At 48.8% G+C, this 118,335-nt stretch overlaps 7 protein-coding genes and 1 non-coding gene across 20 annotated transcripts; 5 read left to right on the top strand and 3 right to left on the bottom strand.

Moving 5' to 3' along the window:
• Positions 1–1,947: 1,947 nt before the first annotated feature.
• Positions 1,948–12,902, bottom strand: PDAP1 (PDGFA associated protein 1). Its single transcript, XM_004774943.3, has 6 exons — positions 12,750–12,902; positions 9,718–9,809; positions 8,293–8,400; positions 6,161–6,282; positions 3,732–3,883; positions 1,948–2,661 (listed from the first exon to the last, which is right to left on the bottom strand). Exons 1-6 carry the CDS (start codon positions 12,760–12,762, stop codon positions 2,603–2,605), a joined length of 546 nt encoding a protein of 181 aa, XP_004775000.1. The 5' UTR covers positions 12,763–12,902; the 3' UTR covers positions 1,948–2,602.
• Positions 12,903–13,071: 169 nt separating this feature from the next.
• BUD31 (BUD31 homolog) lies at positions 13,072–20,360 on the top strand. 5 transcript variants are annotated; one of them, XM_013047065.2, is made up of 6 exons: positions 13,072–13,221; positions 14,245–14,367; positions 14,815–14,913; positions 18,160–18,282; positions 18,498–18,664; positions 20,117–20,360. In XM_013047065.2, exons 3-6 carry the CDS (start codon positions 14,820–14,822, stop codon positions 20,165–20,167), a joined length of 435 nt encoding a protein of 144 aa, XP_012902519.1. In that variant the 5' UTR covers positions 13,072–13,221; positions 14,245–14,367; positions 14,815–14,819; the 3' UTR covers positions 20,168–20,360. The 5 variants fall into 5 exon arrangements, with proteins under 5 accessions (XP_012902519.1, XP_012902516.1, XP_012902520.1 ...); XM_013047062.2 differs by having other exon boundaries at positions 14,793–14,913; XM_013047066.2 differs by having other exon boundaries at positions 14,245–14,372.
• On the bottom strand, positions 17,373–37,952 carry PTCD1 (pentatricopeptide repeat domain 1). Of its 2 annotated transcripts, none has more exons than XM_004774936.3 (9): positions 37,862–37,952; positions 34,692–35,175; positions 31,804–31,944; positions 29,903–30,121; positions 27,482–27,583; positions 24,885–25,592; positions 23,718–23,834; positions 22,891–23,073; positions 17,373–20,987 (listed from the first exon to the last, which is right to left on the bottom strand). In XM_004774936.3, the coding sequence occupies exons 2-9, from the start codon at positions 35,151–35,153 to the stop codon at positions 20,805–20,807; spliced, it is 2,115 nt and encodes a 704-aa protein (XP_004774993.1). In that variant the 5' UTR covers positions 35,154–35,175; positions 37,862–37,952; the 3' UTR covers positions 17,373–20,804. The 2 variants fall into 2 exon arrangements, with proteins under 2 accessions (XP_004774993.1, XP_004774994.1); XM_004774937.3 differs by lacking the exon at positions 37,862–37,952 and adding an exon at positions 37,324–37,379.
• A 108-nt stretch (positions 37,953–38,060) lies between these two features.
• On the top strand, positions 38,061–51,408 carry CPSF4 (cleavage and polyadenylation specific factor 4). 3 transcript variants are annotated; one of them, XM_004774942.3, is made up of 8 exons: positions 38,061–38,347; positions 40,899–40,949; positions 42,578–42,730; positions 44,812–44,907; positions 45,502–45,595; positions 46,666–46,738; positions 48,326–48,418; positions 51,198–51,408. In XM_004774942.3, the coding sequence occupies exons 1-8, from the start codon at positions 38,245–38,247 to the stop codon at positions 51,264–51,266; spliced, it is 732 nt and encodes a 243-aa protein (XP_004774999.1). In that variant the 5' UTR covers positions 38,061–38,244; the 3' UTR covers positions 51,267–51,408. The 3 variants fall into 3 exon arrangements, with proteins under 3 accessions (XP_004774999.1, XP_004774998.1, XP_004774997.1); XM_004774941.3 differs by having other exon boundaries at positions 48,323–48,418; XM_004774940.3 differs by having other exon boundaries at positions 48,248–48,418.
• A 1,530-nt stretch (positions 51,409–52,938) lies between these two features.
• On the bottom strand, positions 52,939–67,258 carry ATP5MF (ATP synthase membrane subunit f). 3 transcript variants are annotated; one of them, XM_045075094.1, is made up of 4 exons: positions 66,046–66,280; positions 55,009–55,116; positions 53,799–53,915; positions 52,939–53,089 (listed from the first exon to the last, which is right to left on the bottom strand). In XM_045075094.1, exons 1-4 carry the CDS (start codon positions 66,263–66,265, stop codon positions 53,061–53,063), a joined length of 474 nt encoding a protein of 157 aa, XP_044931029.1. In that variant the 5' UTR covers positions 66,266–66,280; the 3' UTR covers positions 52,939–53,060. The 3 variants fall into 3 exon arrangements, with proteins under 3 accessions (XP_044931029.1, XP_004774995.1, XP_044931030.1); XM_004774938.3 differs by lacking the exon at positions 66,046–66,280 and adding an exon at positions 60,557–60,693; XM_045075095.1 differs by lacking the exons at positions 52,939–53,089; positions 53,799–53,915 and adding an exon at positions 66,858–67,258 and having other exon boundaries at positions 55,076–55,116; positions 66,046–66,132.
• Positions 67,259–71,546: 4,288 nt separating this feature from the next.
• TRNAW-CCA lies at positions 71,547–71,618 on the top strand. The gene has a single exon. It is a non-coding gene; the product is annotated as a tRNA-Trp (tRNA).
• Positions 71,619–85,311: 13,693 nt separating this feature from the next.
• LOC123386981 (ATP synthase subunit gamma, mitochondrial) lies at positions 85,312–86,370 on the top strand. 2 transcript variants are annotated; one of them, XM_045075090.1, is made up of 2 exons: positions 85,312–86,228; positions 86,266–86,367. In XM_045075090.1, exons 1-2 carry the CDS (start codon positions 85,339–85,341, stop codon positions 86,267–86,269), a joined length of 894 nt encoding a protein of 297 aa, XP_044931025.1. In that variant the 5' UTR covers positions 85,312–85,338; the 3' UTR covers positions 86,270–86,367. The 2 variants fall into 2 exon arrangements, with proteins under 2 accessions (XP_044931025.1, XP_044931024.1); XM_045075089.1 differs by having other exon boundaries at positions 85,312–86,370.
• Positions 86,371–91,701: 5,331 nt separating this feature from the next.
• LOC106003423 (zinc finger protein OZF-like) lies at positions 91,702–112,919 on the top strand. Of its 3 annotated transcripts, XR_001176750.2 has the most exons (7): positions 91,702–91,942; positions 93,914–94,083; positions 94,380–94,477; positions 97,915–98,041; positions 102,023–103,171; positions 109,542–109,737; positions 112,194–112,919. XR_001176750.2 is itself a non-coding variant. In XM_013047125.2 (6 exons), coding segments are annotated over exons 2-6 (1,410 nt in total). In that variant the 5' UTR covers positions 91,702–91,942; positions 93,914–94,049; the 3' UTR covers positions 109,544–110,685. The 3 variants fall into 3 exon arrangements, 2 of the variants coding, with proteins under 2 accessions (XP_012902579.1, XP_012902578.1); XM_013047125.2 differs by lacking the exon at positions 112,194–112,919 and having other exon boundaries at positions 109,542–110,685; XM_013047124.2 differs by lacking the exons at positions 109,542–109,737; positions 112,194–112,919 and having other exon boundaries at positions 102,023–103,661.
• The last annotated feature ends 5,416 nt before the right edge of the window (positions 112,920–118,335 follow it).

Here is a 118,335-nt window from a genome sequence, read left to right as displayed (position 1 = left end):
AGACCAGTTCCTGGAGGTCCTTGCGATCCTGGGGAATAAGGCCACTAAAATGGGAAAAGAGACATGAAGCTGCTGCTACAGCTGTGTGGGTGTGAGGGGACTGGGAATAGCACAGGCCCTGGGGACCAGCAGGATTCAGGGGATGAGGGACAGGGAGGAGCTGGGATGACCTGGGTGAGTGCAGGAGAACACAACAAAGAAAATCCTAATACACCAGAGTCACTGTTTCCCCACTGTGAGAAGGCTTTGGGGTGCCCGGGGGACTCAGGTAAGCATCTTTGATTTTCGACTCAGGTCATGATCTCAAGGTCGTGAGATCGAGCCCTGTGTCAGGCTGTGTGTGGAGCCTGCTTGCGACTCTCTCTCGCTCTCCCTGTGCCCCTGTTCCCATGCGCATTCCCGCTCTCAAATCTCGGGGGGGGGGCGGCCTTGTTACCCCTTTCTTTTTTTTTTAATTTGTTTGACAGATAGAGATCACAGGTAGGCAGAGAGAGAGAGAGGAGGAAACAGGCTCCCCGCTGAGCAGAGAGCCTGATGTGGGGCTCGATCCCAGGACCCTGAGACCATGACCTTAGCCGAAGGCAGAGGCTTTAACCCACTGAGCCCCCCAGGCGCCCCTTGTTACCCCTAAGAGAAAACTGAATGCCAGAGAAAGAAGTTACCTCCTCAGAGCCTCGTGGGCAGGACGCAGCAGAGCCAGGATCCAAACTCAGGTCTGACTTCCAGGCCCCACTGGAGGGGCACCTGCTGAGAGATACTCGACGTGGGTCCGGTCGCTAGCTGAGCGGGAAAGGACATGCTTCACGCCAGAAGTCTTGCTGACACCTCACTCGGGTACACCGGTGAGATCTGTATGACCACTCAGAGGCTGGCTTCTGGTCGCAGCAGGGACGTCCTGGCTTCCAGTCTCACACCAAGGTCCAGCCAGACAAGGACAAGTCCTGGGCACACAAGGAGCCCTGCTGGCCCTGCCACTCCTGCAAACTCCTGGCTGCCAGCACGCTGGAGGCCACCTCCTTACCACCCCGTGCGGCTCCAGTTCGGCCGGCCGGCAGCCCCCAGAGCCAACAACAGGGTACTCTGTCCATGAGCTTCCAGACAGCCACCACCTTCTTGTTTGTCTTCTCTGAGAACCGCATTTTCACGGCACCAACCTGGAATAGCTGCCGCACGACCTCCAGGGCAGGGCAGTTTGCCCTCCTGGGCAAACTCAGGGTCAGTCCCACTCCTCAGGTCCGGGGTCAGGGATTTTCTGCAGATGCTGGCAGCTGTGGAACCCCTTCAGGGGCTCCTGGGGCTGCCGAGCTCCAGCATGGTCAAGGCCAGGGGACATGGCAGGAGTTCTTAGAAGTCAGGGGCCCAATTCCATCTCTGCCACTAAATCTTTCTGACCTCAGGCCAGACCCCTTCTTGGCACCGGCTGCTGACCTCTCAGGACCGTACACAAAGGATGCTGGTGTTCACAAGGTGGAGTGCCCCTGAGGAAGGGGTGTGGGAGAAGGGGCAGCCACAGTGGCCAAGTCTGCAGGCGGCTCACATGATGGTGCTAAGCCCGACTCCCTGCCGCCATCCCCTCCGTCCAGGGTAGTAAGGATGGCATGAGGTCATGCCTGGCAATCACGCTTCCTCCCAGCACTGAAATCCTGAGACTGTGAACACCAGGACACCTGGAGGGCAAGGCAGGGAGGCGTGGTGCTACTGTAGTAGACTGTGGACTGGGCCCTGGCCACTCCGGCTTAGGGTCCACCACACTTGGGTTAAAGGGCGGGAGGGACTAACTCTGTACCCCAAGGTGTCTCCCAGTTCAGATGCCCAGGGACCAGGCTCCACACGCAGCTGGGTGCTACCCAGTCCTCGTGGGGCGGACCTGCCCGAAAGCAACACTATGCCCTGCCGGGTGAAAAGGGCCCAGACACAAGGGCCCAAAAATGCATCACAGAACAAATATTACGATAATGTCAAGTTTTAATCTGCCAAATATACAAGTTGGACTTGTGGAGTATGTTTTGCCTGGGTGCTGCACAGTAAACAGAGATTTCTTGAAATGATCAATGGGGAGGGTTAAGAATGGGCCCTAGCACTGGCCAGAAGGGTGGGGATGGGTGGGGAAGGGCAGAGGGGACTTGCTGGGGACGAACCATGACCCTCAGGGACCCAAGGGCATGGGCTCCCAGACGACAGCCCCTCTGAGGGAGCACCCAGGCAACTCAGACCGGGGCTGGTTGTTGCAAACTTGTCGGCGGCTCCCCCCACACAATCAGCCCCTACCGTGCAACCTACAGGACAAATGGAAGCTCTTCTCACCCCACCTCCCAGGCACCCCCAACAAGAGTTCTGAATTCTAAAAACAGCAAAAACATTCGAATGGTTACATATGAAATGCTGTCCCGCATCTTTCTGTCTCAGAGAGCAGCCGCCCCTCCCCCCAGCCCTCCCCACCATTCCCCCAAACGATTTCTGTGCCAAGATGAAGAGGAGGCCCCAGGCTGCGGGGGGCTCCTTGCCGTGAGGGGCTGCGGCGGCGCCAGGACGGGGCAGGCGAGACTCGGCAGAGGGCCTGGCGGTGCGGCCGGATCCCTGATGCCTCCTCCCGCAGGCCGTGCTACTTATTCAGGGACAGCGACTGCATCCGTTTTCCCGACAAAGTCGCATCATCCTTTGCTGAGGGCAGGAAGGGAAGCGCAGGTGTTAAGGCGAAACCACACGGGATCCAAACACGCCCCCCACGCCCTGGGAGCGCAGCACCAGGGGGCTCGAAGACCACAGAAAACACTCTGGCCAGTGGGCTCAGCCGGTAGAGGAGGAACAGCCTCAGGGAGCAGAGGGTTCCTGCAGGAGCCACTGCGCCCTGGTGTCCAGACGTTCCCCTCACGTCCGGGTGGCTGCCCCAACACAGGCCCACCACACGACCTGCTGGGCAAAGAGGACTCTAACCCCACCCCCAAGCAGAACCCCGCAATTGCACCCTCTCCGTGTGGGGGCTGCAGCCTCAGCAACAACATGCTGAGGCCTTTCCAGCTTGGGGACTGTGAGGCCAGAGCTACCAGTGGAGAGCTGGGACAGCAGGCCATCGCCAGTGTGGGGACAACCCTGCGGCAGCCAGCTTCCCCCTTCTGGACTTCGGTTTCCTTGTGATTTGGTGAGGGGCAGGATAGCAGATCCCTAAGGGCTCTTGTGGTCCCACACGTACAAAGGATAGGTAAGAACAGGAGGAGGGAAGTCATGAGTCAAACGCTCCTATAAACCAGACCAACTCCCCACAGCTCCCGCCACCAACCTCTGACCCCACTGGAGGGAGAGCATGCGGGAAGAGGGTCAGATTTCATCCAGGTCTGCACGGTAAGGTCCAGCCCACCCTGGCCTACCCTCTCAAGCCCCTCAGGTGGACAGCGGTTACCCGAGGCAGCTCCCCGCACTCAACAAGGCACCAGATAACTTGGCGGGACGGTCCCACTTTCATAAGGTCTGCCCTAGCTGTATCCCCAAGGCTTCCACAGCTGCTGTGCTCCCTGTCTGAATCCTGGCTGCTGCTGGACCCTCCCAGCACCCTAGGACGTGGGGGGCAGGAACACCCACTTCCGCTGGCAGTGAAAAAGGCATGTGCATGTACACGCAGGCTGGGTCTCTACTCAACAACACACCCCCATCCCGTCCCACAACGAGGACAATGAAGTGCGGGGTTGGTGGCTTGCTTGGAACTGGTCAGGCAGCCACGCGAGCTCCGGACTTACCTTTCCTCTCTTCTTCTTTCTTTCTGGCGGCCTCTTCCCGCTGTTTCCGGATGATCGCCAGCCGGGCCAGGTCAGCTTTGGCTTGCTCTGTCTTCCCAGCTAAATGCATCTTCATGTAACGTTCTTTTGCTTTCTGCTTCTCGATTTCTTCTCTGTGTGGATAAAATGGTGTCAGACGGGACATCTTCCCCACCACTATCAGCTGAGCTGAATGTGGGAGCCAGAAGAGAAGCCAAGTCCTCAGGCCCGGGGCCCAAGTGAAGGCAGGCACCCTGGCTCCGTGTGCCCCCTCCACGATAGACATTCACCAAACAAGCAGAGGCAGAGGGCTGGACCTCTGACAGACAGACTTGAGGGGCTGGAGGAAGTTCGAGTGGTGCAGCAGCTTTCCCAGACAGACAGCAGAGGCTGGTGTGAGCTCGGCAGAGAGGAAACAATGCCCATGTTGGGGGGAAGGGAGGTGCTGACTAGGATCTGGTGTCCACAGTGAGAAAGGTGGACCAAACACCGAGTGAACAGTGTGTCCAAAGATGAGCAAGAGAAAGAAGGCACTGGAAATCACATTCTGAGGGCAGAGAAGGGAGTGGACCAAGGAGCCACAGATGGGAACCACGCCCACCCAATCACAGGTCAACAGAACACAGCAAGGTCTCAATCAGGGCAGCCCAGATGTGTAAGAGGCTGCCCTCCGGGGTGTGAGCCCCCACTAAGGAGGGTGTGGGAATGAGAGCTAGACTGCCACAGGACAAAGGTGTCAGTCACCAACCCACTAGGCAGAGAGAGAGGTGATGGTCATTAGCTTCCCTCTGAGGATCGTCCTCCAAGGCCCGAGATTCTGAACCGGAGTGGGCACACTTTTCACTGCGCAATTGGATGGTCCCACTAATGCCAGGTTCCTGGAAAAGCCAAATACTAGAGGAGGGAGCCGGGAAGTCCTGCCTAGCAGGAGCCCGAGGGAGGGACTTAGCCTCCCAGGGGCCTTCACAGCACACTGCACTGGCTAATAAGAAACAAAGCCTGGGACCTGGCCCGACAGGAGAGAAGGCCAGCCACCAGAAGTCAGATAAGCAGATGTCTTGCCCAGGAGACTCTGGAAAAACACATGCTACAGAGATGAGACTTGAATATCTCTTAGCTCAGCAGGTCCTACCCTGGGAGGTAGGTGCAGAGCCAGGAGCCTCTAAGCCAAGCAGTAGGAAGCCAACCTGGCGGGGGGCGGGGGGTGAGCAGTATGTCCAGGAGGCATCTGGGATGATGAGCAAGGCTATCCAAAGCTCTGCAAAGCCCCCTCAGTGAAGGCTGAGTGCCAGGAAGGAAGTTGGCCTTTATGGCTTTCACTCTACAACCTCAAAAAGCAGGGGTAACAAAAGCACCCCCTTTTTACTGGTGAGAGGGAACCTACTGGAAGGCTGGAATCCTTAGCAGCTTCTAATCACACCCTAAGCCCATGAGCCTTCCCTGTGGGGTTTTCATAGACCCCTCAGTCATCATGGAGTTAGCACAGGAAGACAGATTTAATCCTAGCAGCCCAGGAAGGAAAGAAAGCTAGGAGAGCTTTCCCTAAAGGACTTCAATCTCTGGTAAGGCCCTGACGTCAGCTGGTGCCCATCCAGAGTTAGGGTACTACTTGTCAAGAACGGCCGTGTGCAGAGCACTCCAGCACTGGACCGAGACCCTCACACAACCCAAGAGGAAGCTGTCTGCAGCTCCATTTCCACCTTGGACTTAAGGAGCAACCAGCAGACCTCTCCGCCCTGTGCTGTCTTCTACCTCACCCTGTGGCAGTGACACCACAGAAGGCGGGCCAACAATGGTCAGATCAGGCTGGGGTAAGGGAAGCGTCCATGGAGTAGGGCGCTCTGGAGAAAGGGACCATAGCAGAGCCCTCCGTATTCCTGGGCATTACTTCAAGTGCAACATTCAAGTCTGAATCTGTTGTTCTGTTTTTTCCCTGCTGGGTTCCTAATGGTGAGACAAAATTATTTTTGTGTTTTTGGACAAGTTTCTTTTTTTTTTTTTTTAAGATTTTATTTATTTATTTGTCAGAGAGAGAGAGGGAGAGAGAGCGAGCACAGGCAGACAGAATGGCAGGCAGAGGGAGAAGCAGGCTCCCTGCCGAGCAAGGGGCCCGATGTGGGACTCGATCCCAGGACGCTGGGACCATGACCTGAGCCGAAGGCAGCTGCTTAACCAACTGAGCCACCCAGGCCTTCCCTTTGGAGAAGTTTCTATAGAGCCTTTAGAGAATGAGATGAAACAAATCTAAAGGCTGAAGTTGGAGCCCCGACCCATCCACTGGGAACCTCAGAGCCCAGGAGGCAAGGGCAGGGGAACTGGGCCTCAAACACCCCCAAACCTCACCCCCCACCCCCAACACACCAGCCCCTGGTCCAAGGGCCCAGGTCCCAAGGCCCAGCAGTAGAAATTACCGTTCTCTCCTTGAAAGCTCCTTGGGCCCATCCAGGTCCAGTTGTGTGACCTTTTTGGTTGTCTGTGCCACCCGGTTAGGGTTCTCGATGTCAATGAGCCCTTCCACGCCTTTGCGCTTTTGCTAAGACAGGACAAGAACGTGGCTGTTGGAGACATCTGGTCTTGCAGAGCCCCTGAGGGCCACTCCCACAATCTCCCAAAAGCTCCCCCAGACAGGGACAAGCTCCTACTCCAGCCCTGTCCCAACACGATGCTCAGCCTGAGCCTCCTAGCAGGAACAGCACTCAGCAGACTTGCCAGCAGCCTGGGAGGTACGAGGACAGCGAGTGCACAGGACCGGAGCCCAACCTGTGCGGGGTCCCAGCAACTGGGGATTACTCTCTCTGTTTCACAGGTTACAGAACAGAGACACAGGACTAACTTGCCTAACGCCAACCAGGGAGTAGACAGCAGATGAGCTGAGAGTCCAAGCCCAACTCACAAGCTCTCAGCACACAGCACTATGTCCCCACTGCAAGCCCAGCAGCCCCCCCCCACCCGCAGCCCCCAGCAGCTTTCCATGGAATGCCACGGCTGACGGCCACAAGCGCGGCTGGATCCCTGCTGCAGGCCGGGCCAAGGGCGTCAGGACCCTTTCCAGCTCGCTTTCCAGCTGCTAGCCCTCCCCGCTGACGGGACCTAAGTGACTTGAGAATGAGCCATGAGATCAAAACGTATGGCATCGAGGAACCTGCCCCTTCTACCTCCCCTGGAGGAAGTTCAGCCAAGAGCTCAAGTCCTCAATGTAGCAGGTTGGGTGCAAGTTTCAGGCCCTATCAACCCACACTTTTCTCTTTAAGTGACCAAGGAGACAGTTTCCAAACAGTAACCAATCCGACACAGAGCTCCAGACACCAATGTCCAATCCAGCTACCTGCAAACGCCTCCACCTGCTTTGTGACATCGTGAAGTGAACGTGCCTCACGCACCCCGCTCCTTCCGACCATCCTTAGGCCACAGCCGTATGCCTCCTTCCCTCTGCAAACCCCAATGAACCCAACTCTTTTTTTTTTTTTTTTAAAGATTTTATTTATTTATTTGACAGAGAGAGATCACAAGTAGGCAGAGAGGCAGGCAGAGAGAGAGGAGAAAGCAGGCTCCCTGCTGAGCAGAGAGCCCGACGCGGGACTCGATCCCAGGACCCTGAGATCATGACCTGAGCCGAAGGCAGCGGCTTAACCCACTGAGCCATGCAGGCGCCCTGAACCCAACTCTTAAAACACGGTGTGAATCTGCCCACTTGTCTCCACTGCCACTGCCACCATCCCAACACCAGCCACAGCTTCTTGTCTGGAAACCCACTGCCATTTCCCTTATAACCTCAACACCCTACGATTTATTCTCTGCAGAGAAGACAAAACAACTTTTTTTTTTGGACAGAGAGAGAGATCACAAGGAAGCAGAGAGACAGGAAGGGGCAGTGGGGGAAGCAGGCTCCCTGCTGAGCAGAGAGCCGGATGCAGGGCTCGATTCCAGGACCCTGAGACCATGACCTGAGCTGAAGGCAGAGGCTTGACCCACTGAGCCACCCATGCGACCCCCAAACCACCTTTTAAAAGCAAATCTAGTCATCTTTCCCTCCCACTTCAAGGCCTCCACCAGCTGCCCCCCACCCACAACAGTGAAACCCAAACCCTTTCAAGCGCCACATGGGAGCTGCCCTTGCCAACCGCTCCTCGCTCCTCCCTAGCCACTCCTCTTCATATCCACGAAGGCACACCCCCAGCAGCCTCCTGCTGCTCCTGTTCCCACCCCAGGCCCTCTGAGCTTGCCAATCCAGCCGCCCTGACTGCTCTGCACGATAATTTTCACACGCCTGGCTCTAGCCTGTTTTTCAGATCTCAGTTTAAAAGCTGCGTCCTCACCACACACCACTTTGCTACTACTACTACTTCTTGTTCACAATACCCGCCACTACTTAAAATTGTTGTCTGTTTATTTCCTTTTTGTCTGTAACTCCCTATTAGAACATAAACCCTTAAGAGCAAGGACTCTGTCCACATCTACAACTAGAAATGGTAATCAACAAGCACTTGATCAACGTCTGCTGACTGAGTGAGTCCAAGTCCCAGGCCCCCGCCAAACGCAGTACCTGGTAATCGTCTTCTTCATCTTCACTCTCATCTGAGTCTAGGGATTTCTTCTCCTTTTTGGGGTCACCTGCAGCCCCATCTCCACCTTCTTCTTGCTCCTCTTCTTCCTGTTTCAGAAATGGACAACCTGCAAAATCAAAAATGCACAAACCCCCTAGACTGTGACCCCTGCTCCCACCACCTCCAGACTGTGGACCCAGAAACATTGAGCCCCCCAGAAGGCTGGGACCAAGTAGGACAAGGTCCTACTCTGCGACCCTGGCCCCTAGAAGGGGACCTGGGTCAGAGGCAGCCTATCTACTCGGCCCCACAGCCTGAAAACCCTTCTCGGTGAGAAGTTCATCTCCCAGGGTCAGGAAGACCCAGCTGGGGGCTGGAAACCACAGTCCCGCTCAGCGCCCCTCCTCCTTCCCCAGCTGCCACGTGCAGCTGCCAAATGGTACTTGCTTTCCTGGGCAAGTCCATCCCTGCTTTCCACTCCCACAGCCAGTGGCAGGCCAGCCACTCTGACCTGCCCATGCAGAGGCCTTGCTGCGCTGGCTTCCTAACACAACACCCAACATGCTGCTTCCTTCCACCTTTATTGCTTTCCCGCCAAAAATATGCCTAACAAAAACAGTAGGTCCTCCTGCCTTAGCACTGGCCCACACATTCTCCAAGGTCCTGCTTAGCTGCCAGCTCCTCCCTCAAGCCCTCCTCCCCTCTCCCCCAGCCACATGCGGCCCCTCCCTTCTAGGGGCTCCCAGGCACTTCACAGCTGCGTCACTCATCGTGCCTGACTGTGCTCTTTGTGGCCCTTATCCAGGCGGAGATCTAATGGTGTAGTCAGGGATGTGGACATCAACGATGATGAAAACATTCTATTTCCTGACAATAGACTGGAAAAAACACTGCAGGAACAGAGGAGAGTGAACTCCTAAGCTTGGACTAGAGGGGGAAGGGTGAAGACCGTCAGTGAGAGTCACAGAGGAGATGACGCTCAGCAAGGTCTGCAGAAACGAACAGTACTTTGCCTGCCGGGGGTGTAGGAAGATAGGGCATCATATCACGCTGGGTCTGGCAGAGGTCTGGCATGGCTAGAGCAAACCAACGGGGACTGCTGGGAGCCTGAGCCGTGGATGGGCTGAGGCTGGCGGAAGGACAGCTCCCAGAAGGCCGGAACACAGGACTGAGAACAGAGACCCACTAAGGCAATCACTGCTATAAGAACGAAGTTCTAATGGATTCACTCCAGAAGATGGCTCTCCTTTTCACTGGCGGCTGTTCTGGGACACCCGCCTGCTGTCCATGCCCCACCTCCACCCTGAATCTCAGGTGCTGACTTCTCCCTGGGAATAGGTGGTCTTTGCCTGGCCTCTTGGGACGCCACAGAGGCAAGGAACCACCGTGGGCCACTCCAGTGGCCTGAACAGGCACGTACTCACCCTGGCCTTCTGCTTCTCAGCCTGGAGCTGTGCGTCGATCTCCTCGGGGCTTGTGTACTGCCTTGCCCGGCCTTTGTGGCCTCCCTTTCTCCCTGTACAATGATTGGCAGTTTAGGAAGTGGGATGGCATCGGCTTCCTGGAAGGCTGCAGGCCCCAGGGCGCTGTGTCCTGCTTGAGGTGCTCTCATCAGAGGCTGCAGAGACCTCCCCCACCCCCAACCCCTCACCAAGCATCACCCAAACCTACACTCTCCTACTTTCACACCTTCAAAAGAGGCAACACGTGACCACCCGAGGCCGCTCCAAACTGTGTGCTGCAGGTAGCTTCCTACAAATAAGACCTGGGGGGAGGCTACGGGGGAGGGCACACTGCACGTAAAAACTGGCCAACTCTCCTGGACCCTTAGAATCCAAACACCGAAATGCAGTCAGAACATGTAACCCTCACATCCCTGCTATGACTACAGGGGTTTTTACTTGCAAATGTTCTGTCACAGCCAGGTACTCATCTGATCCTCAGAATAAACCTATGAGGAGTGACAGCTGGTCCCATTCTACAGACAAGACACTTAAGATTCAAATCTCAGCTCTACCACTTGCTCGCTTTGGGCAGGTACTTAACCTCTTGAGTCTCTGTTTCTCCATGTGGGTCCTTATCTCCTAGAGTTGTCAGGAGAAAAAAACTGTTAACTTAGTAAATCTTCTGGAACAGTGCCCAGCACTGGATAAGCACTACAGAAAGGTATGCTAGGTTTGTTACTTTTCTAACAAAGTATTTTGGCAGGAGGAAAAAAAACAAAGCCACTGACCACATCAGTGATTCACTGTAAACATCACAGAATATAATAAAACTTAGGTGAACTCCAGGTTCACCTAAATGGTATGGTAGAAAGAAAAAACCCAAAACCTATGGGAAACTTTCTTTTGCTTAGAGCAGGACGCACAGCTGGGAAAGTTAAAAGTTGAAAATGAAGCCGACTACCTTCTAACAGTTAAAAATGTAACTGTAAATTAAAGCTCATCTGAGATTATCAGCTTTACAGTCGACCCTCTTGCATCAGGACAAGAGACTGACCCTGCTAAAGCCACCAGCCAGTTTTACAGCAGGATGGCACCTGCTCTGGTGGTCCTGAAGGATGTTGACGTGGTTGTGGCCTCATCCATCCCCTCTTCTAGAAGCTTCGGCCCAGCTGATTTCCAGTGTCTCACCAAGTGCAGAGAATTTGTAATTAGTCAGCCAGAGCTTCTCTGGACTCCAGAGACAGTAGCACAACTACCCACCTCCTACTTCCTAGACAGCAGCTGCAGAGCCATAATTGGGCAGCTAAAGACCACAACCACCCATTTTTAATGACTACCTGGGTTCCCAGGGGTGTCTCAGTCTATGCCCATGAAAAGTCCTATTGTGAAAGAGCAAGCTTGCCGTTAAAAAAACCCAACACCCTTTCTTGCCCTCTTAATATTCCAGGCAGTACTCACAACTCAAAACTGGCTACTGTAGGCTCTCATCCCACACACCTGGTTAGGGGAAACTGACCTTAGTCTGGCCTACCATAACTCTTATTAAAAGCTCTCCCTGCCTTTAAAAAAATGTTTCACGTTTACACAATGCCAACAAGAGTGCATTCTTTTCCCTCAGGGAATTTTACACTTGAAAATTTTAAAAGGCCTTTCCTTTGCTTTTCAAGCAAATCAACACAAGCAAGAAATGTACATCTTATCTGCCATGAAGCTTTTCACAAGCCAAAGATCAAGTCGCTTAACCAAGATATTCAGGATTTTCTAATTGTAATCTCCAACCCTGGCTCAAAGTGTCTATGAAACAGGATCCTTAGAACCAGAATTCTGGACCCCGAAGGGTTCATTCAGCACCCTCCTTTTGCAGAACACAGGAATGAGAAAAATGGAAGAGATGTGGCTCTTCCTACCACAGATGAAATCGGTAGGGAGGGGAGTTTAAATGGATTCAGCTCTGTAAACCCCAATATCTCTGCAAGTAAAAATCAGGAAGTCATTTAGGTTTGAAAAAACTCCAAGTAGATTTCCTGTGGGCAGAAGCATCTTAACCAACATGACACATGAGCTACCACTATTAACCGAACATCTGTTCTGTGCCAGGAGTTAGCCAGGCACTTGGAGTGCTCTATTTTTTTATGACCTCTGTATCTCCAGCTCCAAGAGAAGGGTTATGGGCCAGGTGCTTCAGATGAGAAAAACAGGCTGGAACTACGTGATTTCTTCCAGGCCATGAGGTTAGACAGTGACACAGCCAGACTTCAACTCAAAAACTTCTGACTTTTAGGGAGAAGAGAATGAAGGACTGGTCTACCCTGGATCCTCTATTTTCCTGGCCAAGAAACTGACAAAACCCTACAAATCATGCTTAATGGGCACTTAACGACCGCCCCGCGCTGTAATGCGCACTCCACGTGGATTACCTTGTTCAAGCCTCCCACCAGTACTATGAGGTAGGTACAAACGTAAGCTCGGTTTGCAAAATGAGAAAACCCGGACAGAGAGAGATGAAGCGACTGGCTCAAAAGCACACATGAAGCCACTACCGAATAGGGGCAGTCCAAACCAGCTCTGCCATGCTCGAGAACATCAAGTTAGTTCTCGTTAGTCAGGCCCGGCTCGCCCAGAGCTCGAGAGGGCCCACGTTTTACGCGCAAGGCAGACGGGCCCGGCACAGGCGCGGGACGCGGTGACTCAGTCCCCGGCCAGCCTTGAAACGGGAGGAAACTCCAGATCCCCCAAGCCAAGAGAAGGGCGCCCAAACCCGGCCTTCCGTGTCGCCGAGGACTCGGAGCCTCCGAGTCTCCCCAGACCCACGAAAGAGCGGCTCGTGGCCACTCCGGTCCTCAGTTTCTCCAACCGGACAACTGGGCGTCGAGGCCCAAACCTGGCCCTCAGCCGGCGCGGACGTTCTCCCTCTACGCCACTCTCCGAGACGCCCGCGGGCTGAATGAACAGCGGGAGCGGGACTCCGGCAGCCCCTCGAGGCCCGCGGGCCACGCGCGCTCGCCCCTCACCTCCTTTAGGCATCGCGGCTCCAGCAGCTGCGGCGGCGGCGGCGCCTCGAACTGACACCGGAACCGGAAACACCTCGGCCTCGACTTCTTCCGCCCGGCCCAGTTTTCTCGGCGCTTGGCCGCCGCCGCCGCCGCCGCCGCGAGGGCTGGGGACCTCAGGGATGCCGGCGCACGGAGACTGTCCCGCGCGTCGCCTGAGTCCAGGCTCGCTTGCCCGCTGCCCAGGCAACAGAGCCTCCGGTCCCCCCCGGTCCCGGGAGACGCGTGAGCCTGCCAGTCCCCCCGCGGGATGCAAAGGCAAAAGGGAACAGCGGCTGTAAAATTCTATACAGGCAAAACTGCGGACACCTAAGATGACGCAATCTCCGCGCGAGGTGGGGCGGGGCTCCGCGAGGACCTCACCCTGGAGACATCACCTGGGAAGCGGAAGCCGTCTGTAGAGAGGTGGAGGGTGAGGGTGACGGTGTTTCGGGTGAGCATTTTTCTCTGTTCTCCGGTACCTTGGTAACGGTTAGGGCCAGGAACTGGAGGTCTGCACTGGCCCAGCAGCGATCAGAGCGGCTGGCTGGCGGTGGGTTCGGGCCTCTGGAGCGGAAGGTTAGAGTGAGTTCCCGAGAGGGGGTGGCGCCTCGTTCGTTCTGCCCAGAGAATGGGAGATTTGGGGTTTTCTGGGTTCCCGCTTCTCCTGCTCTTTTCTCTGCTGAGAACGCCTTCTGTCTAAATACTGTTTGTTCTTGTAAGCCCGGTTCAGATGCCGTCGTCCCTAGGAGCCTTCTCCTACGATCCCCACTGTCAACGTTTTCCCTCCCTCGCTCCGAAAACCTTTCTGCTCGTTTCTTCTCCCGAGCGCTGCCACCTCTTACACCACCCGACACCTCTTGATCCGGTTGCTTCCTACCTGTTACCTCCGCTGGGTAACACATGGACCAGGGCTCACGAATTTCCTTGGGTCGTAGCAAAGTGCTCATCCCATATCTTTGTCTTCCCGGCCAGTGCGCGCTGGGGCAGGGTCCAGATTGTGGCCATCTCTAGCTTCAGCATAGGGGAGACCTGTGCAAAGACCACTGATTAGCGAGTCTGGAGCCTCCCCATCAGAATCGTACTCTGCCCGGTCTCAGCTTTTGCGACCCTGGCTTTACCTCTAGAAGTTTCATTCCTCACCTGTAAGGTTGCTAATGGAGATTTCATGAAAGGAACCAGGGGATGTTTGTATGCCTGCGGGGAGGACTTTGTAAACTGTCCAGCACCCCACGGAAGGGAGGGACTGGTTGTTTGGGAGAGAGGAGTCTGCTGTGCTTCAAAATAGGAGATAATTAACCTGTATCTTCTTGGCCAGCTAGGGAATGCTATGTGGTTTGAAAAATGTTTGTATATTTGTGCTGGCCAATTATAAGGGCTTTATCTGCCTTGCTTTTATGAAGGGTTTTGTTTGTTTGTTTGGAGGGGTGTTTCAAAGACTCTGCAATCCAGCTAATTCACTCCTCTCATTTTACAGACAAGACCTGAAAGGGAAGGGATCTCCTCAGAGTCACAGAGTAATTGGTAGAGTTGGTCAGGAACCTAAGCCTGTAACTGAAGAGACCAGAGGTCTTTCTGTTAGACTTCTTGGGAAGAGACGGTAAGGTACTTTCGCTTCATACCATCTTTTTCTTTTTTAAACCCCCGGTCTCTCGGCTCTCCCAGCCATAGGCCTTCTCACTCTGTATTATAATTACTTTCTTACTTTCTGTTTCCTTGCTAGAATGTCATCTTTCCAATGACAGAAGTTGTGTCTTGTTGTTTGTTCTTTATTCCCAAGGCTAGGCTAGGCTCATAGATGATATTAAAGGTAATGGGAAAAATCTACTAAACACATTTAATGCAGGCATGTTCCATGTAATTATAATGAAATCTTCACAATGGACCTCTATGTAATTTCTAGTATTCCCATTTTATGGATGAGGAAACAGATTAGGGAAGGGAATGTGCACCAAAAGGGTGGCTGGTGAAGGCCTTTGGGGATTTCAAGTTCAGAAAGAAATCCATTTAATTTTCCTCCTCCAGTTCTTCGCAAATTATCTTGTAGAAAAAATGCCCAAAGTGAAAAGGAGTCGGAAAGCTCCCCCAGATGGTTGGGAGTTGATCGAACCAACGCTGGATGAATTAGATCAAAAGATGAGAGAAGGTAAGTGCGGAGTTTCTAACTGGGTGAACGGCGTCTAAGAGTCACAGGCTTTGATGTGTCCAGGGGCAGGCAGAAATGCAAGTATCATATTGGAAGAGACAGCCCCACTGTGGCCCCTAGACACTGATCTGTTTTGTTTGCTTATTAACTCAGGAATATTAGGAATTCTAGAAAATAAGATAGCATTAATGAAAAGGTCCTCAAAGACGTTTTAGGGCCAACTTTGATACAGAAATCTTCGAGAATAAAGATCGAGTAGTCTACCTCTAATTATTTACTGTTTTGGTTAGGTACACATTTAGAGTCTTACAGAATATATTTACTTGGAAAATCCTGTTCTTTTTCATGTTCACATTTTCTGTAAGAGTTTTATCCAGATTTTTCTTGCATCTCTCTGACAGGTTTCATCACTTTGTTTTTGCATTATCTGCTGGTTTTCCAGAATGTGCCACCTTCAGCTCCCTCAAAATGCTGTATGATCCTGAACTTAATGAATCAGTATCGTGTGTTTTTAGAAATCTTATCTGAAGCCATGAGCATCTGTTGGCCTTTGTGATCACAGTGTGGCCACTTACTCAATTGCTTTTCCAAAAAAAAAAATTGTTGTTTTTTCTTTAAGGTATTTATTTATTTGTCAGAGAGATAGAGCACAAGCAGGTGGAGTGGCAGGCAGAGGGAGAAGCAGGCTCCCTATCAAACAAGGAGCCCAGCATGGGACTCGATCCCAGGACCTTGGGATTGTGACCTGAGCTGAAGGCAGACGCCCAGCCAACAGAGCCACCCAGGCACCCCTAATAATGTTTTTAAGAGACAGTGAGCACGGGGCCTAGGGGCTCAGAGGGAGAGAGAATCTTAAGCAAGTTCCACATCCAGCGCAGAGTCCGATTGATGGCTCAATCTTCCAACCCTGAGATCATGACCTGAGCTGAAATCAAGAGTCAGACACTCAACTGATTTAGCCACCCAGGCGCCCCTAAATGGTTGCTTTTGTAAGAATTTTAAACTAATTAAAGATCAAGCATAGGGGCGCCTGGGTGGCTCAGTGGGTTAAGCCTCTGTCTTCGGCTCAGGTCATGATCCCAGGGTCCTGGGATCGAGCCCCGCGTTGGGCTTTCTGCTTGGCGGGGAGCCTGCTTCCTCCTCTCTCTCTCTCTGCCTGCTTGTGATCTCTCTGTCAATTAAATAAATAAAATCTTAAAAAAAAAAAAATCAAGCATAAACACTTGCATAATGAACATTTAGCTAGATTTTTTTTTTTAAAGATTTTATTTATTAATTTGACAGATCACAAGTAGGCAGAGAGGCAGGCAGAGAGAGAGGGAAGCAGGCTCCCTGCTGAGCAGAGCCCAATGTGGGCCTTGATCCCAGGACTCTGGGATCATGACCTGAGCCGAAGGCAGAGGCTTAACCCACTGAGCCACCCAGGCACCCAACATTTAGCTAGATTAATTTTAAAGAATAACACTTTAAAAGAATTGTTGCTGAGGTTTTGAAGTTAATGGGCCATTTCTTTTGAAGTTTTTGGCATTAGCCAAGTGGCAAAAAACTAAATCTAGTCCATGCCAGGACACGTGTACCTCTAGTTTTCCACTTTGTGTTCCACTTTGTGTGCAGACCTGTATAAAACAACATCCAAGAATGTTCACTTGGTCTTGTGAAAATGGGTCCAAAATGGGAGTGCTGCTCTGATTTAAAGATTGAGAAATGACAAAAGCACTGGGAGGGAGGCTCTGTTTCCAGTTGCCCTATAAGCATGTTTGCCCCCTACCTTTTGAATTGAGATCTAGCTGACATAAAACACTGTATGTTTTAGCTGTATGCCATTTGATATGTATTATGAAAAGATTAACAATAATTTAAGATTCATTATCTTACAGTTTTTTTTTTCTTGTGAGAGCTTTTAAGGCTTACTTTCTTAGCAGCTTACAAATATACCATACGGTACTGTAAATTGTTGTCACCATTTCCCAGGACTTATAACTGGAAGCTTGCTCATGTGACCCCCTTCCCCCATTTCGCCCAGCACCCCCTTTGTTTCTTACGGTCTCTGATCAGATGCCCCGTTGTGCCTTCTTTGAGCACCTGTATAAAATGTCAGCCCCCACGTCCCCTTCTGCATGGTCTTTTTTGTGGCCTTTACCACTTACTCCTGGGGGCCAGTCCACCTCCCTGTCCTGGAACACCGCCCCAGAGCTGCTCTGCCTTCAGCCCACACAGGCTGTACTTGCTCAGTCCGCAACACCTGCCTTTTGCCTGGATGACAGAATCCTGTGTGTGGAGCTGAACTCCACACCCCAAGTAGTAGCATGGCCCCAAAGTTGGAGGAATGGAGGTACAGTCTCCTTGACCACTCCTTCCGTTTCTCCCCTGCTGTAAAAACTGAGTGGAGGTAGTGGAGATAGCAGGCAAAGATCAACTTGTAGCTGCTAACAGAAAGAATTGCACTTCAGACAGTCCTGTTCAAATCACGTGGCTTACTTTATCTTTTTTCAAGTCACAGCTCTATTGAGATAGAAGTCCTGTTCTGTAAAATGTGCCCTTACGGTGTTGGGGGGTGTTCAGTGTTTTTGGAGTCAGGCAACCCTTACCTCCTGAAGAAACACTGCACCCTTTGGTAGTCAGCCCCTTCCCCCATCCCCCCAGCTGTCCCAGACTGAGGCAACTACTCATCCACATTCTGTCCCCGTAGGCTGTCATCTAGTAGGTGGGCTTTGAGAACTAGTTTCTTTGACTGGGCATCACATTCTCAAGGTTCATCCGTGTTGTAGCGGGTCGTTTCTTTTTCTGGCTGGATGACGCTCCGTTTTTGGCGCGGGGGGGCGGTGTTTATCCATTGTATCAGCTGATGGACACCAGGATTGTTTCTGCTTTCAGGCTGTTGTGAATACTGCTGTTTGCACGTTCATAGGAGAGTTTTTGTGGGCACGTGTGTTTTCAGTTCTCTGGGCTGTATACCCAGCAGGAGATCCGCTAGGGCATATTGCAACATTAACTTCCTGAGGAAGAGCCAGACTGTCTCCCAGAGAGGCTGTACCATGTTACATTTCCACCAGCCGCCTATGGTTCAATTTCCCTGCATCCTCAACCCTTGTGACTGTCTTTTTGATGATAGTCAAGCTAGAGGGTATAAAGTAGGATTGATACTTTATCCCTACTTACAAGAAAACAAAAAGAAAAACAACCTGTGTCCTGTGCAGTGACCACTGCCTGCCACAAGAAAACAAACACACACCTTTTTCTCCGCAGCTGAAACAGAACCTCACGAGGGAAAGAGGAAAGTGGAATCTCTGTGGCCTATCTTCAGGATCCATCACCAAAAAACGCGGTATATTTTTGACCTCTTTTACAAGAGGAAAGCCATAAGCAGAGGTAATGAACTCAATTTCTCGGCTCACCAGCTTGAGTAGCTTTCACATTTACTTAATGGTTCCCGTTCTTGGAACCTCAGCAATTGTCAGTTTTCTTATTGGTAAAAAATGTGGGGAGGGGTCAGCGTTGGCTCAACAGTCTTTTTGGTGAAGAGTAGTGATGGGCTGGGGCAGCTTTGTGATCCCACGGTCTGACGCCCTTTCCCTTCTTGACAGAACTCTACGAATATTGCATTAAAGAAGGCTACGCAGATAAAAATCTGATAGCAAAATGGAAGAAGCAGGGCTATGAGAACTTATGCTGTCTGCGCTGCATTCAGACCCGGGACACCAATTTTGGAACAAACTGCATTTGCCGGGTCCCCAAAAGCAAGCTGGAAGTGGTAACGTCTCTACCCCGTAATGGCTGATGCTCGCGTTTGAGGTCACTTTTTCAGTCCCGAAGTCTGCCCTAAGTGATAGCAAGGGACTGAACATGATTTTGCTGGCTGTCCTGCTGGCCATGCCCCAGGGCGTGAGTCCCTCTCCTGTGTGGTCCATGCCAGGCAGTGTGGCAGCTGCCACGTGTTAGGTCTGGGGGCCAACTCCATTGCACCCTTGGGCAAGTTACTGAATTCCGTCCTCACATAGAAATTGGGGGTGAGGACACCTGCCCCCAAAGTGGTGGGGAGGGCCGAGTCGGGGGAGCTCAGGCCGGTCAGCAGGCACTCCTGCCCTTCCCCTCGCATCCTCTCCCCAGGCACGCTTTTCTCCAGGCCTCCTCCTCAGAGGTATTACATCATATTTCTTCTGTCAGAACTTTGTTCTAAAACTTGACTGGGCAGCTCAGGAACGGTGCTGGTATGCAGCCGCTGAGCTGACAGCGTCAGCCTCTCTGAAGTGGAAGTGCGGGGGGAGGGAGGCGGTTCCTAGGACATTGGCTGTGGTGGCCTTTGAGGGCAGCCCCTTGGCCCATGGTGGGCCAAGCCGGGCGGTCAGGCCGGGCTGCCCACCTCCCCGGTGGCCACCTTTCACACAGGTGCCTCATCACCAGCCCCTTGCAGACCAGTTCTAGTTTGTAGAGCTCTGGGCCAAGGGCTTTACCTCAGCAGGCAGCTCTGTCTCCCAGAATCGTCTGTGAAGTCAGGGAGGAGTGGACATCAAATGAGGGCCCAAGGACATCAGATTCTCCCCTGAAGAATCGGGGTGCTGATTTTCAGGTGGGGGCAGGGGGAGGTGGTAGAGTGGCAGAAGCCACCACACCCCCCTCACCCTGGGATTCTACAGTGGCATTTGATCAGGGGTGTTGCCCCAGCCCTGTGGCCAGAGGAGAGCCCGCTTTTGTCACCATCCTATCTTGTGCATTTAGTGAAGGGTCTTACTCCTCCAAAAAAACAGAACAAAGGAAAATATATATAAACCACTGCTCTAGGCCCTTCTGTTGGGCCGGCCCTCAGCCGGACATCCGGGCACACCCGGCCCAGTGGACAAGACTCTTCTCCTGCCATTCAGATTCCAGTGCACATCCTCTGCCCCTGTGCCTCTACTAGAACATTCCCCAGCCCAGAGACCCTGAGCCCCGTGGGCAGTAGCGGACCCACTTCCAGCTCACTGCAGGGTAGCTCATGCTCACTTCACGGAACAAGAGTCATTCACAGACTTTTCTGGGGGCTTGTACATACAGTGACTGCATAAATTAAATGCACAGAGGTGTAGCTTCAGTGTCGGCATCTGTCACAGAAGGCTTTGTGAGGAGTGTCCTGTAGACAGTGAAGTCTGGTGGCCACCTTGTTGGGGGTGGAGGTGGGGGGTGGCCCATGGCAGGAGTGTAGCATCTCCGCTGTCCTCTGTTTCAGGGCCGAATCATCGAGTGCACACACTGCGGCTGCCGGGGCTGCTCCGGCTGAGGCCCTCAGGCCCTGACCCCTCCACCCTGAACTTTGGACTTCATGGGTTTCTGCCTGTCGCGCCACCCCCTTTCCTGGGAGCAGCTCTTCTCGCAGAGCAGTGCTCCTGGTCTGAGTTGGAGCACGGTCTCTACGTGTAAAGGCTTTGGTGTTTCTCAGCTGTGATTTGTAGAAATAAAATTTTTAAACCTTCTGGGTCCAGCATTTATTCTTTCCAAGAGCCAGCAGTCTGTGGACCCCAGTGCACGAGCGCCAGGCCCTAGAAACTGGTCCCCTCGGGCCTCCATCCTGACTCTACCTTGTAGATGCTGTGTGACTGTGAGCAAGTTCACTTTCCTCATCACTGTGGGGATGGCCACCTCCCAGACGAGGATAACCAGAGACAGTCTGTTAAGGTGGGCCAGGCCGCTCTCGGACCTGCCATGTACTCGTCAGGCACCCTGGGCCCAGCGCGTGTCCTCATATACTAACGCCTGCAAAACGCTGCCGCGCTCACTCCGCGCTAGATCCTTCCTCAGGCTTGAGGCCACATGAGGACATGCACAGGCCTGATGCGGAAAGGCTCCTGGGGCTCCCAAGGGGCTCCGTAAACAACACGCCCTTCGTCCCAGCTCTGATGGAGACCCAGCGCCTCCCATCACCTGCCTCCGAGGCCTCCGTCCACATCGGCTTCTGTGATGCGGTCTTGGTCCCCCTGGTGTTTGGTCCGGAACTTCTGCCACGGGTGGGGGGTTTCCTCTGCTGGCATCACTTTCAGCCACTGCTTATAATAAGCTCGGAAGCCATCAATCTTCTCCAAGTAGGTGTTTTTGCCTTTGTACTGTAAATGGAAAAGCATGGGGTTCAGAGGAGCCTGTAGTCACTGCATGCAACCTATGGCTCATCCCAAACCATGGCACCCGGCTCAGGTCTCAGGGAAGCTGTTCTCATTTCTAGGTGGTTAAGGGGGGAGGGCAGGAAAACTATGGATACTCAAGTCACCTACTGTTGAGAAACAGCTGCTGTGGGGCAGACCACATTCCCATCTGCTGTCTCTCGACGTTGGTGCTGCTGCACTACACCCAGGGATGGCCCCCTGACCCCCCAAGCTAGAATCGCTGGGTGCTATCACTGCCTCCATAGCATGAGCGCCTCCCCTGTGTCCCCTCAGCCCTGCTGCAGTGGTCTCGAGACGGGGGAAGAAATGGAGGGAACGAGAGGCTCAGCAGATGCTAAAAGAAAGCTGGTAAAGATGGGGCAGCTGGGTGGCTCAGTGGGTTGAAGCCTCTGCCTTCGGGCTCGGGTCATGATCCCAGGGGCCTGGGATCGAGCCCCACATCAGGTTCTCTGCTCAGTGGGGAGCAGGCTTCCTCTTCTCTCTCTCTGCCTGCCTCTCTGCCTACTTGTGATCTGTTTGTCAAGTAAATAAATAAAAACAATCTTTAAAAAAAAAAAAGCTGGTAAAGAAATGCGTAGGAAAAAAAAAGCAGCCAAAAATATATTGAAGATAAACACTTAGCACACGTGGACAAACAGCTGGATTCAAAAGGTTTAAGAATTCCAGAAGTTGTATGTACCTAATCCAGCCTGAAAGTACATAAAACAAAAACTCGACAGGGACAGACAGAAATAAGTCCCTGTCCTAAGGGAACAGGAGTGTAGTCTAAATCCAGTAAGCTTTAGGCCTGCGGTAGGCTGGTATCTGGACTGAACCTGAGATGATGCCCTCAGAACACTGCACCATGGAGTGGGGCCAAGTCCACTACCCAGAAGATACTTGCAACGTGGAACAAAACATGAGAATCCAGAACACACGAAGACCCCCGAAGAACCAGTAAGGCAAGACTAACCGCTAGCTGCTCAGATGCCCAGTTATGCCCTCTGCCTGGCGTACGCTCTGCTGCTGTCTCCCAGGTTCTGACTGAGCCCCCAAAATGGCCCTCATGCGTTGCCCCTGCACAGTTGTCCCTGACGCCATACCTGGTGTGTCCCTGCGCCTCTCCCTCCCCACTATGGGGATGGTGTTCCCACAGGCCACAGCTGCCCTGGGGGCACTCAGCATGGGGCACTCCCATGGGCCCTGCATCCGAACCCCCCCAGCTTGCGATCCTCAGCACAACAGGGAGAGAAGTGGCCGTTACAAAGCAGACTCTATCACAGCCTGGCTGCCATCCCCATTCACTGGACGAACAACAGTCTATATGGGGCACCAGGCAATGGGCAGGTACCGGGGAGCCAGGTGGGCAAGGCGGTCAGTCTCCAGCTCCAGGGGCTTATGGGTTTTGTGAAGGGGACAGTCACCTGTGCAGGTGTAATTGCTGGCTGTGAGACACAGCGAAAAGGAACAGCGCTGGATGTGAGGGGCAGGAGGGAGCAGCAGGGCATCCCTGAGAACGAGCCATCCAAGCTGAGACCGACAGGGTGAGGTGCCAGTTACAGGAAGCGGGCAGCCTACTCAAGGCAGAGGGAATACAAAAACCCCAAGGCAGAAGAGGCTGTGTCCTACAGAAATGACAGAAGGCCAGTGGGACTGACAGTGAATCCAGAAAGAGTGACCAGAGATGGAGTGGGCCACAGGCACTCATGGGCTGTGGTTTAAGGAACTTGGGATTTCTCCTAAGGGAAGCCATTGACAGCTTAAAGCAAGGGAGTTCCAGCTCCGGGAGGCCAGATCTGGGGGCGTGGGCAGGGGGAAGCAGGGCAGTTAAAGAGAGGACAGGCGAGTGAGAGGCTGGCACACACACCCGATCAAAGGAGGGCGGGTACTGCGCGGCAAACTCCAGCTGGCGGATGACCACCTCATTCACAGGGACCCTGTTCTGCCTCATGTCCTTCAAGATGTCAATGAGATAGGTGTAGTCCAGTTTCTTGAGGGCCGCATTGATGAGGGTGCTGTAGATGTGGGTGTTGGGGGTCATCTGGGATTTCTGCAACAGCACAGACATACGATCAGTGGGGTGACGGCAGCCACTGAGACAAAGCAGCCCTCTGGGTGCGTCAGACCATTCAGGCCTGCTCTGCAGACCAGCCACCAGGCCAAAAGGACACCCCACTCCAAAAGGAAAGCACACGTGCCCTGCACCGTAGGTCCATGCCTCCCAGCCCCAGGGACCCTATCTTCTCCCGCCTGAAGAACTTGCTCAGAGATCAGCAGACCCAGGCAGTAAAGCACATGCAGAAGACCACCTCCTCGGCTCTTGCCTGCAGGTTTACTGCAATCCCTGCTCCCAGAATGCTGGAACACCCCTGCTCTAGTCATGCCTCCCACCCCTCCTGAGTCGGGGCCAAAACCTGTTCCTCCCCACCACCTCACCCCCCTGCAACCTCCTTCAAGACTCTAACACCCCGTTTTCAATGCCAGATCCTGAAGCAACTCACCAGAGTCTACTTTCTCTCCAGTTGGGCCAGTGACTTTTCTACACTTGAAGCTAGAATGACCCCACACTCCCCGGCCCATGCACACTGTTTGGGCTGTCCGGGTGCAGAGGTCTGGGGGTTCAGGAGGGCCCAGCTTTCTCCTCGAGCGCCCCTAGTTAGCACCATGGGTCCCCCCAGGCCTGGAGCCACTCACCTTCATGTCTGCAAGCAGCTGCAGACCATCCCTTGGCCTGTGGCACCCGATGGCCAGGTTGCAGAAGGTCTGCAGGTTGGGGACAATGCCCCTCTTTGCCAGGAGTGGCAGCAGCGCCTGTGGGGACAGAGACGGCATCCCTGGAAGCTGTGACCCACCAAGCCTGGCAGGAGTCTTCTCAGTTGAAGGCCGTGGCTGGCTGGAGACCTCGGGGGCACAGTTCTGCTCGGAAGCCTCACCACTCCCTCCGGGACCACACTGGATGAGGGCTCAGGCTGGCTTGCAAGCACCCAGCTCCCCAGAATTTAGCCGCTCTGCGAGGACACCCTGCCTTCCGAACCATCTCCACCACGCCAGCCCCCTGCCCTGAGGCCCGAGGCAAGGCCAACAACAGCGTGGGACGCAGAGCTGAGCCTGTGGGGGCTTGGGGGTGAGGAAAAAGATGCCCTCGTGGCCTGGCTGGCTCAGGGAGGGGCTCTGTTGTGTTCGGCTAGTCTAGAGGAAGGCGTGCTCTCCACTGAGGCCCTGAAGACAGAGGCGGTGTCCCTGTCACCTCTGATTGCCCACAGGAGCCCAGCTCAGTGCTCTGACCAAAGATCCATTACACAGACACATGGACAAAATCGCATGAGGGCTGTGATGGCCCATCTGTAGAATGGGGGTAGCCTCGTACTGCCAGAGCCTTGTGGAGTGAGGAACAGGTGGGAAGCTCTTCGAACGGCATCTAACACAGAGGGCTGTATCAGTGTGTGTGTGTGTGTGCGTGTGTGTGTGTGTTGGGGAGTGTGTGTGTGTGTGTGTATTTGTGTTGGGGACTGTGGCCGAAGGGTGGGGACACTCCTGAGCCACCAGGCTCTTAGGCCACAGGTCCCATGGCCCCTGCATGGCTTGTGCTCCTCAGGCGGTGTGAGGACGTCTGGGCTCTGCCTACACTCATCTGTGAGCTCCTCGGTGAGGACAGACAGCGCAGCCAGCCGCTTTGCCCCTCCACTCTCAGCTCTGACCAAGCCCAGGCCCAGAACGGAGGCTTTAGTCTGTCAGCTCACTACCGCAGGGAGGGGTGACGCGCCCTGCAGGGCAGCCAGGTCCTGCAGTCAGAAGGTCTGAGGAGCGAGGAGGAGGAGGCGCCCCAGCCTTGCACCTGGTGCCTACTTCCCAGCCCCTCACCTTTGCCCCCTCCAGATCACCAGACTTGCTCTTCTTCCTCATCAGGGTGTTGAAGAACGTCACGTCGGCTTCCACCTGGTACGTGTCCAGGACGGTCAGCAGTGAGGACTCTGAGGGACTCCCAGGCGCCACCACCTCAGCCAGCAGCGTGAGGGTTTTGATGTTGGGTCGGAGCCCATGCTCTTCCATCTTGCCCAAGAAGCCCTCCAGGCCCCCCATCAAGGCCAGCCTGTCAGCTGGGGTGGTCACAGTCCCAAAGGAGACCACGGCTGGGGAGACTGGTCCCAAGGTCAGGAGGTTAGCCTCCAGCCCGCAGAGAGAAGGTTCTGGGGCCAAGGAAGTGAGGGCCACCTTGTGGTCCGGCTCTGTGTTTGTTTCCACCTCAGGCTGGGCCTTGCTGGGGGCTCTGGCTTCGTGAGGCTCTGGCAGGCTCTCAAGCACCTGAGAAGATTCCAGAAACAGTTGCCTCTCCAAGGCCTCCACATGCAGCCTGACTGACACGCCATCGCCCACCCGGGCCCGGGCTCTCCTCCTTGCCCGAAACCCACGTGCCAGGGGCTGGAGCATGACCGTCTCCTCCCTGGGCCTCAGGAGCAGTGCTGAGGCCACCTCCGGGTCCCCCAAGCCACAGTCTCGAGCTGCCCCCAGGAGTAGGTTGTAGCCATGCTGGCTCGGCTGGAGCCCCAGACTCAGCATCTGCCTCCACACCTGCGGGAGAGAGACAAGCTTGGCTCCGAGAACCTTCCCAGAATAGCCTTCAGCAGAGCAGACACAGGGAGTCAACCACTGCTCGGTAAGTGCAAGGGGCACCGGAAGGAGCTGGACAGCATCAAACCCAACGCCAGGCTCCAGAGAACTAAGAATCCTAAGGATCTGAGGACTCCCTGGGAGATCTCATGGGGGCGCTACTCCTTTCCTCTCTAGCTCACCCCAAACTGTTCTCCACTTTCATCTCTCTGCCCTCTCCCGGGGCCCCTGTACTGGGAACAGACTCTCCCTGGGTCTCTGCCCACCTTCTCTGCACTTCTCTGGGGAGGGATGATCACAGAGTCTAGGTTCGGGAAGAGTCTAGGCTGACTCAAGAACTGGATTCAGCAGCACTTCCTGAGCTCCCACTATGGGCTCTGCTTCATGCAGCCTCTGGGCAGGATGAGAGCACAGGGCAGGCACAGCGGAAGGGAGCTCAACAAAGAAGAGCGCCTCCCAAACTGGACGCCCAAGAAGCCCTGTCTCCTACTGAGATGAAATCATTTTCACCCCATAGCACGGTGCCTAGCACTGTATACGCTCCACAAAGGACTGCTCTGACCCCATCTAGGGCCCTCTGACACCCAGACCACACCATTTCTAAGATGCCAGGAGATGCCACACAGGGCTCACTGGTCACGCTGGATTCTTTGTCTGTGGGCTCCAAGGGCATCCACATTCAGGGGGACAAGACCTCACATCCGACTTCCTGTCCTCGTCAGACAAGGCAGGGGCTGGTCAGGCCCACGTGGGTATAGCCTGCAAAAGGTCCGCTGAGCATCAGACAGAGTCTTAAGGAGGGCAGGGATCTCAGCAGGCACCTTCACGGGAAAACACGGGCGGAACTGAGGCTTAGCGGGGATTCGGGCTCTAGGAGTCAGACGGACCTCGGTTCAAATCCCAGCTCTCCTTAATAACTGCGGACCTTGGGCCAGCTACTTAACCTCTGTGAGCCTCAATTCCCTTGTCTGTGAAACACGGCTGACGCGGCCTAGTTTAAGCAGCTGAGTAAGTGCACGACACAAACCAGCTATCAGCATTACAGACTGTTTCTAACTAGAACAGCTCTAGAACAGAGATCAAGATCTTGGCTGATTTTCACTAGAAAGCTACTGCTTCCAGAAGACAGGCAAGCATCCGTCCAGGGCTGTCCCAGATCACTGGGGCTCAGCCTCCACGTGAGTCAACCACTTGGGGGTCTTGCTGAAATGCCAATCCAGACACAGCAGGACCACGGTGGGGCTGAGACCCTGATTTTCTGACAAGCCCCCATCAGCATCAGTGAGGCTGATGCTGCGAGTCTGTGGGGCCCACTTTAAGATGGTCCTTCCCACCTGTGGTACTGTTGCTAATACCGCCACCCCACAGGACTGGGGGCAGGGGGGGGGATTCTCTCTGGGGATCTGAGGTGGAATCAGAGCTGTGTCTCAACTCTGATGCCCGGGAGAACCTCCCAGGACTACATGCAGACGCCTGGGTCCCACGTGCAGAGATGGTGAGTGGCAGCCCATTGGGAGGAGGGCCCAACAACCACTCTGAGTAAGACGGTAAGCTTTGCTAATCTGAGCTAGCTGCCCAGAAGGCCCCTTGGCGAAGGCCAAGAGCGTGGGCTGTGCCCTCACTTGGAGGCAGCCATGCCGCCTCCGAGGGCCTCCTCCCCCTGCCATCAGGAGAACGGTGGGCAGCAGTGTGCTTTGCAAAGGCCAAAATATTGCCAACGTAAATCCACCCAGCATGGGGCAGCCACAGGTGCCCAAATGCACATGTGATCATCATTTGCGCCTGACACGGGTGCACAGGGGAAGGGGGGCAGCAGGAGAGGCAGGAAGGCAGAGCTGGGAGGGACGGACCTGCAGGGCATATCGGAAACCTGTCTTCTTGTCCTGGATGCAGCCCATGAGCAGGTAACTGAAGGTCTCCTCTGTGACTGCATGTCCTTTCTGGACGATCTCCTGGAGGAGGGAGTGAAGGCTACCATGAGAACCTGTGGCAGAGCCCAGGGTCTGATGGGTCTGAATCAGGGCAGACAGTCCTGGGGCAGGCCCAGGATGTGTACCTGGGGCAGGTGAGACCTGAATCTGGCTCTAGAGTGGCTGGGAACCAGCTCCTGAGCAGACGCGTCCAACTCCGCCTGCATTCCCTGCCCCTCTCCTCTCCTTCCAGGCTGCTCTTCCTGGCTGATGCATCATCTCTGGGTAGCCCCTCTGCGAAGACCATGCCAGCAGCCACTTTTAGGCCCTGTGCCCAAGACACTGGGACCGCAAAGAGCTGGCTTCAAGTCCCAGCTTTGCCCACCTGGGAGTGTGGGCAAGGCAGGAAGCTCCCTGGTCCCAGCCCCATCTGTCACGGGCATGACCTACCTCAGAGGGTGTCCGGAACAGCCCCACAACAGACTGTGGGGTCTGTCCACGGCACGTGCTCGAGGGACTTGTTACCTCTGGCCTCCCTCGGACCTGTCAGGGTTGGCCATGGCCTTCTTGAAACGTTCTTCCGCCTCTCAGCCCCTCGGGGGCTCCTCCTTGAGCCTCTCTTCCTCTGTCTCGTGAGTGTGGCTATTCCCACACTACCCCGCCACTGCCACTCTCCGGTCCCCACCTCTGTCGCCAACCCTGCCACCTCAGTGAGGTGGGTTTTGTTTGTTTGTTTGTTTTTTTAAGATTTTGTTTATTTATTTGACAGAAAGAGAGACAGAGAGAGACAGAATACAAGCAGGGAGAGTGGGAGAGGGAAAAGCAGGCGTCCTGCTGAGCAGGGAACCCTACACAGGGCTCCATCCCAGGACCCCGGGATCTTGACCTGAGCTGAAGGCAGATGCTTAACTGACAGAGCCCCCCAGGCACCCCTCTCAGTGAGGTTTTAGTTCATGCTCCCTCCTCCTGGACCGGCACAGCTGTCTCTTAACTGGTCCCCCTCCCCCACCAGCCAGAGTGACCTGCATAAAATATCAGTGGCATCTCTGGACAGGTCAGAGGCCTATCAACCACACTGCCCTCTTCTGGAAGCTTCAACTGCCTGCCTCTCACACGGCACCCTTTGGAGGGATCTCTCTCAAGGAACTCTCCAGGCTTGAGACCCCATGATCCTGCCTCTCCTGCCAGCTCAAGGCAGCCAACCCAGGGTCTGGTCAAAGGCTGCTATGTACCATGTGGTGCCTGGACAGCTCATCAGGTCCTCTCTCCTGCCGGGAGGAGGGGGGGAACCTCACTACGTGCAGTGAGGAAATGCGTCAGTCAGCAGTGGAAAAAGTGAGACAGAACTTAAGAGCAGACAGCAAGTCTGCCCGTGGGCCTGAGGGAAGACAAAGCTGCCAAGGGCGTGCGAGGTTCTCCTGAGGTTTGGTCATGGGGACCTAGAGCCTTCCTGTAGGTGTTACCTCATGTTTGTCTCCCTCCCCACCCTGAGAGGGCAGAACCACCAGCCCGCTCATGCTCCTCCCTGCTTAAACCCCCTCACTGTCTCCGCTGAAACTGGGAATAAAAAACCCTCCTTACAGCTGGACGATAAAAGAAGCCACAGGGGGCACATGGGTGGCTCATCTGGTCCTGATCTCAGCTCAGGTCTTGATCTCAGAGTTAAGAGTTCAAGGCCCAAACGAGCTCCAAGCTCCAACACAGAGCACAATTTTAAAAAAGGAAAAAGAAAAGAGGGGTGCCCGGGTGGCTCAGTCAGTTAAGCGGTTGCCTTCAGCTCAGGGAATGATCCCAGGGTCCTGGGATCGAGCCCCACATCGGGCTCCCGGCTCAGTGGAGAGCCTGCTTCTCCCTCTCCCTCTGCCTGCCATTCTGCCTGCTTGTGGTTTGTCTCTCTCTCTCTGTCAAATAAAACAATAAAATTTAAAAAAAAAAAAAAAAAAAAGAAAGAAGAAAAAAGAGGCTTTGGGCCAAAGGGCCCTCAAGGGCCAAAGCCCTGACCCAGCCAGGCCCCTGTTCAGCACTCCCATGTCCCCCTCCCCTGCTTCCCTCAAACCTGGCACCTCCTGGAAACCAAGGAGTTTTGTTCCCACTGCTCTCGCTGAGCAGGAGGCCTTGGCACGCTATGAAGCCCCGCCCCTCACTGCGGCACCAAGAAATCCCACATAACAAGTCACAGCACACACAACCCACTGCCATCCTAGTGGCAGGGCCTCTTTATCTGTCAGACTGAGGCCTCTGAGCATTGCTGAACCTGAGCCGACTCCTTATCAGCCCCTGAAACCCCCCGTGAGGGACACAGAGAGCCACAGCCTCACATTCGCCGCCGTGTGAGACCGGCCCCCCACAGGGTACCCTCACCTTGAACACATCAAGGCACATCCTGAGGTCTGCGCACATGGCAGCCATCTTCAGCAGTGCATGGTACGTTTTCAAGTTGAGCTGGAAGTTTCGGGCCTGCAGCTGCTGCCGGAGCTTCAGGGCACTCTGCAGAGCAGAGTCCTTCCAGGGGGACTCGGCGCAGACGTTGAACAGGGCTGTATAGGTGGCATCTGATGGCTCCAGGTCCCGCTTTTTCATCTGCGGAGATGGGAAGACACATGGAGGCGGCTCTGGGGTCAGCTGCACATACAGGTGACAGCCGAACGGAGGGAAAGCTAGAGAGGACCCCGCTCCTGCATTAAACAGGCCCATTACCAGGGCCAGTGCTAAGGCAGGGCTGAGTGGTGTGTCGGAGCCTCCTTCTCCCAGACCCGGACTTGGCCTGAGGGCCTCTGAAAACGGACACTGTATCCAGACGCACCAAAGAGTCATCCTCAACACGGCCACCAGCCCGCTGTGGGCCCTAGAGGCTTTTAGCAGGGTCCTCCTGATACTCCCAGGTCACCCCGACTCTTAAGACCCAAACAGTGGATCCGGTCCGGGAAAAGGCAGGGAGAGACCATCCAGACCAGCTCTAGACTTTACTAACTGAGGGGTCACGGGCCAATGAGCTCCTTGCTGGGAAAATGCAGATGATACCGACACCTTGAAAGGCTGTTGCAAGGGAGAGCTAGGAGAGTGGCCCCCAGACCAGCAGTGGCCAGGAGCATGTCACTGCAGCACATCTCAGGACACCTCGTGTCCCCCGGCCCTGCAGAGTCACAAACCACAGGGTGAGGCCTCCACTCTGCTTCTCAAACCCTCCGGGTGCCCAAGCGAGCTGGAGTCTGAAAGCTCCTTGTAAAGCCAAGTGCTAATACAGAGATCACCTAAGTGATGGGTATTTGAAAACTTTCTTTACTGACTTTGCAGCTTTGGTATAAATCTGAAATTGTTCCAAAATAAAAAGTTTATTGAAGAAAAAAAAAAGCAACAGATTATCAATAACTTAAGAGGGAATAACTTAAGAGGGAACTGTGCTTCTCTGAGGTGACAGGTAGCATGTCACTTAAGAATCCTCCAAATGTGCAGAAGCACCGAGACCACACCGTGAACTGAGAACCATGGGAAACACCCCCTGGCACCAGCTCCCCCTCACTTAGCACCTGAATGCTTTTCTTCTGGTCAAGGAAGGCCCCTGCTGTTCTCCACAACAGTGTTTCATGAGGTCTGTTAGAAGATATGTCAGTTTATCACTTGTAACCACAATTCCTCCCCCTTGCTTCCAGCCAGAGACCCAGAGATGATCCAGCCTCAAGCAAATGCATTGCAAATGACAAGAAGTCTTGCTGGGATGAAGGAGGAACCCAGTTCCTGGCAGCAAGAGAAGATGGGATCCCTCCTACTAGAGCCTACTATCTTCTTAGACAAAGCTCTTTCCTAACTCACAGAGGAAATAGCTTCCTGGCTCTGAGAACCATAAGCACAAGAAGTGGACAACTATAGAATGAAACCATCTTCCAAGAGGAATAAAAGCTCCTTTTCAGAGGACCAGCTTTGGAAGCCAAGTGCTCCTGTGTGTCCAGTGTGGGGAGCAGGGGTGAGGGGATGTGAACACACCGAGGACAGCGGTGGAGAAGGAAGGGGGCGCGTGGGGCCTGCTGTGGTCAAGGAAGGTCATGTAATCATCCAAGATCGCCTCCACTTTACAGAGGATGAAACAGAGGCCAGGAGGTTAGTCTGGCTGCAGTAATGCACGCACGTGACATCCTACCATGCGAGCCAGCTCTCTCTGCCTCTGAAGCCCAGGCTCTCTGGAGCCTGGCCCTCCCCCTTCTGGCCCTGGGCGCGCGCGCGCGCACACACACACACACACACACACACACACACCCCGCACTTACATCATTGTAGAGCCGGAAGGCCTTCTTCAGGTATCCTGCCCGCCCGCAGCCACCGATCAGCACCGTGTAGTTGCACTCGAGGGGCTGGAGTCGCTCCTCCTTCAGCATCTGCCGCTCAAACAGGTCCAGGGCCTCGGCCAGCTGGGAGGAAGGGAACATGGGAGGAGGCTCAGGGCAGCCTCTGAGAACCTCAGCAGAGGGAGCAAGACTGAGACTGAGGGACTCTCCTGGGCCTGCCCAGGAGCTACACAGCCGCCCTGGGCTTCTGCCACCAGCCTCTGGGTCCCTGTGCCAGGAAGAAAAGCCCACTGAACTCCCACCACCTGTGAAGGCTCTTGGCCCCACTGCCAGGGCTGCCTTCCCTCCAGCCAGATGATGAACTCCTTGAAGGCAGGGCCATCCATGTCTTTGCCTCTTTGTGGGCCTACAGTAGAGCCAGGGCCTGGCTCTCAGTAAGTCCTGAGAAAATGTGAATTCTGCAAATCCTGGAATCTGTCCTGCCCTTGCTTCCTGGCTGACCCCATCCGTAGTGCCAGCCCTCTGGTTCTAAGCGGGAATGGGAGACCACATTCTGCAAAGGCTGGTGAGCACACTCAGGGCCACTGTGCTGCACGATCGCAGGGGGGCCATTCATAGCAACAGACTCCTGCAGTGGCACAAGACAGCAGCCCCAAGGGACCAGCTTCCACTGGCTGCAAATCCCTTTGGCCCACAGTCATCTCTACCCCATCCCTACTCTTTACACCGTCCCCTTTAAAACCTCGGTTCACCCCTTTACAACTTAATTTTCTTTTTCATCCAGTGGTTTAACCAGTAATGACTGAATCCTGCAAGGTCTATTTGCTAGGGATACAGCTGTGAACAAGAGGGAGCTCCTTTGTGGAACACAACTTCTAGTGTGGAAAGACAGACACCAAGTGAGAAAACTAAGACAAAAAAAAAAATACTGTGTCAAATGGTGTTAGATTTTTTGTTTTTGAAGATTTTATTTATTTGAGAAAGAGAGAGAGAATGAGAGGGGAGAAATTCAGAGGGAGAAACAGACTCCCACAGGGCCAGGAGCCTGATGCAGGACTCAATCCTGGGCCTCAGGGATCATGACCCAAGCCAAAGGCAGTTGCCCAACCAACTGAGCCACCCAGGTGCCCTGGTGTTAGGTTTTAAAACAAAAACAAAGGAAGAAGTGCCAAAAGAAGGGGATGTGAGATTCAGTTTTAGATGTTACAGTCAAGCAGAGCTTCACCCAGAAGGTGACAGAAGAACAACAATCCGAAGGAGGTGAGGGAAGAACAACAGTGTCTATGAAAATAGCCAGTGCAAAGGCCCTGAGGCAGGAGTGTGCCTGGGAGTTGGAGTTGGAGAAGCAGAGAGGAGGCCGGGATGGCTGTAGCACTGTGAGGGAAGAGGACATAAGAGTAGAGAGGTAAGAGGGGTAAAAGGAGACCCTACAGGCTTCAAAAGCTGTTGTGAGGGCTTTGGCTTCTATTTGTTTCTCAACTTTTAACCATGGAATGGTTCACATATACACAAAAGTAAAGAAAGTAGTATAACTACAATGGTTATTAACGTGGCCATGGAGTGCTTGGGTGGCTCAGTTTGTTAAGCATCTGTCTTCAGCTCGGGTCATGATTCTAGGGTCCTGGGATCAAGCCCCATGTCCGGCTCCCTGTGGACAGCCTGCTTCTCCCAGTCCCTCTGCAGCTTCCCCTGCCTGTGTTCTCTTTCTCTATGTCAAATAAATAAATAAATAAATAAATTTATTTTAAAAAAATAAAAATCTGGCCAATCTTGTTCATTTATACCTTGTACTCCTGCTCCAAACTGAATTTTCTTATTTTTAACCAGGCTCCACACCAAAATTAGAGCCCAACATGGGGCTCGAACTCACAACCCTGACATCAAGACCTGAGCTGAAATCAAGAGTCAGACACGTCTCTGACTCAGGCCCCTGAAATGAATTTTTTGAAGCACATTTCCAGACATTATATCATTCATTCCCCAGATTTTCAACACACACCTCTAAGAGATTTTTGAACACAGATGCAATGTCATGATCAACACCTAGGAAAGTGAACAGCAGTGTCATCGAACACATTAAGAGTCCTAGAAAGGGGGCACCTGGGTGGCTCAGCGGGTTAAGCCTCTGCCTTCGGCTCAGGGCATGATCTCAGGGTCTGGGATCGAGCCCCACATTGGGCTCTCTGCTCAGTGGGAAGCCTGCTTCCCCCCTCTCCCTCTGCCTCCCTCTCTGCCTATTTGCTGTCAAATAAATAAATAAAATCTTAAAAGAAAAAAAAAGGAAGAGTCCTGGCAGAGTAACATAATCTGCTTTAACAGCGTGGCTCTGTGCTTTGCACAGACTTGGGAGGAGGGGGTAAGGGCAGCAGGGAGCCCGGTGGCAACTATGAGGGGGTGAGGATAAGGCGAGGCCTGGGCTTCCAGGGGTAGCACTGTGAGAAGTGAGGACTGGCAACATTTTGAAGCTCCCACTGGTGAGAGAAAGAGAAGAGTTAGGGACGGCCTGAAGGCTTCTGGCCTGAGTGGATGGAATGACAGGATGGCCATTCAGTGAGATGAAGACGGTGCAGCGAAAACAAGGCTGGGAACCGAACTTTCAGGCCCGTATGGGTGAGTGTAAGGGAGCTGGTGAGGTAGCTAGAGATACAGACCAGGAAGGCTGGGCTGAAGGTACTAACTTGAAAACTGCAACAAGGAGTGGGGCCCCCAAATGTCAGGTGGCTGGTGGATCGCGCGGCACAGCACCCAGGGTGAGTGAAGACAGAAGAGCCCTGAGCATCCAAATACTTAGAGATCAGGAAGGTAATGCAGCCCCTCCGAAATACTGGGCTACCAGGGAAGTCGAACCAGGAATCCCAAGGTCCCCTCACCTTCCCTTCCCTGATCAGGCGTTTGCACTGGAAGAAGTACCAGTAAGGCGTGTTTCTGCGGCCCCGCCATATCTCTGGCTCCAGCTCCGTTTCCTCGTCTTCAGCACTCTGTTCCCTGAGTCGTAGGTTATACAACTGGGCTGTTGATTTTTGGAATATTTTCCTCGAGGAGTACTTGTTGGAGAGGGTCCCAAAGCTCTCTTCCTCCTCCTCCTGAGAGGCCACGGGGTCAGGCTGGCTCAGGTCAGAGCCGAGGCTGCTTGAGCTCTTCCCGTTCCCCTGGCCAACAGGCAGCTGCGAGGGGGAGCTGCTGCAGGGTCGAGTCAGCCCCGCAGCCCTCAGCCCTGCAGGCCCCTCCCTGCCTCCTGTGCAAGTGGCTCCGAGAGGGTTAAGGTGCTGGAAGGCAGACAGTCCTACGGGGCGGAGTCCAGAGAAGAGCCGGGCCAACCTCACGAGGTCCATCTCTGGCTTTCTCCTCCAGGGCCTGGCACAGGTCAGAAACATAATGAAAACTACTGGGGTCTGTAGTCCCGAAAGGCAGAAAGAAGACAGAGAAGGGACCACAAGCCCGAGTGCTAAGGTTAGAATGCCTAGGTTCAGATTTCATTCTTGCCAAAGAACCGTCCGTGAGTCCCTGGGCGCTCGCCATTCTGGTCAGTCTCCTGCCCTGTGAACTGGGGTTACCTGGACCTAATACCCACACAGCACTTTAGCAATGATCGAATGAGGCCTCCAATACATGGCATGTGGCACGGTGTTGGCAAGTAAACCACTCAACAGACGAAAGCTAGTGGTATTCTTAAGCTATGATCTAGGAGACCAGGCACTGAAGTTAGAGAGAGCTGAGTTTGACTCCTGGCCAGAGCCGTGTGACTAGGCCCATTCCTTGACCTTCCCGTGCCTAGATTTCTTCAGCTACAGGATGAGGACGATCCCACCAACCTCACCACAAGGTTATAAAGATCAAATGAGATGTTTTTAGCACCTCTCATTTAACAAGTATTTAAAAAATTGTAGCTATTTTAATATGTTACGAGAAAAAAAAACACAAAAAACATTCTGGGCCTCTGCACAGGGAAGTTAACTCGAGCATGCCTTTTCTGCAAAATTTGTGGATAAACGGGCTAGAGTTGTGCTGTTAATACACTAACCACTGGCCACATGCCACTACTGAACACCTAAAATGTGTCTAGTCAAAATGAAGATATGCTTTTAGTATAAATCACACACCAGAGTTCAAAGATTTCATACCAAAAAAGAAGGTAAATTAAACACAATAATGTTGGGGCACCTGGGTGGCCCAGTGGGTTAAGCCTCTGCCTTCGGCTCAGATCACAATCTCAGGATCCTGGGATCGAGCCCCACATCCCCCTCTCCCTCTGTCTGCCTCTCTGCCTACTTGTGATGTCTCTGTGTCAAATAAATAAATAAAATCTTTTAATAAACAAAACAAACAAAAAACAAAATAATCTTTCAACACATCAAAATGATAATTTGGGGTATATCAGGCTAAAAAATTTAATTTTAGTTTTCACAATTTGTAAGCTTTGTTTAATGCAGCTACTTGGAAATTTTAAATCATATATGTGCTTGCATTCTATTTCTACTGGTCTGCATACTTGAAACTCTTTAATAAAAAAATATCAGGGGGCACCGGGTAATGGAGAGCTCAGCTTCTCCCTCTCTCTTCTGCTCTCCCTACTTGTGGTCTATCTCTCTATTGAGTAAATAAATAAAATCTTAAAAAAAAATAAAAATAAAAATAAAAATCAGGGAAAACCTGGGTGGCTCAGTCATTTAAGCATCTGTCTTAGGCTCAGACCACGATACCGGGGTCCTGAGATCTGCTTCTCCCTCTCTCTCTGCTGCTTGCTCTCTCTCTCTGTCAAATAAGTTAATAAATCTTAAAAAAAAAAAAAAAAAAAGTAAAATTGCATATGTGCTCATATTATATTTCTGTTAGAGTGGCAGGCCTCACCAGATGTGCAATGGTAAGGGCCCTCTGTACTAGTGTCAGTGGGGTGCTGGTCAACAGAGGCTGTCTAATATGCTCAGCAAGCTACTCCCCTTCCTGACCCTCAGTTATTAATCAATCTGCAATCACTTCAGAGGTCTAATTTTACATTTTCAAGTAGCCACATTAGATAAAGTGCTTCTTTTTTTAAAAAAAAGATTTCATATTTTTTTGACAGAGATCACAAGTAGGCAGAAAGGCAGGCAAAGAGAGAGGGAGGAACAGACTTCCTGCGGAGCAGAGATCCCAATGCGAGGCTTGATCCCAGGACTCTGGGATCATGATCTAAGCCCAAGGCGGAGAGGCTTAACCCACTGAGCCACCCAGACGCCCCTAGATAAAGTGCTTCAGTGCGTTAAATGAAATGCACGGTATTGCAAGAAAAAACCCCAATGATATTGAAATAAGTGTCAAGACGTTAAAAAAACAACAACAACAACAAAAAACAAAACCTCCTATACAAGTACACATGCTGCTTTTTTGGCGCTTTAATACCAAGATCCTGCCATCCTGTCACCGCAGTGGCTAATATAAACAACAGCTTGTGGCTGCTACAGCTACCATAATTTACACTCATCACCATTAGAAACCCGACTGAGGGACGCCTGGGTGGCTCACTGGGTTAAGCGTCTGCCTTCCACTCGGAGTATGAGTCCAGGGTCCTGCGATCGAGTCCCGCATTCGCTCCTTGCTCAGCGAGGAGCCTGCTTTTCCCTCTGCCTGCGGCTCTCCCTGCTTGTGCTCTAACAAATAAGTAAATAAAATCTTAAAAAGAAAAAAAAAAAATCACGACTTAGTTCAGGGCGCTGTTAACGCTACTCCGTCAGTCACGGAAGGAAATGCTCATTTCACACCGAGAAAACTAAAGGTGCAATTTTCTTCCTACCCAAGTTCCTCAACCTGCCCAAGCTAATAACTCCTGAATTAGAGACGCGCCGCCGCTGTCCCCTCTGGGGCACCCGCCCCTCCCTAGACGCTCCCCCGGGCGCTCTGGCCAGCCCGACCCCCTCCACACTGGCCTCTGGAGCCTTGGTTGTCTCACTAGACGTCCGACCCCAGCTGCGACACTCCCTGTCCGGACTCCCGCTCCCATGTCACCCCCAGTCCCGCTCCGCGTCACCGCGCCGCGTGGCCCCCAGTCCCGCTCCAGCCTCACCTCGCGGCGGACCAGGTTCTCCTTCCCAAGGACCTTCTGGTAGGCGCGCGCCTCAGCCGACTTCACGCAGGCGCACTCGGAGACGCGAACTCCCCGCCCCGTGCGCGCGGAGGCGGGTTACCCGGGGGCCGCGAGGAGAGGCGGGAGTTCGGCTGGCGGCTAGCCTGGCCTAGCGAAGCGTCCCGTACTCCCGGCTCTGTTGGCCGGGTCTGGACAAGCCAAAGGCCGGCGCGGGCTCCGGGAGCTCCCGGCATCCTTCGGGCGGCGGCGGCGAGGCAAGGCGAGGCGGAGGACCGTGTGCGGCGGGGCCGGTGGCGGGTAGAGGTGCGAGGGCGGCGAGGGACCTGAGGAGTAGTCGGGCCGGTGTGGCCGCCGCCGCCGCCATGCAGGAAATCATCGCCAGCGTGGACCACATCAAGTTCGACTTGGAGATCGCAGTGGAGCAGCAGCTCGGGGCACAGCCGCTGCCCTTCCCCGGCATGGACAGTGAGCGCGGGGCCGCGGGCGAGGGGCGCGACCGACTCGGCCCCGGGACCCCTCCCCCTCGGTTCGGGACGCCCTCTCCCTGGGTCCTGGGACCTTCTCCCCATCGGTCCTGGAACTCCTCGCCTATCCTGGGACCCTCCTTCCCCCATTCAGACTCGGGAGTCCCCCTTTCTCCAAGCTCTGAACCCCTGGGACTATTCTAATACAGTCTTCAGGAGGTCTGGCTGTTCATATAAGTCTTGAATGAAAGCTGGTGTCCCGGATCGGAAATTACTTCCCTCCCCTAACTAAAAGAAAATAGTTAGGTATTCCTTCTCTCCACCTCCAGCACCACCGCCCCCCCCCCCCACACACACACTTTGAGCACCCTCTCCTTGCTTTCATCAAAACTAGGCGCTTGGAAGAGTCTTACTGGAGGAAGGCCCACTGTCCCTCTCTGTGGGAGATTCTAGGTTAGACTCTCAAGCTCCTTTGTAGGATGTGCACTCCTGGGAGCCTAATCCCTCACTTTTCCTCTGGACCCCAGTTCAGGCCATTCATCACACCTGAGCAGCTGCTTAAGCTCCCTTCATTCTCCACCTTCAGATGGTAGCTCCCCCACCCCCAACTTAGGTGCTGTCTAGTGCTTTAAAATAAACTAGCAGTTTTCTTCTCTCCTTTCTGGACATACTTGGAATCTAATGTTGTAACATTAAAGCTTAGAGGCCCTTGGGTTCAGTGCACAGATGGGGCATCTGAGGCCTGGGCGGGGAAGGGACATGCCAAAGACAAGTCGGTGGCAACTAGGTACGTGGTGGAGCCAGGTGAGCTCTCCAGTGTTCTTGACTGGTTCAGTCTGCAGTTCCCTGTGCCGTGTCCCATAACTGCCAGAGGCCCTGTTCTCCCACGGCTCCGTGGCCTGGAGGAGCCTCCCTGTAGCCTCATTCCCCTCAAGTGGCCACATTGCTCATGAAAAACACGTGACCTGAGTTGTCCGACTCATGCTGATGCTTCTTTGTAAGATACTGCTTCTACCCCTGAAACATACTTCTGGCAACCTTATTTTATACCCACACAACCTGCATCTCTACAATACACATCTTCCAAGTGGCTGCTGACCAGTGGACACATGTGATCACTTTCTGCCTTTGTGTGCACGACCACCTTTGCCCATGTGGTCTTTCCCTGTGTTGATGGCATTAGCCTGAGGCCATGAAACCATCCAGTAAGGCAACTCCTTCCCACCCACTTCTCTCCAGCCTGGGACCGCACATACTTGAGTTGTGAGGGCAGGTGAGTAGCGAGGGGTCTACATACCTGTTCTGAAGAGGCTGAAGGACATGCCTGGCCACAGGTGCTGCCCTAGTTTGGACCTCAGACTTGATAGTCACCCTCAGCACTCTGCCCACAAGCCACTTCAGTGCGTTAAAGCCCTGGGAGGCCACAATTTTTTCTCCTTTGTCGCAGCACTTCATTGTTATCTTAGATTGGGAGAAGTGTCAGTTCTCCCCTGAAGGCATACTCTTAACCTGTCTGCCTGAGACCCAGGCCCCAGGACTGTGCCCTTCTGGCTTCAAGGAATGAAGCAACTGTTAGCCTCTGAGAAGAGCCCAGAAATATTCTATGATGCTTTTCTTAATGTAAAGCTTTTTCAACTTTTTGAAATGCAAATAAGTGACAACTTTTTGCCTTAAGCTTTTTGAGATGCAAATGGTGATACCCCCTTGACAGCCTTAAGTCTGTCCTAGCCAAATCTGCCTGCTTCCGGGAATCTCGGGAATCTCGCAAATTAGCAAAGCAAGGTATGAAAGTGGCTTTCCAAGACGCTGTTAGTGGATTTTCAGCAACTCTGACATGCCGGCTGGTAGAGAAAACTGAAGCCATGGACGGTTTATTCTAGCAGCCATGGCGAGTGAATTCCTGGGCTCGTTTTGAAGGCTTACCCCCTGGAGTCACTAACAGACACCATGGCTGCCTCTGGGGAAGCAGAGACTGTACCTTTAATAATTGTGTTGGTATTGCACCACTATGAACTAGATCGCGGGCAGCCGGGCAGCCGGAGTGCCTTTGTGCCTTCCATTATGCTCTTCCCTCCGGAGTAGCATCTCCTCTGAGGCCCACCCCTTCTCTGGAGCTTGTTCCCGCCTCATAGTCCCCATTGGATTGTTTGTGCCTCCTGTGAGCTCATTCCCTCCTTTTGCCTCATGTTAAAGGGCCTGTGAGTTAGCCCTCTGGAAAATCCGAGTTCGAACTGGGGGTGCTTAACTTCTGTGAATTTGTGCCCCATCCTTCCCACACCCACTCCTAACTCCTTGAAAGCATCTCGCTTAGAGGAGGATCTCAGAGTGACTGGTCTCAACATTGGTGTCTCACTTTGCAGTGAGTGTCTGAAATGAGCAGCATTGTTTGGTGTTTGCCAGGCCTTGTTTTTTGTTTGTTTTGTTTTGTTTTGTTTTGTTTGCCAGACCCTGAACCCTTCATGGGTCAAAGGCAAGAAGGGTCCCCTCCCCGTGTCTTCAGCTGTCCTCAGGCACACCTCACTTTGTTTGACGCCTCTCCTTTCCTTCTGCAGAGTCAGGGGCTGCTGTCTGTGAATTCTTTTTGAAAGCTGCCTGTGGCAAAGGTAAGAAACCCCTGACTCTCCAACGTTCATCCTAAGGTGCTTTCTACCACCCTGTCTCCTAGCAGACTCTTAGGCCAGCCGGCCTCTGGCTTACATTGCTTTCTAAAGACTAGCTGTGTCCCTAGATGAAATTACTGCACTTCACAGGCAAGGAACATGAGGGGATATTCTGCCTGAAACCTACAACACAGGGCGGAACCTCACTCTGAGTCTGCCTCCTCACCTCACTTAGCCTGTGGCCATAAGCTGACCTGTGACATGGTCAGAAGGGCCGGGCACTGAGGTGTTCAGGAACTTTTCAAGATTGCAAAGTTAGCGAGTGGCTGAGCCAGTAGAAGCCTTTTTGCTTCTACAGTCTGTACAAGCTCATTATCCTTTTATCATGTCATCGAAAACCCAGCAGTAGTCTGTCCTGGGGAGCCTTGTTCATACTAACCAGACTCCAACAGGGGCTCCTGGAACCAGACTATCTACTAATTCAGAAAGAGACAGATTGCTTGCTGGGACCTTAAGTGCCAGTATAGGTCTGGGCATTTTTCTTCCTGTAGGCAAATTTATTTGGAAACTAAATTTTTATCAGTGAGTAAGGAACACAGAATTAGAGCAAGGGAATGGTTTTAATGGATGCTTTCGGCAAGTTTGGTTCTATAACCCAGTCACTTACTACAGAAACAGTAGACGTGCTGGGTAGATCAGCCAGGTTGATCCGGGCTGTCTAGTTAGACTCTCGTCTCCCACTGGACCCCTGGTCTTCTTCCCATGCCTGGACTTGGTAATTCTGCCTTCTAACCCGCCACCTTCTATCAGACAGCTGTCCTTAACACAGGGCACTGCAGCTCTCTCTGTGTTTACTAACTAGGAGCCACTGGCCACACGTGGCTCCTAGTTAGTTAACACATGTGGCCCGGGACTGCCATATTGGACGGCATAGATACAAGAACATCCCTGCAAAGTTCCGTTAGAAGAGGCTGGTCTAGCTCTTTCCCAGTCACAGCCTCATTCCGGTTGGGCCTTCCCAGTGGTCCTGCCAAGCCACAAGTTAGAAATAGGAGTTTCCAAGGGTATGGCTCTGTCCCAGCTGGCGGCTGATCGCTCAGGTCCTGCTACAGAAGGGAGACCTCCCCCAGTTTGTGTACAATGCGTTTCTTCAGTTCCAAGGTTGATTTTCTTTCTTAATTCTTGGTTGCTAAGTGGGCACTCACAACTAGAGGTGAAACCGGCTTGGAGTCCAGGCTTAACCCAGGGAGCCACCCAGGCACCCCACCTTGTTTCTTATAAAGGGTTGTGTTTCACAAACCTCAGCCTTTCCTTTACTACCCCTATATTTTTTTGCCATGTCTACGTATATCATTAGAACTATAATTCAGTTAAGAAATAAGCTCATTCCCCCACCACCCTTAGAGATGTCTGTGAAATCGTGATTCGATGCTTTAGTTAGGTCTTTTCAAAACACACGGACGTAAACTAAGTACTAAAACTTGAGATGTGTGGCTCGGTGCTGCCTGAAATCACATAGCCTTCCGCCAAGAGGTATCCACTACCTTCCAGGACATGTTGCTCTCGGGTACTGGAGGGATGTGTGGGATGCAGGCCCCGCCCTCCTCATGGCACCCCATCTTCCTCGGCAGGGGGCATGTGTCCCTTCCGCCACATCAGCGGTGAGAAGACCGTCGTGTGCAAACACTGGCTGCGAGGACTGTGCAAGAAGGGGGACCAGTGTGAGTTCCTGCACGAGTATGACATGACCAAGATGCCTGAGTGCTACTTCTACTCCAAGTTTGGTGAGCAGATGCCCGGCTTTGGGAGCCCCGGGGAGGCTTCACGCAGATCTGAGGCCCAGAGGGGAGAAGCAGCTGCTCGGGTACCCGCATTTTCTGCCATCTCCCAGCTTTCTGGCCTCAGAACCTTAGGCCGTGCCCACCAAGTTCAGCTGGCCCGCTAGTTTCCAGTACTTTGGGGAGTTTGGGCGACCGTGCAGGGTCATGTAGCAAGTGAGTGCGCAGTGCAGCTGGCTGGAGGCTGCCTTTCTGCTCCCAGTGGCCTTTTCCTCTAAATCAACTGCCGCTTCCAGCATGGCGACTCCTTGTCCCCAGGGCTTCAGTTGGTTCCTTCTCTCTGGGAAAGTGATCCCAGGTAATAGTTTGTAAGCGGGGGGCTGTCTCCTGGTGGCAAAGAGCTCCACTCCTCACCTTGAGATCGCTTCAATCCCCGTGTAGAGAACATGAGTGCCCTTTCCTGTCCTGAGCGGACTGCGAAGAAAAGCTGGGGTGGGCCAGGGCTCAGCAGAGCTGTTATGCTCCCTGGTGGCACTTGAACCCCTGGCTCTCTGCTGGGGGCCAGGTTACACAGAAAGCAGCCCTGTTGGTCAGGATGAGGGTGGGCTTTGGCTCTGCGATGCTGGCCCTGTGCTGGGGTCTGGCAGGAGGTCGGACGTCTGCTCTGCTCCCCGCGGTGGGTTGGGTGGTGCTGGGCATGCCGCACGGTTGCTAATTCCAGCAGCCCAACAGGGGTGGCCCACCAGGTTATTAAAGACAGTTGTGGCTTTTTTTGTAGAGGTAGCTTAAGCTGTGAAGTTAGAGCACAGAGGGTCAGAAATAGGACCCAGGCTTCCCAACCCTGCCTCACCCATACTGGAATCAGCACGGGAAGGGGGCATCCCCTTCCATGGGAGCCATCTCCCATCTGGACCCAAAGGCAGGAACCAGCCCTCCTGGACAGACATTTCAGGGCACCTCTGCAGCCTGGTCTGGGTTCCTTCATTCCTGCTGGGCGCCGCAGCCCCCCTGATGCCTCAGGTGCGCCCCCCGACAGAACCTCGCCAGGTGCGCAGGTACTGTCTGCAGCTCCTCTCACCTGGGACACAAGTGAGGATCCTAGTAAACAGGACAGACCTAGTCCTTGTCCCGTGGTGCTTTTGCCCTAGTGGCCCAGGGAAAGAGGCCACTGACACCAGTGAGACAAAGATGGAGATTATTGCAGGACGTGCTCTCAAGGGGCTAGACGGCGATGGGACCACACGAGGACCATTGGACCATTGTGTCCTTGAGGCTGAAGGGTCAGGGAAGGCCTGTATGAGGAGGTGAGAGCAGAGCTAGGATCGGAAGGCGAAGAAGGGGCTGGCCAGGTGGCGGCACGGGTGGGGAGCCGGCATGGCCGGGGAGGGGGGAGCCTGGGGAGGGGTGGGCTGCACCTCACAGCGGTTTCTGGTATGTCTGGGAAGGAGTGCGTGCATTCTCTCTGACCAACGGAGATCAGATTGGCCTTTCATGTGTAACATGGGTCGGGGAGGGCAAGCTTGGGGATGGGTCAGTTGCTCCTGAGACGAGCTGTCGCCACAAAGTCTCCATCGCACTCAACCCCAGGGATCCAGCCTCGAGTTCCCAAGTCTTCCCTACTTTTGTCCTGAAAGAAGCAGAATTCTCAGACCTTTCCCCTGTCCCGGCTCGTAGATGCGAAGGGCTGATCAGAATAGACCGGTCATTTCCTGGACTCAGGAATGCCTTTGCGCATTTGGGGCTCCCCCAGTGCCCAGGATACCCCACTTAGGTAAGGGGTAGAGCCATGAATTATTTGAGGAGTGTGTACCCTGTGCCCGGCTCTGGGTCCCTGACCCTCAAGGCAGTGTGGACACGTGAGAGGGAAGCACCATGTACAAATCATGTACACAGTCCCCGTATAGGTCAGGAGACTAAGGCTCTGTGACACTGCCCTGGGGCTCAGGGCTTGTCAGGCCAGGAGGGGACATGAGAAGCACCTGACCCTCTGCCACACAGCAGGTCACAGCCTTGAGAAAAGCTGAGGGGGGTTTGAGTCCCCTGTTGCCGAGCTGCCCCGCTGGATGTGTACCTGGTTTTCCCTGCAGGGGAGTGCAGCAACAAGGAGTGCCCCTTCCTGCACATCGACCCCGAGTCCAAGATCAAGGACTGCCCTTGGTACGACCGTGGCTTCTGCAAGCATGGTAGGTGGCGGGTGACCGGGCCCCCAACAGGAGGCCAGTCCTCTCTTCCTATGCTCACACGACCCTCTGCCTGTCCCACCTGTTCCGTCTGGGGCTAGTGAGGCTTTTTTACACCCTCAGGTCACCTGAGCCTCCCAGACCTCCTGCGTGGACGGTCTTCTCTCCTGTATTTTCTTTTTCTTTTTCTTTTTTTTTTTTTAAGATTTTATTTATTTATTTGAGAGAGAAGCAGTGAGAGAGAGCATGAGTGAGGAGAAGGTCAGAGGGAGAAGCAGACTCCCCATGGAGCTGGGAGCCCGATGCAGGACTCGATCCCGGGACTCCGGGACCATGACCTGAGCCGAAAGCAGTCGTCCAACCGAGTCACCCAGGCGTCCCTCTCCCGTATTTTCTATAAGGAAACTAGCATTGAAGAGGTCGTGGGCCCTGCCTGCTACCCCCGTGAATGGATACGCGGCAGAGCCCGCAGCTGGGGCCTTGCTCTCGTTCTCTGCACCCCAGGCAGTGGTGTGGGCAGGGCTCTGACTGGCCCAGGGGCACGAGGGCATCCCCCGAAGCAGGGCGTCTGAATGTCCTGGACACTTGGCTCCACAGGTCCCCTCTGCAGGCACCGGCACACACGGAGAGTCATCTGTGTGAATTACCTCGTGGGATTCTGCCCGGAGGGGCCCTCGTGTAAATTCATGCAGTGAGTAGCCAGACCCTCTTCTCCCACCCTGCTCCTGCCCCAGGCCCTGCTGCCCTCTAGATCTTTCCTGTGTCCACCTGGCCTTTGATCACTGCCGGTGTCACAACTGGGCCTGGGATGGGGGCCACTACTGCTCCCTGAGCTCAGAGGTGGCTCTGCCTCGTAGGCCAGCACTTAACCGTTCCTGGGTCCTAGATCTGAAGAAAGCTGGTGTCCGTGGTCCAGGAAAGCTCATGTCTTGCATGTCAGTTAGGGACCTCTGGTTAAGAACCTGGACCCTAAAGGAAGGAGACTTCAGTTTGGGGGCCTCCTCTGTGGAGGCCATAACCTCGAGGTTCCATGTACACTAGTTCAGATAGCTCTTCACAAGTGTGTGTGTGAATCGAATAGAGAATGTCCCCATTTCACACCTGAGAACACCGAGGCTCAGGGCTCAGCCACTGGCCAGGGCCTCATGGCGGTAGGGCTGGCACCTGAAGCTGGGTTCTCCTTGCCCAGCAGGGCTCATAGCTCCTCTCATGGGCCTTCACGCACATCTGTCACCTGGGGTGACTATGGAGTCGGACTAATCCGGGGACTGCAGAACAGTGGCGTCCCCCAGTCCCCGGGCTGCTTCCATCCACCCCACTGAAACCTTGCACAGAAGCATAGGTGCCCGGTCACTACCACACGTGGGCAGGTGGGTGGGTGCCGCACACTTGGTCCCACTCCCGAGGCGAGAGCCAGGGAGCATGTCCTGCTAGAGGTGGTCTGGCAGCTGAGCTAGACCCTCGGGAAAGGGGTGCATGTTGTGGGAGGGCAGCACTTGCTGCAGGTCCCACGGCTATAGGTATGAGCAGAGCTGGGTCTGAGTCCGGGCAAGTGCATACTTTTCGCCTCTTTCCCAAGGCTTCAGGGACAGAGCAGAGAGCCAGCACCCACCCCGCGTCCAGGCTTGCCCGGTGTCTGGGCAGAGAGGCTGCCTGTGATTTCCCAGAGCCAGAGTTTGAGAACAGTGCCTGGCCTGGCGCCTCTCTCATCCCCTCTTCTCCTCCCCTTGTCCTCATACCCTCTGGCTGCGGGGTGACCAGCCCTCGATTTGAACTGCCGATGGGAACCACCGAGCAGCCCCCACTGCCACAGCAGACGCAGCCTCCGACAAAGGTACCGTGCCCCGGCCCCAGCGGTGCCTGCCCTGGCACGCAGTCGGCCACCCACCCGGCCGGCGACATGTGAGAGACAGGGGCGGAGGTGGGACAGGAGGGGAGTCACCCTGAGTTCCAGCAGAAAACTTTGCATCCCCCTCTAGAGGTGGAGGGCTGTCTGCGAGAGCCCAATGCTCCCTGGGCTTCTCTTCCCTTCTGGCCTGGCGAGTGGCCGTGCGGCGCCCCCCCGGGAGCCAGAGTGGAGGGCAGCATGAGCGCTATGGGTCTGCTGCTCTTGCTTCAGGTTCCAGCCCTTCCCTTTATCAACAGGGAAACAAAGTCCTTGAGGGGGGCCTCACTTGAGGTCCCACAGCCGAGCAGGAGCCACCTGCGAGCTGACCTGGGGCTGACCGGTCCTCCCGCCCGTGCCAGTGTCCTTGCTGCCCCGTGTGGAGGTTCCTGGCAGGGAGGGCGGGCTGGGAGCAGGGATGGAGGACCAGCTGGCTCCACCTTCCTAGACAAGGGGGTCCCACGACCCCACAATGAGGTGATCCTCTCAAGCATAAAAGGAAGAGATGCCAGAGACAAATGGGAATCTGCAGCGCCCACCCCCGACCAAAACGAAGGGCACCCTGGGTTTGGTTATGGGAGTGGAGGGTTGGGGGCCCAGAAGACAGGCTGTTCGGGTACGCTAAGCAGGGTCTCCACAGGCTGAGTAAACCTGTCTACTGATCTTGAATTCTTACCTTTGACTTGGTTGACCTCTGAGCCCACTGCCAGAGCCCTGTCCATCCTTGCGTGCTACAGGCTAAGTCAGGAAGGCTAAGTCAGGAAGGCGCGGGGCCGGCCAGACTCCTTGCGGGGACTCCTGCCCTCAGGCGGTTGTGGGATGACTCAAATAGAACCCATCGCAAAGCCAGGAATTCCTGAGTGTGGAAACAGCCGTGACAACCGGGGGTTTCTAGCTCACTGCTCCTGAATTTACGAGGTCCAGAGCCAGGAACCCTCTTGGTTGGGAGGTGGCCTAGCCATCCAGTCCCCACCCCAGGAGCCCCTGTCCCCTTGCTCACATGACTCCCTAGTGGAGGGCCCTCTCAGCCCCTAGACCGCAGGTCAGCACGTCAGCCTCCAACTGTTTTTCTGTGACTGTTGCTCGCCGTGTAGGCTGCTAAACATCTGGCTGAACCAAGCGTTCATCCTGACCTGAAGCTAGAACCTCAGAAACAAAAGTAAGGCCTGCTCATGCCCTCGCCCTGCTGCCCCAGAGACCTCCTCGTCTCTTTGGTGTTTTGTTTTCTACTTTTATTTTTCGTTCTTGTGTGTCTGCATGGTGTTTTTCGGGCAGCGGCTCCTGCCATCATCACCAGATGTTTCTTTTCTGCCCGCTCTCCTGAGCAGGGCCGCCATGGAAGCCCCTTCTTCCTGCTGGTCACGCGGGCGCAATCCCGCCCTCTTTCTTCCTGTCCCCATTGGTCGTCTGCGTGCACGTGGTTTCCGCAGTAAAACCGTGTTGTGTAACTCTTTCCAGCAAAGTAACAATCCGCCGTTACAAAGGTCGTCCTCCCTGATCCAGTTAACGAGTCAGAACTCTTCTCCCAATCAGCAGAGAGCCCCGCAGGTCATCGGGGTCATGCAGAGTCAGAACAGCAGCGCGGGCAACCGGGGACCCCGGCCACTGGAGCAGGTCACCTGTTACAAGGTGAGTCCCAGGGCTGGGGGGTGGGGCGAGGCCGTTCCCTCATTTCCCATAGAGTTCATTTTGAAAAAGGATACCATCGTTGTTTCTGGACCGTTAGAGTGAAAATGGGCTACTCTGGTGCGCTAGAGACCATCCTGCTTCCTTCCACGAGGCACCAAGGCCAAGTGAATGATCACAACCTTCATTTCACACGTTCATTCGCTGCTGATGACAGGACGGAGCTTGTCGGAAAGGGAGGCTGGGAATAAAGTAGAAGCACAAGTGCCTGGGAAGGGAGTGAGCCCTGAAGCCTCTGGATGTCCTCACATCCTGCAGGGCGTCCCCAAGGGAAGGGGACAAAGCTTTAAGCCCACACAGAAAAGCACTCCTCCCACCAATACACACACACACACACACACCCTCGGAATGGGTGAACTTTTTAAAAACCTATTTGAAACCGTCTCATTCTTAGCTCCGGATGGAAAGGTGGAGGTCAGTGCCTTGAGAGTTTACAGTCACCAGGGGAACCTTCATGAGCTCGGGGCCGTATTCACACCCCAGTGAGGACTAGAAAGCCAGAAACTGACTTTTCCAATCTGAAACAGCCCCACATGGGGGCCCCTGGTGCCTGGCTCTGCAAGGAAATTTATTCTCAACGCAATCACATGTAATTCCCACAGCTAAAGTCCTGAAGAATGAGTTCGTAATTAAAAATCACAAAACCTAGAAGGAAACAGCCACCACTGAGGGAAGTCAGCAGAAACAACTGATAACAGAACTAGGCCAGAAGAACTTCAGATGTGGGGATTATTAGACAAAATACAAAGTTACCTTTCGGGTAGAAACGTTTAGATGACACAGGAACGTTGGGAGCAGGGTTGTCCCCGTTCCCCGCTTTCCTGAGCCAGCCGCTTGCTCCCGCGGGCTGTGTCCTCACAGTCTTTGGGTTTCGGTGTTCCTTCACATCCCACGTGGAGAGCTGCTGTGGCAAACTTTTATATTCACACAAGGGCAAGGAAAGTCCATTTTAATATAAATAGGGCCCTGGGATACAGAATGTCCCAAAGTCTTTTTTTTTTTTTTTTCTCGATAATACGTTGTGGATCATTCTGTCGGAAAATGTAAATCTGATCTGTCTCACTGGTGCCTTAACAGAACTGCAATTTGCCAGTCCTCTGCTGGTAGCAGTTTAGTTTCTGCTGCTAAAACCAGTGCTGAATCTGACACATAGAGGTCTGTGAGCTCTTGCCTCATAGCGGCATCCATGCCTACAAGTAGAAGGTCCAAGTCCGGAGACGTATGCTTAGCTTAAATTGGTCCTAGAACTTTCCCTCCAGGAAGGCTGAGCCACTCCCACAGACACGAGACACTCACCGAGCCCCTGCTCTGGACCAGCCCTGCTGAAACAGAGTGTTAGCGCTCTTTCCTGGGTGGGAGGGGGGCTGTGTTCCGTGGGGAGGGGACGGCAGGGGCCCCAAACCACTAAAGGCTGCAGAAGTCTGAGTCTGAGTCCCACCAGGTGAGGGGAGTACAAAAAGGGGTTGTGCCTCCGACCAGTCACTACCCAGTACGAGGACGTGCAGGTGTTCGAGGCAGTGTCGCTGGCATCCTGGCCCTCGGCCCCTCTCGTCCCGGGACTCTGCAACAGGTTCTCCTACATCCTGAACTTAGGTGGAGCTAGAACCTACTACCTCTTCTCACCACACACACTTTACAGGCACCTCGTGGGAATCCTGGGTTCTCCAGGATCAGCTCTGGAGGCCGATGGACACGCCAGGTGCTGTGAGCAGGGGCCTGGTTCGTCCCCTCTGCTTCTCTCACTGGTGGGAAGGGCCAGCTGGCGGCTCCACGGGCCACTCAGCCACAGTGTCACACCTACAGATCAGGCAACCTTGAGAACACGGGGCCTGTGGGGTCAGGAGACAGAGCAGGCAGGAGATCTGCGCTGGGACCGGGTAGAGCCCAGCGTTCCAAGCCGAGGAAGCCAGGACTGCGAGGGCCCTGGGTGGGTTAGTGCAGAGTGGGTGCCCCCACCTGTCTCCTCCCGACCCTCTGTTCAGTGCTTGAGGCTGCCGTCCAACGTTTTAAATCCCTTCCGCTTTCTGAATGAACGAAGAGAGAAGCAAAGGAAGGGCCTGGATAATCCGCCGGGGCGAGTCGGAATCAGTGCTGGATTTTTGAAGTGATGCTCTGGGTCCGTTTGCCCAAGTCTAACCATTGTCCCGTCTCTCTGATCCTGTAACAAACCCGCCTGGGGGTAGCTTGGGCAAGTGTGCAAGAGCCAGGAGGGAAAACTGGGTGCAGCAGCCCTGTGTCCATGACAATGAGTCCCCAAGTTGGGGGGAGGAGCCTGGTGGCTTCTCTCACGTTGTTGTCTCCTGTCTCCAGAACAGTGCCTCAGAAAGGTAAGTGACGGGCCAGCCACACAGAGGGGCTTGGTACCCAGGCAGGTGGGGGAACTCTGGTGCCACGGGATTCTCACCGTCCTGCCGCCCACCGTGAGACCTTCCGTGGACAGGCCTGTGTGGACACGGGCCCGGCCTGCAGGAGCTCCCCCGCTGCATGCTCTCACGTCAGCCTCTGGCTCGCAGCTGTTCGTCCATCTGCCGAGCTGCTGCAGCTTCTGGGCCACTGTACTCTGGAGCTCCTTCTCCTTCGTGTTTGAATGAAAGTCTGTGCCACTGAGAATTTCAGAGTCCCATCCCTAACCTGGTGTTCGGTGGGTGCAACCTTACTTGAAAATTACATTTGAAAATGGTGGTTTTTTTCTGTCTCCTCCCTCCCTCCCTGCTGTTCCCAGTGTGGCGAGAAAGGACACTACGCCAACAGATGCACCAAAGGGCACTTGGCCTTTCTCAGTGGACAGTGACAGCAGCTGGAGCCAGCTCAGAGCAGCCCAGAGGGCCCCGCTGCCGGGAACCACTCTGGGCCCTCGCTGGGAGCGTGCGTCGAACTGTTTAACGCCAGTGTTTGTGCAGCGCTGGCTCGGGCTGGCAGACAGGCACGCTGGGGTTCTCGTTCTGAGGGGCTACGTCTGTCACTTTCCTTATCACTTTGCTGTAATCTTTTTTTAAAAGGGGACAAGTGCTCTAGTTTGGTCCTTCCAAGTCGGCATCATGTCTGTCTAGCATCCGTACCTCCTGTCCGATCTCCCTGCACACCGCCCTTGCGGGAAGGGAGGAGGTTGTGGCAAAGGGCTTTGTGCTAAGCAGTCGGTGTGGAAGGTGGCCCTTCCCCTCGAGGCCTCATCATTAAACACCAGTTCTTGGTGACCCCCGGGGCTGGTGGATCATTTAAAGCTTCGACCAGGTCATGCCTGCTTCTTCCATGTCCTGCTGAGTTCAGAAGCTGTGCCTGTCGATGGGATTTGAACCAGGCAGCCCTTCGGGGCAAACTTCAGTGCACTTGTTGCCTCAGCCTGGTCCTGCTCCAAAGTGGCAGTGGTGGAGAGGAAGGGTGCAGGGCTCTCCGGGGTGAGGGTCTTTTTCCTCTGGGCTGATTTTCTTGGAGCACCTACTTGACCATGGGATTATCTCAAAGTGTACCTTCAGCTGGAGCTGCAGAGCACCCATTAAATCGAGGCCACGGTCCATCTGTGCACCTACCTCCTGGCCCGCCAAGCATCTGCACAGTCACTCAGCTTTGGCCTCCGGAGACCCCCTCCCCCCCGCCCCCAAACCTGGAAATGTGAAACTGTCACCTGCAACCCACTGGGCAACTGGGCCCGTTCAAGTTCCATCACAAGAACTTTTTATGAGGTTGATTAAAAGCTTGTTTTTTAAGCTGCGTCTCGTTACTTCAGGGACCCCCACGCCAAGGAGAGGACTCTGCTGCTGGCTGCGTGAAATGCCCAGGCACAAAACTTTGATATCGGTGCTTCCTTGTCCCCTTTGGACACATACATCTCCTAGAGGGAAGGGACTCTGTACTGGCAGCTGGTAAAGTCTGGAAGCTTTGGCCTTGTTTGGAACAGCCAAAGTGAGGTTCTTATGTCCTCTCAGATGCTGGATGATACCTGCTTATTCAAATCGGATCTTGCCACAGCATCAGTTTGTTCTTCCCATACACCCCAGAACTGGTCTCTAACTGTCCCTTTAAGGAAGATCTCTGCTGAAGGGTAAGGATGGGGTTGGGAGGGGTGGATACAGGCAGTCAGGGCCTGTGTTTTCCCTTGCTTCCCTGACTCCTACCCCAGGCAAGGCAGCTTCCTTCCTTAGCAGGAGGGCCCACAAGACTGCAGCCTGGCAGCAAGATGGGGGAGGGGAAGGCATTCTCAAGCAGTTGGGGGGGCCTCTGTTCTGATGTAAAAGCATCAGCTGACAAAAAGCCAGAAGTGCTTAGAACGCTCCAGGTGCAAAGAGCAGGAAGACCCCTCCAGGCACTTGACAGGCTTAACTAGATGACAGCCCACCTCCTGTGAGCAGGGACAGGTCCCGAAGCCCACTGGTTCGAAGGCCTGAGCTGTGGACATGAATGGCCCTTTGGGAACTATGCAGCAGAAGCTCGGAGTGGGCAGGGAACCGGCTACACCAGGCAAGCAGTCCGAGTATCAGTCATCTTTTATTGGACGTTAATTCTGAATTAGGATATGAAAGGATTCAAGGGTGCCAAGCAAAGGTCATGGTCAGGAATGCGGCGCGTGCGCCTCCACACTGGGCCCTCTTCAGTGGTACTTGCGTAGCCGCTCGTGTTCTGAAGTTAAAAAGGCAAGATGGTAAGTTTCTTTAAAGGTGTAGTGAAAGCGCAAGATGGCAGATAGGGGAGAGAAAGCCATCCTGAGAATTCCTTTCAGAAGATAACCCAGAACCTGCCTGCCAGGGTCTCAGAACGAGCAGACGTGGAGGTAGCACCTCAGGAGCTAATCTGCTGCCTGGCCAGCCTCTTCCCAGAAGGAACACGCGCTCAGACCCAGTCCCCGAGAGCCTGGCCTCCAGAGCCAACATCACCCTGGCTTTCTGACCGGTGGGGGCTACTGGTGGGGGCTGCCGCAGGCTCTCTGCCACCATCTCCCACCCATAAGCTCCTCTCGGGCCTCAGACCCAGGACAAGCTGCCCTTTTCCAGAACACAGCACAGACGCCGGACTGTACCATTCCTGTTTCTTTCTTCGCACTGGCTGCTAAGAACATGAAGCCAAAATTTTCCACCAACCCTCAGTGGAGCCTGCAGCACCTTACAGAATGCTTCAGTACTACCTTTATCTGGCTTCGTGTTAGTTTTCCTGTCTTCATCTTTTCTTTGCTACAATTTTCCCGCTTAAAATAGCATCCTCTATACTATATTTTCCTAAGTTCCTCCCAATTTTTCAGCTGCCATAGAACAGACTCGTAAACCTGACAGCGAACCAGTCCCACCCAGCAATGAGAAAACCCAGAGGATGGGGTGACCAGAGAGACACTCACTGAGTTCCTTATAACAACGGAAGTAGTTGAAGACCACATAAGCTGCCAGCACCATAGAAATCCCAGCGACGCCCCCTTTCTTCACATTGACATACTTGTTGTAATACCGGTAGTAACCTGCAAACACGAGAGGAGGCCACGGTTTGCTGGGAATGCTTCACGCGGTGCAAAGTCGAGTCTTGTCTTACATTCAGGGACTCAGTTCCGTTCTGACTCTTGAAGCCACTCACCCTAAATTCACTGCCTGATTACGGGAAAAGCACCAGTCCCCCCGTGGGTCTTGCCCTAGGAGCCCAGGACTAGGCCCATGTGGATCCTACCCTGATGCTTTGGCCTTCACCTTAACAGACTTGGCTCAGCCCGCCAGCCTTTGATCTCACCTCACCCTCACATCCAGCCCGAGGGATCCCCTTACCCTAATTCTGACCCCAAATCCAACTCCAAATAAAGGCCACATGGCTGAGGCCGGCGAGGTCTGTCTGTTGGGGAAGAAGGCTTTGTGCCATCATCTCTTTGCTAGGTACCCCCACCAGTGAGGAAACAGTTTCTGCCCTCTTTTGGGCTTGTGGCTTGGCTGAGAAAAAAAGATTGAAATGATTCTAGAAGGCCCGGGTTTACAGCAGTGAGAGTTTATAGTTTATGAAGTCAGGGACTGTTGTCACTAAGTATGGGGGAAAGGCAGAGAATTCTAATCTGAGCTAAGGAAAGGTCTCAGAGGGGCCTGAAGCCAGAGACTACACAGCATCTGTGGGTTCATGTGAGTCTCTGATTCCTAGAATGAGGACAGGGACCCCACGGGACTGATGTGACCATGCACAGACCTGAAGGACAGATCATTTCAAACATCCATCCTGGAAGTTTTGCCTAACAGGGGGATGAGCACTACATTATGGACTAATGTCCACTATGCTTTAAACTCATTCTCCTCTTTAAGACATCTTATGACAAAAATGCTCATAGACACTTCTTTAAGATGATGGCAGTGGTGCTAATTCCAAGCAGCAGAAAACATTTTCTTGGCTAAAATTAATCTTAGAACCAGCCTCTGATAGGGCCAGTCACCAGTCAAACACCGAACTTCAGGGGCTAACAGTCTGACCCTGTCCTCCACATACTGGTCGGAGACAAGGCCTTGACTGCTCGATTAATTCAGGGGAAAGGGAGACCAAAAGACCCAGAAATTTGCTCTTTTTTTACACATGGCTCTGACCTCTTTGAAATGCGCCAGCAATGCCCTTGGGGGTGAAATCCCGCATCAGTATCCAGCTGGTTAGCTCTCCTAGTTTCACATCCAAGAGCTTCTTCTCCTTCAGGGGTACTGAAAAGGAAGAGCAGAAAACACACACTGAAAACCCTCCAGTAAGACAAATAGCATCCTTTTATGTCACTTACTTCAACCATCAATAAAGTCACTACACAGAGGCTGCACACAAGGAATATTACGAATAACTCTATCACACGAAATTCTGTTTTAAGCCAGAGGATATGTAAAGTTTTACTAATGATCAAGATTTGAAATAATACCTTACTGGGAATAACTATGTAAAAACAGAGCCTAAGGGCCATGAGGAATTAAGTAATCCAGTGGAAGACAGAAGAGAAAAATGCCTACAAAACTAATGTTTACATGTATTACCTCATTTAATCTTCATAGTAAGGAGCTAATGCCTTTATTTTATGAGTGGGGGAGACTGACTCAGAGAAGTGAGGCAACTTGGCCAAGTTCACACAGCATGCAGGCAGTAGAGGCAGGGCTCAGTCTTAGGTCTGGCTCCCCTGCTCCTGCAGACAATCTGATACTTCAAGCATCCTACCTGGGTCCATAATGTTAATATGCCATAATAAAATGTTAAATGATAAATGCCATAATAAAAACCACCCCACATGATCCAATGGGCCCCAGATAATACTCCAATGAGACTAGGGACAGAACAGGAAGAGCTCCAGGTTGAGGCCATATCATAATTATCTCAGCTTAAGAGTAGATTAGGAAGGGGACCGGAGGGGGCAGAACTGTGAATGTTCAGATGCTCATAAGGAGAGAATAGTCTCCTTTCTCATCCTTCCCACAGAGATCAATTTAAAAAGCTGCTGGGCAGGGGTGCCTGGTGGCTCAGTGGGTTAAAGCCTCTGCTTTCGGCTCAGGTCATGATCCCAGTGTCCTGGGATCGAGCCCCACATCAGGCTTCTGCTCAGCAGGGAGCCTGCTTCCTCTTCTCTGCCTGCCCCTCTGCCTACTTGTGATCTCTCTCTGTCAAATAAATAAAATCTTAAAAAAAAAAACAAAACTGCTGGGCAGGTACCCTCTTCAAGGCAAGGAGTCAAAGACTATTGTCCTTTCTTAAAGATTACCAACCACAGAAGGACTCAGACCAAATCAAAGAAAGGTTTCTTCTCCATTTTGGGGAACCAAGGAAAGACTAAGGCTCGGTAAGGACCAGCCTCACTGAAGGGAACCCCACAGATCTTCTGACATCTCCCAACACTTAACAAGGGCAGGGGTGGTCGGGCAATGAACAGAAATACATGGCTTTATGGCAGCTTCTCATCTGCTACGGGTCACCTGGACATTGGCCCAAATGGACCAGATCCAGTGTTCGTCAAGAGGCCACAAGTGACAGGTGGGGGCACAAGCCTAAGACTTGCAGACATGGGTTGAGGGTTACGGTTTAGGCCGTCTGTCCCAAATAAACAGGCCTGAACCTTCTATCTAGTCTCAATCCAACAATACGGAGCACCTACTGTATACCAGGCAGTGGGCTCCACAATGCAGCTACAGCACTGACTGCAGACAGGGGCCTTGTTCTCAGGAGCCAACATTCTATCGCCAGACAACCACCTCACCCACTTACCTTAGCAGGCTCACCTAACTTCCACCAGACCCCTTTCTGCTTCTTTACCTGAGGACCTTTGTATGTGCCGTGCTCTTAGATCACCACACAGCCAGCTCAACTTAAATGCCATTCCCTAAAAAGCCTCCTTCCCTGCCTACCTCACCTCAGGCACTTCCTAAATAACCTCTGAGCTGTGAAATGGCTTACTCCAAGCACTAAATGAGAATCTATGTAAAAGCTTTTGGAACATCACTCGGAACTGTGAACTATTATATTATTCTTGTTGAAATGTCATTACAGTCTATGTGAAACAAACGAAAAAGACAGAAGTAGACAAAGAAATGGCTCACAAACCAAACTTAAGGACATTTTTTTTTTTTAAAGATTTTATTTATTTATTTGACAGAGAGAGATCACAAGTAGGTAGAGAGGCAGGCAGAGAGAGAGAGGAGGAGGAAACAGGCTCCCTGCCGAGCAGAGAGCCTGATGCGGGACTCGATCCCAGGACCCCGAGATCATGACCTGAGCCGAAGGCAGGGGCTCAACCCACTGAGCCACCCAGGCGCCCAAACTTAAGGACATTTTAAGCAGCAGGACTTTAGGGATTAATTGCACCCTTTAGTTCCTTGACAAACAAAACTGTGATGTGATTAGTGTGGTGCTATTTTTCCATGAGACAGTCTCAAATGAATTTCGGGATATGATCCAAATCTCTGTTGGAGAGGTTAGTGTCAATGATAGCAATACCACACAATCATGTTATTAGAGAATGGCCTATACCTTTCTCTGTCACCCTGTCCATGCTATTCTCAGAAAAGTTTAACAAGTACACATTTTTACAGGCCAGTTTTGTCTTCACTTGGTTCAGAAGGCCGTGGTCCAAGAATAACTATACCATGTGTCTTCTTGAACAAGAACACAGTCAGCACCTTTGCTACAATCCCGAAGCCTTCTTCCATGCAGTGAGGAGTGTAAACGTTTGATTCTAAAACCAACTGGCTTTATATATGGCCACATGGTGGGGAGTGCAGGACAAAAGTATAGATGGAACTAGAAGGGCCGAATGTTACTAACTGTTGGCGCTGGGTAATGAGTCTAAAGTGTTCATTACATTACTGCTTCCCTTCCCTCTGAAATCGTCCATAATAAAAGGTTTAAAAATGCTTTTAATCATAGGACTATGTTGGGGGAGATATACAAAAGAAACTGTTTTAAGTCAAAGTATTTTTGACTGATAAGGCTGGTAACAAAAAAAAAAAAAAATCAGGTCACTTCTGATCCCACAAACTTATGAAAACATACTCAGCATTCTCACAACCACATTCAGAGGCTGGCATGGTGCCTTGGCACATCACTGGAGAAAGCAGCCAACAATTTAAAATTCATTTTTCTGTATATTTAGACATATAAAGAGGGTTTCCTTAACAAAAACTAAGAAATTTATAAAGACGGGGGGAAAATTCACATTGGGCCTAAGAAGAGCCAAATACAGCACCATCATAAAACCCTGAGAGATCAACAGACTGGTCAGAGGCACATCTACACTTTTTCCAAGACTGTGTCTCTTAATGGAAGACAAAGACTTCAGTCCTGAGCAGCAAAACTGGAACCCTCCCCTCCAACACTTCCCGCAGTGCTGCACACCTCTCCCCCTAGGCAATCACTGGCTCCCACTAGTAGAGGGCAGTGGTAAACAGGGCAGATTTTGGGGAGTCACGCATTCTGAGTTCAGTGCCATTTTGCTGCTGTGTGCCCTAGGACAAGTACCTGCCCTCTGTGCCTCAGTTTCCTTTGTAAAATAAAGTTAAGACAGCAGCCATCGGGGCACATGGGTGGCTCCGTTGGTTAGCATCTGCCTTTGGCTCAGGTCATGATTCTGGGCTTCTGGGATTGAGCCCCTCATTGGGCTCCCTGCTTCTCCCTCTGCTGCTCCCCCTGCCTGTGCTCTCCTGCTCTCTCTCAAATAAATAAATATCTTAAAAGAAAAGAAAAAAAAAACACCAGCCACCTTGGTAATTGGCTGTAGATATTATGTAAATGGAAATTATCTGTCTATGAGCTATGTAAAGACAGGAGCAACCCCACACACAGTTCGTAGTCGTAACAGACTTCCAGTGAAGGCTGAGAAAGGACCGTATGTTCTTGGAAGAGCAGGTGGCTCCCTGGTCTGATTTTATGACTTCAAAAAAAGCACACTGTCCACCTATATGGAGAGGCATGAAAATGCTAAGTGTCTTCTGGGTGCTAAATCCAGCCTAGGGGTCGGCCACAGAGTAAAGAGCCTCTGTGACTTTTTTTTTTTTTTTTTAATTTTTAAAAAACCATTCTATTTCACACGCCATACAGAAACAGATCATAGGAAATCTAACCCATTGGCCACAGTTTGCTGACCCAATCTCATCTACTGCTGTTAATTCATATTTCCATCACTTTATTTGCTAATGAACTAGTGGCTTTATGCTCTGGCGAAAGACACCAGCTAAAAGACTGTTGAGTACTTCAGAGACTTGGGAGTTCAACTCCTTCACCTAGGGTGATGGTGAATGGGCCAGCCATGGCATGACCGCACTCCAAGGTCACAAAGTGGAAGCTGAGATGACAAGTACTCTTAACAGCAGGCCAGGCAGTGTTTCAAGAACCTACACGTACTAAGTTGTTTAATGCTTCGTCCACAGTGCTCATCACTTCTCTCTACTGAAGTGATGCTGAGTTGCAATGCCTCCTTTTCACACGGCCTCTTGTTTAAACAATACAACCACCGCTGATTAATATTCTCATGCTCATTTGTTACAGCTGGGAAAAATAGCACCATTCTCATCTTTTCTGATCCCCTCTTCGTTTCTCCAGGCTGATATTAAGAATATAAGAACCGAGGGGCGCCTGGGTGTCTCAGTGGTTTAAGCCTCTGCCTTTGGCTCAGGCCATGGTCTTGGGGTTCTGGGATCAAGCCTCACATTGGGCTCTCTGCTCTGCGGGGAGCCTACTTCCCAAGCTCTCTCTCTCTGCCTGCCTCTCTGCCTACTTGTGATCTCTCTGTGTCAAATAATTAAATAAAAATCTTAAAGGAATATAAAAATTGAGTGAAACACACAGGTTAATCAAAACTCTGCCTCAGGCAGGCCACACACATTGCTGACCCTTATTTTCATCTTTAATATGGGATCAATGTTCCAGACAGAAGCTTACTGACAAGGCTACTGAGAGAGGCGCTAAGACTAAAACATGGTTTCCGTATTAAAAAAAAAAAAAAAAAAAAAAAATCAGTGTGCACATTCTGGTAAGTGTAGATTTACTCACGCATATCACTGAAAAACCTGCAGATCATAAGGCCATCCTTGCAATTTAAACTCCGTTTACCACGAGGTTTGCATCTCAGCTCAGCCCTCTCACTAGTCGTGACCTTGAGTAAGTCACCTCACCTCTCTAAGCCTATTCAACGCGTATTCCACACATACACGTCCAACCTGACGTGATCTCAGGCACCGTCCTAGGCGTTCGCTCCTCCTGGAGCTTAATCTGAGCTTCAGCTTAGTTCAGAAGGGCAGAAGCTGCGCGTAGGGTTCAAATGCAAAGCGCCTGGGCTACGACGGGATCAATATTCAGCAAGGAGGAAGAGTGGCCGGAGGTGGTGCAGTCCCCAACTCGCAGAAGCATCCTCCGGCGGCTCTCACTCCCATCGCTGCAGCCGAGAGACGCGGGCCCCTTGGGCAGGTGGGCTGCGCAGCTGAGCGAGCGAAGGGTCGAACGGTGAAAGGCTCTAAGCAAAAGGCTCGGTGCACCTCTGGTGAGGCCACAGGGAAGGCCCTGAGCGAAGGGCAGGCGTCTCCGCAGCCCTCTCCCCTCCCACTGTAGCTCTGAGCCCCAAATCCCGGAACACGGGTCCTGCCTTCAACCTTGCAACCTTAACTGGGTACAAGTACTCACCGACTGACGCCATCTTGGAGTCCTGGGTGTCCGCTGCGCCGGGCCGCGCAAGGACTCCTGGGTAGGGAGCTGGCGCCCCCGTCGGCCGGGAAGCAGAGGTTTATGGGAAGCAGGTCGCGGCTGCCGCGAGCCTGGAGCTGCAAATGCACCATAGGGGGAAGGGCAAGTCCCTGGAGGGCAAAGCCCCAGGATTCCGCAGGGGTAGAGGGGGATGGAGACGGAGGGATACGGGGAAGGGGGACCGGGTGGTGATGGTAGGGCTCAGCCTGAGCTTTCCATCCTAGGAGGGAGGAGACTGGAAGGGACCTAAAGATGGGAAGTGAGGAGAAAAGAGCATCCCGGCTTTCTTACTTTGTCGCCTTCAAATTGTTGTGGGAGATGACAGGGGCCTAAGATCTATGTCCCAGCTCTGGGCTGGGCTCTGAAGACAGAAAGAAGCAAGACCCTAGGGGTACACAGCTCCAGCCCTTATTTCTTCCACTTTTCCAAACACAATGATGCCTCACCATCATTTTATTTTTTTCTGAAAAGGCCACGATAACCATTCCTGGTTAAGGAGTTCTAACTTGGACAGGACTCCCTGAACTTCATTCACTTCCTTTTCTAAAGTAGGGGTCCAATGCAGCCGGCACCAGCAGACAGTGGCAGGGGAGCTGCCTGCCTCAGGGAACTCTAGGATTCCACAGTTTTCTGCCCTATTCAAGAAAGAGCCCAAGTGTAAAAAACCAGAAGGATCTGTGGACATAAATAAACAAACAAATAAATAAATAAATAAATAAGGATTTGTGGTTATGTGAAAAACCAGGACTGCCAACACACTCTGGAGTCACCATGCACAGGGTTCCCTAAGACCCATGATTTCTAAGCCTTAGCCATTCACCTTCAGAAGAAAACAGGGACAAGGATCTTGCTGTCCCTGGAGCATGGTGTAAACACTCTGGGCTAGAGGCTGAGTGCCATGATCCATGCCCTCGGCAAGAGGGCTGCAATTTACTCCCTTCATAGGTCCATCAAGAAACTGGACTCTGCACTGGGGCAGAGATACATTTTGTTGATATTTGTTTCCTCATAAAAGTTTAATTCATTTGAGATACCTTTTCTTGGGACACCTGGGTGGTGAGTCAGTTAAGCATCTGCCTGCTGCTCAGGTCATGGTCTTGGGGTCCTGGGATCAAGTCCCACATTGGGCTCCTTGCTCAGCAGGGAGCCTGCTTTCCCCGACACCTCTCTCTGCCTGCCTCTCTGCCTACTTGCAATCTCTGTCTGTCAAATAAATAAATAAAATCTAAAAAATAAAACAAACAAACCCATGATCTCTAAGGTGGCTTTGGATGGCATGTTCATGAGTTGCTGGAAAATTTCTTCTCCAGTCCTGGTAAGTTCAACAACTTGTCACCAGCAATGGATGGGGGTGTGGGGTAAGAGCTCATCATTACCCATTAACACGTGTTCTTTTGTTTTTCCTTTCTGGTTTTGGGGTTTTTTAGAGAGGGAAGGGGAGAGGGAAAGGGAGAGAGAGAATCTTAAGCAGGCTCCGTGCCCAGCGTGCAGCCTGATGTGGGGCTGGATCTCACGACCCTGAGATCATGACCTAAGCTGAAATCAAGAGTCAAACACTTAACCAGTGGAACCACCCAGTCGCCCCTCTCTTAAAAGGCACAAAGATTAGAAAGAAAATTTATACCATAAGTCATGAAGATAAAATGAGAGATGAGGGAACATAAAAATAAGTCGTAAAAGGTGGTTGAAAAAATTAAAAATGGGAATCAACAAAAATATAGCACATGATAAAGAGAATCTAAGAGACAGTGTTGTAAACAAGGAATGATGTTGAAAACACAACTGAAAAGCAAGAAAAGTGGTACAAAATATCAAATTTTTAAATGATGAAGGATCAATAAAGGTAATGGGGAAGGAAGGTGTGAATGTGTATAAAAATGGAGAAATGTGGGCACCGGGGTGGCTCAGTTGGTTAAGACACTGCCTTCAGCTCAGGTCAGGATCCTGGAATCCCAAGATTGAGTTCCGCATCGGGCTCCCTGCTGGGTGGGGAGTCTGCTTCTCCCTCTCTCAATGTCTCAGTCTGTCAAATAAATAAAATCTTTAGAGGCACCTGAGTGCCTCAATGGGTTAAGCCTCTGTGGGTTAAGCCTCTGCCTTCGGCTCAGGTCATGATCTCAGGGTTCTGGGATCCAGCCCCACATGGGGAATCTCTGCTCAGCAGGGAGCCTGCTTCACCCCCACTCCGCCTACTTGTGATCTCTGTCTGTCAAATAAATAAATAAACTCTTAAAAAAATAAAATCTTTACAAATATACATTTGTGGTACGCCTGGGTGGCTCAGTGGGTTAAAGCCTCTGCCTTGGGCTCAGGTCATGATCCCAGAGTCCTGGGATCGAGCCCCGCATTGGGCTCTCTGCTCAGCAGGGAGCCTGCTTCCCCCTCTCTCTCTGCCTGCTTCTCTGCCTACTTGTGATATCTGTCTGTCAAATAAATAAATAAAATCTTTAAATATATATATATATATATATATATTTGTTTATTTGAGAGAGAGAGAGAGCATACACAAGAGAGTGGGGGGAGGGGCAGAGGAAGAAAATCTTCAAGCAGACTCTCCCCACCCACCGCCCCCCAACCTGCCCCAGTGCAGAACCCAAAGAGGTTCTCAACCTCTCCACCCTGAGATCATGACCTGAGCTGAAACAAGAGTCGGGTGCTCAACAACTGAGCCACCCAGATGCCCCTCAACACATGAATTTTTAGAAGATACAAACATATAGTCCATCACAGAAACCTAAAGAAGTGACGTAAATAGAATTAAATGGTAATTCTCCAGAAGAATCTGTCCCTGTCATTCTCAGCTCATGGGCAGAGGAAACTCACTGAGCTGAGTTTGCTGGCCCCAGGGTGCTGGTGATCAGAATTGGCAGGCTGTGTGTTTAGGAGGGGGAATGACTGGATCTAAGGTTATAGGGACCTGGTGAACTGATCTCATTTCATACTAGAATGTGATTGTCAAGTCACCCACAAGAGCCCTGACACTTCCCAGTGTGGAAATTTTTGAAAAAAGTTTTCAAAACTACCAAGACGGGCACCTGGGTGGCTCAGTGGGTTAAGCCGCTGCCTTCGGCTCAGGTCATGATCTCAGGGTCCTGGGATCGAGCCTGCTTCCTCCTCTCTCTCTGCCTGCCTCTCTGCCTACTTGTGATCTCTGTCAAATAAATAAATAAAATCTTAAAAAAAAAAACTACCAAAGAGTGTACTTTCTCAGGGAATTAGTGCTGAGAAATCGATTGGACATTTTCCAGATGTGATGTTTGTGTTAAAAGAACTCTACATGTGAGAGTTGGAGTTGGATACTATAAAGTTGTGGGTTTTTTTTTTTTTTAAGATTTTATTTACTTGACAGAGAGAGTGAGAGCACAGGCTGGGAGACAGGGGAAGACGGAGAAGCAGGCTCCCAGGGAGCCCAGCATGGGACTTGATCTCAGGACCCCAAGATCATGACCTGAGCCGAAGGCAGCCGCTTAACCAACTGAGCCATTCAGGTGCTCTGGGTACTATAAATTTAATTCTGTACTGGGGAAGCAACAATTATGTAATAATTGAGATAATTAAGATACTGGCATAGTACCTTCGATGGAACACGATGTAATATTTAAAGTTGTGATTGAAAGGATTAGGCAAAATGGAAGATGTAACACTTAAGTAAAATAGATTCTGAAATGGTATTTATGATATCTATCTATCTGTTTGTTTGTTTGTTTAACTAATTTATTTATTTTAGAAGTAGGCTCCATACCCAACACGGGGCTTGAACTCACAACCTGGAGGTCAAGAGTCCCATGCTCCAGTGACTGACCCAGCCATGTGCCCCAAAATGGTACTTATTATTTTAAAATAATTATTTAAGACAAAATTTTTACAAGTGGATAATATCTGAAAGGAATGTTAAAATATCCTCGTTAAATGATGGCACTTTGGTGTTTTCTTCGTTTAAAATTTTCTTTTAGTAAGGTTGTATTTTTAGGATCCCCTACAGTTCTGTACAAACTCTGGGCTCCCCACCAATCTGACAGTGTGTTGCTCTGACTCTAAACTGCATATCAAAGGTTTTGAGAACTGAAGTAGAGTGAGCAACTACCCAGGTCCCAGACCAACCTGTGTGTAGTGTACACGCAGGACAGATCCAAAAAACACAGCAGAGCGTTGGACAAAATCCAACACCCACTCATGATAAAAACTCTCAGTAAACTAGGAACAGGGTGAAACTTTCTCAACTTGAATAAGACTATGTATAAAAAATTCTCCAGGGGCGCCTTGGTGGCTCAGTGGGTTAAGCCACTGCCTTCGGCTCAGGTCATGATCTCGGGGTCCTGGGATCAAGTCCCGCATGGGGCTCTCTGCTCAGCGGGGAGCCTGCTTCCCTTCATCTCTCTCTGCCTGCCTCTCTGCCTGCTTGTGATCTCTCTCTGTCAAATAATTAAATAAAATCTTTAAAAAAAATTCTCCAGCCAACATCATATTCAATGAAGGGAAACTAGAACCTTTCCCACTAAGATCAGGAACAAGGCAAGAATGTCCCCTCTCACCACTCCCTTTCAACATGGCACCAGAAGTTCTTGTTAATGCAATAAGGCAAGGTATACGACTTTGGAAGAAAGATGTAAAACTGTCATTATTCGCAGATGACATGATTACCTAGAAATTCAGAAAGAATCAACAACATTCATGGAACTAGTAAGTGATTAATAGGAAGGTCCAGGAACAAGGTTAACAAACAAAGGTCAGCTGCTTTCCTATATAATGAACCAACGGAACTTGAAATTAAAAGCACAGTATGGAGCACCTGGGTGGCTCGGTGGGTTAAAGCCTCTGCCTTCCGCTCAGGTCATGATCCTGGGGTCCTGGGATCGAGCCCTGCATTGGGCTCTCTGCTCTGTGGGGACTCTCTCTCTCTGCCTACTTCTGATCTCTGTCAAATTAATAAATAAAATCTTTTTAGAAAACACAGTATCATTTTTACATTAACACCCAAAACTATTAAATACCTAGGTATAAATCTAACAAAATATGTACAAATCTATAGGAGAAAACCTCAAAGCCCTCCCTCATATGGATGGGGATTATCCCTAAAAGGACGCCTTGTCTTAGAGAGCACGTGTTTGTACAAGTAGACCGGTGGAACAGGTTCTCTCTCTCTCTCTCTCTCTCTCTCTTTTTCCTGCACATGGATTATTTTTGACAGACCTATAACACTGAATTAGCTTAAGATATACACTATAATGATTTGATATATGTATATATCATGGAAGGATAGTCCACTCTTTTATATATATAAATTTTCACCAATTCCCCACAGAGCTGCTTAGTGCTTAGTGCCAGCTCCGCCCAACGATCTGTGATGAGCTGTGAAGTGTAACTCAGGAACAATCCTGACTTCCCACGATGAAAAGCACAAAGCTTTGCGATAAAAACGCAGTTCTTACCTTCATGGCTCGTTTTCCTTGGTCCCTGGGTTTCTGCAAACGTATTAATAGTGTCTGCAGGGGAACGCACTTGAAGCTCTTCCTGTCCTGCGGAGTACAAGTATCTCTGGAATAAGGGGCACCGCCTTCCCCCACGCCGTTCATTAACTGAAACCTTGGCTTTAGTACGTATAAAATCCTGGCTTCTGGCCCTCAGCCCTCCGCCGGAGGGAGTGGTCATCACGGCGCTCGCCTCCGGACTCTATCTGGAGCCTTCCAGGCTCCCGAGGTCTGCACGGTGGGCTCGGGCGACGCTTGCGTCCCCCACGCGTGCCAGGTGGCGGGGTGGAGCCGGGGAAGAGGAGGGGGGGACGCAGCGGCCACCAGCTGCTCCTTTCCTCGTGCTGGTGAGCCGCGCGCGCAGCGGTCTCCAGCCCCTGCTTTCCAATTCCCTTGAGCCAGCAGCAGCTCCAGAGCCTCCCCAGAAGACAAGCGCGGTTCGCCCCCAGGCTCTCCCCTCCGAGCTGCGACCTTCGATCAGACCCTCGGACCTGGCGTGGCACCCGCTGAGGACAAACCAATCAACTCTGTGAAAGAGACCAGGACTCAGGAGGGAGAGTAGGGGGGACAACACGCCGCGCCCTGCGTTAGGTCGGGAAGCTCTGTCCGGTTCCTGCGCCCCTGGTGGGGGCTCAGATCCCACCTAGGAAGGTCCATTCCCGGAGGGCGGGAGTTAGAGACCTCGGTGCAAGGGCAAGGGTCTCCCCGAGTCCGGTTGCTTGGGATCAGCAGGCCAAAACTGGAGGTCAGCTCCGTCTAAGCCTTAGTTATACCTCCAGACGCCGTCCAGGGTCAACAAGCGCCCGAAACGAAAATTGAACTTTGAAGAGGGTGCAGGACGCACGAAAGCATTTCCATGCAGACGAGGAAAGGATCCAGGAGATTCGCCTGGAGGACTCCACCCAGCGCTCCTTCTCACGCCCGCAGGAGCTCCGCTGGGGTTGCCGGGGCCGGAGGGAGCCTGGGAGGAGCCGAGGGGAGCCGGACGCGGCTGCTGCTGGGGCTAGCGCCTGGCCGGGGGCGGGCTCCCACCCGAGGACTGCGGGGATCTGCTCCCGGGAGGCTGGCATGGCCCGGCGCTGGGGAGGGGAGGGTGGAAGAGAACTTAGCTGCCGCCCTCCGCCTGGGGAAGAGTGTTAACAGCCCTGAACTTGGGTGTTCACCGCAGCAAGGCGCAGCTGCTTACCTCTCTCCCTTTCCCGGATGCGGGGCGGACAGGGGGAGCAGACAGTCCCCTGTGGGCCCAAATCGCCCTAGTTGAGGATGAGAAGGAGGTTCCGCTGCGAAGGGAGCAATCGCACAGGGGCACGGCGATGTTGCCTCCGCACCTGGCTGGTCTTGAAATCTTTTCCTTTTCCTTTTTAAGTTTATTTATGTGTTTGTGACCTCTACACCCAAGTGGGGCTGGAACTCACGATCAGGAGTCGCATGCTTCTCTGACTGAGCGGGCCAGGCGCCCCTGGTCTTGGAGTCTTGAAGGGCGCACCAGGAGGGGCACTGCACGAAAACCACCAAGGAGCGAGGAAGGTGAAGGCCACTGCACCGGCTGTCGGTGGCAGGATCCTGAGGCCCGTTGAGTTCCCTCAGGTCTCCGTGCTGCCCGCATCGTCCTCTGGGCGTGGAAGAGGGAGCAGGAGCGCGGAGGTTAGGGCTGGAAAGAGGCAGAACTCTGATGGAGGTCCAGAGAGTCCTGAACTGCAAATCTGCGGACTAGCCTCTATTTTCCGGCCAAGGATGACTTCTCTGTGAGAGTCAGTTGAGGATGGGGACTAACACTAAGTCCCATTGTGACCTGCCCCGGGCCTCAGCGGAGGACTAGGGGTTCGGGTAGGGGATAAAAACCCAGGTCACCAGAGCCTGTACTGGACACAGTCTTGCCGGCCAGCCAAGCCCTCCAGGTTCTGTCCTGCTGGTCCCTTCTTTTCTGGAGCCCTTTAAAACTGACTCTACAGAGGGGACCACTCTGGCCCGTTGCTCCTCTTCTGAGTCTCAGGCACAGACTTTGTGTTCCATCTTCTCAGCCCTGTGTATTTCCTCTACCCTTGAAGAAGCCAAAGAAAAATCAGGGAAACACCACGCTGAGCCCCACTGGCTTTGGAAGGAAATACCAGCTAGTGGAGTAGTGACCAGGGGAAGGGCATCACCAGCATGAAGACCCGTATGAGCCAATGACCCAGCGTTATGTGACATCTCAGAGAACTTGGCTGACAAGGGAAACTGAAGCCAGGTTATGAAAGTGCTGTCCGCAGTAGTCTGTTTGGAGAACACCAGAGTGAGAAAGATGCAGAGAATAAGAGGGGTCAGGTGGGCAAGGGGCTGGACCGACCTTGAAGAGGTTGAATCATGACAGGTCCTCGCTGCATGTGGCATAAACTGGAGAGGAAAGTGTAGGTAGAATCTTAAAGAGGAGGAGAAAGAAAAAGAAAGGAAATGCTACGTGCTCAGGCTCACGCAGCATCTTTCCTTCTCCATCAAAGCTGATGGATGTGGGGCGCCTAGGTGGCTCAGTCTTTAAGCGGCTGCCTTCGGCTCAGGACCTGCTCCCAGGGTCCTGGGATGGAACCCTGAGTTGGGCTCCCTGCTCAGTGGGGAAGCCTGTTTCTCCCTCTCCCACTTCCCCTGCTTCTGTTCCCTCTCTGTCAAATAAATAGATAACATCTTAAAAAAGATAAAGTAAGCTTGTATTGAATTCCCAGAAAACTCCTGAAAATTGATCCCAAAGTCTTCAAGACCCATAGACACTGCCCTTCGCTAAGGGAGAATATCTAGTTTTTCATGTAAACTATGAAAACCTAAAGCCACATCATACATCAAGGTGAAAGACTGGATGCTTTCTCCATAACATCAGGAACAAGGCAAGATGTCTTGTCCTGGCATGTAAGCATCAAGGTCAAGTCTGAGTTCTTGGTGGGGGTGGTGGTGGTGGCAAGGGTTGGGCTATGTGTCTAGAGGTCCCTACTTCAATGACATTTTAGGACAAGGTGTACAATTTAAATCTGAGCGATATTCAAATTGCATCATGTCTGTTCCAAAAACCCTCCCCAAAACTCAACCATAGGAGCAGGCACCAAGCTGCTTGGCACATGGCAGAGCCCAGCCTTCCCAGGCCAGGCCCAGGAAGGTACTATGGCTTTGTTCCAATAAAAATACAGTTTTTTGGGGCCCCTGGTTGGCTCAGTGGGTTAAAGCCTCAGCCTTCAGCTCGGGCCATGGTCCCAGGGTCCTGGGATGGAGCCCCGCATTGAGCCCACATCGGGCTCTCTGCTCGGCGAGGAGCCTGCTTCCCCCTCTCTCTCTGCCTGCCTCTCTGCCTACTTCTGATCTCTCGCCATCAAATAAATAAATAAATAAATAAAATCTTTATTTAAAAAATGCAGTTTTTTGAGAAACCAATGGTAGCAGTTTTCCATTGTGATTGTTCAGTAAAAGAGAATTTTTTTTTTTAACACATTTGCCCTTTTCCCTCTTCTTTTAACGTAAGACTACTGGAGAATGAAAGAAAGAGTATTGCGTTTCTGCCACCAATACCCCTGAATCGTCTGAGGCCACAAAGAGCTGTCAAGGTGAGCTGTCAAGGTGCTTGGCAGCTTCATGCCCAGTAGGTGGTCCCTTCCTAAGAGGGCATTTAGTGTTAGGGGTCTCCCTGGGGCAAACAGAAATCCAAACACTTGGGGTAGAGCTTGGAGACAATCCTTCATTTTAGATGGAGAGATGATCCCCAATTTTGTGTCTTGGAGATGTTCACTTTACTGTTGTTAACTTTTAAAAGATTTTATCTTTAAGTAATCTCTTCCCAATGTGGGGCTCGAACTTAACAGCCTTGAGATCAGGAGTTGCGCACTCTATCCGCTGAGCCAGCCAGGTGCCCCTATTGTTCTGTTACTTTAAAATCAATTCCCATTAAAAAGATATAGATCTATATATCTTTTACATCTCATAACTCTATCTCCTCAGTTTAAAATTAGTATCACTTGCTGTATTTGAAAAATACAGTATGTTATTGAAACAATAGAAAGGTACTTTCCTTCTTTTTTAAGATTTTATTTATTTATTTGACAGGGAGATCACAAGTAGGCAGAGAAGCAGGGGAAGCAGGCTCCCCGCTGAAACAGAGAGTCCCGAATTGGGGCTCGATCCCAGGACTCTGAGATTATGACCTGAGTTGAAGGCAATGGTTTAAAACACTGAGCCACCCAGGCACCCTGGCACTTCTCTTCTTGATGCCACCTTTGAGTGGCTGGGTCCAAGCTCTGAGAAATGCCAGCAGAGTGAAGGCGGGTTCTTCTGTCACTATAGCAAATCCACTGCAGCATCTTCAGTAGAAGCTTTGCTGTCGGTGCTCTTTCATAAACGGAATGAGACCTTCTCATTGTCCTCCAGGAGGCCTGGATACATAGGCAAAAAGTAATACCCATGCTGAAAGGCAGTCTTGAACCGGAGACCCCAAATCTTCAATCTAAAGCGTCCCCGAACAGCGCTAGTCCTGACTGGGTATGCCTATGATGGAGGAATGAGGAACTATCCATAAACTATTCTTTGATCCCAACTCAAAATCGACATTGTGTGCCGCGAGTCCTAAAACTCAGAAGTGGAAGGTTTCTCCTTATACCAGCAATGATGAGGCAAGATCAGTCTTGGTATTTCACCCAGGAAGCCTGTATGATGCCCAGGGTGGGGACACCTGGCCGTCACATGGCTCCTGGATCCAGAATCTCCCTGGTGTCAGGTCTTCTCCGTTCACTCAGCGCCATCAGTGAAAAGGGCGCTGCTACCAAAATCCTATTATCCACAGTCACACTGCACATCCCAACCATGAAGCATTACTCTATCCTCCACTACCCGTTGCTCTTTAACCCAAGAGATCACATCAGGTGGCAACATGTACAGAGCCTGGTGTCCGCAGGTGCTCGACACTCCCTACCCTAGTTTTTTGTTTGCTTTCCTGTCTGATGAGGTTTCTACAATGAATGAGTGTGTGTGTGTGTGTGTGTGTGTGTGTGTGTTTAAGCAAAAAGTAAAAAAAAAAAAAAAAAAAAAAAAAAACTTCTAAGTGCTCCTTTTGGAAAGTGGAAGTAGTCTTCCTCCCCAGGCATTACCGGGGTGCAAATCCCCATGGTGCTTCTCGTGCTGAGATCTTGGATCCCAGACGCCCCCACTCCTGCTTTCCCTGGGAGTTGCAACTGACATTTTCCAGACGCTTCCCATACTTAGCTCCCTAAAAGCCCTGGGGAGGAAGGTTTCCCGAATCCCGAGCGCGAGGACCCTCCCGCGCCCTGAGCTCCCTGCTTGCTTCATTCACATTTATATTTTGCTTTCATTAGCCCCGTTTTAGGAGGGGCAAGGAGCTCAGAGTCGATTCCAAGTCACAATACAGGCGGCGTAAAAAAAACTTAGTAAACGCTGCACCTGACACCTGCTGCGATGGACGTCGTTTAAATGACAACAAACAGGCCAGCTCGCAGGACCTCGTGGCGCAACGGTAGCGCGTCTGACTCCAGATCAGAAGGTTGCGTGTTCGAATCACGTCGGGGTCACGGCTGAGGCTTTTCTGTTTAGACTTTTCAGTTCGTATTCTTATCAGGATGATGCTCCAGATAGGATATTAAAAGAGGGCACGAGGTGACTTTGTTAACAATTTTTTGCTTTTTTTAATTGGGTCGCTAGACGGACATGGCACAATATCCCTGGTCGATATTTGTGTGACCTTGAGGGAGATGTCGGTTTCCCAATTCTCCCCCACCCCCACTCCCGGAGTTTTCCTGGTTTGCACTTAATGTCAAAGGCGCCTGAGCAGGGGAGCCTGGGTGGCAGAATCGGTTTCAGCTGAGGTCATGATCTCGGGGTCCTGGCATCGAGTCCCGCGTGGGGCTCCTATCTCAGCGTGGAGTCATTCTCTCCCTCCATCTCTGCCCTCCCACTCATGCTGTCTCTCCCTTTAAAATAAATAAATAAAATCTTAAAAAAAGGGGGGGGCCTGAACATTGTGGTTAACGAAGATACTGTGAGCTTGATTAGAAATTTGTTATGTCGAAGATGCCATTCTTGAACTTTCTGAAAGCGGAAATTACCCTGGCATTTACCACTTTTTAATTTAGGATTTATTTTTATTTTATTTTATTTTTTTAAAAGTAGGCTCCATGCCCAGTGTTTGAATTCACGACTCAGGGCTTGAATTCACGACCCCGAGATCAAGGGTCACATGAGCAGGGACTGAGCCAGCCATGCGCCCCAATTTAAGATTCATTTAAATGCATCCCTCCAATAGGGATTTGAAACAATCCAGTTTCAGACACAAACTAGTTACCCTGACCTGAGAGCGAGGGTAAACACAGGCCAGCAGAAATGAAGATGTGGTGGACTGACCAGGATTAAGTTTTCATCGCATCAGCCTCACTTGTTTAAAAGTCAGTGTAAAAGTTTGTCCCTTATTGGGGAGGGTATGTGCTACAGTGAGGAAAAAAAAAAGTTTGTCCTTCGCTGAGCTTAAAAAAAAAAAAAATCCTCTACAGATGTATTTTTTAAAAAGATTTTATTTATTTGACAGAGATCACAAGTAGGCAGAGAGACCGAGAGAGAAGGAAGCAGGCCCCCAGCCGAGCAGAGAGCCCCGGAGCCCCGCCCCCGGGTTCTCTGCTCGGCGGGGGGCGGGCTCGATCCCACGACCCTGGATCACAACCCGAGTTGAAGGCAGAGGTTTTAACCCACTGAGCCACCCAGGCACCCCAATACTTTTCTTTCTTTCTTTCTTTTTTTTAAAGAGCACTGTCTATACCCAACGTGAGGCTTAATCTGAGGATCCAGAGATCAAGAGTCCCAGCCCTATCCACCCCAGCCAGCCAGTCCGCCCTGTAGGCCTGCTTTTTAAAGATCTCAGTGATTGATGAAATCCTGGAATCTACAACAAAGCACCTGCTTTGAGGCCAAAGAGATGCGAGGGTGCAACCTTCTGCACCAGTCAGATGTGTTACTGTGGGGTCACGGTCACAAGCTCCAGATCCTTCTTGTGTATTTAACATAGGGTCATTACTCACTTTTCAGTTTCACAGTTCAACGATTGCTATCCAGGCAGCCAGACGATTTGGGATTCTCTGGGTTTGGGAATTCTCTGGGCTTCTGGTCCTTTCGTTAGGAGATGGACCAAGTAAGGCGAAACAGTCGGTAAACAGGAGGGGAGGATGCCTCAGGGAAGTACTTGCCTTCACCATTCAGAAACATCCCGCCCCTCCCAGAAGATTTTGAGGGGCGGCGGGAGTCCTTCCCCGCAGCGCTGCTGGTCCCGCCTCTTCTGCAGGATTTCAGGCTCCAGCACGTCCAAGAACAGATTTTACTCAGAAGGAATGTGAGGTGGGAGAGGGAGCGTTCCTTTGATAGATGAGCGTCCTCTGAACTGGGGGGGGGGGGGGGCGCCCGGGGAAACTACCTACCCAGGGACTGCGCCGGGGAGCAGACACAAGGAAACGCTGCTGAAAGTCAGTCGTTCCCCCAGGAGCGCCTCTGGGAGCCTGCTGGGATCTTAGCTGGAGCCGGAGGCCTACGTGGAGGACATAAACGTGACCTGGGGACCTGATCTGTGGTCTCTCTCTCTCCCTAAGTTCACATTCCTAGAAGGGACCTGCAGTATTGACTCCCCAGGTCATCCTCCCAGAGACGGACTGGTCAAGCTTGACCATCCCTCCTTTCCCTAAATTCCCGAGCCTAGCCCAGACGATCCTGGGCCTTCTGTAAAGACAAACTTGAGCTCTGCTATGGAAATCTGGATTCTGGACAGGTTGCTTCACTTCTGGTTTTTCTCTTCGCAGTCACTCTGAGAGTACTTTTCTGAATTTATTTTCTAAATATTTGCATAATCGTAATAACATAACTCGCACACAAGACGTTCCAGGATATACAAGCACCATTCTAAGGGCTTGGGACAGGCCAGAGAACAAAAAACAGACCCACCTTTCAGGGAGATACCAGCCTCTTTATATATGTGAAAAGATTTGGACAGGTGACAGGCAGAACACAAAGGGCCATAGATGAGGAGGTCACGTGATGGGGATGGGGTGTCTCTTTCTTCCAGACCTTAACACAGGGGTGTCTTTGAATTACACCTATGAGCGTGACGGTGTGGTTTGTTTGCTCTATTTTATTTTATTGTTTTTTAAAATATTTTTATTTATTTGACAGGCAGAGAGGCAGGCAGAGAAGCAGGCAGAGAGAGGGGGGGGGGAAGCAGGCTCCCTGCTGAGCAGAGAGCCTGATGTGGAGCTCGATCCCAGGACTCTGGGATCATGACCTGAGCTATAGGCAGAGGCTTTAACCCACTGAGCCACCCAGGTGCCTACTTTTTTTCTCTCTCTTAAAGAGTAAAATATATTATTGATTAACTTTTTAAGTAGGCTCCACACCCAATGCAGGGCTTGAACTCATGACCCTAAGATCAGGAGTCCCATGCTCTACTACTAAGCCAGCCAGACATCCCTAAAATATGTTATAATAACAACCCTGACATGAAGGGTCACCAGCTCTACCCACTGAGCCAGCCAGGTGCCCTTAATGTGTATTTAATTTATTTATTTATTTATTTATTTATTTTAAACGATTCTATTTATTTATTTGATAGAGAGAGAGAGAGAGATCACAAGTAGGTAGAGAGATAGGCAAAGAGAGGGGGGGAAGCAGGCTTCCCAACGAGCAGAGAGCCTGAACCCAGGACCCTGAGATCAGGACTCAAGCCAAAGGCAGAGGCTTAACCCACTGAGCCACCCACGTGCCCCATTAATGTGTATTTTAAAAACAGCTTTATGGAGGGAAAGGAGGAGAGGAGAAAGGAAGAAACCTCAAGCAAGAAAGAAAAATGTTGCAAAACTTGGCTACCCCAGTAGAGAGCCCAACGTGTTTCTCATTTAAATGTCTGTAGAGCTGGTTTAGAGGGGATCTGCAACCAGTGTTCCCTTGTCAGGTTCTTGGTTTACATTTTTTTTTTTATTTTTAAAGATTTTTATTTATTTATTTGATAGAGAGAGATCACAAGTAGGCAGAGAGGCAGGCAGAGAGAGAGAGGGGGAAGCAGGCTCCCCGCTGAGTGGAGAGCCCGATGCGGGGCTCGATCCCAGGACCCTGAGATCATGACCTGAGCCGAAGACAGAGGCTTAAACCACTGAGCCACCCAGGCGCCCAGGTTCTTGGTTTACATTAAATATTATCCATTCATTCCACATTTCCAGGTACGGGACATCCATTTCTTCCTTTTTTTTTTTTTTTTTTTTTTTTTAAAGTAGTCTCTATGTCCAGTGTGGGGTTTGAACTCACAACCCTGAGCTCAAGAGTCACATGTTCCACAGCTGAGCCAGCCAGCCTCCCCAATTTCACCTTTGTTTGAATTGGTTTCTTTTCCAGAATATCAAAAGAATTCTTTATTAGTTCTTCCAATATAAGAGAAGTTGAAAAAAAAAATTAAAATTTGCAAAACAATTAAGTCAAACATTTTTTCCCCCAAGAGAGATTTCTGGGTGTAAGGGCATAGAGGTTTCTCTCATTAAAACCTCCAAAAAGAGACATCTGGGCCTTAGCTGGGAGTCCATTTACTGTGGTGGATGTGGTTCCTCCTCTGAGGCCAACCCAGCTGGATTTTTCCCTTTTCCAAAGGCTCTGCACACCAGAGGAGTGGAAGAGGCACAGAAGTGACTTTGTCATTCCCAAGACTCAGAGAAGAACAAATGCATCTTAATTCCAGCCACGAACAATATGAAACTGCTCATTTTTTTCAAGGACTTCCAGAAGTGGCCAACTGGTTTATTGGCTGAGTCTCTGAACCATCAGGCAGGGAGTAGGTTCCAAGGTGTCCTTTAGCCTCTGCTTGTTTCTGCTGTGCATGGTATGGGAGGGCCCTGGTGCATCTTATCCAGCCCAAGGGGGCACAACTGGGGACACGCAGCTGCTTTCTGTTCAGGGTCGCTGGCCGTCTGACCCTCACTCGTCTCTGATCTACTGAGGTACAGGAACGTGTGCTTTCTGGAACTGAGCCCTGGGACTAACATACAGGGATTCCACAAAGCTCCTCCACATTCTTTAGGTACATCAGGGGCTCCTGGCTCCTCTAGGATACTTCAGCCGCTAACAGATAAGAAACAAAACTGGGGATGCAGCTTTCAGGGTTCTGGACCAGTCACCTGTCTGTCTCACTGAGACAGGACTGAGAATGCAAACCCACTAGCGTGAGCCTGGGGAGCAAAATTTAAGAGGATGCCCCGAATCTCCGTAATTAACATCAATAATATTTTAATTGTGGTAAAATACACATAACATACAATTTACCATTGGGACCATTTTTGGGTATGCAGCTCAGTGCGTTAAGTACATTCACATTGTGCAGTCATCACAGCCATATATGCACAGAACTCTGCATCGTGCAAAACTGAATCTCTGTTCCCATTAAACACTAACTCTCCATTCCCCTCTCCCTGGCTCCTGGCAACTATCCATCTACTTTCCGTCTCTATTTGAGTCCTCTAGATCCTACTCTAGATACATGCTCACAAAAGTCCAAGAAGGCCCTAAACTTCCACTTCTGGCTGATGTCTAGGCTCAGGGCAAGCAGAAAGTGAAGGCTAAGGTAGAGTTGTAAATGGTCTGGCTGAGTGTCTCAAATGAGTACAAAGCCAACGTGGAAAAACAGGGGAGAGTTTTTCTCCCTCTCTTTTTGGCTCCTGGCCTTCCAGAAAATCTCTGTCAAAACGCTAGCTGCATGCCCGCTAAGGAAACAAGAGGCTTCAGAAACCATCCGACCCAGAATACAGACTTTACAAAATTAGTTTAGAAATGTCTCTAAACAATCAGCTACAGCCTACAGCAAGCAACAACAACAAAACCCCAAAGCTAACACATTCTAATATTCAAAATGTTCATTTTCTTTTTTCTTAAATATTTATTTATTTATTTTTAGAGTGAGAGAGCAGGGCTGGGGAGCGCCAGAGGGAGGGAGAGAATCTCAAGCGGACTCCCCACTGAGCAAGCAGCCTGACGCAGGGCTTGAGCTCATGACCCTGAGATTATGACCTGAGCCGAAATCAAGAGTCAGACGCCCAACTGGCTGAGCCACCCAGGTGCCCCTCTAAATGTTCATTTTCAAGCAAATATTGTGAAGCCTGCAAAGATGTAAGATGTCCTATTCACAGAAGTTAATAGAAATTCTTGGTAATCTCAAGTATAGCAGTTTTATTTTACTTTAGGATTATAGGTATATATATTTTAATAGGTATATATTACTTTAGAATTATAGTATATATATAGTATATATACTTTTTAAATGTAATTCAAGCCTAGAGAAAAGTTGCAAGAATAGTATTTGTTTTTTTGTTTTTTGTTTTTTGTTTTTTTTAAAAGATTTTATTTATTTATTTGACAGACGGAGATCACAAGCAGGCAGAGGCAGGCAGAGAGAGAGGAGGAAGCAGGCTCCCCGCTGAGCAGAGAGCCCGATGCGGGGCTCGATCCCAGGCCTCCGAGATCATGACCTGAGCCGAAGGCAGCGGCCCAACCCACTGAGCCACCCAGGCGCCCCAAGAATAGTATTTGGATTCTCATACTCTCCCCACTTAGAGTTACTTTTTTAAAAAAAATTCTGCCACATTTTTTAATATAGGTATATAAGTCCAAATACATATATACATATTATTTGTGCTATTATTATCATTTTTGCAAATCATTGGAGAGTAAGTTGCAACATCATGGCCCTTAACTCCTAAACATTTTACTATGCATTACACTAAATTTTAGCATGTATTATGCAAAAGAACAGAAGCATTCTCTTATATAACCTCTGTAAAATGATCAAATCCTGCAAATTAAACATTAATAAAATAAAAATATCTAATATATACAACATATTTAGATTTTAAAAATTGTCCCAGTAATGTATTTTATAAAATTTTTTTCTAATTCATCATCTAATCCAAGATTATGCATCACATTTAATTTTCACGTGTTTTTAGTTTCCTTTGATCTGGTACATTTCTCAGCCTGCCTTTGTGTTTCATGATATTTATTTTTTTAAAGATTTTATTTATTTATTTGACAGACAGAGATCACAAGTAGGCAGAGAGGCAGGCAGGTGTAGGGGGTGGGAAGCAGGCTCCCCGCCGAGCAGAGAGCCCTATAGAGGGCTAGATCCCAGGACCCTGGGATCATGACCTGAGCTGAAGGCAGAGGCTTTAACCCACTGAGCCACCCAGATGCCCCTTGGTTTTCTTTTTTTAAAGACTCCATTCATTTATTTGACATACAGAGAGGGCACAGCAGAGGGAGAGGAAGTAGGAGGCTCCCTGCTCACAGGGAGCCCAATGAGGGGCTTGATCCCAGGACCCTGAGATCATGGCCTGAGCTGAAGGCAGACACCCAACCAACTAAGACACCCAGGTGCCCCTGTTTTTGTTTTTAATATTTTATTTATTTATTTGAGAGAGAGAACTTGAGTGGGAGGAGGAGCAGAGAGAGAGGACAAGCAGGTTCCATGCTGAGCATCTCAATCCCGTGACCTTGAGATCATGACCTGAGCCAAACTGGAGTCAGACACTTAACTGACTGATCCACCCATGTGCCCCCCCAACATTGATGTGTTTGAAGAATGGAGGTCCATTGTTTTTAGGATGATCCTCGGTTGGGTTTCTCTGATTGTTTTTTCATGATAAAACTTAGCTTGGGACACCTGGGTGGCTCAGTGGGTTAAAGCCTCTGCCTTCGGCTCGGGTCATGATCCCAGGGTCTTGGGATTGAGCCTCACCTCAGGCTCTCTGCTCTGCAGGGAGCCTGCTTCCTGCTCTCTCTCTCTCTCTCTCTGCCTGCCTCTCTGCCTACTTGTGATCTCTGTCAAATAAATAAATAAAATATTAAAAAAAAAACTTATCTTATCTTTTTTTTTTTTTGGTAAGAATACACAGACATGATATTGAAAGACCCCTCCCCTAGAAGATAGATAGGATAACTAACCGCTTGTTTCCTTTTCTGTGAATCGCTGGCTTTTAGGCGTAAATTAGGTTATTAATTGCTCTTTTGCCCTTCTGTAACCACTTGGCTTATAGAAATAATAGAGACGCCATGATGGCATTCCTACCTTCCCCCTTCTTGTTCCCCTTTCCCGCCTCTCTCCTCCCTCCAACGCGCGGGCCCTCAGAACCAATCAGCTTGTTCCCCCTTCCCGCCTCTCTCTTCCCGCGCGTGGGTCCTTAGAGCCAATCAGCAAACTCCACGTATGCCTTTTTCAAAAGTTCTAACTGTCAACCAATCAGTTGCGCCCCACCCAAAACTTGTTTGTACCTGTTTATAAAAACCCGGCGCCACCACAGCCGGGTGTGCTCAGCTAGCAGGAGCTGCTGACCACCCGCAGGCGAGCGCTGACCACCCGCAGGCGCCTGCGTAACAATAAAGAACCTCTTGCTGATTGCATCCAGTGGCAGTGTTGGATTCTTGGGTAAGGGGATCCGCGGGTCTTTCATTTGGAGGTCCCACCGAGACCATCGGACTCCTGCCCACGGATCCAACTGACTCCCACCGGGAGGTAAGCTGGCCAGCATTCTTGTCTCCTGTCTCATGTTCTCGTTTGTATCCAGTCTCGTGTTCTCGTTTGTAGGCCTCTGTTTTGCCTATGCTTCGGTAGTATAGGACTGTACGACAGCGCGCGTTGTTGCTCTGTATTCTGTAGGCAGCTTGAGAAGGAGTTGACGAACTCGGACTTCTCCCCTGCCACCCTGGGGGACACCCCAGGGATCAAGGTTCTGTCCGCCACAGAGGGGCCTCGTGGTTCCCCTGGGCTGGTTCTGTCCGCCGCGGGGGAGCCTCGTGGTTCCCCTGGGCTGGTTCTGTCCGCCGCAGGGGGGCCTCGTGGTTCCCCTGGGCTGGTTCTGTCCGCCGCGGGGGAGCCTCGTGGTTCCCCTGGGCTGGTTCTGTCCGCCGCAGGGGGGCCTCGTGGTTCCCCTGGGCTGGTTCTGTCCGCCGCAGAGGAGCCTCTTGGTTCCCCTGGGCTGGTTCTGTCCGCCGCAGAGGAGCCTCTTGGTTCCCCTGGGCCGGTTGGATTTGTACTCTCGGTTCGGTACCGAAATCGCGCAGCGTCCTTCTTGTTAATTGTTTTGTGTGTCTTACTTATTGTCCTTGGTGTTTTCTTTGACTCCGAATGGAGGCCAACAATGTATGTCTTCATGTATGTCTCCATGTTATGTCTTTAAATGTGGATATATGTTCCTTGTACTGGTCATGCCTTGTACTGGTCATGAAGGTTACATTCTTTTTAAGGGGACTCTGGCTTTATTTCTCTCTGTTTCTCCTAATAGATGTGGGGGGCTTCTCCCTCACTCACTTCCCATGTAAATGGCTATTATTGGAGCCAACTGGGGTTGGTCTAACTCGAGACAGAGACTATAAGGAATATTCCCAAGCAGCTGCCGAAACTCTCTTTGTTTCAGGGAAGTTTCCCTGTGTTCTCTGGCCTGACTTGGACTGCCTAACCCCTTCCCCCTTGCTGGTGGGAAAGCATGGCGTCTGCTCCTCTGTTGGGGCTTATGAGCTCTGAAACCGGGAATCTTTTCTCTGCCTCCTGGCAGCACTTCGTTTCCTCTGTTTTCCTCTTCTGTTTCTGTACCAACGCGCGTGCAACCTGCATGACTAGCCTCTAGATCATGCACCACAGCTCCTTCTCTCTTCACTGTCAAGGAGCAAGAAGAGAACCCCCTGGACCTAACACCCACTCCAGATCTTCCCACACATGTCTCAGGTAAACATTCAAAGTGGAGTGGGCCCAGGTGGAACGCAAATCAGTATTGGAACTAAGTTAAGTTTGTTGGTTTAATTAAGATAGATGCATCTTTGAAGTTAACAGCAGTAAATGTGAAGCTTTATTCTATCGAAGTTTACTAAAGGTCAAATAAGCTCATGTTATTTATTAAAATTTGTTAGCAAAGGAATGACTAAACTGATGGTTAATTGTCTGTCTCAAAGTTCTAATGGGTAATTGCTGAAGTAGCTTTCAAAGTCTTTGGTAACCTGAAAGTTTTATTAAAGTTTTGCTTGGATGACAAGTGGAATTAAATTGTGGACATCTAGGTCTTAACCAAACAGAATAAAATGCTAAGTCGTTAATTACTGAATGTAGGTTTGTGCTTTTGACTTCTTACTGCAAAGAAACTAAGAGTATTTAAATCTGCTGGTAAGCTTGTTTGCCACTTAACTGATTCATAAATTGCCACCTGAAGAATTCTGTTGTAACAGTTCACAATTGGTTAATAACTAAAGGTGTTTCTAAGAATACAAAGTTCTGCTTAGTGTAACTAAGACTGATGGAAATAAAGGGAAACTCTGTATGTAGGAAAGTAGGAGATATGTAAGAAAGATTTAAGGAATGGGAATACATTTTGTTGAAGGTAAAGGAAGGTAATTTTGTCCTAAATGAGATGGTTGTTTAGAAGGAAATGGCTTGGGACAAAACCTGAATGCAAAGGAAAGTTGTAGAAGGTTTGTGAAGGGAAATCTTCAGAAAAGGAATTTTATCTATGGTCAAGAATGGATTAAGATTGAAATGAATGGGTTTTAAAGGTACATTGGTACAAGACTGAAATTGTCTCTGTTCAAAAGGACAATGTTTTCTTAGATCAATTGATCTGTTAAGAAAATGTAAATGGTTTTCTCTTTGCCTGCCCAGAAAAACCAGTTTCTATGTTCAGTTTTATCAGGTGTTTAACATCCCTAATTATATTTAGGCATGTGCTTTAAAACTTCATAAGATTCTAGCAAATGTTGACAAGATTTAAATTGTAAATCTCTTTAACTCCGGCTTTTCCTTGGTATGTGAAGTTGCTCATGAAGTACTACTGAACCAATGATAAACCTTGGATTACATTTGGGAAAATACTATAACTATTCTAGAGATTCTATGCACTTCTTAAAGTTTTAATGTTTTGAGAGATCATTGCTTGATACTGTAATTATGGAAATGTTATGTATCACAGAAATAACCTGATTTCCTTGCAGCTAAATTGTAAACCCCCATGTCTCTTTAGCTCTAACCATATCCATTCTGAGTTTTTGTCATTTATAATTGTTTTAATTCTCTGGTAAAATGAGTTTTATCTTCAAGGAGATTCCTATAAAGGACTTTCAGGACAAATACAGATATTTGATATACTTGAAAATCCTAAAACTGAAATGGGTAAGAATTTCCAAAACGGACTAAAGCCGCATTCATCAGAATTAGTAACATGGGACTAAATGAACTAAAAGATGATAGTGTTGTGTCTCTTAATGCTTTATCTTAACTTTAAACTTTGTTGGTTCTCTTTAATGTTTGCTCTTCCAGACTAGGGATACTCCCTCCTAGTTATCTGTAACTTATAGAGATGTAAAAGTGCTCAAAGCATTCACCTTTTCTCTCTATCTGAACCCTCTGAAACCAAAAGGTCTTAGTAAGTATTCTTTCTTCCATGGCAATCAGTCATTTGCATAAGTTCAATAAGAATCTGTTCTCCTTGTAACAGGAAAGAATTGGAAACACGGGTTATTTTACCAAGGCTTTGACTGGGATGTCATATTTGAAAAGACTCAGATATGACCAGACAGTTTAAAGGAACTAAGGTTGACTTTATGAAACCTGGAGCCATAAAGCCCCTTGGGACTGTTGGCCTGATACCTTGCTTACAGAGTTCCCAGCAGCCCCACCAGGTGAGTAAAGAATGTCACTCCTTGGTAGGTGCAGTCTCGGGAAGAGGAATTCGCCCAAAGGTATTGCAGGCATGCCTCATGGCAAGTACAGGGCTTGGCTTCTGGCCCGGAGAGGCTACTAAAAGTTCAACCTAGAGATTCCTTATACAAAGTTCCAGCAAAGCAGATTCTAAAAGATCTATTGATCACAGTCACTGTTCTTGCTGAGCTTATGTAAATAATTAGGCCAAGTTTGTTAAAACTGGACTTGTTTCACAAGTGAATTAGTCCTGATTTGGCTATCTCTGGAAATGAGGGTTATTTTAGAGAGAAAAATTGTTTTAGTAACACACCTTTATGGATGTTAAATTCTAGATTTGATTGTCTTTAAATGTTTGTTTATCTAAGCTAAACAATTTGAGGTAAACTTCAGAGAAGTTGCACAATAGCTTCTTTAGTCGATCTTATTATTTTGTGGGGATATTAGCAGACCCCACAGCACATGATTAAACAACTGGAAAATGGGATTGATTCCCCTACAATTGTATAACTTAACTAACACCTTATGTGTGGCTGGGATAATGAAATTGCCTAAAAACCACCATACCACACTCCATAGGATTAACTATGGACTTGTGGAGATAATGGATGACCCCTCTTTCTTTTATGAGTGGATTGGATGATGCATGGGGGACTCCCCTTATCTCTTGACAAGTTTTCTCACTTGCCAGTGATCCTCTGTAATCAGGATATTGTTAAGGCTGGACCACTCAAAGGTCTTCTTATTGGTTTCATCCCTTAGTCATATTTATCCTAGAGGCCACCTCTGTTGAGGTGCAATTGCAAATAGATGCTTTAGCTAAGCATGGAACAGCCCTCCTATAAAAGAGCCTCAAAGCTCACTATGGGACAGTCCTTGACTGTAATGATGTCACATCAGGTCCAGATTTGTCTTAGAAGGCAAAGGCCACCAATGGATGATGGAGGCCAACTTATTAAATACTGGGCTACATTAACAGATATGCCAGAAATAAAACTTGTCAAACTTTAAACCTAGTTACCTGTATGCCTGAACCTGACCACTGTACTTCTTTCTCTATAGAGCAAAAATGTTCTTTGTATTTTATTTGATCTTGCTCATTCTATATGGCCAGATTTAAGATACCCCTGTTAAAAATATGAATGACAGTTGGTTTTCTGATGACAGTAGTTTTCATAGAAAAAAATAAGAAAAGCTAGGTGTGCCATAGTGCTCACTAGCACTTTGCAATTGCCGAAGTCTAAGAATTAACATTTATACTGACTCCAAATATGCTTTCCTGGTACTACATGCCCATGGAGCTATTTGGAAGGAAAGGGGATTGCTATCAAGTCATAACTCCCCAATCAAATATGGGCCTAAGTTACAAAACCCTCCTTATCGCTATTCTAAGGATGGCATATATCAAATCTGGGATACGTATCTGTGGCTTACACCCACGATTGGACAGCTCAGTCAGAAGGCAGTTTTATGCTGGGAACAAAGGAATCATACGAGTGGTACTTGGGCAAATAACACACGATATCTGGGATGGCTATCACTAGAAGTGTGTTCCCAACTTATAGTACTCCAGGCTACTGACTGGTTTGCTACTGACTGGGCAAGGCGACCTGGCATTAGATGGCCAGCTCCAAACGGAACCCACTGGATATGTGGAACCAACCTGTGGCCCTGGCTTCCTCCAGGGTAGATAGGTCGCTGTACTTTAGGATTTGCCTGGATCCATGGGCGCATTACTAAAACCATTACAACTCCAGCTAATCTCCCCAACTTGAAACAAAGATGGACACGATCTGTTTTTAAATGGTATGATCACTTAGCATCCATTTTTGTTCCATCTGCGGGACTAGAGGATGTCATGTGGCATGTAGAAGCCCTTAATAAATATACTACAAAGGCACTCAATGATCCACTAAATGGCATCTCCCTGCTTAATACCAAAGTGTCACAGATACGCAAGGCAGTCCTACAAAATAGGATGGCCTTAGATGTCCTGACAGCAGCCCAGGGTGGCACATGTGCAATCATCAAAACAGAATGTTGCGTGTACATCCCAGACTATCGCAAAAATGTCACAGGAATAATAAAGGATATGAACACCCAGATTAAGGCCCTACAAGATCCCTCTCTCTCTTTTAGTGATTGGTTAAGTTCCTGGTTTGAAGGAGGACTATGGCCGAATCTCCTTTTCGGGATTCTTATTCTTATCACCTCATTAACCTTAATATGTTGCTTTGTTCAATGTTTCTCTACTTGGTGCCGAGACTCCATTGCTGCAATGACTACACCACAGCAGACAATCCTTGTCGCGCGCGAGGACGCCTCTTCACTGTCAGCGCTGGATTCAGCTGCCTCCACCTTTCATAACTCCCCTATACGTTCCTACCCTGATCAATATTGACCCGAGCAGGTAGGGACAGCTCTACGCCCCTATTCAGCACGAAGAAGTTATAGAAGATGAGACCTTCCACCTTCAACCCCCTTAAAGATTTCAGGGTCAAGATTGTTCAGGGGGGGTCTGACCGACCTTCAGCCGGGCCGGTACCACCATGTTCTCTCGGGCGGGCGTCGCTGTGCTCTCGGGCTGGGCAGTGCAGCCGCAATGGATCCAAGTTCGAAATATGGCAACTTTAAAAGATATTACCAGACGACTAAAGTCGATCAAAAACATCCAGAAAATCACCAAGTCTATGAAAATGGTAGCAGCAGCAAAATATGCCCGAGCTGAGAGGGAGCTGAAACCAGCTCGAGTGTACGGGATAGGATCTTTGGCTCTGTATGAAAAAGCTGATATTAAGGTGCCTGAAGACAAGAAGAAGCACCTGCTTATCGGTGTGTCCTCAGATCGAGGGCTCTGTGGTGCTATTCATTCCTCGGTTGCTAAACAGATGAAAAATGAGGTGGCCACGCTCACAGCAGCCGGGAAGGAAGTCATGCTTGTTGGAATTGGTGATAAAATCAGGGGTATACTTCATAGGACTCACTCGGACCAGTTTCTGGTGTCCTTCAAAGAAGTGGGAAGAAAACCTCCTACTTTTGGAGATGCATCCGTCATTGCCCTTGAACTGCTAAATTCTGGATATGAATTTGACGAAGGGTCTATCATCTTTAATCGGTTCAGGTCTGTCATCTCGTACAAGACAGAAGAAAAACCTATCTTTTCCCTTGAAACCGTTGCAAGTGCTGAGAGCATGAGCATCTATGATGATGTCGATGCTGACGTGCTGCAGAATTACCAAGAATACAATTTGGCCAACATCATCTACTATTCGCTAAAGGAGTCCACCACGAGTGAGCAAAGTGCCAGGATGACGGCTATGGACAACGCCAGCAAGAATGCTTCCGAGATGATTGACAAACTGACTTTGACGTTCAATCGCACCCGCCAGGCTGTCATCACGAAGGAGTTGATTGAAATCATCTCTGGTGCAGCAGCTCTGGATTAATGAAAACCAAGTTTCATCCTCAGACAAGAGGTAAAGAAGAATAATTCAGCCAGCTGATTTTATTTTTAGCTTACTGCTGTCCTTGTCAGAAGAAATTGTTGGTCCATTGTTTAACCAACAACGACAGCAAGATGTTTGTAAATTATCTTACAATAAACAACTTACCATAAAAAAAAAAAAAAGATTGTTCAGGGGGAAATAAAGGAGCAGGAGGCTGGCTGAGGAGAAAGCAAAAGCTGGCCCCTTGCACCCCACTTAGTGCAAGAACAGGACGAATGGATATAAGATTCTATCCATGATAAAGAAAAAGGGGGGAATGAAAGACCCCTCCCCTAGAAGATAGATAGGATAACTAACCGCTTGTTTCCTTTTCTGTGAACCGCTGGCTTTTAGGCGTAAATTAGGTTATTAATTGCTCTTTTGCCCTTCTGTAACCACTTGGCTTATAGAAATAATAGAGACGCCATGATGGCGTTCCTACCTTCCCCCTTCTTGTTCCCCTTTCCCGCCTCTCTCCTCCCTCCCGCGCGCGGGCCCTCAGAACCAATCAGCTTGTTCCCCCTTCCCGCCTCTCTCTTCCCGCGCGTGGGTCCTTAGAGCCAATCAGCAAACTCCACGTATGCCTTTTTCAAAAGTTCTAACTGTCAACCAATCAGTTGCGCCCCACCCAAAACTTGTTTGTACCTGTTTATAAAAACCCGGCGCCACCACAGCCGGGTGTGCTCAGCTAGCAGGAGCTGCTGACCACCCGCAGGCGAGCGCTGACCACCCGCAGGCGCCTGCGTAACAATAAAGAACCTCTTGCTGATTGCATCCAGTGGTAGTGTTGGATTCTTGGGTAAGGGGATCCGCGGGTCTTTCAATATGTTCTAAGGAAATTAAAAAATTCTGGAATTTAGAGAAAAAGATGTTAAGGTGTTTGTACTACAGGGGATAAAATGGAAGCACTTGCTCCTCTCAAGATAATAACAACTAATAACAGCTAATATTTGTTAGATGCTTTTTTAAAAAGTAATTTCTAGGCCCAACGTGGGGTTTGAACTCATGACTTCTTTTTTTTTTTTTTTTTAAAGATTTTATTTATTTATTTGACAGAGAGAGATCACAAGTAGGTAGAGAGGCAGGCAGAGAGAGAGAGGAGGAGGAAACAGGCTCCCTGCCGAGCAGAGAGCCCGATGCGGGACTCGATCCCAGGACCCTGAGATCATGACCTGAGCCGAAGGCAGCGGCTTAACCCACTGAGCCACCCAGGCGCCCGAACTCATGACTTCTTGATCTTCAAGATCAAGAGTCACCTGCTTTACAGACTGAGCCAATCAAGTACCTCTAAATGCTCCCTGTTCTATTTAGTTTTCACAATAATCCATAAATTAGACATAATTATTATGCCCATTTCACAGATAAAACTGTAACTCGAAAAGGCTAAATCATTCATCCAGGGGCACACACCAGTTGGTTTTGGAACTGGGATTTAAACCATGGAATCAGACTTAGCAACTAAGAGCTTAACCATTATTGTACATCTGTCTCTGAAAGACTAACAGCACTTTACTGAGAAGGCAGAGGGGTAGGGTAAATACTCCTACAGAAATCATGGCCTTGGTTGGGACCCAGTTGGAGGAAGAAAATGGTTAGCTGGGGAAAGTTTGAGTATACCAAGCAAAAAGAGTAAATGCGAGAACTGCTGACAAAAATCACCAGCTCAAACTTCACATGGGAGAAGAAAGTCAGGCTCAAATTCAACCCCTAGGATACAGTATATGAACTTGATTTAGCAAAGCTGATCCAAGGGTTTGGCGTTTCAACAAAATTAGAGGTTGAAAGGCAGTGCAGAAAGACTTCTTCAGGCTCAAGGCCATACGTCATTCCCAACCTGCTTGCGTACCTACATGACTCAACAGTTAATATAAACAGATATGATGACCTCAGTTCTCATTAAGGGGAGAATTCTGTCACCATATATATATATATATAGTGCTCATTGGGGTGGCTGGGTGCCTCAGTGGGTTGAGCCTCTGCCTTCGGATCAGGCCATGATCCCAGGGTCCTGGGATCAAGCACCTTATCGGGCTCTGTGCTTGGCAGGGAGCTTGCGTTCCGCCCAGCCCCACCGGCCAGCCTGCCTCTCTGCCTACTCGTGATCTCTCTCTGTCAAATAAATGAATAAAATCTTTTAAAATAAATAAATAAATAAATAAATAGTGCTCAGATAAACAAGATGAGTCAAACACAATCCATCAAAACAAGTGTTTTATATAAAGAGTGGGCCCTGAAAGATCTGTTGATATTCAAAGATGACTAAACTGAATTCTATTTATGCTCGACTAGGGGTTTGGACCAGCCCTCCCATGAAGAACAACTAGAGAAACTACATAAAATAAAACACACACACGTTTGAAGGCATCAGAGAGGTACCCAGGCAATGAAAATTTGCAGAGGATCAGGGCGAGGCAAAAGAGGGGAGCTCTACATTTAGTCCACTCTTCTAAGATGATTGCTGATTACAAAACAAGTGGTAGTTAAGAGGTTGAAACACTGAAAAGAGCTACCAGCAACCTCTTGGAGTAGGGGGACAACAGAGTCCAAGGTCCACCGTGGAGGAGGAGCCCTGATGAACACCGCATGTTTCCACTAGGAGCACTGAGGGGCTGGAACATAACTGGGTCAACTGAAAATAGGCCAGACCTCTCCAGGATGGATGTCCAGCTTAAACCCTGATGGCCTATTTCTCATTACCTTATTTTTATTACTTCATTTTATTTTATTTTTTTAAAAGATTTTGTTTATTTATTTGACAGAAATCACAAGTAGGCAGAGAGGCAGGCAGAGAGAGAGAGAGAGAGAGAGAAGCATATTCCCTGCTGAGCAGAAAGTCCGACGTGGGGCTTGATCCCAGAACCCCGGGATCATGATCTGAGCCGAAGGCAGAGGCTTTAACCCGCTGAGCCACCCAGGCACCCTATTACTTCATTTTAAATTTCTGATTTATTGACTATCACTGGGTATGGTGTCTTCAGTGATAAATTCATTTTCCACATAGTTCTTTTTTTCCCCCATATATAATTTCACTTACTGCTTCTTAAAACAGTTTCCAGAATTTATTTAACTTACTTCAAGTATTATTTGCTCTTTTATTTTTGAATTGATTACGTTTCATTACTTTCTTTCTCTTGAGTCCTTAAAATTTTTGTTTTGTTTCCCAAAATGTAAAATATTTAGTCAGTTCATTTTTTTTCGCTTTCTTTTCTAATAATGAAAATATTTGGGGTTATTAGGTGGCTCAGTTAGTTAGGTGTCTGCCTTGAGCTCAGGTCATGATCCCAGGGTCTTGGGATTGAACCCAGTCGAGCTCTCTGCTCAGTGGAGAGCCTGCTTCTCCCTCCCCTGCTCCCCCTGCTTGTGCTCTCTGTCAAATACGTAAAATCTTAATAATAATAACAATAATGAAAATATTTAAAGTGATATTACTTTTGCCTGAACATTTCTTTGGCCTTTTCTTCATGCATGTTGATATGGTAGTGTCATATTTTAAAATTATCAATTAGAAATAATACATTTCTATAATCTATTCATTTTATGAGGAAAATGACCAAAAAGAAGTCTGAATCCAGAGTATGTAAACACTGAAACTTATTTTAACAACATAAACAATGCTATACTCTAAATGTTGAGTCAAGTTAATAATAAAAATTTTGAACACTTCCTTTAAAATTATAATTTGCTTGGTCTAATAATGCCAATAAGTGAAAAGAAGGGAAATGTATAGGTCTATTTTTTGGTTATAAGTCAATGAAATTTGTAATTAACATGTCAGCTTATACCCAGAGAAATTAGACCTCAATTACTGAGACATTTAAAGTTACCATTTTAGAGACGCCTGGGTGGCTCAGTTGGTTGAGCGGCTTCCTTCGGCTCAGGTCATGATCCCACCGTCCTGGGATCGAGTCCCACATCGGGCTCCTTGCTCCACGGGGAGCCTGCTTCTCCCTCTGACTCTGCCTGCCACTCTGTCTGCCTGTGCTCACTCTCTCTCTCTCTCTGACAAAATAATAAAATATTTAAAAACATAATAATAAAGTTACCATTTTAGTAATAATTGAGAAAACATGAATAAAAATAATGACAATTCTTAAGTATGCTCCATTATTGTCTGCGGTCTTTCGTTGAAACCCATTCTGACACACCTGTGTACTGGCACAGACGTGATGACTACAGACTAGAGGCATGTGGCCAACAACAAATATAAGGCACTTCTGGATAACAGATATACGAAAATGTAAAAAAACTGATTCTAAAAAATTTGTATCAGGGGTAACAGCAAAGTCAGCTTTTCGTGATAATACTGTGACAAGCACTCCGGGTTTCTGAGTAGCTGATAAACTCTGTGTTCCCTACCTGGGATTTTCAGATTCAAGCTGAGAAGTGCCTTTAGTCATAGTATTAAGTATCTTTGTAAGCCTTTATGAATAGTAGTATTATGGGTATCTGCACAGCACAGGACAGAAAGCAGTGTTGTTAATTCAGTCATCCTTACTAGAATTTTGCAGTTTAGCTGGTATGTGTATTTTATTATTTCATTTCTCTAATTAACAAAAAATTCCGTAGGCTTTGTGCTCATCTTGGAGCCCAGTGCTGAGCTTGAACTCAGTACCCTGAGATCAAGACCCGGGCTGAGAACCAGACGCTCAACCAACTGAGCGACCCCGGTGCCCCCAAGCAGGGTTTTATAAATTGTGCTGAGTTTATGTCTTATTCCAGGGCAGAGGGAAGTCGCTGAAGGGTTCTGAGGAGAGTGACATGAACACTTTAATTTTTAGGGGCGCCTGGGTGGCTCAGTGGGTTAAGCCTTTGCCTTCAGCTCTGGTCATGATCTCAGGGTCCTGGGATCCAGCCCCTCTTTGGGCTCCATGCTCAGTGCGGATCCTGCTTTCCCCTCTCTCTCAGCCCGCCTCTCTGCTTACTTGTGATCTCTCTCTGTATCAAATATATAGGTAAAATATTAAAAAAAAAAAAAACCACACAATTTCTAAACGTTCATCTTGGCTGTCTTGAATAGCATGCATTGAGAAAGGCAAGATTAGACGTGGATCGACTATTCAGGTGACTAAAGTAAAGAACTGGAGTTTCTTTTTCTTTCTTTTTTTAAGGTTTTATTTATTTATTTGACAGACAGAGATCACAAGTAGGCAGAGAGAGAGAGAGAGAGAGAAGGAAGTAGGCTCCCTGCAGAGCAGAAAGCCCGATGTGGGGCTCGATCCCAGGACCCTGGGATCATGACCCGAGCCGAAGGCAGAGGCTTTAACGCACTGAGTCACCCAGGTGCCCCGCCACGCTGCTTTTAAACGACACGTTTTCATTTTATTCAGAAAGGAGACCTATCCGATAAGGTATTATCTCCATCTTAACGACGGTACTGAAGGCCTGCAGTTCTCTCCCCTCGCTCTGCAGACGCCCCCACAAAGGACAGGCACCGATGTCCCCGAGCCCTCTGGGAAGTGGAGTCCTTCCGCCGGGACCCCCGACCTGGCGCGGTCGCCTCCAAGTGCGCAGATGCGACTCCAGACGGAGCCTCGGGCTCGAGCCTTTTGTTTCCCCGCAGCTCCGCGAGTCCAGAAAGCGACTCCGTCCGCCCCTCCTGTCTTTTCCAGAGCGCAGCCCGGCGAGGACCCGCCCTGTGGCCGGAGCCGAGTCCGCAGCGCGTCCAGGGGTAAGAGAAAGCTGGGCCCGAGGCGCGGTGCGACCCGCCGGTCCAAGCGCGCGGCTCCCGTGCCTCCCGCAGCAGCCCCGGCCAGGCTCTCAGATTCCGGCCCCCGCAGGGGAAGGGCGGACCCTGCCGGCGCATCCCGGGCCCACTCCCCGGCGCTCTGCGTACTCCTCTCCCTGCTCTGGCTGGGAGGCGAGCGGAGTCCGTAGATTTCGCTCTAAGCGACAAGGCGTCCCGGAAGCGCCGTTGCCGCTAATCCCTCTGGGAAGTGGAGTCCAGGAGGTCAGGGGAGGCGTGGCCGACAGGGGGATTCTGGGAGCGGGAGTGCGGAGACGAGGGAGCTTGAGCGCCTCCCATCGGTTTTGGGCTTAAATCATACCACTCTACCAAGAGCCTTACCTGAACTTTTGGGACACAGAGAAAAAAAAAAAGGGAGGGGGGTCCGTGTGTTATTCATTACCCTCTGTGCTTTGCTCTATCAGAGTTTTGGGGTCTTTCTGTAATTTGGGGGCCAATGCAAGGAGTTGACTCCTCTCTCTCTCTCACACACACACCCTGGAATGCAAGGATTTGGTCAGAAGCAAGGAAAACCTCTGTTGTCATGCAGTTTGCAAACTGGGAAATGGAGCCTTCGTCTACACACCGAGAATACACTTCAAAAGGGAAGGATTAGGCTCCGGGTTAAAGACGCACAAACCACAAGTTTCAGGTGCCGAGAGACAAGCAGGATAGTTAATATCTCTGGTGGCAGTTTCAGGCTGTGGCAGCCATTCAACAAGATGTGCTGTGGGCGTCCTTTTTTCTTTCTTCTTTTGCAAATTTTGTTGAATTTTGTGCCACCCTGTCACCTTAGTCTGTGCTGACTGGTTTTGTTCCTCATGGTTACTCAGTCTGATTAAAAGTTTAGTTTTTCTCCCTTGACAGGAGGGAACCCATCTTGTCTGTCAGTTACTACTGTCTAATTACCAAAGTCTTTTGTTCTCATTCTGGCCACGCAAGGGAATCCCTGTCTATACATTTTCAGGGCCTTTATTATTTTTTATTTTATATACTTTTTTATGTTATATATTTTATTTATTTTTTTATTTTATATATTTTATTTTATATACTTATTTGTCAGAGAGAGAGAGACAGAGACAGAGAGCACAAGCAGGGGGAGAGGCAGGCAGAGGGAGAAGCAGGCTCCCCACTGAGCAGGGAGCCCGATGGGGGACTTAATCCCAGGACGCTGAGATCATGACCTGAGCCGAAGGCAGATGCTTAATGAATTGAGCCACCCAGGTGCCCCCATTTTCAGGGTCTTTAAAAAAGAGCAGGTGGGGAATCAACTGCGTAAGGGCCGCATCTGTCAACTGCCTGTCTTTATGAATAAGGATGAAGCAATGCTGGGAGTCTTGCTTATAGTTACTGCTACCGTAATCATATAGGCCGGCCACCTTATGGCCAGTTGTGTGCTTTAGGGTCTCATGGGAGTTTTGCACAGTCTGGAACCAGGTGTGAGACTCGTAGTTCCCTGCCCTGATTCTCTCCTGGTTTTGTCCTGGTGTGGCATGTAGTGACTGATCTCAGCACTCTAAAGAATGGTCTTCTAGCTGTGGAGATTAATTTAGCCTAAATAATAAAGGTTTCAGGCACCTGGGTCGCTCAGTTGGTTAAGTGACTTCCTTCGGCTCAGGTCATGATCCTAGTGTCATGGATCAAGTCTTGCATTGGGCTCCCAGCTCGGCAAGGAGTCTGCTTCTCCCTCTGACCTTCTCCCCTCTCATGATCTCTCTCAGTCAATCTCTCAAATAAATAAGTAAAATCTTTAAAGATAATAATAAAGGTTTCAAGCAAAGAAGAATTACTTTTGAGGCCCTAGGACTTAACTGCATAGGAATAAGCCTCCTAGGAGTAGAGATAGAGGGAGATGCCCCAGGGAGCAGGAACCAATTCCAAAGGATGGTGAGCCTAACCTCAAAAATCTCTCTCCAGAGTTTCAGAGTAGAGTTGGATGATTTGCACAAAGAAGCAGATTATGTATTGCTGAAAAGTCCATTTTTATCTCATCTAAAACTGTGAATAAGAAGGAAGTCATAGCAAAAACAGGACAAGAAAAGAGAAGCTGATCATGGATTATCTGACCATTGAAGCTGAGGAAGAAGGTAAGAATTATAGAAATAGCTGTGGAAGAGAGAATATTCCACTTTTCTTGCTTTTATGATAAAAGGCAGCTCATGCTTTTCCACTCCCGGTTAGACTCTTCCAAAAGGTTGATGAATTGCGGGTCTACAACTTTAGCTTTTCGGGCAATAGGCTTTTACTTTACCGTCTTACTCTATCCTCACCCCACCTTTTTGAGTTAAGTCGGGTAGGCCTTGCCTGTATAATTTAGCTGGCTTGTGATGGCTTTTGTCTTAGCTAATAGAGTTTACCTCCTTCATGGCTTTTCCCCCCCTAGTCCTTCCAGCCACGATCACTGAGGATGCCTCTCTGCCCCAAAAACAGAACACAGAAGAAATGGAACCTACTGTTGAGCTACTTCCTGTTGAGTTCCAGGCAAGTTTGAGTTTAACTTCCCCCCTCTGAAATCTTAGCTTGATGTTTGCGATGTGTTGTTTCCGTTTTTCATCTTGCTTCAGAGGCCCACAACCATCTCTACTACAGAACTGAACCAAAGTAGTTTTTCCTTCAAGACTTGAAGTTCTGGGGAGAGCTCAGGCTCGAGCCTTGAATTCGGAAGTAATCTGTGTGAATGGTTTTTAAGCCATGATACTGTGATCACTAAGGGAATAGAAAAGAGATGAAATTTTATTACTGAGTCCTTTAGCTCTTCAACTCTTAATGGTCAGGGAGATGAAGAGGAACCAGCAAAGGAGACTGAGAAGGTGTGTGGCCAGTCACGTAGGGGGGAGTCAAAAGTGTGGCATCCTGGTAACTAATTGGAGAAAGTGTTTCAGGGAGTAGAGACTGAGAGGTGCCTGGGTGGCTTAGTCGTAAGTGTCTGCCTTCAGCTCAGGTCCTGATCCCAGGGTCCTGGGATTGAGCCCCACATTAGGCTCTCTGCTCTATGAAGCCTGCTTCTCCCTCTCTCATTCCCTCTGCTTGTGTTCCTGCTCTCGCGCTCTCTCTCTCTGTCAAATAAATCCATAAAATCTTAAAAAAAAAAAAAAGTGGGGGGGGAGTAGGAAGTGATCAGCTATGTTAAATGCTACTGCTAAGTCAAATAAAATGAGGCCTGAGAATTGACCATTGGATTTGAAAAATATTACTGCCAAGAACAATTGCGTGGAACAGTAGGAATGAAAGCCTGATTGAAAGGACTCAGGAGAGGGGCGCCTGGGTGGCTCAGTGGGTTAAAGCCTCTGCCTTCGGCTCAGGTCATGATCCCAGGACCCTGGGATCAAGCCCCGCATCGGGCTCTCTGCTCGGCAGGGGAGTCTGCTTCCTCCTCTGTCTCTGCCTTCCTCTCTGCCTACTTGTGATCTCTGTCTGTCAAATAAATAAATAAAATCTTAAAAAAAAAAAAAAAAAGGATTCAGGAGAGAAATTGGAGCCAGGGACTATGGACAACTATTTTGAGAGTTTTACTCTAGAGAAGAGGACACAAATACGGTGATAGTGGGAAGGAAGACCAAAGAGGGTTTGTTTGTTTGTTTTTGGTGTGTGTGTGTGTGTTTGGAGGATTTTCTTACCTTTTTTTTTTTAATTAAAAAAAATTTTTTTTAGGAAGATTTTATTTATTTATTTATTTAACAGACAGAGATTACAAGTAGGCAGAGAGGCCGGCAGAGAGAGAGAGAGAGAGAGAGAGGAGACAGCAAGCTCCCTGCTGAGCAGAGAGCCCGTTTCGGGGCTTGATCCCAGGACCCTGGGATCATGACCTGAGCTATAGGCAGAGGCTTTAACCCACTGAGCCACCCAGGTGCCCCAATTTTCTTTTTTAAATATAGGCAAAATAACAGATTGTTTATAGGTATCTAAGACTGGGTGGAGAAGAAATGACTGAGTTCTGGGGAGCTCTAACACTTAGAGCCACTTTTCAAACATTACTTCATTTATTTTAAACAAAAAATCATGTGAGTTAGGGATGATGCATCTTTCACAGTAAAACTGAGGCTCACAGGGGCACCTGGCTGGCTCAGGCAGTGGAGCATGTGACACTTGTTTTCAGAGTTATAAGTTCAAGTTCCACATTGGGTGCAGAGATTACTTAAAATCATTAGGAAAAAAACAAAAAACAAGGCTTGCAGTAACTTGCTCAAAATCATAAGATAGTTGAATCCTAATCAGAACCCAGGAATGTCTGATCCTAAATCCTATGCCTCCTAACCACTGTAGTCTTTTTTTTTTTTTTTTAAGATTTATTTATTTTAGAGAGTGATAAAGAGAGCACGAGCAGGGGAAGGGCAGTGGGAGAGGGAGAGAGAGAATCTCTCCCTCTTCATGCCAAGTGTGGAGCCCAATGTGGGGCTTGATCTCAAGACCCTGAGATCATGACCTAAGCTGAAACCAAGAGTCAGATTCTTTTTTTTTTTTTTTAAAGATTTTATTTATTTATTTGACAGAGATCACAAGTAGGCAGAGAGAGAGGAGGAAGCAGGCTCCCTGCCGAGCAGAGAGCCCGATGCGGGACTCGATCCCAGGACCCTGAGATCATGATCTGAGCCGAAGGCAGTGGCTTAACCCACTGAGCCACCCAGGCACCCAAGAGTCAGATTCTTTTTTTTTTTTTTTTTTTTTTTTTAAGATTTTATTTATTTATTTGTCAGAGAGAGAGAGAGAGCAAGAGCAAGCACAGGCAGAGTGACAGGCAGAGTCAGAGGGAGAAGCAGGCTTCCTGCGGAGCAAGAAGCCCGATGTGGGACTCAATCCCAGGACGCTGGGATCATGACCTGAGCCGAAGGCAGCTGCTCAACCAACTGAGCCACCCAGGTGTCCCAAGAGTCAGATTCTTAACCAGCTGTGCCACCACTGTGTTCTACTGACTGACTTCCTCACAAAGTATTCTCCCGTTAATTATGGTCAACAAAATACACTCCCATGACTGTCAATAAAACACAGAATATGAAGAACAGTTGATTATTTTCAGTTTACAACCAGTAAATCCACTCATTCAGAACAACCGTAGTTATTAAAGGATGACTAAATAAATCTGAAAGTAATAGCCCTAAGCAGAGAGAAAGAAGAAGCCTCGGTTAGAACAAGATGGCTGTCTGTATACACTCAGGATATCAAGCAGAATGTCCTTAAAATCGCTGAATATTCCAGGAATCAGTATAAATTACATATTGGAGACTTATCCCATCTACAACAACTAAGTACAATTAGCAATTAACATTTGGTTGTCATTCAGTGGTTAATTTATATTGGATTTATTTAGTAAGCTATGTAAGAGACAGAAAAATATAGTTAAGAGTATAGCTTTGATGTCAGATCACTATGTTGTACACCTGAAACTAATATATTTTATGTCAACTATCCTTTGATGTTTTTTTTTAAGATTTTATTTTTTTATACAGAGAGAGATCATAAGTAGGCAGAGAGGCAGGCAGAGAAGCAGGGGAAGCAGGGTCCCTGCTGAGCAGAGAGCCCCATGTGGGGCTCGATCCCAGGACCTGAGATCATTACCTGAGCCAAAGGCAGAGGCTTAACCCACTGAGCCATCCAGGTGCCCCAACTATCCTTTGATTAAAAAAGAGGTAGCTTGGGAATCAGACTGCCTGGGTCCACCTCTCAGATCTGGTGTCACTTCTGTAAATAATGTTAATAAGAGCACTTACTTTATAGAGTTATCATTACAGGAGGTAGTTCAAAGGACTTAGCACATAGCAAATATAAATGTTAGCTTATATTATTTTCCTTAACACAAACTAATACTTAGAAATTTTAGACTATTCCATTAAAATAAAGATTTAACTGTCAGATTAAAAAATACTTCCTCTTCTAGATTGTTCTCTTCCCTAAGTCCTATAAGAATGTGCTTGCTCTTCCAGGAACTGGTGACAGTCAAGGATGAGGAAATGGACTTCACTCATGTGGAAGAAGAACAGCTGAATTCTGCCCAAAGGTACATGGGCATGGATATGAAAGTGGAGAATTGTGGGAGCCTGGTATTTTGGGGTAAGGAAGTTATTCTGTAATGCAAACTCCTTACTGGGACATAAGCTTCTTCTGTATCTAATGGCATCGAAAATGCCTCAGTTTTGCTTCAGATCCAGAAAGCATTAATGCCCTAGGAGATCCCTGATCACTCTGGGCTCAGCAATGGCTTCTTTTCTCTTCTGGCAAGTAAAAGTTCACTGTTTCTGGTATTGAAAAAGGACAGTTTCATTACATTGGTTTTAAGATTTATAAAGTTATAGTAATCAAAAACCCTGTAGTTCAAATTAATGGGACAGAACAGATGGTCCAGAAATAGACCTACACATATATGGCCAATTAATTTCTGATAAAGATGGAAAAATCAATTCAATGCTAAAAGGAGAATCTTTCCAGTAAATAGTACTGGAACAATTGGACATCTATATGCCAAAAGAAAAACCCATACCTCCCACCATACGTGTTACTTTCAACGGATCACAGACCTAAGTATAAAACCTAGAGGAACTGTTAAAGACAGTCTTTGCGACCTTTGTAAGGCAAAATTTTATTAGATATGATATCAAAAGCTCAATCCATGGGGCACCTGGGTGGCTCAGTGGGTTAAAGCCCCTGCCTTCAGCTCAGGTCATGATCCCAGGGTCCTGGGATTGAGCCCAGCATGGGGCTTTCTGCTCAGCGGGGAGTCTGCTTCCCTTCCTCTCTCTCTCTGCCTGCCTCTCTGCCCACTTGTGACCTCTATCTGTCAAATAAATAAATAAAATCTTAAAAAAAAAAAAAAAAAAAGCTCAATCCATTAAAGCCATCTGGGTCTTAGGTTGGCTTTCTTGGAAGGTTTTTAACCTTGAATCCTGGTCCCTTGTTAGAGATAAGACCATTCAGATGATCTGTTTCTTCTTGAGTGAGCTCTGGTAATGATTTACCATCTCTCATTCCTGATATTGGTAATTATATTTTCTCTGTTTTAATTTTGTTTTCTTAAGAGTTTAACAGTTTTATTGATCTTTTCAAGGAACTGACTTTTGATTTCATTGATTCATTCTGTTTTCTGTTTTCACTTTTATTCATTGATGCTCTTATCTTTACTATTTTTCCCCTTTGCTAACTTTAGGTCTAATTTTCTCTCCTTCCTTTAGTTTCTTAAGGTAGAAGCCTAATCACTGGTATACGATTTTTTCTCTTTTAATATGAACATTTAATGCTATAAATTTCCTTCTAAGGACTGCTTTGGCTGCATTCCACAATTTTGGTGTTTTCATTTTTTTAAAAAAGATTTTATTTACTTATATGACAGATAGAGGTCGCAAGTAGGCAGAGAGGCAGGCAGAGAGAGAGAAAGAGAGGAGGAAGCAGGCTCCCTGCTGAGCAGACAGCCTGATGTGGGGCTTGATCCCAGGACCCTGAGATCTTGACCTAAGCTGAAGGCAGAGGCTTTAACCCACTGAGCCACCCAGGCACCCCATGGTGTTTTCACCCAGGCGCCCCTTGGTGGTTCAAAATAACTTCTATTTTCACTTGTCACTTCCTCCTTGACTCATGGGTTATTTACAGATTTCCAAATTTTAGATGATTTTCAATAAAATTTGTTTTCAATTCTGTGGTTTGGTTCTGTGTGGTCAGAGATACTTTGTTTGATTTCAGTTCTTTTAAATTTCTGAGATTTGTTGTATTACCCATAATATAGTCTTGATGAATGTTCCATGTGAACTTGAAAATAAATTTAATTAGGTCAAGTTGGTTGAGAGTATTCAGGTCTTCTGTATCCTTACTGATTTCCTGTCTACTGGCTTCTACTGATTACTGACAGAATAGTGTTGAATTTTCCGATTATAATTGTGGGATTGTCTATTTCTCCTTTTAGTTTTATCAGTTTTTGCTTAAAGTATTTTGCTTAATGTACCTGAAACTCTTTTGTTAGATGTATACACATAAAAAATTATCTTCTTGGTGAATTTTTTAATGTCCCTCTTTAACCTTGGTAGTATTTATGTGGAGTTTTATTTTGTATGATAATAATATATAGCCACTCTGGGTTCCTGTTTGCATAGTATATTTTTTCTATTTTATAAATTTTTTTCTATTTTAAAAAACCTATTTAACGTAACTTTCTTGTGGACAGCATATACACTGGATCCATTTTTAAAAATTAATTTATTTATTTGAGAGAGAAACAGAATGAGCAGGGGGAGGGACCGAGGGGGAGGGAAAAGCAGACTCCCTGCTGAACAGGGAGATCAACACGGGGCTTGATCCCAGGACCCTGGGATCATGACCCAAGCCGAAGGCAGATGCTCTACGAACTGAGCCACCCAGATGCCCAGTCACCAGTTCTTTTACAGAACAAAGATAAACTGTCAGGAGAAAGAGGATAATTGCATGAAAATATGTGATGTAATTAAGGTGCTGTCACTACATCAGCAATCATATTATATGAATACATCAAATTGCCATGTTGTGTGCCTTAAATTTACATGTCAAGTATATTTCAATTTTTCTAAAAAAGTAATGAATACCATGGACTGGATGAGGTCTTTACTGGAGACAATGTTGTGGGGGATGGGGAGGGGCAGCACAGGAGAGGTTAGATTGAATACCAGGAAACATCAACATTTAAGAAGAAGAAACAGAGGAAGCCCCAAATAAACAGAGATCAGGAGTAAACCCTTGACAGCTTAGAATCACAGAAATCAAGAGAGAACACATGTCAATTATATCCGAATGAAGTTGGGGAAGGAAGCGGGGGGAATGTTGTTAGGAAGGAGGCATGGTCACCACTGTCAAGTGCTGTTGAGAGGCCAAGCGAAACAAGGAATGAAAACAATCCACTGGATTTGGGTGACCTATAAATGGTTAGTAACTTCAGTGAGAGCAGTTGCAACTGAGCAGTAGGGAGAGAAGTGAGAAGAGGAACAAGGATGTGATAAGAAAATGTACGAAAGCTTTTTGAGAAATTTGGGTATGACAAAAAAATAAGGAAGAAAGAAAGGGAAGAAGGAGAGAAGGAAGGAAAGGAGGCAGTGGTTAGTGGAAACAAAAATTCATATTTAAAGTGTATGGTAAAAAAAATAAAGTGTATGGTGAACATGAAAAAAATCTGTGCCTTTAAAAAGGGACTGGGGGGGCGCCTGGGTGGCTCAGTGGGTTAAGCCGCTGCCTTCGGCTCAGGTCATGGTCTCGGGGTCCTGGGATCGAGTCCCGCATCAGGCTCTCTGCTCAGTGTGGAGCCTGCTTCCTCCTCCCTCTCTCTCTGCCTGCCTCTCTGCCTACTTGTGATCTCTCTCTGTCAAATAAATAAATAAAATCTTTAAAAAAAATAAAATTAAAAAATAAAAAGGGACTGGGGTGGGCACCGGGGTGGCTCAGTGAAGCGTCTGACTCGTGATTTTAGCTCAGATCATGATCTCAGTGTTGTAAGATTGAGCCCTCTCACTGGGCTCTATGCTGGGCATGGAGCCTGCTTTAGATTCTTTCTCTCCCTCTCCTTCTCCCTCTGCCCCTCCACCCCCTGCCCCCTGCTCTTTCTCTCTCTCAAGAAAGAAAGAAAAAGAAAAGAAAAAAGGGGGACCAGAGGGAACTATTTAAAAAGTCAAAAAGTGGTTATTTCCAGGTGATTATTAGAAGTGATTTTTTTTTCTTGTACTTTTTCAAAACTGCCCAATCTCAACTTTTCCTCTTCCCACCCTTCATCAGATATATTTTTTAAAGATTTTATTTATTTATTTGACACAGAGAGATCACAGGTAGGTAGAGAGGCAGGCAGAGAGAGAGAGAGAGGGAAGCAGGCTCCCCGCCGAGCAGAGAGCCTGATGCGGGACTCGATCCCAGGACCCTGAGATCATGACCTGAGCCGAAGGCAGCGGCTTAACCCACTGAGCCACCCAGGCGCCCCTAAAAACATGTTTAATAAGTGTCATTTTTATTTTCTTTTCCTCTTGCCAACTCAGTCATCTTTTTTCTTTCAACACAGAGAACACAAATATTTGTACTTTTCGTTTATTTCAGATTCTGAATCTATACCTGAAACTAAAGAATGCTTTCTGAAGCAGGGACTTTATGATGAAATATCATCTGAAAGAGATCTGATAATGGAGAGACTTAAGAAGGATGAGTCCTGGGACTCCAGACTGATAGAAACCTGGCAATGTGAGGACACATTAGAAAGGCAGCAAGGAAATCCGAAGAAAGATTTAAGGCAAATCATAATTAAACGTCAGAAAAACCCTGTGGAGGATTGTAGTGAAAGTGGCGAAAGTTCAAGCCCAATTCAACATCACATTTACTCAGTGAAAAAGCCTTGGAAGTGCAGTGAATGTGGGAAGGCCTTCAGTTACTACTCAGCCTTCATCCTCCATCAGAGAATTCATACTGGAGAGAAGCCTTACATGTGTAATGCGTGTGGGAAGGCCTTCAGTCGGAGCTCATCACTTATTCAGCATCAGAGGATTCACACTGGGGAGAAACCGTATGAGTGTCACGAGTGTGGGAAGGCCTTCAGCCATCGGTCAGCTCTTATCCAACATCACATCATTCACACTGGAGAGAAGCCCTATGAGTGCAGTGAATGTGGGAAGGCCTTCAACCAAAGCACATACCTTATTCAACATCACAGAATCCATACCGGAGAGAAACCCTATAAATGCAAGGAATGTGGGAAAGCTTTCAATGATACCTCATCCCTTATTAAACATCAAAGGGTTCATACTGGAGAAAAACCCTATGGGTGTACAGAGTGTGGGAAAGCTTTCAGTGACAGGTCGGGCCTCACTCAACATCAGAGAACTCATACAGGGGAAAAGCCATATGAATGCAGTGAGTGTGGGAAAGCCTTCAGTTACTGTTCAGCTCTTATTCAACACCAAGGAACCCATACTGGGGAGAAACCTTACAAATGTAATGAATGTGGGAAAGCCTTCAGTGACCGCTCAGCTCTTGTAAGACATCAGAGAATTCATACTGGAGAGAAACCTTACAAATGCAAAGAATGCAAGAAAGCCTTCAGCCAGAGCTCCTCGCTTACAAAGCACGTGAGAACTCATACTGGAGAGAAACCGTATAAATGCAATGATTGTGACAAAGCCTTCAGCCAGAGTTCATCTCTTATTCAACACCAGAAAACCCACACGGGAGAAAAACACTACAAGTGTAAGAAATGTGAGAAAACCTTTAACATGCGTTCAGCCTTTCATCAACACAAAGAAATTCATGATGAATAGAATGCAGTAAATTCACGAAGTAACTATGTAGTCTCAGAGCACCCAGGTAGCTCAGTGGGTAGAGCATGCAACTCTTGATCTGTGGGTTGTGAGTTCAAGACCCATGTTGGGTGAGGTTTTACTTAAAAAAAGATGGGGGGGATTATGTATTTTATCCTAATTGTGTAGACCTGTTCTACACAATTAACTACAATTACTACTACAAAAACATGAGGCTGTGTCATGCAAAAAATAGCTCTCTTTCTCGAAAGGTTATTAGGTAGGGGAAGAGGACTAGAAGTACAGTAACAAATCCCAAAAAGCTGAAGCAGTACAGAGAAATACTAGAAAAGCACAGAAGGAGGAAGTCTGGTTCAGTCAGAGAAACAGACTCAGAAGCTAAGTATCTGAGTATTATAGAAAAAGGAGGGGCGCCTGGGTGGCTCAGTGGATTAAAGCCTCTGCCTTCGGCTCGGGTCATGATCCCAGGGTCCTGGGATCGAGCCCCGCATCGGGCTCTCTGCTCTGTGGGGAGCCTGCTTCCTCCTCTCTCTCTCTCTCTGCCTGCCTCTCTGATCTACTTGTGAGCTCTGTCAAATAAGTAAATAAAAAAAATATTTAAAAAAAAAAAAAAGAAAAACGAATCAGAGGAGCAGCCTGACCAGTACTTGAGGCTAAAGAGTCATTTCAGCAAGGTAGGAGGAGTACAAGCAGCTTGAAAGGATAATAACAATCTGTATCAGCTCTCAAGAGCTCTGTGTCCTTATTTCTGCCTTTTCTTTCTGTTGCTAATTATAAAATGTCCCCTTCCTTCCTTCCCCCCCTTCCTCCCTCCCTTTCTTCCTTCCTTCCTTCCTTTCTTTCTTTCTTTCTTTCCTGACTTTGGATCCTTTTGTTTGGACCTTTTTAAAAAAATTTTTTTATAAACTTTTTTTTTTTAAAGATTTTATTTATTTATTTGACAGAGAGAGATCACAAGTAGGCAGAGAGGCAGGCAGAGAGAGGAGGAAGCAGGCTCCCCGCTGAGCAGAGAGCCCGATGCGGGACTCGATCCCAGGACCCTGAGACCATGACCTGAGCCGAAGGAAGTGGTTTAACCCACTAAGCCACCCAGGCGCCCCATAAACTTTTTTTTAAATAAAGATCTTATTTATTTATTTAACAGACAGAGATCACAAGTAGGCAGAGAGGCAGGCAGAGAGAGAGGAGGAAGCGGACTCCCTGCTGAGCACATAGCCCGATGTGGTACTCAATCCAAGGACCCTGGGATCATGACCAGAGCTGAAGGCAGAGGCTTTAACCCACTGAGCCACCCAGGCGCCCCTTGTTTGGAGCTTTTTTGTTTTGTCTGACTTTGTGTGAATTGAGCTTCCTCATACTAACTTCTGCTCTGGCCCTCACCCTTTAAGCCTGGATAAAGCTTTGTCAACCACTTCTGCCTATAAGGATCATATATTGTGCTTGCTACCTGTGGTCCACTGGTGGCAAATATTAACCTTAAGAAACAAGAGGAGGAACTCCACACCAGAAATCAGGAGTGGAGATAGGGTGACTAGGAGGGAACCTCAAAGAGTTGAATTTTTTTTTTTTAAGATGTCTTTTATTTATTTGAGACAGAGAAAGTGAGAGAGAGAGTGAGCAAGCACTAGTTGGGGGAGGAGCCGAGGGAGAGGGAGAAGCAGACTCCTAAATGAGCAGGGAGCCCCATGCAGGGCTTGATCGCACCAGGATCATGACCTGAGTCAAAGGCAAACACTCAATCGATTGAGCCACCAGGTGTCCCCAAAGACTTAAACTTTTGACTCCAACTGTATTGTTGGTATCTTAAGAATTTCCTGAAGTTATAATAAAATTTAGTTGTTTGCACAAATTAATACTGAACTTCAAAGCATGTAGGTGGGAGGAAAGGTCAATTTAAAAAGTTTCTACATTTAATATGACAAAGAATAATAATGCTAAGATTTTTTAAAAAAAAGATTTTATTTATTCATTTGACAGGTAGAGATCACAAGTAGGCAGAGAGGCAGGCAGAGAGAGAGTTGGGGGGAAGCAGGCTCCCCACTGAGCAGAGAGCCCGATGTGGGACTCGATCCCAGAACCCTGAGATCATGACCTGAGCCGAAGACAGAGGTTTTAACCCACTGAGCCACCCAGCTGCCCCAGTGCTAAGGAGATTATGAGAAATTACAGATGACTTAAAAAAAAGAAATTACAGATGATACTGTAATCCCTATAGACTATCCATTAAATGATAATGTAAGTAGAGGAACTACATTGCATGTTAAAAAAATATTTAATTCAAAAAAAAAATTTAATCCAAGGAAGGTGGGAAAGGAGAAAGAGAGGCACAGATGGGACAAATCCTAAACAGCAAAATGGTAGAGCTAAATGCAATCAGTAATTACATTAAGTGTAAAAGAAACACTCCAAATAAAACTCAAAGATTATGACACTGCATAAAGATGCCTGACCCCAGTATATGTAAAAGAGGTACATGTTAAATACAGAAACACAGGTTGAAAGTTCGAAAGATGAAGATACACAGTGAAAACACTAATCAAAAGAAAGCTGGAGTAGACATATTAATATCAGATAAAATAGAATTCAAGAAGGGTATCATCACAGATACAGAATGACATTTTGTAATGATAAAATGGTCAATTCATCAAGGTTAGGAATTCTTATGTGTAACTGTATTACATATAGGATATATGTTAATATTATAAATAAGGTTTATAATTTTAAGTTATTAATATACCATGTGCCTCATCTCAGGGCTTCCAAAATCACAAGGCAAAAACTAATGAACTAAACTTTTATAAAGAACAATCCACAATTTTATTATTTGGAAATTTTAACACTCCCGGGGTGCCTGGCTGGCTCAGTTGGTTGAACATCTGACTCCTGACTTTGGCTCAGGTCATGATCTCAGGGGTCATGAGACTGAACCGTGTGTCAGGCTCCGTGTTCAAAAGGGAATCTGCTTGAGGATTCTCTCCCTCTGCCCCACCCCCACCACACGCTTGTGCTCTCATGCGCTCTCTCTCTAAAATAAATGTATGAGTCTTTAAAACACTTTAATAACCCATTCTCAGCAGTTGATAGAACATCTACACAAAAAATCTTAAGGATCAAGAAAAGCTGAACAACACTGTCTACCATGTTGAATTGACTGGCATATACAGAATACTTTACACACAACTTCAGAGTGCACATTCCCTTTAAGTGCACATGGAGTGTTCACCAAGGTACGTTATATACTGGGCCTTAAAGCCAGCTCAGTAAGTGCAAAGGACTGAGAATATTTTCTACTACATTTAATGAAAGAGATCAATACAATAAGATAGGAAGTGCCCAAATATTTGGAAATTAAATGCCATACCTATAATTAACCCAAGTAAAAAAAAAATTTTTTTAAGATTTATTTATTTATTTGAGAGAGAGAATGAACAGCAGGGAGGGGCAGCAGGAGAGAGAGAGAGGGAAGCAGGCTCCTCACAGAGCAGGAAGCCTGACTCAAGGCTTGATCCTAGAACCCAGACAGAGACCATGAACTGAGCTGAAGGCAGACGCTTAACTGAGCCAATCAGATGACCCCGAGTCAAAAATTTTAAAGGAAAATGGGTTGAAATAATATATGTTATCCTCTTTGACTGTAGTGGGATTAATCTAGATACCACTAACAGGTAGTGGGGGGAAGAAGCCTCAAGTTCCTAGAAATTAAGAAAAACACCATTAAGTAACCAAAGAGAAAAGAAAAAAGAAAAATTGAAATTGAAAAACAATTTTTTTAACTGAATAAAAATGAAGATTCAATGTATTCAAACTTGTGGATACAACTAAAACAACGTATAGAGAGGGGTGCGGGTCGCTCAGTGGGTGAAATCCTCTGCCTTCGGCTCAGGTCATGATCCCAGGGTCATGGGATCGATCCCCGCATCAGGCTCTCTGCTCAGTGGGGAGCCTGCTTCCCCCTCTCTCTGCCTGCCTCTCTGCCTGCTTATGATCTCTGTCTGTCAAATAAATAAATAAACTCTTTTAAAAAAAAGTATAGGGAGAGATCTCTTGCATTAAATTACCTAACATTAGAAAAGAAGTTTGAAAATCCATCATCCCAATTTCCATTGAAACACTAAAAGTGGAAGCAAATTAAACACAAAGTAAAAGAAAATACGTAAGAAAGAGCAGAAATTGGGCTCCTGGGTGGCTCAGTCCGTGAAGCATCTGCCTTGACTCAGGTCATGATCCCAAGGTCCTGGAATTGAGCCCTGAGTCGGGCTCTCTGCTCTGAAGGGAGTCTCTCTCCCCCTCTGCCCCTCCTTCACCACTCAAGCTCTTTCTCTCTCTCCAATTAAAAAAAAAAAACCTCAAAAAAATACAGAACAGAAATTAAAAAATACAAAGTATGTATACAATATAGAACATCAACGAAGGCAAGGGTTGGTACTTTCTGTTTGGCTGCTTTTACAAAACAAAGCAAAAGAAAACAAAACTGAAAGAACATGCAAGAAAATGACATGTGGGGGTTGGAAGGAATGCCGTGAATGGAGAGGACAGAGTGCCACCCTTCACGGTATTTTACTTTGACTTGAGCCAATCAAAAATTTTTTTTTTAAGATTTTACTTCTTTATTTATTTTAGAGAGAGAGAGAGAGAGAGCATGAATGGGGGTAGGGAGGACCACAGGGAGAGGGAGGGGGAAAGAATCTCAAATAGATGCCACACAGAGTGCAGAGACACTCTGGGCTTGATCCCAGGATTCTATGAGATCACGACTGGAGCTGAAACCAAGAGTGAGACGCCCAACCAACTGAGCCACCCAGGCACCCCTCAAAACATTTTAATAACTATCCAGTGCTATTCCAAGCCATATTGGATAGAAGCAAAAAGAAACATATGTAGCCCTATATACAAATTGGAAAAGTTAATACAAGCTCCATAATTCAAAAGAATAACTATGCGGCAGGCCCCTGGCTGGCTCAGTCAGTAGAGCATGTGACTCTTGATTTCTGGTTTTGTACATTCAAGCTCTTTGTTGGGCATAAGGTTTACTTAAAAAAATAAAAGTAAAAAAATGATTACATGCAAAGTCCACATTGCCCAGTCTGTTTGCACACCATTGTCAACCTGTACAAAGTAGGATGTGATGGCTTCATGGCCCAGGAACCAGGAGCTGATTGGAAATAACTTCTCAGTGCACAATAACCCTGGATTATAAAACAAGCAAACAACAGCTTGTCTTACTTAAAATTCTGATATTTTGTTTTTCATCGATTTTTTGTATTTTTTTGTATTTAGAGATTTTTTTTTTTTTTTTAATTTTTGCAGGCTCCTTGCTGAGCAGAGAGCCTGATGCGGGGCTCGATCCCAGGACCCTGGGATCATGACCTGAGCTGAAGGCAGAGGCTTTAACCCACTGAGCCACCCAGGCGCCCCTAGAGATTTTTTTTTTTTAAGATTTTATTTATTTATTTGACAAAGATCACAAGTAGGCAGAGAGGCAGGCAGAGAGAGAGGAGGAAGCAGGCTCCCTGCCAAGCAGAGAGCCCAATGTGGGGCTCCATTCCAGGACCCTGGGATCATGACCTGAGCCAAAGGCAGAGGCTTTAACCCCCTGAGCTACCCAGGCACCCGTACAGATTTTTTTTTAAAGACTTATTTATTTATTTGAGAGAGAGGAGGGGTAGAGAGAATCCCAAGCAGACTCTGAGTTCAGTGTGGAGCCTGACGGGGGTGGGCAGGCTCAATCCCGTGATGCCAAGATCACAACTTGAGCTGGCACCACTCAACAGACTGTGCCACCCAGGCACCCCCTTTTTAAAGATTTTTAAAGTAATCTCTACACCCAAGGAGGAGCCTGAATTCACAACCCTGAGATGAACAGTCACATGGTCTACTGACTAAGCCAGTCAGGAGCCCCTGTATTAATTTTGTTTTAGAAAATATTGCATTAAAACATTTCTCTTGATTACTGAATTTTTTTGGTGCCCTCTTAAGTTTTGCACCCAAGGTGCATGCGTCACTTGTCTCACCCTAGTCCCTGCCCTGAACGCATTATATGGGATCCTCTGGTGGTGGGAGAGCTGGAATGGAGGCGATGCGGCGATTTTCAACATGCCCAAGGAAAGCAAAGACTCTTTGTGGACATATTTATCTACAAACTCATTAAAAAACTATAAAGATATTGGTAGATTTTAGGGAATTCTAAAACTTCATTTGCACTTTTTAAACTCAGAATCACAGCCTGGAGTTACTGGTCAGTTTGGGTCTTCATCTTTGCGACAGAGGAAATCAACAGAGACATTCATTTGTTACCAATCTCACTCTAGGATTTTCCACTTGGGGGTCTGGAAGCTTCATCTCAGGGGCCCTCCAGGGAACCATATGCCTCCAGACAGGGCCTGAAAACCCCGTATCCAACTACAGCTGCCAAGCTCACCCTCCTCTGCCTCCTCTGATTGGGGATCTCAGCTGGCGCTGTCCGTGCCCGTGGCAAGATTGGTGGGACTATATACATTTCCCCAGGTGAGTGATCTGAAGCTCATTTTCATTTTATCACTCTTTACCCATCAACATGACCAGCCCCCTTGCAGGTTCAACCCAAAGACGCAGTGCAGCCCCACTCAAAATGTAAATGAGTTCACACGCATTCCTCCTGAACCTGGCAAACATTTTCCTGTGATTCCCTTCCCTACTTCATAGAGTTGTCATGTGAACGCGGTAAATTAATTCATGTAAAGCACATGGAAAAGTCCCCTGGCACACAGGGGAATCCTCAATACGTTCCAAGATATTATCTATTAGTTTCGGTCACTAAATAAACTTTCAGTAAAAACATATAAGTAATTTTAAGGGAGTACCACCATTGGCGAAGAAGTAAAATGCATCATTCAGGTAACCAGATAAGTGGTTGGTGATAGCTTTGTTTACAGTTTTAAGGAGGAAACGAAAAATTTTTGAGAGTCATGGGAATGAACTGAGAGCCATGGGAAAACAGCAAAAAGAAATTCAAGGAAATAATCAAACTATACAAGAGAAGGAGATATTGATATACAGATGTTCAAGCCAGCAAAAGCCTAGAATCTTCGTGTATTTGCTGAAAGGAGCTGAGTAAGGAGTCACTTAAATGATTTAATCGGAATCTAGTCCCCCTGGAGAACATGACTGTACATGACTGCATAGACTTCCCATGTATACATACTTGCTGAGTGCAGGTGTTCATACAAAATCATGCCTACTGTACTTTTGGGGTAAAGTAAAAGATTTTACAGGAATAATTTTGAAGTCATTTGATTTAGCTTACCATCTAATTTCAGAACCTACCCTCCACTGATGTATTTTCACAATAAATAGAATATTTGGGGAATGATAAGATGACGTGTTTGGCTGGATTATAAAAGGCATGACTCCTATTGAGAGGATCCTGAACATTAGATGAGAAATATGGGGGGGGGGCACGCCTGGGTGGCTCAGTCAGGTAAGTGTCTGTCTTCTGCTCAGGTCATGATCCATTGGGCTCCCTGCTCAGTGGGGAATCTGCTTCTCCTGCCTCTGCCCCACCCCTTGCTTGTGTGCTCACTCTCTCTCTCTCTCTCTCACTCTCCCTCACACAAATAAATAAAATGCTTTGTTGAGCTGCCTTCGATGAACACTTTAAAAAAATTAGGGACTTTATTTTGGGGCCTTACTTATTTAATGATTTTTTTTTTTAAGCAGAGGGTTGACAATGGTGACATATCATACAGCAGAACACCAGTTGCAGAATTTCTGGGGACATAGCTATTCCAAATTTATGAAAGCATAATGGTTTCAGCTTCAGCATCTTCTGGGTGCATTTTTTGGCTTTGTTTCCCCCAACAGGTGAACTAACGATGTGATATTGCAATTCACCATCTCAAAATGGTTGCGATTTGCCAGAAAATAGAATGGCCCAAATGATCAGAACATGTGCATTACTGAGCAGGCCAGCTATGAGGTCATTGCAACTGTTCATTGTGAGATACACCATCTCGTCTGTATCGTGTGAACAGAGCCATTATGACATCATCTGTTGGTCACATTCAGCTTTCAGATTTATTATCTCCTGGCTCCATAGGCCATAGGAAATCTTGCTTAAATTATTTTGATCACATGATACTCTTTAATGGGTGATTACTGAAAAAAATCCTTTTACTTTTTAAAATTAAGTTTCTTTAATCACTTATTTAAGTCATCTCTACACCCAACATGGGGCTTGAACGATGAAGAGTCACATGTTCCTCTGACTGAGCCAGCTAGATGCCCTAAAAAAAGTTCTTTTTAGAAATATTCTTGTAGGGGCACCTGGGTGGCTCAGTGGGTTAAGCCTCTGCCCTTGGCTCAGGTCATGATCCCAGGGTCCTGGGATTGAGCCCCGCATCCAGCTCTCTGCTCAGCAGGGAGCCTGCTTCCCCGCTGCCCCCTTCCCCCGCCTGCCTACTTGTGATCTCTGTAAAATAAATAAATAAAATCTTTTTTAAAAAAAAAGAAATATACTTGTATTTGGCTATTTTCTGTATGTAAATTCCCACATTTAAAGTAAATAAATCTTCTGTATTTTTTTTTTCCTTTTAAGTAGGATCCATGTCCAGCATGGAGCCCAACACTGGGCTTGAACTCATAATCCTGAGACGAAGACCAGAGTTGAGATCAAGAGCCGGACGCTTAGCTGACAGAACCATCAGATACCTCTAAATCTTTCGTATTCTTGATAGTCCAGGGATGGACTGACCAATTTACAGAGAAACTGCTGTTTAAGAAAAAAAAACCAGAGCATTTATGAAATGAATGAAAGTGCTCCAAACAGCTAACACAGCTCTGCACTAAAAGTCATCTGTTGTTTGGAAACAATAGATTCCATGTTGTTTCTACTGTGCTATTGCAATGCCTCTGCCCCCCTTGACAACTGGATGTGTAGCTAATGCGGTTCCACATCCCTCAGGTTGCATCTCTTCCCCCCACAGGCCTGCCCAAGAGGAAAGTGGTGGTCGTAATCGCCAGTGGAGAGGGAAGGTGTTTCCAGGGCTGCTCTGGTTTCTCACAAGATCTAAAACCCTGAGGGCTGGTGCACGGAGAGCAGAGGAAGTGAGTATGTTGTTGGGGTTGGGCTGGCTTCACACCATGTTCTAATTTTCTACCAGAAAAACACTTAGGAAACAAACAATAATGATTTAACAAGTTATCAACTTTTTGACTACTTTTGTCAACTTATGTGACGTTGTGTGTGCCTAGGCCCTTAGACTTGTACCAGTTTTACATTACTGTGTTGTCAATTAATAAATGTGTTCCTAAATAACAAACGAAGCTTTAATTAAGCACTCAAATATTTGCATGACATCTCATTTGAATCATGTTGTGACTGGTTTGAATTAACAATAATTGGAGGCTCTCCCTGACTTTGTGCCACCTCCAGATCTATTACCCTCTTTAACCAAGACTTAACAATAGTTAAAAGATTAATGTGGCACCAGGATTTGGGGTAAAATGTGGGAGTGAAAAAGAAGAAGCAAGCAGATAATTAAAGGGGGCAACTAAAGCCAAAGTTACCACAGTAGCATAGCTGAGGAAACAGAAAGAAGGAACAAGTATGAAATAAATTACACAGGAATTATGGGCAGAACTCAAGGAGGCTTAGAGATAGAAGATTCCAGATAACTGATTTTTTTTTTTAAAGATTTTATTTATTTATTTGACAGAGAGAGATCACAAGCTGGCAGAGAGGCAGGCAGGTTTCGGGGGGGTGGGGAAGCAGGCTCCCGGCTGAGCAGAGAGCCTGATGCAGGGCTCAATCCCAGGACCCTGAGATCATGACCTGAGCCACCCAGGTGCACCTAACTTTGATGCTCTAATCTTAGGTGCACAAGGTACCACTGAGGCCAACAGGGAAGTTAGGTTAGGACGTCAACTTTGAAGGGACAGACAAATAAATGGAAAACTCTTGACAAGCATTGTGGAATAAAGAGAAGGGAATCTGTGACCCTACAGTTAAGCAGGAAACTAGTGGTTAAACTCAGGATCCCACTACTGCAAGTCAAACTCTCCTACTTGGTGGTTGTCTTTAGACTCCAAGAAGTTTCAACCTCCAATTCTAACTCACAAACCCATTTTATTTGTATTACCTAAATCCATTTGCCTCCTAAGAGCTTTCTGGCTGTACTGCATAGAGCAGAGTTTTCGCAGGCATACGGATCACTCAGAGTGTTTGAAAGAATTCCCTCTCTGGGGCCTCTCCTCCAGAGATTCTTTTTTTTTTTTTTTTTTTTTTTTTAAGATTTTATTTATTTATTTGACAGAGAGAGAGAGATCGCAAGTAGGCAGAGCAGCAGGCAGAGAGAGAGGGGGGAAGCAGGCTCCCCGCTGAGCAGAGAGCCCAGTGTGGGGCTTGATCCCAGGACCCTGAGATCATGACCTGAGCCAAAGGAAGAGGCTTAACCCACTGAAACAACCAGGCGCCCCTCCTCCAGAGATTTTGATCCAGCAGATTTAGCTTGGGCAGGTTGATCTGTATCGTAACATGCATGTGTCTCCAATAATTCGTGACTGACCATAACTTGTCAAACACTGCTGAAAAGTCTACAAACATGTGAATACAAAAGAAAAGAAATGGTTTCCCAATGAAAAATCATCTTCTGTCTCAAGACCATTTGCACAGAGAAGCTAGGATTCTGAAGCTCTATTTCCAACCGTCCTTAGAGTTCTTAGGCCTTATCTTCTAAACTGACTGTCCCTCAATATAAGATATACGTTTGCCTTTAAGTTTGGGAATTAAACTCTAAGAGGTGTATTCTAGTTGAACCTAGATTACACTGCCCTCTCCTTGGAGAAGTTTAGGGAGAAATTATTTCCAAGGGCTGAAAATTGCCCCACCTTTATTTAGAAAGTAAGTAAACTGGAGAAAATAATTTACATGTCCATTATGATTTGATATAGAAAAATCATCATAAATGTCAGAAACTTTAACTGTAAGGATAGGCTTCACTATTCCTTCTATATGCTTCTGTCAGAATTCATTTCTGATTTTCTGAAAAAAATGTATTCGCTTTCCAGGTCAGTTAGGCACCCACGAAAGTCAACCTCGGTGATAAGACTGAGTTCCTGGGGACGCCTGGGTGGCTCAGTTGGTTGGGCGGCTGCCTTCGGCTCAGGTCATGATCCCAGCGTCCTGGGATCGAGTCCCACATCGGGCTCCTTGCTTGGCGGGGAGCCTGCTTCTCCCTCTGCCTCTAGCCTGCCACTCTGTCTGCCTGTGCTTGCGCTCTGTATCTCTCTCTCTAACAAATAAATAAAAATCTTTAAAAAAAAAAAAAAAAAAAAAAAAAGACTGAGTTCCTGTTTTTCATAGGACAATATCCAGTGAACAGTCCTAGGCCTAGGAGGTGGCCCTAATCCTGAGCTACTTGAAGTGGACCTGAATGGGTACTATGACTCAAGATGTTGATTTGGGAACCCAGGGGAGCTCTCCTGTTGGTCACTGAGCTGAAGAAAATGGGAGCCCATATAGAATTCCTAATTATCATTCCCATCTTCAAGGCCTGGAAGAACATAGACTACAAGGAACTGTGAAGGGCATTGACTTCAAGGTCATTATGAGGTTTCTTAACAGCATGAGTTCCCTGGTGGGGAAGACTATTTACTGATTCCTATCATGCAGGAGTGGTGTACTGTTGATCCTGACCAGAAGAGAGAACTGGCTTACTTGCTACCATCTTGTGAGGATTCAGGTTAATTTTACTATTACAATTCAATAAACACCCTTTTGAACAGGGGATAAGAGCAGCAGCCAGTAGGTATGCTAGAAGGAGAACAGATACCTTCTCCTAGTATTAAATAATCTTATCCCCTGGTTTGGTCTATGCGAGGCTTAAGAGTAAATAGTCTTCCTTGTCAGGCACTTGCTTGATGGTGCCAGCGGTGAATGGGGGTGAATCCAGGAGCATAATCCCATCATCTAGGACCAAGAGGTCCCCTTATTGGATGCCAATATACATAATTCAGCTTTCTTTCTTTTTTTATTCTAAAGATTTTATTTAATTATTTGACAGACAGAGTTCACAAGTAGGCAGAGAGGCAGGCAGAGAGAGAGGAGGAAGCAGGCTCCCTGCTGAGCAGAGAGCCCGATGCGGGGCTTGATCCCAGGACCCTGGGATCATGACCCGAGCTGAAGGCAGAGGCCTTAACCTACTGAGCCACCCAGGTGCCCCCAAATAAATAAAATCTTAAAAAAAAAAAAAAAGCAAAGGGGCACCTGGGTGGCTCAGTGGGTTAAAGCCTCTGCCTTCAGCTCAGGTCATGATCCCAGGGTCCTGGGATTGAGCCCCACATCGGGCTCTCTGCTCAGCAGGGAGCCTGCTTCCTCCTCTCTCTGACTGCCTCTCTGCCTACTTGTAATCTCTGTCTGTCAAATAAATAAATAGAATCTTTAAAAAAAAAAAAAAGCAAAGAGGGTGTGGAACAAGGAAGTCATAAATGAAAAAAAAAAATCTTCTGGCAAGGCAAGGTAACCTTCCTTGGGGGGACAACAGAACCTGTTAGGAGCATTGCTTCATTGGTGCTGACCAGAAAATTCCAGACTGACAGGTTAGGATTACATTCCTAGGGAAGGTTGAAAGTAATTAGATCAGGTATTAAATCCTGGTATGGTGTCATGGGTTTGAGGTAGGGAAACTGAAGGACTCCTGCTTTTATTTTTTTTCTCCTTTTTCTGTTTTTATTCTTCCTAGGACTTGCACCCCTACACCCTCACACCACTCAACACAGGACTCAGAAAGTCCTCCTTATAAGGGACAAGGAGCTAATAATTCCTTTAGAATAGGTAGCATCTAAGGAAGGCCCAGGAGAGAATGACCAGAGGAAGCATTTGCTTTTAGGCAAATAGGCTTGAGTGATGGATTGTAGAAAGGGCCCACGGCGACCCCATAGCTGAATACAGACAGGCCTATCACGGAACCCATCTCGTAATATCCATAGGCCCTAACTCACCAATGGTCTACTTACAATCGGGCACAATTCCCAAAAAAGGGAAAATGCCCTATGTTGCCATTACCTCCTCACCTAACAGCTGCCACCCCTTTCCTCCTTGTAGACAGTCTCTGCTTTGCTGTCCTGCCCTCCGCTCTCTTGGGGGGGTATTCATAAACTCCTGTTACCTTTGTTTTGCCTCAGGTGAGTTCTTTCATGGCCCCCCCTACTGGCTTCCACCTGATCTCTGCCCCACATTTGGGGGCTCCCATCCAGTCGGACAGCCATCTCATTTAGACACCACAGCCATTATGTGCACATTCCAGACCATGACACAAGACATCTGGATCCCAAGGCCCCCTGGCTCCAAGGAATAACACCTGGGCCTTCGTCTTTGTTCTGACCAGTTCCTAGATGCCTGAAGGGACACGTTCACCAGGCCACTGTCGTTAGTAAAAACTCCTAGACCCTGAACAAAAATGAGTCTCCTTCCTTTCCTTTGTGACTCTCCCGGACACTCTGTACCTGCACTTTCTCTACGCCTTCAATAAACTCTGCTTGCATTTCCTGCTAGCATTGTTCCATTTCTGTCCTATACGCAACCAGGGACTTCCACGGCTGGTCCTGCAGAAATCCCTCTGGGTTTCCAGACTTGGCCTGCTGGCATCAGGTTTAATCCAAGTGATTCCATTTTGGGCCTGTTGCATCTTCTTCTTCTTCTTCTTCTTTTTTATTTTAGATTTTATGTATTTTAGAGAGAGAAAGAGAGAGAGAGCAAGCAGGGGGAGGGGCAGAAGGAAAGGGAGAGAATCTCAAGCAGAGTGTGCACTAAACACAGAGCGCGATGCAGGGCTACATCTCATGACCTTGTGATCGTGACCTGAGCCAAAATCAAGAGTCAGTCACTCAACCAACTGAACCACTCAGGTGCCTCCATTGGTTCTTTTTAATAGAATTCAGGTATATGAAAATCTTAAGTGTATTCATAATAAAGGAAATGCATGTTAAAACTATACTGAGTTGCCTCTTCTGGACGTGATGCAGTTACTAAGGCTGGGCTTAATGAACTCACCGTAAAAAACTATAAAACTAGACAGAATGCATGAAAAAATGTTTCTGACTGGGGACAACATGCAGTTCAGACCTGTGATCCCGGAAAAAAAGCATCTTCTATTCCACAGTATAGGGGAGGAAGGGTCCAAACAGACCACAGCAGACTCTCTAAGATGAGAAGACAGAGATTTGAATTCAAGGAAGTTGAGGTAACTGGGATTTGGGTAGCAGAATCCTAGGGAGCCAGAAGCTACACAGAGAAAATATCTAGAAATTTCTATAATGGGTCGTCTTGAGTCTGTTCCTAGTAGAATCAATGTCCGGCAAAGAATTAACAAGAAACTGTAAGCTGAATAATTCTCAGAGTTCATACAGAGCTTGGAGATGCTCATGTTCTAATTGCCATAATTAGCAAAAGTATAAAACTAGCCTTAGAGGAAGGTCAAGAATTGCTCAAGCTTCAAGCCAAGGCCACACTCTTCTTGGGGTGACTCATCTTTACAAAGCTACAAAACAAGCCTTGAAAGAGTCAAGCTGATATGAAAGTAATTTGAACTGTCTTAAAGAACAAAAAATATCTTATTCTGGTAAAATACATATAACACGAAGTTTAACTTTTAAATTTTTTAAAATTTTTATTTTTTATTTATTTATTTTTTTTTTAAAGATTTTATTTATTTATTTGACAGAGAGAAATCACAAGTAGATGGAGAGGCAGGCAGAGAGAGAGAGAGAGGGAAGCAGGCTCCCTGCCGAGCAGAGAGCCCGATGCGGGACTCGATCCCAGGACCCTGAGATCATGACCTGAGCCGAAGGCAGCGGCTTAACCCACTGAGCCACCCAGGCGCCCCTAAATTTTTATTTTTAAAATTTTAATTTAATTTTATTATTTATTTTTTATTTGTGAGTGGACAGTTCAGTGGCATGGACATTCACACTGTATGCAATGATCACCACAGTCCATCTCCAGAATTATTTTCATCTTCCCAAGCTGAAACTCTGTCCCCATTAAACATCAACTCTCCATTTCCCCATCCCTTCAGCACTTGGCAACAACCCTTGTACTCTCTGTCTCTATGAATTTGACTACTTTAT

This window comes from Mustela putorius, unplaced genomic scaffold, assembly GCF_011764305.1.
Source record: "Mustela putorius furo isolate JIRA1106 unplaced genomic scaffold, ASM1176430v1.1 tig00000139_pilon_pilon_pilon, whole genome shotgun sequence".
Lineage (NCBI taxonomy): Eukaryota > Metazoa > Chordata > Mammalia > Carnivora > Mustelidae > Mustela > Mustela putorius.
The sequence above is the reverse complement of the archived record's forward strand: the minus strand, read 5'-3'. Positions and strand labels throughout refer to the sequence as shown.

Coding starts and splice junctions, on each gene's coding strand:
- PDAP1 (XM_004774943.3), bottom strand. Junction 6,283..8,292: donor ATGAAGAAGACGATTACCAG/GTACTGCGTTTG, acceptor GTCCTGTCTTAG/CAAAAGCGCAAAGGCGTGGA. Junction 2,662..3,731: donor GAAAGAAGAAGAGAGGAAAG/GTAAGTCCGGAG, acceptor TCCTGCCCTCAG/CAAAGGATGATGCGACTTTG.
- BUD31 (XM_013047065.2), top strand. CDS start 14,820: ATGCCCAAAGTGAAAAGGAGTCGGAAAGCTCCCCCAGATGGTTGGGAG. Junction 14,914..18,159: donor AGATCAAAAGATGAGAGAAG/GTAAGTGCGGAG, acceptor TTTTCTCCGCAG/CTGAAACAGAACCTCACGAG. Junction 18,665..20,116: donor CCAAAAGCAAGCTGGAAGTG/GTAACGTCTCTA, acceptor CCTCTGTTTCAG/GGCCGAATCATCGAGTGCAC.
- PTCD1 (XM_004774936.3), bottom strand. CDS start 35,153: ATGGACCTCGTGAGGTTGGCCCGGCTCTTCTCTGGACTCCGCCCCGTA. Junction 31,945..34,691: donor GCCTGATCAGGGAAGGGAAG/GTGAGGGGACCT, acceptor CCTTCCTCCCAG/CTGGCCGAGGCCCTGGACCT. Junction 20,988..22,890: donor ACCCGCCCTCCTTTGATCGG/GTGTGTGTGCCA, acceptor TTCCATTTACAG/TACAAAGGCAAAAACACCTA.
- CPSF4 (XM_004774940.3), top strand. CDS start 38,245: ATGCAGGAAATCATCGCCAGCGTGGACCACATCAAGTTCGACTTGGAG. Junction 40,950..42,577: donor GAAAGCTGCCTGTGGCAAAG/GTAAGAAACCCC, acceptor CTTCCTCGGCAG/GGGGCATGTGTCCCTTCCGC. Junction 44,908..45,501: donor CCGTGGCTTCTGCAAGCATG/GTAGGTGGCGGG, acceptor TTGGCTCCACAG/GTCCCCTCTGCAGGCACCGG.
- ATP5MF (XM_045075094.1), bottom strand. CDS start 66,265: ATGACCACTCCCTCCGGCGGAGGGCTGAGGGCCAGAAGCCAGGATTTT. Junction 55,117..66,045: donor AAGGAAAACGAGCCATGAAG/GTAAGAACTGCG, acceptor CTTCCTTTTCAG/TACCCCTGAAGGAGAAGAAG. Junction 53,090..53,798: donor CCGTTGTTATAAGGAACTCA/GTGAGTGTCTCT, acceptor TTTTAACTTCAG/AACACGAGCGGCTACGCAAG.
- LOC123386981 (XM_045075089.1), top strand. CDS start 85,339: ATGTTCTCTCGGGCGGGCGTCGCTGTGCTCTCGGGCTGGGCAGTGCAG.
- LOC106003423 (XM_013047124.2), top strand. CDS start 94,050: ATGGATTATCTGACCATTGAAGCTGAGGAAGAAG. Junction 94,084..94,379: donor CATTGAAGCTGAGGAAGAAG/GTAAGAATTATA, acceptor TTCCCCCCCTAG/TCCTTCCAGCCACGATCACT. Junction 98,042..102,022: donor TGGGAGCCTGGTATTTTGGG/GTAAGGAAGTTA, acceptor CGTTTATTTCAG/ATTCTGAATCTATACCTGAA.